This window comes from Hemicordylus capensis, chromosome 1 (assembly GCF_027244095.1).
Source record: "Hemicordylus capensis ecotype Gifberg chromosome 1, rHemCap1.1.pri, whole genome shotgun sequence".
In the NCBI taxonomy this organism is placed as follows: Eukaryota; Metazoa; Chordata; class Lepidosauria; order Squamata; family Cordylidae; genus Hemicordylus; species Hemicordylus capensis.
The window spans coordinates 29171645-29301856 of NC_069657.1; the positions used below are offsets into that span (position 1 = coordinate 29171645).

The 130212-nt window shown below is 44.1% G+C and overlaps 1 protein-coding gene and 2 long non-coding RNA genes across 9 annotated transcripts in view; 2 read left to right on the forward strand and 1 right to left on the reverse strand.

Annotated features, from left to right (window-relative positions):
• Positions 1–1241, forward strand: part of LOC128349006 (uncharacterized) — a 1923-nt gene extending 682 nt beyond the window's left edge. The window contains exon 2 of the long non-coding RNA XR_008318487.1: positions 838–1241. This is a non-coding gene — a long non-coding RNA (uncharacterized LOC128349006). The remainder of the gene's footprint in view (positions 1–837) is intronic.
• A 15432-nt stretch (positions 1242–16673) lies between these two features.
• On the reverse strand, positions 16674–120019 carry VRK1 (VRK serine/threonine kinase 1). 7 transcript variants are annotated; one of them, XR_008309426.1, is made up of 15 exons: positions 96970–97188; positions 74508–74669; positions 65262–65317; positions 56449–56518; positions 46800–46887; positions 45626–45734; positions 45382–45474; positions 42531–42663; positions 40169–40289; positions 38114–38172; positions 35852–36030; positions 25177–25288; positions 24807–24891; positions 17631–17812; positions 16674–17045 (listed from the first exon to the last, which is right to left on the reverse strand). XR_008309426.1 is itself a non-coding variant. In XM_053259027.1 (14 exons), the coding sequence occupies exons 2-14, from the start codon at positions 74662–74664 to the stop codon at positions 16946–16948; spliced, it is 1362 nt and encodes a 453-aa protein (XP_053115002.1). In that variant the 5' UTR covers positions 74665–74669; positions 119898–120019; the 3' UTR covers positions 16674–16945. The 7 variants fall into 7 exon arrangements, 3 of the variants coding, with proteins under 3 accessions (XP_053115002.1, XP_053114973.1, XP_053114985.1); XR_008309429.1 differs by lacking the exon at positions 24807–24891 and having other exon boundaries at positions 96970–97186; XM_053259027.1 differs by lacking the exons at positions 17631–17812; positions 96970–97188 and adding an exon at positions 119898–120019.
• Positions 59223–83560, forward strand: LOC128328869 (uncharacterized). The gene is made up of 3 exons (XR_008309432.1): positions 59223–59359; positions 82134–82198; positions 83236–83560. It is a non-coding gene; the product is annotated as an uncharacterized LOC128328869 (long non-coding RNA).
• Positions 120020–130212: the final 10193 nt, after the last annotated feature.

The window sequence follows — 130212 nt, forward strand, 5'->3', positions numbered from 1 at the left end:
AGAGCGAGCAGCAGGAGATTGGCAACATTCAGTCAATTCATTGATTACATCAAGGTTTCTCAGAATTGGGTTCCCTATATTATTATTATACATTTTATATCCTGCTCTACCTCCAAGGAGCCCAGAGCGGTGTACTACATACTTAAGTTTCTCCTCACAACAACCCTGTGAAGTAGCTTAGGCTGAGAGAGAAGTGACTGGCCCAGAGTCACCCAGCAAGTATCATGACTGAATGGGGATTTGAACTCAGGTCTCCCCGGTCCTAGTCCAGCACTCTAACCACTACACCGTGTAGTCATTGGACTACATTATCGTCCCCAGCCATGAAGCCATCCCAACTCTGAACCTGGAGGTAGCCTTTAACGATCAAAACTAGTATTAATTTATAACAGGGAATGGTGCAATTACAGGAGGTTGTTAAAAACTATGTTTCCTGCTATCTGGGATACAGCAAAAGAAAAAAATCTTGAAAAGAACAGTGTTTCATTCATTTTCAGATATGGGCGCTCCAAAAATTGAAAGGAGAGAGAGAGAGAGAGAGAGAGAGAGAGAGAGAGAATGAATATGCCTATTTTTTTAACCTGTGACTAGTTGGTATTCAGTATATAGAATGATTCGTTTGACAGCTGAATGGAAGCTCTTGTTACCTTTAATCTTGAACTTCGACTTGACCTACGCCAGTATCAAGTGATAACAGTTTACCATCTGTCCTTGGTCAGCCTGATGGAAGACTTCAAAGGGTAGATTTAATAGCATATAACTTGGCCTTGATGTAGAGGCTGTATCTGTTCTTACTTACCAAACAATAAAACCCTGTATTTGGTTTCCTGTCAACAGATGGAGAGCCAGGGTCTCATTCCATTCTGCTGCCCCATCTGGATGCTTAGAAGGAATAGAAAGTGCAAGGTGAGGCCACCTAAAAGCCCTGGTCAAGTCCAGATAGTGGGAAGGGGAATGTCAGAGAGACTGAGGCCTATGCTGGGTCATGGCAAATTAAGGACATTCAAGGCTGCCCTAAGCAATTGTTAAGAAGAACTCAATATTGACTCCTGGGATAATGGCAGTGAACTCGGATGATGTGTTGTTAGGGTGCTTGCAAATCACTTGGACACAACGGAGGTATATACCACCATTTTGTCCCTTGTATTTATTTACTTACTACATTTTTATACCGCCTTTCTGCCTTGACAAAGGCACCCAGAGGTTTACAATATTAAAAGAAACAAATAACTTGTACCATTTGACCAGTGTTTTTCTCTCTCTCCGCATGCACAGGCACACGCGCACACAGCATGTTTACACTTACACATTTAAACCAGTTTCAGACCAGTTTTATACTCATGGGTCTCAATCAAGGAACTAATTTAGGACACATAATTCTCTGGGCAGCTTCACACAACACGGTAAAAGGTGAATTCAGTGACAAGCCCAACTTCCGATGGGCAGGGGTGCAATATGCCAACATTAGTTGTGCGGCCGGAACCCACCAGTGTCAGCTTGTTCTTATGGTTCCAAAGCAGACATCTATAACCAACTTCCACTCTTGGTCACAGGTGCTGCCTTTGGACATCAGCAGGTTTGGACAACACAACCACTGTTGGCATATTGCCCCCCAGAAGTCAGGCTCACCACTGAACTTTAGGAACTGGAGGTTCAGCGTTTACTATATAGTATGAAGTCACCCTCTGAAGGGGCAAGGGATCTCTTTCAAAAGGATCGGGATTCTTAAGTCTCCTAGAAAACAAAAGTTCCCACAGTTCTTTAACCTTGGGCCTTTTCTAAAGATCAGGGACCCAGGCAGGAGGGCGTGCAGCAAGGAAGGCTACAGAAGCTTACCTCCCCTGCAGACTACCAGGTCCCAGTTGCTGGCCGTGCAGACCGTGCACCCAGGTAATCAGCTGCTGCCCCAAGCAGCTGCTGGGGCGCATCATCTAGCCCCAAGAAATCCCACAATGCACGCGGTGCATTGTGAGTATCTCCAAAGTGATGGGTGGGTGCCCCTCAGTGTCTCAGGGCCGGCTGAAAGCAGCCCACGCTGACACACCGTCAGTTAAGCAGGATTAAGGGATCGCTCGCTTAACTTCGTTTAACAGCCGGGCTTCATAGTGGGTCTGCCACTGAGGTGCCATGTGGATCCCTTCTAATATGACTCTGCTTTCTGGGATCCCACATTAATTTCATGATCAGTTCATGGAGTTCACCACCAGAAGATGTGGCAATGGATTCTAGCTTAGGTGGCTTTGAGAAAAGATGTATAGAGACCAGATCTGTCAACAGAGAGTAGACCTGGTAGCTAAGTGGAGCCTTCATGGTCCCAGGCAGCATGCCTCTGAATACGAGATGCTGAAGACCAACAACAGTGGAGAGTTATTGCCTTCATGCTTCACTTCTGGGCTTCCCTTAGGCATCTATCTGGCCACGGTGAGAAACCAGATGCTTTGAGTAGATACAGATTCTCACATCCAGATCACACATACAGATCCAGCACACCTCTTCTCACCCCATTGCCACAGCTTGGCTCTAAACAGAGGTTTTTAGCACTCTTAGCATTTGGATTAGCCTTAAGCTATTAATCTAGTCAAGGAATATAAAGACCTCCAATTTGGAGAATACACCAGCATGTGAATGCATGTTCACTATGGCAGGGGTTCCCAATCTGTGGTACTCCAGAGGTTGCTGTACTACAACTCCCATCATCCCCAGCCACAATGTCCTCCAGGGAAGTAGGGAGTCAACATCTGGGGACCCCAGGTTGGGAAACAATGAAGACTAGTTATGTCTCCCCTACCTAGATGAGGGCCTGTGCCTTTATCTGAATCAGTACAAATCCCGTCTGTCCTAGTGTCTTGTTGTACTTGTCCCAGGTGCTCTTGAACAACGGAGACTGATCAGCTTTGCACAATATGCAAAAAAACACCACCTTCCACAATCGACAGCAGAATGTTTTCATATAAAACAATATTTAAGATTAAGAAAAAAATCACAATAATAAAACACAGGCCAATGACAACAAGGTCGACTTTATTATCCTCGGCTACGGAAAGCAACAGAAAGGTAAAGATAGAACACTTTACCATACATAGCAATTATTCGGCTTGATTACCTCCTGCCCACCAGCACAGAATATACACTCACAGAGGTTACGTTTAACGTTGATAGATCTAGAAATGCTGGATATTGCCGTTTCCTTTCCTAACAATGCTGCTACATCTATTGGAAGCTATTTGCCAGCAATCTAATTTCCCCCCCGCAATTTGAGGAAATGTAGCACAATATTTATTTTTGTTTCCTCTCTCTCAAAAAGGAGAGAGAAATGAAGTACAGCTATTTTATTAGCATTACAAACAAAGCACTCTCCATTTGAAGCCTGTGTAAATAGTTGTGCTTTTATATGCTATTATGCTTGATATTATTGGTTATTTTTTTATTTTTAGTAATATATTGAATAGCTTGCCGATATTTTTATTTTCTTTCTTCTCCAAACAAATGAATGTCTTGCAGCCACAATAGAATGTGGAGAAGACACCAAATGGATGGAGAGAAAAACAAAACGTGCTCCCCTTTATATCACAACCATAGATTGGCAAATTATGCATCCATTTAAAATACCTGTGTATATTTATCTGTATTTATAGCCCACTCTACCCCAGGGCAGATGCTACTTATTTCAGGTAGAACTATTGAGTTGCCCCTGCTACCTGGGCAAAGAGGCACCTTTTAAAGTGATGACTCACTTATACTTAGCGGTGGGGGTGGGAAAGAGCAACTCTCCTTATCCAAGCCTAGCAAAAAAAAAAAAAGCAAGGAAAAATATTAGTTTCTCAACTAATGCTGATGACCCGAGAAGAATTCAAAATCAAATGGCCTCAAGACTTAATTAATAGAGACTTTTCTGATCTTAAGCCAGGATCATCTTCCCAAGAGATTTCATAGTCCCAGAATCCACTTGACCAAGTCTGAGGAGGATATTCTAGTAGGCTTCTCTAAGGACATAATATAGAACAGAAGAACAGCCTTGCTGGATCAGGCCCAATGGGTCTATCTAGTCCAGAATCCTGTTCCCCACAGTGGCCCACCAGTTCCCTTGGGGAAGCCTGCAAGCAGGAGATGAAAGCATGCCTTAAACAGAGTCAAACTGCTGATCTAACCCAATAACATCTACTCTGCCTAGCAGCACCTTTCCAAGGTCTCAGTCACAAGTCCTTTTTAGCCATGCTACCGGAGTGCCTTTTGACTGGGGATACCAATGAAAGAGAATTTAAATTAATAAAGGTTTCTTCGTTTAGATGGTTCACACTGAGGCATCTCAGTATGGCTCAGTGGATGCTCAGGAGAAGCATCAACATCTGAAAGATCAGAATTGAGTCAGACCTGTCTCCCAATAGTCTCAGGCAGTGAAGAGAACCTTACTGGTGGCAAGCAAGCCTGCCTTTTTTTGAAACCCATGGAGAAATGATGATAACAGTACTTATCTAGCAAAGCTTTCAGAACTCACCACAATCCACAGCAGTAAGCAGCAATACAGAGATATTCAGCCGGCTGAAGAAATACCCAGACTTCTAGCAAAATCTGAGGACACTCCTTACGGTCTCTCTCTTTACCAATGTCCCAAAAGTACTCTTGGACCATATCACTCCTATAAGAGGTCTCAAGGATATGAGAAACAAGGAAGGCAGACATGGAATGTGTCCTCAGTTTGTCTAAGGTTTTGAACTGGCGCACAAACTTGTTTGAAGACCAGCTGTAATAATCAAAGCAAGTTCATAAAGCAAAGTGTTTCAAAGCCAGCTTTCCCCTCTCTTAAATCAGGAGCAACTCTACTTCTTGCTGGTGCAGCAAACTTCAGAAGATTCTAAAGACCTTCTGACGGAAGCTTTGCATTGCTGCATGAATACATACAACAATCACAATATTCTACAACATCTATTCACTATTATTATTTTCTTTTAGCGATGGTGTGTTATAACATGAACCCTTCAACTGTGTATTTCTCAGATCCAGATTAACACTGTTAGATTCAGATTAACACTCTCATATATAATACTATTTCCCCCTTTCTTTCTGAAGAGAAAGACCCCTTCCATTTTACCTTCAACGACAGAAACAACTCCAATAAAGCAAAGTGTTTCAAAGCCACATTTTCCCTCTCTTGGATCAGGAGCAACTCTGCTTCTTGTTGGTGCAGCAAATTCCAGAAGATTCAAAGAACTTCTGAGCATGCTTCACTACTAATCAAGAAAAGGGAGGGGAACTCACCACACCTTTTAGCTGCCAGATTCAGGGACCCTCTATTGCTAATCCTCACCATATACAGTATTAGCAATAACACTGATAGTAATGGTGGGGGGTTACACATAGTTGTTTACTCTTTTCTCATTGGATCTCCCACTAAGTCACAAGCATTGCACTTGACCATCCCCTGACAAAGTCCCTGATTTCGTTATGTCTCCCAGCTAACTGAGCCAAGAGACACCTTTTTAAGTGGTGATTCTCTCATATTTAGCAGAGGGAGAGCAACTGGCCCTGTTCAACCCCAGCACAGCATTCCTCCAGTGGCTGTTGCTGGTGTCTATTTTATTTTTATTTTTAGATTGTGAGCCCTTTGGGGGCAGGGGACCATTTTATTTATGTATTTATTTTTCTGTGTAAACTGCTTTGAAAACTTTGGTTGAAATGTTGTATACAAATAGTAGTAGTAGTAGTATGTTTTAGGGGTGTGCACGGAACCGCCAAACTGCACTGGGGTGGGGGGAGGCTTTAAGAGTGGGGGGAGGGTTTACTTACCCCTCCCGCTGCTTTCCCGCTCTGGTGCTGTAATTTCAGAAGTAATTGGGGCGGCAAGATACCTCCCTGCCGCCCCTTCCCCGCTGTCGCCATTAAAAACTCCCAGGAGTCCATTGCGCGCACACACATTCTGCGCGCGCTTCACGTCTCTGTGACGTGAAGTGTCTACACACAAATCATTCATGTGCAAAAGGCAGGAGTACTTAGTTTGTTTTTAGTGGGTGCTAGATCTGTGAGGGCAGAGATGTTGCCCCAAAGATATCAGTGAATGTTGGGTGTATCCCATTGCCCCTGTTAATGGCTGCAACAATAAATTTTGACTAGGAGAGATGGGAGTTGTAGTTCAAAATCAGCAACTGCTGGAGTGCCAAGATTGCCTACCCCAGCTACCAAGTTCTACAAAGACAGGCCCTCTCAGAGGTGCTGAGAGACCTGGGCCACTTCCAGTTTTTGAGGCTTCTATAAAAATACAAAATGACAACGCATGAAACAAAATAAGGCATCACAAAAAGAGTGAAACATAATTTGAATATTTATTTTCTAAACTTGAGACCCCCTTTGAGTTTAGGCCCAAGCCAAATGGTTGTCCTGCCCCTCGCTCCATTTGGCCTTGAACGTTGGCCATTTGGCCAACGATATGGGCAACACCACCCTCATTCCTTGCAGAATCCCCTTCCCTTTGCTTCTGTCTTTCCTTTGCTGTCGTCTTATGTAAGGAGAGCTGCAATATTCGTAGCCATGGAGGAACAACTCAAAGGTTATCGGGCTTTTAGTTTATAATGTTCTGAAGTTTTATTGATGGTTGTTTTAATTTGTTTTATATCATTTAAGGTTTTAATTGTGTTTTAATTTGTAAACCACCCCAAGATTTTTTTTAATTCATAGATAGATAGGCAGGCTCCCTGTCCCCAAAGGGCTTACAATCCAAAAAAGAAACATAAAATAGACACCAGCAACAGCCACTAGAGGGATGCTGTGCTGGAGATGGATAGGGCCAGTAGCTCTCCCGCTGCTAAATAAAGAGGATCACCACTTTTAAAAGGTGCCTCTTTTCTCAGTTAGCAGAGCTTAATACTGAGCTGGATGGGGATACATGCATGTAGACCCGTCTGTCAAGCATAAGAAGAGTCCTGCTGGATCAGTCCAAAGGTCCATCAAAGCCAGCATCCTGCTGTAGCCCACAGGATGTCTCCAGGAAGCCCACAATCAGGATGCCAATGTGCTTTCTGAACCTGTGGGTTTCAGGGAGCCATCTTGGCTCAAAGTCATGGATAGGCTGGTCTGTCATGACATTAACCACAAATGGGGAAACTGTACACAGTTACAGTGTTCTCAATAGTGGATCAGCAAGCCTCGCCTCCACACCCCCAGCATCTGTCTGCAGAGACAAATACTGTATAGCTGTACTGTGGAGGGATTCAAATACTGTATAGCTATACTGTGGAGGGATTCTTCCTGTGATTGAATGTTGGTGGGGTGGGGGCTGTGTCTTAATCACAGGAATAATCTCTCTGCAAGTACCATGTTTGTTTCTGCTGTCATCATGAACAGAACAGGGTGGGTTAAAGAGCAGGTCATTGCAGGAGTGGGACTTACAGGTACACTCTCGTGGACGCTGCACTCAGGTACAGGGTCCACAAATAAAGAAGAAGAAAACCTGAACAAGGCTATCGCTACTTGTAAGGCTTGTGGCCTTCACCACATCTTGCAAAAGAGAAGTCCATAAATCAGGGCAGGACCGACCCTAGAGTTTTTGGCGCCCTAAGCATGAACATTTACACATTGGTTTACATTTTTCAGTGGGGGTAAGAAAGGTCAATATGCTTCTCAGATTGCAGAGCGAAGACTGAGGCTGGGAAAGAGTGCAAGTAGTTATTCGGCCTATGACCCCCGCCACTAACAGAGATCCGGTTGGCGGAGACTAGAGACAGGGCCTTTTCGGTTGTGGCCCCTCAGCTTTGGAACGCCCTCCCTGAAGAGCTTCGCCATGCTCCCTCCCTCAGTGTTTTTTAAAAAAATCTTAAAACACACCTTTTTAAGGAGGCTTTTAAATATCGTTATTATTTTGTTATATCTGGTAGGTTCTTTAGCTTTTTATAATTTTCAGTTTTAATTTGAACTTTTAATGACTTTTTTAAAAAAATTAATTTTATTACTTGTATCTGTATCTATCTTATTGTTGTAAGCCGCCCCAAGCAGTATTGCACTGGAGGGATGGGGTATAAATATCATTCATAGATAGATAGATAGATAGATCCCCCCCCTTTTCCAACATCCCTGGCTTCTGATGCAAGTGGCAGTTCAGCCGTGCCCCTCAACTCCACCCCACAACCCATCCCTTGGTACCCACGTACCGCTTTGCTCCAAGAGCGACTGATTTCTGCTCATAGTGGACCCTCCGCCACATTCACTTGGGGAAAGGCAAAAGAAGGTCAGCCAAACCAGCCAGCAATCTCCATAGGGCTGGCAGTGCTCTCGGGCCTGCTACAGCAGCCGATGCCCAAGAGGGCGGTGGCGACATCCATGCCCTGCTACTCTGTGGCCACAGCTCTGGCCCAATGCAGGCAGGCAACCAGGCTGGTCAGTTGCTAGGCAACAAAGGGAGCCACATTCAAGGGGCAAGGCCCAGGCTGGAGTGAATGCAAAAGAAGTTTATTAGCTCCCAGCAAGGGGGAGCTTCAGCTGCAGCCGACCGATGCCTTGCCTTGCACTGTGCCTCGCCAACTAGAAGCTGGAGGCGGACAGGAGGGAGCGGACATGGGTGTGAGGGACTCAGCATTCATCTCTGTGGCAGTGGCAGCCAAGCAGGGTCCACCTTGGTTTGCATTTGGATGGGAGACTACGTGTGAGTGTTCTAAGATATTCCCCTTTAGCGGAAGAGAACCTGCTTTGTGTATAGAAGGTCCCAGGCTCACTCTCTGGCATCTCCAGGTAAAGCTGGAAAAAGACTCCTGCCTGCAATCTTGGAGAGCTGCTGCCAGCCAGTGTAGACAGTACTGAGCTAGATGGACCAATGGTTCAATGCAGATTCTTTCCCACTGACATACATTCAGGAATACAAGATGGAGGGGACTCTTGCTCTCTTCAGCTACCATCCAAATGGTGTAGCAAAAGCTCAGTTCTCCATTAACTATATACCCTAGGATCAATACATATAGATCAATATGAAATGCTTAGATTCACGGGTAACAGTATGAGGCAGTTTCCTATGTTCTTATCCAGGACAAGATTAGGAGCAGCATTTCAAGATGAAAGAGGTATTACAAAGAGTGATCTGCAGGTGGAATAAAGCAGAACGGCACAGAGATTTTTTGTGTCCAAAAAGGTTGGGGAAGCTGGGCATCATAGATCAGGGTCTCAAACCGCAGTTCTCCTGCAGATGCATGAATCCATTCTAAAGCTGTATATGTGCACAGTATAAATAGTCCTTGCCTCCCACCCACCCCCACCTGGGGAAGGAAGATTGCATGAATAATCTATGCGTACCGCCATGGTACCTGTCATGAGCCTTCATGCTCCCCTCCCAATACTCACATACCTACAAAAGGGGATATTTTTAGGTGAATGTATGAACCTTGGACCAGGCCCCTAAACATATTCACTTTGGTATAAATCCTCTTCCCTTAAACTGTGCTTACTTCCAAGTTGTTGCCCCTGTGTCAGGCTAGCAGTGGACGAAGAAAGAGAGAAAGGCTGTTAAAGGAATGGCCTTCAGAACAACTTTCAAAATGCCCCAGCCCAGCAAGAGAAACCCAGACACTGCAGGAAGCATCCAGAGCAGCCCTCTCAGGTCCAGAGAGGCCTGGGCCACTTCCAGCTTTTGAGGCCTCTAGCCATAATAAAAATTAAAAATATCAACACATGAAAAAAAAAATAAGGCACACAAAAAAGGAGAAAAGAGTGAGACGTAATGTTTACTATTATTAATAATAATTATTATTAATATTATTAATAATGCTTAGCTAGCCTTTTTCTGTGCATTGCACTAATGCACTAATTATTAAGGGAAAATCTAGCTTTCGTGCAATGTTACAGTTGATATTAACTATGGTGAGCACATTCAAACTCTTGTCTTGGTGATATTTCTTTACTTCAACACGTTGAAGGTCTGTTCACCTGAAGCCCCTGATCCAGGCAAGTTGGCAAAAATACGCAATGTAATTGTGATATTCGGAAGCACCCCAGAGAGTCCAAGTCTGAGTACTTCTTGAAGCAATTCCTTTGGCTTGCAATCCAGTTTAATGTCCATGGAATATAGGGAGAAGAGCTGGTCTTATGGTAGCAAGCATGAATTGTCCCCTTTGCTAAGGAGGGTCTGTCTCCCCTGCTTTGCATTTGTATGAGAGACTACATGTGTGAGCCCTGTAAGGTATTCCCCACAGGGGATTGGGCCACTCTGGGAAGACTACCAGCCTGCTTGCATGCAGAAGGTTCCAGGTTCCCTCCCTGGCATCTCCAAGATAGGGCTGGGAGAGACTCCTCCCTGCAACCTTGGAGAAGCTGTTGCCAGTTTGGGTAGACCATACTGAGCTAGATGGACCAATGGTCTGACTGGTATAAGGCAGCTTCCTATGTTCCTATATTTGTCTAAGATGAAAGAGTGTGTCACATGTTGGTCCCATAGGCATAAGAGCAAATTACAGAACTTATCAAACGCCAAAAAATTAACTAGTGTCTAAATTTGAGGTCCCCTTTGAGCCTAAGGCAAATGGTCCTCTTGCACCCACCCCCAGGGCCTTGGTGGCTTCACATCTCTATAGCCAAGGAAGATGCCACTCCTCCAGGCCCCCTTGAACTGCACACAGCTTAGTGGTGTGTGCAACTCAAGCTGTGTGGATCAGTGCAAAAGCCTTTAATTAGAGAAGTGGCATTCACTGACTACGTGCTAGCATGAAAAAGGTTCTTCTCTCTTTTTCAAATAGTTTCTAGCAGGGTGTTTTACAAACTAATCTCAACAAGATTACAGTTCCACCAGAAGGTGCTTTAGATGTGTGTGTTTTTGGTGGTGGTTTTTTGCTAACTATTTGATCAAAGACAAAAAACATCATTTATCTAGTGCTTAAAAAAAAAAAAGGCACACACATCTCAAAGCTGAGAAGCAGTTATTACAGGCCTGCCCCCTCACCTGAGAAGCCATTAATATTACTTTAAAACATTTTTTAAACACCTCTTGGTTCCCCCAAACTAAGTCTGGCCATTCTTTGTGCATTTCTCATCCAGTAACTTGGAACACGAAAATTCACCAAAGGCTGGCATTGCTGGTACTTCAGACATAAGCGCTAACTGCCATATATTGGCTTTTTGCTTTAATAGCCTTTTAACCAACTTTCTTAATGGACTGAATACAATTTAGATATGGAACTTGGCTAAAACGTAGCTTCAATTGGCTATTAAAATTTAAGAGCCAACTAAGATAGCTAATTACAAAAAATAAGAGAGAGGGGGAGAAAGAGCTCCAGCAATAATGCTAAGCAGAATTAGTAATAGCAAATGACAGTTCTGTCTAGTCTTATTCCCAAAGGGAAAGAAACTCTTAACTGAAAAGTCAACCAGACAATGCAAAAGCACCCCACCCCACTCCCAACACCCTGAAATTGAATTACTGGTGTTATGGCATCCCAAATCTGGCAGCAAACTATGCTCAGTTCTCTCTAAACTGATTTTAGCATATCAGTTTAGAGAGAACTGCAGAAGTTACTCAACCTTGGGCTGGCAAATTCATTGGGGAGTGGAGGGGGGGGGGATACTGTACAAATTGCAGCAGTCAGTGGGGGAGGGGAGTAAGACCATCAAGCAATGGAATTTGAAAAAGAAAGAAAGAAGCCAAACTCCTTATGCTTATAATTAAATTGGATTCTCCCTCCAGATATTTTAGATTAGAGAGGAGGGGTGGTGGTGGAGTAAACAAGAATCTGTCTGCTGAATGCCTGGCACTAAAAGAAGTGTTGTCTGATTCATTATCAATACCCTCATTACACCATCAGTTGAAGTGCAGACTAGTTCTCCTGTGAAGATTTCTCATGTATGGTGGCCACTTTGAAGGGAGGGGGGGAGACGTAGGTAGTGGAGTCTTTAACATTCCCTTCTCAAGTGTCTCCCTGCTGTGCCTGTAAATGTCAGTCCAGTTTTTTCACGGCTGTGCGCACAGATTAGAAACAGCAGGAGAGCCGGGGAGTATGACTACAATACCGGTAAGGACTCTTGTCTTCATGGCACTGCTCAAGTGATTCTTCGAATGCAGGGCCCTGCTGTTTTCTAATATTTACACACAACTGGAGTCATCAAGAGCAGTAAATGCAGTCTATAAGGAAGCTTGCTTCCTTTGTGTAAGGGATTTTACATTCAAATCAGGACTCTAAGAGCTGCCACCACCCTCTTCCTCCCCAGCCCCAAGACATGGCACACTGCAGTACATTTTAACCATGTCATCATCTGCTTCCCTGACTTTTCCGGCTGCCTTAAGGCATCAGGCAGTTCTTGAGAGACTCCTCTCCTTGACCTTGGGAGTTTATCATTTGGTGCTGGCAAACCACCACCACCGGCCCACCTTTCTCAATTTTCCCCAGCCCCCTCCACGGGTTAAGACTGGGAGTGCAAGCTGGTGCTTCTAACCTGAAGGTTCTCCCTCCTATCATTTAGATTTAGAATGTAAAGGTGTTTTGTCTGCACGAGAGAAGAAACTTCTATTCACAATCCTCTCCTGATAACCGGGCAAAGACGCACCTTTTTACAGTGGCCATTCTATAACACTTAGCAGGGAGGGAGCAATTATCCCTATTCAGCCCCAGGAAGTTTTTCACACCCGGCTTTTAGTTCGCATCTCCTCCGGAATGGAGGAGGTGCGTTCACGTACTGACCACAGTTACTCCGAAGTCCCTGTGAGCTATCAGGGAGCACTTCACACACTTTTTGGTTTTTGGTTTTGATTTGGGCATTAGAGTGTAGATCGACTTGTAGTGTAGACTGAGTGTAGATCTCGGGTTAAAAAAAAAAGAATCCACTTTTTGAGTCAACTTTGAACTCACAGTAAAGCCTCTTAGTAAACCCATGGTAAATCCTGTTGTCTGGGAAAGCTCCACCACAGCATCCCTCCAGTGATTGTTGCTGGTGTCTGTATTATGGTTGTGTGTGTTTAGAATGTAAGCTCTTTGAGAACAGGGAAACCTCCTCTTCCTATTCTTTTTTCTTTGCAAACCACTTTGAGAACTTTTGGGGGGTTGAAAAGTGATATACATATATTTTGTATACATTTTTTTGGATAGTGTTGGTAAATGTTTTGTAGATATTTTGGATGTTTTATGAATGGCGCTATATACACTGAATGAATGAATAAATAAAATTTCTATTGCTTCATTCTATAATGCAATAAAATTATTATTTTTTATTTTTATTATTATTATTGTTAATAATTTAACTTAAATAAAATTTAAATAAAAAAATTATTATTATTATTATTTACACAGTCAGACAGGTGTTATTGACTGGTTTGTTTTATCCAGACATCGAGTTCTTCCCAAGGACCTGGGATGGCTGAATTTCATTATCAATATTGTTGCTGTTATTATAGATATTGTCGCAGAATATAGCCTGTTCCCAGTAAAGTTGCTTTTTTGTAATTGGCTGATGGTAATTTCTGTGACCCCTATGGTGTTGAGGTGCTCTTCACGGCGTTTTGGAATTGCACCTAGGGCACCAATTACTACTGGGATTATTTTGCCTTCTTCTGCCACAGCCTTTCAATTTCAATTTGTAGATCTTTGTATTTGGTGATTTTTTCTATTTCCTTTTCTTCTATTCTGCTATCACCTAGTATTGCTATGTTGATTATTTTAACTTGTTTTTCTTTCTTCTTGACTACAGCTATATCTGGTGTATTGTGTGGCAGATGTTTGTCTGTTTGTAGTCAGAAGTCCCATAATATTTTTACATCTTCATTCTCTTCAACTTTTTCAATTTTATGGTCCCACCAATTTTTGGCTACAGGTAGCTTGTATTTTTTGCAGATGTTCCAGTGTATCATCCCTGCTACCTTGTCATGCCTTTGTTTGTAGTCAGTCTGTGCAATCTTTTTACAACAGCTGATTAGGTCGTCCACTCTTTCATCTGCTTCTTTACAAAGGTGGCACTTTGTTGTGGATTTTTCGACTTTTGCTCTTATTGCATTTGTTCTGAGTGCTTGTTCTTGTGCAGCCGGTATTAAACCCTCTGTTTCTTTCTTCAAGTTGCCATTCTTAAGCCATTGCCAGGTCTTGGTGATGTTTGATTTTCCACTTATATTGTGCAAATATTGACCATGCAGGGGCTTCTTTTTCCATTTTTCTGCTCGCTTCTTGACTTGTTCTTTCTTGTAGGCCTGCTTTCTTTCATTGGTGTTGAATAGTTTCTCGTTCTTGACCATTTGAAGTGCATCTTCTTCACTGTCCTTTATATATTCTTCAAGGCCTCTTTTCTCCTCCTCTACTGTTTGATGGACTTGCAGCATTCCTCTTCCACCCGAGCTGCGAGGGAGGTATAGCCTATCGACATCACTGCGGGGGTGCAGAGCATGATTGATGGTCATGATTTTCCTGGTCTTACGATCTAGCATCTCTAGTTCTGCCTGGGTCCACTCTATTATTCCTGCAGTGTATCTGATAACAGGTATAGCCCAGGTGTTTATGGCTTGTATGGTATTCCCGCCATTGAGTTTGGATTTGAGGATTTTTCTAATTCTCCTGATATATTCACTTCCAATTTTTCTTTTAACTTCAGTGTGTGTGATGTTATCAGCCTGGAGAATGCCCAAGTATTTGTAATGTTCTTTCTCTTCCAGGTTCTTGATCTTGCTTCCATTGGGCAATTCTATTCTGAGTAGTTATACTGTGATTTTTTGAAGTTTACAATTTAAGATCCCCCCCCACCATAGGGAATAATGGTGGTTTCAGCAGTGAATGGTGGTATAGTGCACATAGGGTGCCAACCACCCTCATACAAGCCCATGGGGTACTGAATGTTGTTTCTGAGGTGTACTGAGTATAGATTCTCTGCTAGCCTATGGGTTTTCGATGACAAACCATGAATCCACTCCCATGTGCTACCCGAGAATCTACACTCAGAACACCTCAGAAACAACAAAACTCACTACCCCATGGGTTAGAAAACCCATGGGGGTGGTTGGCTCCCTATGTGCACTACACTACCACTCGCTCTGGGCCACCCCAGTGCCCCCCAAGTGGAGTTATGGGGCTGCTGAAACCCCCATTATTCTCTATGGGGACAAATCTTAAAGACACAAACTTCAAAAAAATAACCTAAAAATAAAAATCAGCCCTTTGCCCAATTCCTTTGAAATATTTGTGGTCGCTTCCTTGCCCCCAATGGGCACTCCCACCCACCACACTTTGCTCTGGGCCACTCCGGTGCCCCCCACATGAAGCTATACATTTTTTTGGAATCTCCATTATTCCCTATGGGAAAAATCTTAAAGATGCGTAAACTTCAAAAAATCACCCCCCCCCCCCAAATCAGCCTTTTGCCCAATTTCTTTGAAATCTGAGTGGTAACTTCCACCCCCACTACCACGCCCCACTCCTTTTGCTCCGGGACCGCTTTTTTTGATCTGAAAATTCGGGTACAAATAGAATTGGGGTGATTCGGGGGAGGGGGATCAGATTTGGACCCAAAACCAATCGGGGGTGTTTCAATTCCGGTACCAATCGAAACAGAAAAATCATTTCGGGCACACCTCTAGTCATTTCTTAAGTTACCCTGGTACCAGGCCACTTGGGGGTTTAAAGCTACAAACCTTCACCTTGAATAAGGCCTGGAAACAAATAATTAATAATAATAATAAAATAATAATAATAATAAATAACAAATGCTATAGGGATGCACACCCGGCCACAATAACCCATCACCTGGTTGACTGGCTGGCTGTAGTGAGAGGTGATCCCAATCACCCAGCCAGCTGACAGTGCACACTCCCAGCCATGGGGGCAGGTGGCACGTGAGACCCCGGCCATCAGCACCCCTCCCCATTTGATGCCCTAAGTTGCTGCTTAGTTCATCTAGTGGGTAGGCCGGTCCTGGAAGTGGCAGTGGACTTTGCTGGCAGTCTGTGGAAGGGGCTGGCTGACCCACCATTCTCTTCTAAGTGTGGCCCTTCTATACAACTAGAGTTGACTACAGAAGTTATGAATAGTAATCGACAAAGTTAAAAGATGCATTCCACTAAATACCAAAACTTTGTGTTATCCAGTGAAATTGCTTGGCAGTATGTTTATTTCTTCACACACTATGTAAGTGACTTATCTGTGGTGAAAAAACATAGCCAGCAGAAATATTTCTTTATATAGGTTATTTCTTAAACTGATGTCTGAAAACAATCAGGTAGGTCTGATAGATGGTTTCATTTTTATGACCAACAGAATGTTTGGGGCTCATAATGGCAGAATGTTGAAACAACTCAGCTTAACCATTTTGGCATTACTGTGCCAGTGTAATTTAATTGGATTGATAAACCTCCTGATATAAAGGCGATTTTACATAAAACAAAATACATTTTATACTTTGTTTTTAACTAACTCAAAGTCTGAAAAGGTTTATTTCCCCCCAGAAGTTAATCATTACGGCTTTAGGTCTTCTGCTGAGTAAGTTTTAGAAATGAAGGGCTCTAAGAAATCAGCTACAGAATTAAAATAAGACAAATTCATCCTCATTCCAATACACACACATTTTTAAAAGTGATTTGAGCAATATGAGAACTTTGTAGCTCAATTCGGCAGCTTTTGTTTAGCTAGCAACTGGATTCACACCCCAATCATAAATACATTTGACTTGGAAGCAAATAACATGGATTCCAACAGAACTGCCATGAAAACATGCTGTAGACTTCATCCTTGAACATTCCATTTAAGCAGAATTAAAACTTTATTTTTATTCAAGTTTGATAGAAACTGAACATCTCCAAAGTGCAAAAACAAGCCTTTTAAGAAATTTCAAAACATCTGTATTAATATGTAACGGTACACTATGGACAGAAGTACTTAAAATATTTGTTTTTCAGATCTCAACTATACGATGCAGCACAGTTTTGTAACACAGTAGACTAAATATGTATATAAAAAGGGAAAAGACCTATGACTTTTGCAGAAAAAAAACAGACAAAAGCAGCAAGCGCCCACTATTCTGGCTCTTCTACTTCAGGACTCTCTTCCTGGGTTTCGAGCTGGTCTTGGCTTTGGGAGACATCTTCTGCAACTTGGGTTTGGTGGCTCCTGTCTCTGAAATTGTTGAGAATAAAGGCAATTTAAACAATAATAATGGTGACTAGAGAAAGATGGCCAGAGCACAGTCAAAACATTCTGTATTAACACATTAAAAAGAAATTCACATGAATTTCCTAATGATTTACACTCCGCATAAAAAACCACTCACACCAGTATTAAGACACTCTTGAGTGTCATAAAATTAATTTATAGTAGTAAAATTCATAGAAGTAGTTTAGAGTATTCCAAGCTACATAAACTATTGCTTGAATGGAGCAGCGAACTGGAGGCTTTTGGTCAACATCCAGCCTTCTATGGGATTTTATGTATTCCCCACGAGCATAGCTGCAAAGAATGTTGGCCATGAACACACAGCCAAAGAAGAGGACAACGTGAAGGCTGAAGCAGTGGCTCAGTCCCTCTGCTAGATCTCAGGGCTCAAATCAACATCTCAGAGGTTTTGTTAAAAAAAAAAGGGGGGGGGCATTCAATTCAGAGAGAGTACATTAGCAGGTAAGCAGGAACACGAGTGATTTGTGCATCTGTTGCTCCTACTCATAGCTCAGTGTCTAAATTACTTTAAGCACACAGGTCTTTCACCTTGCCTGCTGTCAGCTCTGTGTTTTCCAAGAGGTTTCAGGATACAAATCTGACGGCAATTGAGATCCATGAGGGGAATTAACAGGAGGTAAAGAGGGAGTTCAAGCAATTTTCTCATCTGCTACTCCTGCCATCATCCTAAACTTACTCTAAAAATAGGTGATTTGGCTTCACGTCAAATACTGAAAGCAAAACAAAGGGGAACAAGTCAGGGTCCTTTTAAAATTCCCAAGGGATACATGGAAGGACAAGGCCTGTGAAACCACTTCCTCGTCTCTCAATACAGAAACTAATAGGCAAAAGAAATCCACATGCACTTATGATGCTCTGACTAGGAAGGTGGGTGAAGATATCTAGAACCTCAGCTACTTAAGACATAAAATATGGGCTACTGAAAATAAATAATCTGGATTCCCCACTATTAACAGCCTAAGTATCCATAGGAAGCCTGTGTCTGATGCATGCCTCTACTCCATATACTTAAATTCCCAAATAGCATTCTTCTAGATTTCTAGTAAGAGATCTCGGAACACTGCAGCCTCAATAGGTTTCATATTTGAAGAAACTACTGAGAAAAATGATATGGAACCCCCGACATCCATTTCCAAAAAGCCAAACACAGTGTATGGGGCACTAAGAGCAGTTCCCAGAGGGCTCGCTACTGGAACACAAAAGAAACTGCAAAACTGTTTCATTGGAAAAACACCACCAGAAGTATACACCATGCACCTTGACATGGAACTCTTGCACTGACATTAGCCACCATTTTAATAGCAGAGAATAGCCAAAATAGACTACATGGCCTCAGAGGGCAGGCTCATAATGCACTAGAGGCCTTGGATGTTTGAAGACTCAATTCAGGCTTGCAGAGCAGCATGGCACATGTGCTTAGTGATCTGAAAACTGCATGCCTATGAGCTTGACATCAGTGCTGGGCCAACTGGGTACAAGCTCCAGCTAAGAAAAAGCAGACAAAACAGCATGAATGGACATTATATGTTAGCAAGGAGTCAGCACTGGCTTTCTAGAGGAGAACAACAAAATCATAGGTAGCCATAAAGCATAAAACAGCAAGCTGTTGACCGCCAGAATTCTTCATCAAGCCAGAGGGCAAGGAAAAGGATGGGGGAGGAGTATGTTAGAGTTGACCCGGCCGTCTGCAGTCTGTAGAATCGAAAGATCTTTGCATTTAGGACGCTTTGTGCAGACTTGGATCAGTCTCTGAAAGACATGTGACTGTTTGTTTCAACACACACCAAGTGCTGTGGGACAATCAAAACAAGCGAATATCCTTTTCTCTACTATCTTTCTGATAAAGTGTTCTGGAAAACTAAAAAAGCTTGCTGTTTTAAGCTTTGCAACTCTCTAATTCATCCTAATAAATAGTATTACCATACTTTTAATGGCAGAGCAGAATAAAATTCCAATTTATCTATGAAGCTTGACATATGTTATGAGGTTAAGGATAATCAAGCTGTGAACTTGGAAGAGATCCCTCCTCGCTCACCAAAAGGGGGCAGCTGAAAATGTTACATCTCAGTACTTCTCAAGATCTTAAATTGCCTTAAGTTGCTCGTTTTTTGTTGAAATCATTCTTTGAAGTATTTACTTGGGTCAAAATCACATGAAAAACATCAGTTCCCTACCTGTTTAGTTGAAGGAAGTAGAGAAGGCAGCAGCTCAGAGATGCACTAGTCAAGCCACTCAAAAGGGCCACTTTTACTACCTCAAGAAGGTCACATCACTACAGACCACAGAATAATTTCCTTCCATTTCAATGCATTTTTAGCTCATTCTCTGTTAGCCCCCTTTTCACTCTGCAACCCAAGCCACCTATTCTCTCTACACCACCACAGTTCTCTGTACTTCTGCTCGCTCGCTCTCTCTCTCTCACACACACACACACACACACACACAAACCTATCTACACCCCAATGATAAAATACCACCCCTTTTCTTCCTCATTTCTCTTTTTTGCTCTGTTTTTATCCCCTTACTTCTTTCTGCTACTTCTTGCCCAAACAGCAGAAGATCCTTCCACACTGTGCTCAGTCCACTATCCTTTCGACTTGTGGAAGGACCCCTGGCATGAACACAGCCCTCCTTCCACTCACAGAAGGAGCTTCTGCTGACCAATCACCACTCTGCGAAAGGTGTAGATGCCCATTCACAGCTTTTTGCCTCATGGAAATTCACACACTGGCCTGAGTCACTACAATTTAGCACTGCAGGAGTGAACTGCAGTAAACCTTAGGCTTGCACTCCTCCTGTAGGGGCACAAAGAGGATACTGAAATCTTCTCTCTGTCTCCCTCTCCCCCCGCACCGTCTCCCCACCACCACCACCACTGTTTCCTGTTACATCAAAATTCAGGAATTATTGTTTTTGCTTTATAATTATATTTTATCAGGCCTTAACAAATTTTCCTTAGGGTCTAGGAGCCAGTCCAAAGATGTTCCAGACAATGAACATGACAAAATTAGCAGAGGTAATGATGGACGTTATAGTGGGGGAGGGTAAATGGGCTTCTAACGTACTTATAACAGAAACAGGTCTCCCTGGGACAAATAAAGAACTTATTCAGTTTGACTGCTTCGAACAACCTCTGCAGGGGTGGTGGACCAATTAGAGTGGTCTGCCCCCGAAGGCTTATGGGTACACTCTGTTTCCATACAGCCCTTGGGGAGATAGGAGAGCTGGTCTTGTGGTAGCAAGCATGACTTGTCCCCTTAGCTAAGCAGGGTCCACCCTGGTTGCATATGAAAGGGAGACTAGAAGTGTGAGCACTGAAAGATATTCCCCTTTGGGGATGAAGCCGCTCTGGGAAGAGCAGAAGGTTCCAAGTTCCCTCCCTGGCTTCTTCAAGATAGGGCTGAGAGAGATTCCTGCCTGCAACCTTGGAAAAGTCGCTGCCTGTCTATGAAAACAATACTGAGCTAGATAGACCAATGGACTGACTCAGTATATTCCTATGTTCCTATGTTGGGGAGTTTCCAGTGTCCAGAACTGGTGACTCTGTTGAGGTCCTGGTGGATCTTTGGAATATGGAGACAGCCCAGGCTATGGTTGCTCCTAAACACCCTCACTGGCTTGGTGGAGCCTATTCTGCTCCTTGGTTCTCCTTGGAGCTTAGGTCAATGAAACAACTTGGACAGCTGGAGCGATGCTGGAGGAAGACTCGTAATGAATCTGACCAAACATGTGCTGGAGCCCATTTTAGGGACTACTGCAGGGCAGTGGGGTTGGCAAAGAAATGGTTTTCTTCTGCCTCTATTGTGTCTGCCCATTGTGGGCCAGCAGAGCCATTTCGTGGCAAAGTCACTGTTTCACACAGGCCCCTGTGTGAAAGGGGAAGAACCATCAGCAGCCTGCTGTGACCTGTTTGCTTATCACTTCGCAGATAAAGTTGCTTACATTTGTGCCGATTTGGACTCCAGGATTTTGGGAGTTCCAGGAGACGTGACTTGGCAACCATCTGGTCTGACTGTGATTGATTCTTTTCAATTAGTGCAGCCTGAGGAAGTGGACAAAATGCTAAGCAGTGCATGGACAACAGGATGCGCTATGGACCCTTGCCCTTCATGACTAGTAAAATCTGCCAGGGAAGAAACAGGTAGGTGGTTGGAGCCAATTATTAATGCTTCATTAAGGAAGGGTAAGATGCCATCGAGCCTCAAGCAGGCAGTGGTAAGACCACTATTTAAAAAGCCCTCCCTTGATTCCACTAACCTTGATAACTATCGGCCTGTTTCAGATCTTCCCTTGTGGTATCTATGCAGCTGCAATGGGTCTTGGATGGTACAGATTATCCAGACCCTTTTCAATCTGGCTTTCACCCTGGGTTTGGGACTGAAATCATCTTGGTTACCCTGGTGGATGGCCCATACCAGGAACTGGTCCAGGGAGGGGGGAGGAGTGCGCCACTGTTGGTTCTGCTGGACCTTTCAGTGGCATTCGACTCCATCGACCACTGTATCCTTCTGGACCGCCTTCAGGTATAGGGATCAGGGAGTGCAGTGGATCAGGGTGGTGCACTGGAGTGGTTTCTATCCTTTCTTGGGGAAAGATTCCAGAAGGTGGTGCTGGGGGACTTCTGTTCAACTTCTTGGCCTCTCGGGTCCCACAAGGCTCAGTATTGTCCTCCATGATGTTTAATACCTACATACATTAACACCTACATACTGCTGGGAGAATACATCAGGAGAATTGGACTGAAGTGTTATCATTATGCAGATGACACTCAGCTCTACCTTTCTCCAACATCAGATCCTAGGGAAGCAGTGGGTCTACTGAACTGGGGAATGGAGGCACTGATGGGCTGGATGTGGGCTAGCAAACTGAGGTTGAATCCAGACAACATGAAAATGATGCTGGTCAGTAGAAAAGCCAATTGGGATAGGGTAATTCAGCCAGCTCTGGATGGGGTTGTTCTCCCCTTGAAAGAGCAAGTGCACAGCTTGGGGGTGTTGCTGGACCCGGCTCTGCTTTTGGATGCTCAGGTGGAGCTGAGGGCCGGGGTGCCTTTGTACAGCTTCGGCTAGTGCACCAGCTATGTCCCTTTCTCAAGAATGTAGATCTGGCCACAGTTACCTAGGTCACAGCTGGATTATTAATGTCACGGCTGGATTACTGCGATGTGCTTTACGTGGGGCTGCCCTTGAAGAATACTCAGAAACTTCCGTTGGTGCAGAATGCAGCTGCCAGGGTTCTAACTGGAACTGCTTACTTGGGGCATATTACACCTGTTTTGAAAGAGCTGCATTGGCCAATTTGTTTCCGGATCCAAATCAAGGTGCTGGTTATTACCTTTAAAGCCCTTAACGGTTTGGGTCCTGGATACTTGAAGGACCACCTGCTTCCAAGGGTTTCTGCCTACCCAAAAAGGTTGTCAGAGGTGCCTTTGCTCCGTGTGTTGACGCTGAGAGGGGCTAAATCGTTGTGCATGTAGGACAGAGCCTTCCCTGTTGTTGTTCCCAAGCTCAGTGAATGTCCGCTCTTTGAGATCTGTGGCTGCTTTTAAAAAACAACTGTTTGTTCAGGCTTTTACCCCTTAGGGGCTGCCAGGTCTTTCAGCTTTCCTAGTTCTGTTAGTCTTTTCAATAAATTTTTTTTTGGGGGGGATGTTTGGGGTTATTACTGTTTTAACTGATTTTAAGGTTTTAAATGTGATTTTTATGGAGTTTTATTGAATTTTATTTTTTGTAAACCACCTTGGAATGTCTATGAAAGGTAGTATAAAAACTGAATAAAAACAAAAACAAAACAACATTACTTTACCTTTGAATACCCTAGTCCAGGCACCACAGTTAAACTTCTAGGTGCCATGGCTCCAGAGTGCCTGGGATTTGTCAAGCCCTGTACAGGTGAACCCTGTTATCTTTGGGGGTTCCATTCTCCACTACAACTGTGGGCAAGGGAACAGTAGATAAGGAGCCGCTGAGTCAATGGGACTCGGGGGGGGGAGGTTCCTGGAGGCTCCAAAAATGGCCAAAAGGGGGCCTAAAACTGCAAAAATAGTGCCCTACCATGCTCCGTGGGTCTGAAGGTTCCTAGCAATGTCCCCTCCCCAAAGTCCCAAATACAGCATTTTTTGCATGAAATTTAAACAAATGAGCCACAAAGTGGCTCCTCTCCTCAAACTAGTGGCCAGAAATGACCTCTGAGGTAATTTCTGGCCACCCCAAACCTGCAGATACATGAAATTAACCCGTTGTTAACCATTTTTTCTACATATGCTAAAGTCAGCTGCCAATTACCTAACTGCAGATGTTGGATCCGTGAATAACAAGGTTTGCCTGTATTACATGGTAGTATGTATTTTCATAATAAAAACTCATATTGGAAAACATACATACACACACAAAACCAGGATTGATATCCTGGATTGTTTTAACTAAACTACAATCCCCTGAGTTTGGACAGAACAGGAAACCATATCAACTGAAAATAAAAGCAGACGCTTTCCACCTCCTCCTCTCATAGGTCAATGAGGAAACAGGCTACTTGGCTCATTTTTATAGTATTTAACTTCACATCTGAACTGGGACAGCCAACAACCTGATTGGCTTTAAGAGGGGCTTGGATAACTTCATAGAGGAGAGGTCTATCATCAGCTACTAGTTGGAGGGCTATAGGCCACCTCCAGCCTCAAAGGCAAGATCCCTCTGAAAACCAGTTGCAGGGGAGTAACGGCAGGAGAGAGGGCATGCCCTCATCTCCTGACTGTAGGCTCCCAGTGGCATCTGGTGGGCTACTGTGTGAAACAGGATGCTGGACTAGATGGGCCTTGGGCCTGATCTAGCAAGGCTGTTCTTAATTTTAGGGCCCAACTAAACATTACAGTATGAATACGATAAACATTTAAATACCGCTTTTCAACAAAATTTCTGAAAGCAGGAACCTTGGAGAAGCTGCTGCCAGTCTGTATAGACAATACTGAGCTAGATGGACCTATGGTCTGACTCAGTATGGCAGCTTCCTATGTCCCTATTTAAATTCAGGATACAAACTGAAGAACAGCTTAACTAAAAAAACCAATTCAAATCAACACAAATTGGATTTTATCCACCCTGAAGTGGACAGTATTGGGCTATTAAATTTCTATTAAATTGGGCAATTAAAATATCCTTTAAATTTCACCCACATTATGCCTCTCACTTGAACTAAGACCATGTGCCCCTTTGCTCTTCTCTGGTTAGTGGCAGTGTGTGTATTGGGTCCATAATCCAATCCATGGCATTTCCTGTTAAAGATATCTCAAAGTAAAAGGTCTGTGAGGTTTTGCTTTCAATAACTCTGTTGATGTGAAAACCTAGTCATAAGATAGATAGCAAGTTATGCCAAAGCTTGCCAAATGAGGTGCGGTAGGTGGCTGCAAGGGAGAAGGCCTTTTCGGGGGTGGCACCCTGATTATTGAATAGCCCCCTCCCCTGCTGCAGTGAGGCTTGCCTGGCACCATCAGTTTGTTCTTTTAGATGCCAGATGAAGACCTTTCTGTTCACCTCAGTCTTTAAAAATAAAAATTGAAGACTTTTTTTTTTTAATGGAGCAGCCAACAAAGAAAGTTGTTAATTAATTATTGTTGTTGCCGTTGTTGTTATCATTGTTATAACAGTACCAAGATTACTTTATACTCTATCTGGCTTCTTCCTCTTTCCTTAAAGTAGCTCCACTCACTGTTGTAAATGGCTGCTGCTGCCGCTGCCGCTACACTCTGGCTGCAACCCGCTGTGATGAATTGGTCCTGGGGAGCCAGCGCTGCCTGACAGTGAATTGGACAAGATAGGGGAGGATAAAAATGAGAACAGAGGGGAAAATATATGGTGGGGAAAGGGGCAGGGAACCACCACCAACTACTTTCATCAACTAACTGTCACCAGCTTTAAACGATGACCAGAAAATATATTTCTCATTTGCTGCCAGCAGACAGCTGACAATCTTTTCTTCACAGTTACCCAGGACAGCACAGTCACATTTATTGAAGAACTTACGCAACTTTGATTTTAACCAAAATCTGTGACAAATACTAACAGGAATGCTGACTTACTAGAAGCAGTACGTTTTTGTTTTTTGATATTTTTCACATCCTCCGTAACAGTTTCGGCGTCATCTTCATCATCAGTGGCTGACCCAGTTGCGGCAGGTAGTTTTCTTTTTGTCTAATACACCCCCAAAACATAAGCACACAGAGTTTACACTAAGCAGAAAAATGCATCCAGACAAGTTAAACCACAAAATGACAACATACTATAGTTGCTTAGCATATTTCTTTTATCAAAATTCCCCATCTTTACTTACAGAAGGCAATCAACCCAAAAAGGTTCTAAGAGGAAAACATCTTTATCGTAATCAACATACCATGATTTTCATTATCTTATTTTGAAAGCTGTTATTGTTATTTTTTTAAAAAAACAGCAGGGGTTCTTTTGCAGGCCTCTTTTAGTTTGTTGAAAAACAAGGCTACTGTTTACAGTCAAATATAAACCACCAGATGATGTACATTAAAGCAGACGCAGATGCCGATTCTTGCCCATCATAGAAGGCGATACAATTTCGGCCCTCCAGCTGCTGCTGGACTACAACTCCCATCACACACAGGCTCACCCAGCCACAGTGGCCAATTGTCAGGGATAAAAAGAGCTGTCCTCCAATAGCAGCTGGAATGCCTAAGTTGTGCAGCCCTGACCACTGACAAAAGCACTCACCATGCATAAACTACAAAGTGTAATTTGTGAAATTCTTGCATCTCTCAGCTTTCATCTCATTTCTCTTTTATCTCACGTTTTTAGCCGTCATGATTGCAGAGAAACGTTTAACTTTAAAAACAGAGGGGCAGTAATAGTTGAACGTTCCAAAAAGGAGGCCAAGGCATCTGGGCCCTGAAGAGTTTGCCTCTCACTCCGCAGCCTTCCCAGTTCTAGCCCAGCACCACTCCAGCCCTTGTCAAAACTTTCGTGATTTACCAAGGACCTAATTATTGTAAGCTAAATTATTCATGGTTAACGAATATGCATAATTGAGTCAAAGATTAATAAGGAGGGCACAACTGAAACGTTTTCAGTGCAGAGTACAGCCAATTCCAAACAGGGAGAAATAAATTAATAATGTACCAATTGCTACTGGAATTCATTTTATTTTAGAAGGTTATGTTTCTTCAGGCAAACTCTGAATCTATAATGTTAGTCAATAGTTTGGCCTTGTTAAGTTAGAACAGAGCACATTTTCCCCTTCCTAGTGGCCCTAGCTAGTTTCCAACGATCCAGCAGCTTATATAGATTCTACAAGCAACAGAACAGAACATTTTAAAACAAACTGAAAAGAGATCCGTCCCCCACCGCCTGCTTTGCCATGAATGTTGACAAGTTGGTACATTTTGAAAAATACACACCCCACAGTCCACACATCTTAGCCTATAAGCATAAAAATAACTGCTAAAGTTTAGCTCGCTTCTCCCCTAAGTTTCAGAAACGTGGAGCTTTACTGAAATAGCTGTTGAAGTGGCTACAACCCTCACATGGCTGACGAGAGAAGGGGAGAGTGCATTACATCTTTCCAAAGTGTTGCTTCATGATTACCATCTAAACCCTGCTGGGCTGAACAGATTGGTTCGATAATTACATACAATAACTGCAGTGGGCAGGTAACCCTCAGCTGGCACAGGGCAGCTCCCCTGTGAGAACTTCCATATGCAAACTGCACTGATGGAGTGCATTAGGTACATCTTTCCTGCCGGTGCACAGGCCTGATTAACGCCAACCAAGACTCCAAGGTTAGCATGTCAGCAGATTTGTGATGCATTAGGCAGGAATAAACACAGACACTTTTGTTCATTCTGACCAAAATTAAGGAGGAATATCTCAACCACTGTATTGCTTTTATATACAGGATATAAATGCATTCCTTCTGGCTGCACCGAGGAGAGATTTTTAAAAGGCTCACTGCGAAAGCAGATAGCCAATATATTCCACACACAAAGCAAGAGGACATTTATCTTGTTTCCAAGCTTATTCAATAAAAAGTGCTTTCTTCATCTTGATGCAGGTGAGTTACATGGCAAGAGAAGTCAGGCATCATTCTCTGACAGAGACAACACCCATGTTTGATGCAGAGCATGCAAACTATGAATCACTAATTCATATTTATTCCACTCCAAATGTTTCCTAGCAGTTATCGAGGGCCGTCAACGGGCTCATCACCAGCATAAGACGCATCCTGTGGCTTGAGTAGTTTACAGCAGCAATAACGGATGCTTTCGCTGCAACACAATGAGGATAACTTCTCTTTAGGCAGGACAGCCAAGCCCATGCAAATATTAGAGTAACATCATCCATTACATATGAAAGTGAATTAGATTCAAGCCAAGTTGGAAACAATGTCTCATTAATAAATCTCAGAACTAGAATCATTTTAAATTTATAGTACAGAAGACTTAGATCACCTAGTGTGAGAGAATTTCAATTAAGCTGGGCAGCTGCTGCTGCTGCTGCGATTTCACAATACTGGCCATTCTGATGCGGCATGTATGTCCTAGCATAAGACACTTTAACAGTTCAGCTTGGAGGAGAAAACTGCCCCTAGAATTTAAATTTAAGCTGAGAATATACACATTATGAAATAGCAAAAGTGAGTTATTTACATAGGGCAATCTTTTCCTAAGGAGATTTATTTTTAGGAAAAGAAGATGAGTCTGAGATGGGCCAGATGCAAAATGTAAGGCTACTTGATCTCCTAACCCTGGTTAGGAGATTGGAAGCACCCCACAGGTTCCAACAGTCCTCCTCTCCCCTCTTGATGATAATTCCCAATGAAGCAGTGTTACACCACATGTTTGTTTACCATACTTGCTTCAAAATCACAGCTTGCAAACTCCACTTGTATCTATGATTGTGACCTGTATTTTGGAGCCAACTGTGGTTCACAAAAATGCTGATACAGACATAATACTACACCATGGTCTGTTCCAAAAGGAAAGCGTGTAGAAATTCATATACAAGAGGAGGCTATAAACAAGCCAGACGATGGGCATGTAAGCCCACAGAGCAGAGTTAAGTCTTCATTAGGCCTAAGTCTTCATTAGGCATTTTTAATATCAGCTTTAAAATTTTGGAGTATAAACACTTTGCTAAGCTAACTATTTCAACAGTTTGTCTCCTACCAACTTGACAAAATTATAACCTATTTTAATACACTGCTGTTACAGTTATCAATCCTTTCACCCTCCAAACAGTTCCTCTGTTCTTAAAAGGCATTAACAACAAACAAAATGGCCAACATCCTCACTAATCATGGGGAAAACGTGCATACAAACTAACCAAGCCAATGTCCCAAAGCAATGAGTAGTTAAATTTAAAGCCAGTCTGAGTCAGAAGCCAAGAAAAATAATCACATTTCACTTCCTTTTTGATAGAGAACCAATCCAAAGCTGAGGAGCGGCAGGCAACAAGGTGTTGACACTTTGGCAGTCGGAAACAAGCTGACAAAATGCGCCCTAACTGCTGATATCAATGGACACACCAAGCATGCGGGCCAGAGCACGGGCGCCATAAAGAGTGGGCCAGAGCATGGTGCGAGGTCCTGCGCAGGTTCAGTGCCCATTACTTATGAATGGGAACAGATCACAATCCAGATTGTTTAGTAATCCAGATTCCTGCTGCAAGCATGGGAGGGCATGATTTTCACCAATTTCACCTTCCGCCAGAAGCACTCTTTAAAACACACAAATGTCCCTGAGAGCTGTACAACGTTTTGGGGTGTCAAAGAGTGTTTCTAGAGCAGGAATGGGCAAACGTGACCCTCAAGCTGTTGTTTAACAGGAAGAAATTGTGGCTGGGGATGATGGGAGTTGTAGTTCAACAACAGTTTGCCCACCCCTGTTCTAGAGGGAGGAGAGATCAGCAAAATTCCACCTCCACTACACATGCTCGTAGGGGGACTGTGGATTACTAAATGCTGTGGAGACAGTTTTATCTCCACACAATTAGTGAAGGTGCCGCCCAGTGTATTTTCCCCATCTAGTACACTCTTGCAATTGATAAGGGGTCATTTTCCGATGATCTCTCTGATTGGCTGCTATCTTTCACAACACTTTGTGGGATATGAGTGCTCACATCTTGCCCTATCCCCAATGTGCTGTCCCCAGCCTTCTAATCACAGAAGGGTCTATCCAAACCAACCCCCCACATAATTATACAGTTGTAAATTGCTGTGCCAGGAGGGGAGCAAGATGTCCAAAATGTGCAACACGAGGCACCAGTTCGGCATATGATCTGAACCGAGCCAGCAACATATGTTTTTTACCCAGAGGGAATCAAGTGTACAGGATTCTATTATCATTTCTTCATATTAAACTACTAAAGTTTGTTTCACTGGCTGAAACTGGACAAAATGCTTCTTCACCAAGAAATTTCTTCTAGGAGACTTTTTAAGTAAACAGAAGTCAGCACAATTAAACTGACAGTACAAAAGCAAAACATCAGTGCTGAGCTAAACAGAAAATCCTACCTCCTGTCTATCAAGTTGGACTTTAGAATCTAGTCAAGCCAACTGCTATGTACTGAAGGTCGCCTTCATACAGTGTCCTTTAGTAGACATCATGCTCATTTCACCTGCCGCTCAAAACTCAACTAATGAACTAAGAATATAAAGAGAAAATGGGCAATGTAACCTGCAGGCTCCACAGGAGGCCAAAGGAACATTCATGGGGCCAGCAGAGTCTCTTTAAAGATCAATATTTTATTTGAAAAAGAGAAAGGGGTTTAGTTTTCATTATGGAAGGGCTACATTTTAAAATTGTGATTGTCGTAAATCCTAAAAGCTCAATAAGGGAAAGCTCAAAAAGAAAAGGGGGAATCTTTTTTTTTTTTAATTGTCTTATAAATTCTCATAAAACATCAGCACATCAGATATTATTCATTTAGCAGTTGTGGCTTGGCATTCTTCACCTTATTCACAGAAACAACTATGCAAACAATGCACATGTGAAAGTATTTCTAGCATAAGTTGCTACACCATCTCTTTAGTAGATTTTATTTTAAGTTATCTAAACCTTTTTCTACCCTGTGAAGTACAGGGCTTTTGGGTGTGTGTGTGTGTGTGTGTGTGTGTGTGTGTGTGTGTGTGTGTGTGTGTGTGTGTTTTGCCCCTCTTCCAGTTAGTTATAACAAATGAATGCTAATTGGATTCAGGATTCCCACCAAGTTAAATACCAAGATAAACCAATGAACAATTCTAGAAAGTAAGAGTTAAGCACATTAATAGATTAATTGGTTCAATTAACTAAAGTGTGGATTTTCAACTGGATTGTAAATCAGAGCACTTCCCTTTAAAAGATGGTCAGTGCCGAGAATATTGTTTAAATCTATGTACCTCTCTTGATTTAGCCAAGGTATTTAATAGGATTTTCCATGGTAAGTGATTTAGCTGTTTAGTCAACCCGATCCTTTTCAATACCATCAGACCACTGCTTTTATTTTAAGTTGGTTAGAGGGAAACACCAATACTGGCTGTTACCAGTGTCAACCTTGTGTTTCTTTTTAGATTGCAAGCCCTTTGGGTACAGGGAACCAATTTTTCCTTATTATTTTTCCCCCTATGTAAACTGCGTTGAGAAGTTTTTGTTGAAAAACGGTATATTAAAAATAGCAATAGTAATAATAATAATAACAACAACAATAATAATAATAATAGATCCCTACCGCTCTTTGCTTGAAAAGTCCTACTATTTCAACACACCTCCAAGTAGCTGTCATCCAGGCAGATGTTGCATGCTCCAAAGAAGCCTCACAAGATTAGTGGAGGATGGCTTTTATTTATTTATTTTTTTACAAATCTTCCCTTTCCTCTGCAGCCCACTATACCTCCCAAAAATGTGTCTCGGAGTTGTGGGGCCCTCAGGGACATATTTTCAGGAAGCACAGAGGGCTGCAGAAGGAAGGAGGAATCAGCAAAAACCACACACATACCGTATTTTTCGGACCATAAGACGCACTTCCCCCCCCCCCAAAGTGAGGGGAAAATGAAGGTGCGTCTTATGGTCCGAATGCTGTCCGGGTGGGGGGGGTTCCTTTAAGGGCGGGGAGGGTTTACTTACCCCTCCCGCCGCTTTGCCCCCTCCAGCTCCCATATTTTCTATAGAAATTGGGGCACAGGAAACCAGCCGCCCCCCGCGACTGGATTAGGGGCCAAATCGGCCCAAACTACTGCCGCGGCCGCCGACCACCCACCCACCCGCCCAACACAAGGCCTGATTTTGGGCGAAGAAAGCCACCCCCCACACGCCCATGACGGGCCAAATCGGCCGAAACTACAGCTGCCGCTGCGGCCGACTGCCCGCCCTCCCAGCCGCCCACCCTCCCTCCCTCCCTCCCAGCCGCCCGCCCGAGTCCTCACCATAACGATCAGGGTTGTTCAAAAAAGAGAGGAGCTCGCAAACAGAGCTCCTCTCTCTGCAAAGTCTCGGCCCCAACTGGGGCTTTGGGCGCAAAGGACGTCCTGGGAGTCTCAGGCGTCCTTTGCGCCCAAAGCCCCAGTTGGGGCCGAGACTTTGCAGAGAGAGGAGCTCTGTTTGCGAGCTCCTCTCTTTTTTGAACAACCCTGATCATTATGGTGAGGACTCGGGAGGGCGGGCAGGCGGTTGGCCGCGGCGGCTGTAGTTTTGGCCGATTCGGCCCGTCATCGGCGTGTGGGGGGTGGCTTTCTTCGCCCAAAATAGGGCCTTGTGTTGGGCGGTTGGGTGGGTGGTCGACGGCGGCAGCAGTAGTTTGGGCCGATTTGACCCCTAATTCGGTCGCGGGGTGGGGCGGCGGGGGCAGCTAGTTTCCTGCGCCCCAATTTCTATAGAAAATACGGGCGCCCCAAAATCTTCGCCCAAAATCGGGCCTTGTGTTGGGCGGTGTTCTAAAAACTGGGTGCGTCTTATGGTCAGGTGCGTCTTATGGTCCGAAAAATACGGTACACACACACCATTGCATGTACAAAAGATTTTTAGCATACAGCCAATGTGCTTAGGATAATAGCCTAGTTGGCCAACCGTCTTAAGCCATCCCAAAAAACCCTGCAAAAGAAATCAATAGGAAAGCAAGCCACTTGCTAAGTTTAATTCTTGTTAGGTTTATGCATGTGGAAAACAAAGATTTATACAACCCAAGAACAGTCATGGATCCCAGATATTTTGCTCTATAAGAAGTTGAGAGAATCAGGTTAAAATGTTTTTGCACAACTGCAGTCCCAAGCTTTGATGCTGTACTAGTGCAGCAAAACACCAAGGATGTTGCACCAGTGCAGTAACTCAGGGCAATACATTTGCATATCCAATATGCATTTTCAATCTTTTAATGCTTTCAACTTTTTTATTTCATTTCATTCCTGGGTGCATTGTTTTAACTAATTTTTAGCTGAAGCAACAGAAGCCAACTGAAGGCCGGTCCTTATCAAGCTTCTGGAATGTGTTTCTCTTGTTTTCCACATACATCATATGTACTGAAAGGCAAGAGAGCAGCTGCAGGAGAACCTCATTATTCACAGAGGTTCCATTCCTTGCCTACTGCCACAAGTAACGGAACCACGAGTAACAAGGCCTTAGGGCTATGGGGAAAGGGGGGTTAGGTTCTAGGGTGGAGGGAGGAAATTTTTTTAAGTGGCAACCTGGCCCCAAAATGACCCAAAACTCACTGTGGGTCCCCAGTGTGCCCAGGAATGCCCTCCAAAGAGCCCCCCCCAAACCATGAAAAAATGCAGGGGGGAGTCCGTTTTTTTTTTTTTAAAGGCCACAAAATGGCTAATCCTGTACGCCGTGAAACAAAATGGTGTCCAGTAGTGACCTCCGTGGTCACTTCCGGCCCTCTAGGAACCGCAGATACATGGGTTTTAACCCCTTTGTGTTCAAGGATACTGAAAAAAGGGTGTCAATGAGACCCTGCAGATATGCGGAGCCGCAAATCGCAGTTCCGCAAATAATGAAGTTCTCCTGTACTTCCTCTTAACCTCTTAATTACTTTTCCTGTTTTGTTATACTATAGCTTGAGTTACAGATTCCAGCTTCCAGACTCTCAGCGTACACCATTAATATGTTGGGTACAAGCTTAATTTCAAGTATACTAACGAGGGCCATTTCCCCCCAGTATGCCTGACTATGTGTTAAACAAGTGTCATAGGCCATTTCCTGGGGATCCCGTTTGAGTTATGGCAAGAGGGAATATGTAGGAGGCTGTTTTTTAGCTCCCAGTTATGGAACATGCTGTATTTAACTGGCTCACATCCAGATTATGTTACACACAAGTAGACCCAATAAAATAAATGTGACGAGTTAGTCTTGAGTATCTTTTCACATTGATCCAATGGGACTACTCATGGATAATTTAGTCTGGATGTCCATCTCTGATTTTATTTGGCTCTGATGCTGCTGTATTTATTTCTCTGGCATTTTTAATTTATGATTAATGGTGGCGGCTTTATTTTCTGAATTTAAAAAAAATCTATTGTGAGCCACCCTGATTTACTGCAGTAGAGTATAAGTTCCATATATATATATATATACACACACACACACACACACACACACACACACACACACACACAAACTTTGCAGACTAGGCTTCTTGTTAACAAGACTGCATTGTCCCATAATACTACACTGTAGTATTTCTTCCTGAATTACTACAGTTTTATCATTTCACCGTTCAAATTAATCTTACTCAAATCATAATTAATGCCATTCATTTAATGACATCTACATCAATAGATGAATACACTGTAGGCTTGCCTCTTTATGACTAATAGAAGTATACAGGTTTCTACACAAGATTAATCCAGCTAGCATGTGTATATACACATGAACACTTGGGCGTTCTACAGGTGCAGGTTCACTCTGTATTACAAGGATTAAAGTGTATGTCAATGTACTTGTACAGCCAGGGGGGCTGACAAAGTAGATATTCTACAAACAAGTTCATCACATCTACAAACGTGCTTAAAATGTAGGAAACTCAACCTCCTAATTCTAATATCTGTTACTGAAGTCTCTGAAAGCATTATTTTTGGGTACAATGATTAGATTATGGTCCAATTATGCTGTCCAATACCAAACATATGGATAACAATATTAAGCCAAGTAAAATATTGGATACTAGTAGATGAGGCCCATTGCTGGGCCAGTGAGACCCCGGAAAAATCATTTTGTGTAGATTATCCTGCTAGAGAAATTATACATATGTAATGGAATATTTTATTAATGTACTTGCAAAAGGAAAGTAAAAGAACATTTTGGTATTTGTAGGATTTTAACTTCAAACATTATTGATTTTAATGCATAAGTACTAGGGATGTGCAAATCATTTCAAACTTGGAATTTTCCGACTTGAAATGGGCTGTTTCAAGTTTCCCCAAGCTTGAATCAAAATGCCTTTCAAATGAAGTCCCTGTTTTGAGCTTGGAATGGAATGTCCCCATTCCAACTCAGAACACTTTGAGTGTTCCAAACGCCATTTTGGAGGGCTGTTTTTTCTGGGGAGAGCTGGTCTACCAATTGGGGTTGGCAGGTAGACCAGGCCTCTACTCAGGACTTCACGCATTGTCCTGCCTTGGAGAACTGGTCTACCCGTACCTGCCATGTGAGGCAGGTAAACCAGGTCTCCACCTTGGACTTAGTTTGTCAGCCCACCTCCAAATTAACACTCGGAACACACGAAATGTTCCAAGCTCATTCCACTGGAACAACCGGCTCAACCAGTTGTTCCGACAAAGGATTTGCATTTTGTTTCAAGCTCCAAATGAAATGCAAAATCTGTTTTGTGTACATGTCGAATAAGTACCATATATACAGTACATTTGAATCATAGTAAATTTGAACCTGAGAAAGATCTGCTTCTCTTGGGCATGATGTTGTTTATGTATTACTGATCTGACTGGATGTTAAAAGTCTGTTGAGAACAGTTAAAATATGATTATATTCAGAATTTTGTGTATGTATAAATATTTTAAGCCTTTCTCCCAGCCTATTCCTGTGTTAAAAGTGATGCCTTCAACTAATTTCAGTGGCAAAATTGTGTATGCAAAATTCGGTATCTGTAGGTCATAGGAAAGTATGACTATTTCACACGAACAAATTCTTCAAAATATATCACTGATTTCATGCAATTAATTAGAATGTTCAGTTTTCATGCCATTATAGAAGTAATAGGATCCATTTGGAAATTAACTGTGGGGCTCTCTTACTGAAATGTTATTACAACTAAACATTTACTAACCTACAATATTACATACTGCATGTAAATCCTATCTGTTGAGACATATTTGGGGGTGGGGGAAATTTTCAGAGTACATACTGGCCAGGATCCAAAAAACCCTATGCAACTAGCAGTTACATGTTTCTAAGGGGACTTTGGGCTTATGTTTTGTCCAGATCCGCTCCTTTGCTGCATTCAGTGATGTTTCAGAAGCTATTTGTGCTACAGTATGGAAGCCTCCATCACAGAAAAAAGTAAGAACTCCCACAAGGTGTTTGCAGGCTCTTGGGTGCATCTAAAGTAACTCTCTGGATTCCGGCCAGTGAGAAAAAGATTGAGCAAGCCGTTTGTTCATGAAATATGGCTAAGTCTCAAGTGTGCATTTGTTCTCTTTCCTTTCCTTAATTTCACCTATGTGACACCCATTTCCAACAGCACTCACTTGCTCTTCAGCAGGAAAAAAGAGCCATGAAATACAGATCTGGATTAAGAAATAAAGACCTTAAGTGCAGGCTTTACTGGAACTTCTCCATTCTCCAAAACTCCAAAGTCCAATATGCCATCATCTTTCTGCCCAATGTTCTTAAGACCTTGAAGAAGGATTTCTCGTAATTCCTGGTATGGAGGTTTTTCAGTGTAGGCCAGAGACATCACCTTTTCCATGTACCTGGCTAATTCACCTGGGGGGGAGGGGGGACACAATCAGAATCTAAGACTATTGAATTATAATAGTCTTATTATAGAGTGGTGCACACACACACATACAATTGCTACTTCCAGTATTTCCAGCAAACAACAGGGGCAGGGGCAGCAGGGAGGAATGCTGCCGCCACAAAATCATTTCCAAAAAATGGAGCGCCGGTGGGGGGAAAGCAGCGGGAGGGGTAAGTGCAACCCCCCCACTGCCCTTAAAGAACCACCCTGCGCCAGACCGGGCCACGTTCGAACCAGTTCAGAGGCCTCTATCATGGGCTCCGGACTGGTTCGTGCACATCCCTAGGCTGGAGGTGACCCACAGCCACCAGACTAGTAGCCATTGATAGACCTATTGTCCATGAATTTGTCTAAGCCCCTTTTAAAGCCATCCAAGCTGGTGGCCATTACCACATCCCATGGCAAAGAATGCCATACAAGAACATAAGACCAATGATTCGACTCAAGATAAAATATCTTCCTATTAGGGATGTGCATGAAATGAGATTCATAAACCAAATCGTGGCACATCCCTTTAACAGAGGGATTACACATCCACTTTCGCAAGGAGTAGAGGAGGTCCAGACCTGCTCCTCCTCCACTCACCGCCACTTGTGTAATCACAGCACTCCACCCAACTATGCTCGCATGCCAGCGAGGCGTCTCCCAGCTGCCCCCACGTGATGCTGGCTCACACATGACCGCCATGCATGCATTGAAGCCATGTATGTTCTGGCATCGCACAGGAGCAGCTGGGAGATGCCCCGTCGGCGCACGAGCATAGCTGAGGGGAGCGCTGCAATTACGGAAGTGCTGGGCAGAAGAGCAGCAGGTATGGACCTCCTCTCTCCCATGCTAAAAGGTATGTGTAATCCCTCCATTTTAAAAGGGATGTGCCGCAATTAAGGTTACAAATCATGTTTCATGAAATAGGAAGAAATCCCTACTTCCCATGTCCCTAAAGTTAAAATTTCTCAGAAATTATACTAAATTTTCTTTTATTTTAGGAACATGCTTCTTTCGTTTACAGATACAAATTAACCGAAACCATTCATGAACTGAAAGTCATATGTGTCAGCCTTTGAAACGTACCTGTGTCATACATATCTAGCTGTATGAAGAATCTGGACACAACTCAGATCAGATCCTACTTAAGTCAATAAGAGAACTCTATAAGATCTTAATTGTGGTGGATTTCCCACTCTGGTATTCTCTTGCCAGCCAATTATCTCCTCCCCCGCTCCCCACCCAATTTAATGAGAACCTCAACTGTGTCTGCATTTTGTGGAAAATACATGGAAATATTCCACATAATTTTTCAAGTTATCACTTTAGCTCTGCTTGGTGAAGGCATTTCAGAACCTCTTAGCAATATATTCAAATCCTCCAAAAATAAATAGGCACCAACCAATTGTTATGAGAACACCTCTCACATTTAAGTATTTCTCTTTACATGTCTTAATACATTTGTATACCACCTATTACAAGAGTCTCAAGGTGATTCAGAAACAAATGTCAGAAAGAAATTTAAAAATATTTAAAGTTAAAATTTAATATTTTTTAACATTAAAAATGATTAAAATAAATAAAAATGTTTTAGAGATGTGCAAATCAATTCGAGCTCAAAACAAAACACCTTTAAAGTAAAAGACTTGTTTTTAGTTTGAATTGAAAAGACCCTGTTTCGATCTTGAATCAAGTGGAGTGATTTGAGCGTCATTTTGAGTCCCATTTTTCTGGGGAGAGCTGGTCTACCAAATGAAGTCAGCAAAGTAGGCCAGTCCTCCAAGGCAGGCCAACACACTAAGCCCAAAGTGTAAGACGGGTCTACCCGCCAACCCTAATCGGTAGACCTGCTCTCCCCAGAAAAATGGGCCCCAAAATGGTGCTCAAAACACTTGAAATCTTTTGAGTGTTTCAACGTTGATTTGTCAAAACAGCCACTGTTTTGACAAATTGATTTCAGGATTTTGCGATACATTTCAAGCTCAAAACAAATTATAAAATCAGTTTCGTGCACATCTCTAGAATGCTTTACTATAGACTAATATTTAATTCAAAAACACATACCTGGTTTATCTTTTCCAGAGAAGCACCTACTCATCAATTCTGCAATGTTATCTGTATATCTAAAGAAAAAGAATGCAAGTAGGGCATATTAACATACCAAGCTAATTCCTTTGCTGGGTTTCCAGATTCAGAGGCAAGATGTCTCCAAATATCAGTTGCATGAAAGCAGCAGCAGGAAGAGGGGCATTTCTTCATCTCCTGCTTGTGGGCTTCTCAGATACATCTGGTGGGCCACTGTGAGAAAGAGGATGCTGGACATAGGCCCTGGGCCTGATCCAGCAAGGCTTTTCCTATGTATTTTGCTACCCTTCAACATATCTATACAACAAGAAGAGCAAAACTGGGGCCAATCCCTTTATTTTTTGAATTATGTTCCAATATCTAATCAAGTATTTTATTCTTTACTAATATAGTAAATTCTTATTAAGAAATATGGGTTCAAAACATTCAGATAACCAAGACCTTGGACAAATGGAAGTGTTGTTGCATAATATTATATTGATGAATTGATGTGTTACTATATTATGATATATACTTGAATCAATTTCAAAAGCAACCAAAGAGCACTGCAAATATCTACATATATCATGGAGGAAAGTCAATACCTTTTACTGAGCCAATTTGTGTTGGGAAAGTAGAATGAGAATTTTCAAGCAGAAGTGACAGGCAAAATGACATTAAGCTGATATAGGGCTATAGGCAAGGGGGGAGGGGTTGTACAGTAGTTTTATAAAATTTAGGACAATATTCAAGGGTTAACACTGGTCAGAGAAACACAGTACATGTTCATCAACATTCTTGGTCTATACAGTTCCTGGTTGCCGAGAGCCCAGTTGCATCAGACTGGAGTTGATGCAGGTGAATATACTTAATTAGGTTCTTATTGGGAAAATGTGTGGAAGATGAGCTATTTGTTCAGTGTTGGCATTTTTATTTGTTTAACATCCAGTTTGTTCACCTGTTTATTTTCCTGCAAAATGTGGAATACAGTCATCCCTTGCTAATCATGACAGTTACATTCTGGCAAAACCCCACAGTTGGCAAATTCGTGGTTGGTGAGGCATTGAAACCAATAGGAAACAGGGGGTTAGGGGGACCGTGACCACATACACACCTAAAAATCAAGGAATAAATGCTAAAAAAAAAAAAATGCCAAAAAGCACCAAAACTCCCTAAATATCACCAACAGTCATCAAGAATCAGCACAAGCTACCAAGAGGAATGAGTAGATTGAGCCTCTGGAAAGTTTCTCACCCCCACCCCCAATCACTCAAATGCACTTGTCAGCAAGGACCACCAGGAATCAGCAAGAGTCAGCAAGTCACCAAGAGCAATGAGCAGATTGAGCCTCTAGAAAGTTTCTGAATTCCCCCAAATCACTCAAATGCATTTTAAATCACCATGAGTCACCAAGAGTCAGCAAAGCAGCCATTTCAGCCCCCAGCAGCACACAGTGGAAACATAGCAGTGACAGCATCCATTACAGCCCCCAACATATATCTCCCAAGTTTCCCCCGCAACACCTTCTGCACTGTGCAGAACATGCACCTCTCTCACCTCCCGCCTCTCAGCCTTTCTTCCTCTGCTCTACTGCCTCCCTCTCTCTCCTCCGTGTCTCTCTCTTTTTCCCTCCACTTCTCTCCATCTCTCTCATTTCTGCACCTTTCCCTCCTCTCTCGCCCACAAAAATTGTGCCTCTCACAAACAAAATCCAGCAAGCATCGCGCACACTCAAGTTGCAGTTGACAAGACCGGTAGCAATTTCCCAGTCATGGATACTCAAAACCGTGGTTGGGAAAACTGTGGTTGGCGCAGGATGGCAGTATTCATCTTTCTTGCAACACACTAAGATATGCAATATTAATATCCAACTGCATGAGATATTTTAAAACAGGAGCTTTCCATTCAATGAAGTCAGCCTTCAAAAATATAGTAGCCTCACTTCTGTTGAGCCTGTGAAATCCTCACTTTGACCAATATATTGGATTAGGAAGGCCTCACCTAGGCACCTATATGCAGATGAAAAGTAGGTGCTTAATTAAAATGATGATTTACCTGATCTTTGAGTCTCTGACATAATTGGGATCTTTCAGGTTGTCTTCCCAAGGCAGGTTCCCACAGAGCCAACTGATCATACAATAACCCAGAATTTCCAAGTCACCACGCCTTGATGGCGCTACAAAACAAGATAAAACATTTGAACTCACAATGTAGTAAAGCAGATTCAAAAGATCAAACCCAACCACTGAAAACTGTATCCAGAAATTATATCTTTAAAAAAAAATTTTTTTAAATCAACTATTAACACAACACCCCAGTTGCTCCTTGAGAGACCTGGAAGACCAGCAAAGGGAGAGCAAAGATTTTTGCACATGATCAGTCATAGACCTATAAACGATCAAGGCTCCAGGCCTCCCAAGGGTGAGTCATGACTTCACTGTCATCAGTAAAAAGGGAGGTGTGGGCGGAGAGCCCCGGGCTGCTTCCACCTGGTGGGCGATTAAGTGGTGCAGGGAGAAGAGATATGTAATTAATGAGGCTTCTAAGTGGGGTCAGAGATGATTGTGGCTGGAATCCAAACAGCTACTTTAGGAGCCCTCCCAAGGGTTTGTACATGCCAATGGGACTTTTGACATTACTTCTTAGAACAGCAAGCCTCACGCCATGCCACAAATTGCTTTTGAGACTCTCCTTACTGAGGGGGGGTGTAACCCTGAGTAACCCAAGTCACTTTGGTTCACTAAACTAGTTACAAATACCTCCAGATCCTGTGCTGGTAAATTTAGAAGGTATGCAGTTACATATAGTTCAGGGCATAATGCAGCACACTTCCCAAGGGGAACCCTTTTCTAACTTTTTAACCACTCATCTCCTGCCAGTACTGAGCTGTATACAGCCTTAGCCTGGGATTATGCTTTAAAAACATCTCTCTTCTTGGAAGCAAAGTAACAGTTGTGCCATTGCTCTTACCACTATATCCAGTGCACTGCAACTCATGCTCGGAAATTACAATTATTTACAAAAACTGGAATCCCAGAACAGATGTGTACAGGAAGACAACTAGATGGGCAGCCACTTTTACCTCTTCCTCTGAAGCAACAGTTACTGCAAATGAAGAGACAAGCTGCTGCAGAATTTTAAAAGTAGCTTGTCTCTATGGCGTGATGGGAAATGCTGCAGAGAAAGTGTAAAAAGAACATCTCATTCCTTTGTGCATCCTTCTATTATTTGGAAGCTAGCCAGGATTTATAATGTTAAAATATGTTGATTCAACTTTAAAATGAATAAATGTTAGTGGGTCTTTCCTTTTAAACTGGCCAAGCAAGACTATTCACACTAAAATCTTAATCCTGACGTCCATGTTGCAAAACCTCTAAACATTCAGCCACCTTATACCCCCTCCCTCTTGCACAAATGTTCGGAATTATCATATCCTGGTAATAGTACAATTTGGCTTGCCACACTTACAGCACAATCCTAAGCATGTTTTCTTGGGAATAAAATGTGGCTGGGGATGATGCGAGTTGTAGTTCAACAACAGCTTGAGAGCCAAGATTACCTACCCTGTTCTACTGAGTAGGTAGACTTACTCCCAATATGGGTGCTTACAACTGCAACCCTATTCTGTAGAGTTAGCCTGTAGTGTATTCTCAGCAGCGTTACCTTCTGGGATACAGGCGAACCTTGCCATTCGCAGACCCAACACCCACGGTTCAACATATACACGGTCAGGAAATTGACACCCAACTTCGGCATACATTGGGTAGGGGGGGAAGGGTTTAAAAGGGTTCATTTCCAGCCACCATTTTTTAAAATTATTATAATAATTATTATTATTGTTATATTCCGCGCTTCCTCCAAGGAGCCCAGAGCAGTGTACTACATACTTAAGTTTCTCCTCACAACAATCCTGTCAAGTAGGTTAGGCTGAGAGAGAAGTGACCAGCCCAGAGTCACCCAGAAAGTATCAAGGCTGAATGGGGATTTGAACTCGGGTCTCCTCGGTCCTAGTCCAGCACTCTAACCACTACACCACTTTAAGGAGAGGTGCCATTTTGCGGCTAATTTGTTTTTTGTTTTAGTTTTCCCCGTGAAAAATCATGGGAAAATGGTAGAGTCGCAAACCCATGAAGCATGGCATGGCACTTTATTTCCATTATTTCTGCCCCCCCCCCCATTTTTAGCAGCCTCCAGGAACCTAAACACACACCCGCATTCCCATTGAGTTATTGCTCCGTTATCTGCGATTGCAACGGAAAATGGAACCCCCACGGATAACAGTGTTCATCTGCATTTTATTGTAAATAAGTCTTGAGAATGAAGCAAAACCAGAACTGCAACAAGATCAAGTATTCAAGTTTGTTCCTTAGTATTCACCATGACGAATATGGTACATGAAGCAAAGTGCTTTACTTACCCACCCCCTTGTGGGCATCGATACTAGTATATTCAAGGGTTCCATCATGGCATCGTTTGGGATCTTCTTTGTAATCCTTATGAGTGCCTTCTGGACAGTATCGATATGCAAGGCCATAATCTACTAAGTATACCTATTAAAATTCCAAATGTACCAAAATCATTCAAGGATTAAAAGATAACATATTAAGAGAACATTTTTAATCTGCACATGAATTCGCTGAATATCATTCGAGAATCAACATTCCATCTTTGCACATAACCCAAATATGTATGTATATCACCTCAAATAGTCAGCTCTAGGCAATGTATAGATAATTCATTCTAGTATCTATAAACTAGTTATTTATTCCATGCACTCCAACATATAGGAACATATCACTTACTGTTGCATTTAGTACTCCACTCAAGCACTGATTCTTATAAAGGAACAAACCAGGTTACAGCAAATTTACAGCCACATGAGAGAAATATAGTGTTTCTCTCTACTATATTGCTATCTAGAGTAATTCAACACTAGCCTTGAAGAACTGCTGTAAGGAATTGTATAGAAAACTATTACATGCTTTGACAATCCCAGGCTTGAAAATAACCACTGACCTGGCTACTTAGGTTTAGGAGGAATTGCTCCCAGGTACAAAGGAGCTGACTCAAGAGTTTTGGATTCGCATCACTTCTCCAGCATGATCCCAGTCTTTTAAAAACAATTAAATACAACACAAATGCTCCATACAGGGGTGAGAACTCTCAATCCATGCCAGAAGCCTCCTGCTTGTTTTACCAACAGCCACTGCTGCATTTGGATGGTCAATTGCACCTGAGACTCACTAACTGCCACAGTATCTGGGAATCGGCATCAGTCATCATTTTCACCCCTTTCAAGGGGTTAACCAAGGTTGGTTAATTGAGAATTGGGGAGAAGTGAAATGCAAAAAGGAGGTTAGTGCATCATTAGCTCTTCATCTTCGAGGAAGGAGCTCTTAGGTATTTTCGTTTTTTAAAAAACCCCAAATTGTAAAGAGTTGCTTCTGTACAGTTTATTCAGACTCTCTTTGGCTTTCCTTTCCTTAGACATGCAGGCTTGGCCATAAACCTAGACCAATTGTACAGTACCTAGCAAGTCTTAAATTTGGAGAAGTAGGGTGGCATGGAGAAGAATGTCCACCTTCAGGGACAAATCTCTGCTAGGAACAGTTCTTTTGTGCAATGAAAATAGGTTCAATATTGGGCAAAAGGATTTGTTGCTGTTGGGATTTCTTTCCTTTTTTTTACCCAGAGGTAACTTCAAAGGAGGAATTTTCCTTTCCTCCACGAAAACGCCCAATATTCCTGCCACTCTTTTTTGCCCCTCCTCTTGGTTATGTGAACCATCTTCAAACCCTGGCCTTTGTTTTAGAAAACGGATATTGGAGCATTTAGAAATATATACTTTTAACTCTTTTTATTGCCTTTTTTCAATCCTATTCTCCAGATAAATATTGTCTTCCAAAGCATCAATCAAAAATTCAGTACAGTACTGGTGGCAGGCACTGTCTGACATGCTAATGAAGTGGGTGCACTTTGAGGGAGAACAAGAAGTGAAGTTGCTTGCAAGGGCTTCCAGTGCATCCCTGCACTCCCTCACAGCATATCTGTTGGTCTGGATGTCAACCAGGGTACATAACAAAGTGAGACAGACCCTGCCTACACTCAGGCTTACAAACAAAAAAGAAACAGGTTACATAAGGGAAGGGGATCACAGTGAAGAGGCAGATTGGTTTGACTGATGCTAGAACAAAATGATTCTGTAAATCAGCATTTATATCCAGTTAGGGCCAGGCTGATCTTCCTTTCCTGGTTTTCTTGAATGGATAGAAATACTGTGGCTACCTAATGACTTTTAGTCCTCTGGCTGGTGGCAGAGGCCAAAGTGTTCTTCCTTTCACTTCTGCAGTATACCCCGCATTTACCTGAACAGAAGACAACCCTGACTTTAAGGTGTTGTCCTTAAAAGAGAGAGAGAGAGAGAGAGAGAGAGAGAGAGAGAGAGAGAGAGAGAGAGAGAGGAGTTAAATACAGGTTATACCTGTATTTACCCAAAAGGAACAGCACTCTTAATTTAAGGTGACCCCAACCCTCAACCACCACCCATTTCTAACATCAAAGAACTGGCGGGGGGGGCGGGAGACGACCTAGTCTTGGATTCAAGTAATTACAGTATTAAGTCCATAAACAAGTGGACAACTGCTAGAACGTTTCCTGGACTAGTAAGTTTTGTAGGCTCAGTGCAAGGTTGCTTAATCCCTTGGGCTACTTTAAAGTACCAGCATTCACTTATTCACTCTGAGATAAGCACTTGAACAGGAGAAAATTACGGACTTCATATGTGCATTTGCCAAACACTAAAGGTGTAAAATAATAATAATAATAAAATTAGACAGCTACAGATATTTCTGTAAACCAACTGATCTGAATAATCAACATGTTAAAAATCAGGTTTTCCAAATAACAGAACACTTATGCTTGATGGATTCTTCAAACAAAAGAAATAAAAAATTGACAAAGCAGACAGGCAAACGTAATTCACTGGTGTACTATATAATTTTAAACTTCCACCCCCAAACAGCTATTTGAAATTCATTTTGTATTGCAAGCATTTTCTTGAATATTATTCAGGGCAGAATAGCCAATTTGATCAACTGCCAGCAAAGTGAATAAAAAATGTACAACATTAACTAGATATAAATGTCAAGCAGAAATATTAATGCTGTACACATTCATAAAGGCAAAAGATTCCTGCTTAGGTTCACGGCAGCTCCATATTCTTTAAAACAAGAGGTTAAACAGTGAAGAAAGGAAGGAGTGGAAATTACCTGATGTGGAGTCTTGTAACTCAGCAGAAGGTTTGAGGCCTTGATGTCTCCATGCACATATTCATGTTCATGAATATACTCCAAAATATCAAGCTAAACAAAAGCATTAGAGAGAACAATGTCAGCAATAAATTTAAAAATGCTGAACTCCAACCAGTAGAGGGCCTCTATCTTTTATAATCTAATTTTTACGAACAAAGAAATCATATTAAGTAGCATTAAAAATACCGAATTGTTAACTTACTATTCTCAAGCCCAACTGCAATACTGTTCTGAGTGAAAACGGCTTTCCTCTCTCTTCAAAAATCTTCTGAAGATCCTTCCCAAATCTGTCCATTACCATGAATCTATAACTGATTTCAAGAGAAAGAGACATATTTTAAAAGAAAAGTTACACACACATTCAAAAATGTAATTCTTGCAAACAAGGTTATACCGTGCACATTCCAGAAAGCCCCTTTCTTTGTCCATAAGGAATTACATACATTAGTGCTTTCCCCATTTTCTGCAGAGCCACAACTACTCACTTCCTTTCCAACTCTTGCTGTACAGCAAGATGCTTTTTAAAACTGGACGAGTTTAATGGTTTGTGGTGATATCTGCGTCCCCACCCCACTGGAAAGGGGTGGGGTCAAGAAAAAAGCCCTGCAATGCTTATGGACCCTACAGTGCGGTGCTTTTTTGGATCATGGTCACTGCAGACAAGTGATTACACACACTGGCACTTTAACAGATTATTTTGGTTTTAATGGCTCTCTTTCAGCTAGGTAAACATCTGAAATGTTGATTTAAAAATTAGGTGCTATTACGGAGCCTACATGTTCACACCTTTCCAACCACAGTCCATGATAAGCCTGAAGAAGTGCTCCTGACAGACATTCAGGAAAGGACTCTAGCATAAGCAGTTACAGCCAGAAACGAAAATCAGGGAAGTCTGGAATATATGGGCTTAAAAGATATCTCAGAGCTTAAGAACAGAACCTATAGCGTCGATGAAAAATTCCTCCCAGAGTCAAATGTGTCAAGTTACATGTATACAAGTCCTTAACTTTTTAAGCAGCTCCATAAGAGATGGAATAAACAGCACTAAACTTTCTACGATTCATCAAACAATGGCATCTGCTTCTACATATATAGCACAAATCTCCAAATACTCCATCAATAATACAGAATGCAACCATATGCTAATAAGGATTAGCATAGATATAAGCTTTATATGTACATATTTTTCAGGTCACAATATTCAATCCTCTGATACTTTCCAGTTATAAACTTTGACTATGAAATATGCTAACAATTCCAAAGGTAGATCAATAAAGTCTGCCAACGTTAATGTTCAGGAAACAGTACTGCAACTGTTTTTGTAGGTTGTGGATAAACAAAATCTGACACACTCCATAATAAGATATGAATTGTACCTTTTGCCATTCTTTTGATGCAAGCCGGAACCCCAGTATCTTGGTACACCTAAGTATTTCAGCTTGTGAGAAGAAATCCATTTCTTAACTGAAAACATAAGAAATTCTCAAATAGGCAGTATTACAGTTTTCTGCAAAACAATTATATTCCTATGCTTATGGGAGAATGTGATTTTCTGATAAACAGAAAACAGATCACTATATGTGCACAGTTAAAATAGTGGCCAGCATTCTAACGCTGTGCTTGTGCCGTGAACAAAGTTGAGCTGGCACAAAAAGATTGAATAGCTGCACAGAGTCACAGGGATTTTCAAAACTGCACTATTGTGCAAAAGTTCCCTTTAAAACATGAGGTGTGTCACAGGCTGCATACCTGTTTCACAAGCAAAAACCTGTTTAGGCTAGTGCAGCACTCTGCACCGCAGCCACCAGATTTAGCACAACAGCTAGCTCAGCAGTCTTGCACAAGCACAGTGTTACTCAGAAGGTCAGCCAGCAACTAAATTTTGGGTGGCTTCACATGTAACAGTAGCAAGTCCTGTTCAGTCAGGGTCTAGTTCCTGGCAAGTAAGTGCTCTTGGTGTGAACCATTAGCTCCCCGCCTTCCATGTTTTCCAAACCCACCAATGCCGAGTTGTCAAGCAGGACTTCCTCTCTGCCACCTGATATTCCCTGCCCAACTTCAAATCTTGGTTACAGATGTCAAGTAGAGAAGGGGAGGGCTGCTTGGCAACTTGACATGGGTGGATTCGGACAAGACAGAAGGCAGAGAGGTGGCTCGTGCCGGGAGAGTACGTTCATTGGGAACTAGCGGGGAGTGGAACCAGATTCATTCATTAATTATTATTTTTATTTATTTATTTGATTTCTATACCGCCCTTCCAAAAATTGCTCAGGCGGTTTACACAGAGAAATAACAGATAAATAAGATGGACCCCTGTCCTAAAAGGGCCCACAATCGCAAATTTCGGCCTCATTTGCAGTAATTTTGCCCCCTCCGCAAAAATACAACATACATATTTTCCTGATGTCCTAGACAGATTGCAGTCCAATTTGGCATCTTTTTTGACCTATTTAAATTATTTTAAAAACAAAAAAATTCCACCATATTAATGTTCCCTCACTGCATCTCAAAAGATTTCCATGTAGCCATGTAGAAATTTTGTTTTGGAAAATTTTCCACAGAAAAAAAATAGAGTATTTGAAAATTTTGTTTTGGAAAATTTTCCGCAGATATTCTATCCCACAGCTCTGCTGAAGCAGAAAGGGCATGATCTAACCAACATTAAGCACTTCTAAGATTCAACACGAATATGACAAATGCTTATATACCGCTTTTCAACAAAAGTTGAATACATAACTATAAATAAGTAAGTAAATGGCTCCCTGTCCCCAAAGGGCTCACAATCTAAAAAAAGAAACCTAAGGCAGATGCCAGCAACAGCCACTTTGAGATGCTGTGCTGGGGATGGATAGGGCCAGTTGCTCTCCCCCTGCTAAATAAAGAGAATCACCACTTTAAAAAGGTGCCTCTTTGCTCAGTTAGCATGTGATTAAGTCTCTGCCACTGAAATTAATGGAATTTAAAAGTGTCCAAACTTTGGTTGCATTGAGCCCCCTTGTTAATGTATTATAAGTGTTTCCTTCTACCTTCATATTTTTGCATATCATTCTACATTCTTAGCAGTCTTACAACAATAAACTCGTTCTGCATAGAACAGTAACACCCAGGACATCTCAGCAAATCCAGTGATTTAAAAAAACCTCCAGTTTAAGAAGGGTTAAGGGCGGCTTACATTTTCACTTGTGCTCTAAAAAGCATGGACATTCCAACTGAAGGTTCCCATCTTAGCTTCCACACCACAGAAGCTGTAAAGCCTTTGTAGTCTCATATATCATGCTAGCTTTAGAAATGAGGCTCCATGCACCCACAACTTGCCTTTGTCCTTCAGCTGGCTCGGGAGGGATGCATCCAGGCAGACATTCAACAGGTGCAGCTTCCCCATCACTTCCTAAAGATGCCCCTGATGAATGTATGCCTGATGCATATTTACAAGGTATGGTGCTACTACAAAAGGCCATCTATTTATTATCCTATAAATAAACAATAGGATTTATTGCAATCCTAAAATAATCTGCAATAGATTCAACAGGCCTTTTCAGTTCTGAAAACTTGTCCTGGCTGACACCAGGCAAAATCTTGGCAAAGTGTGACTACATGGAGCTCATTTCTAAAGTCAGCATGATACTCGAGACTGTATGTCTTTACAGCTTCTATGGCAAAGACGTTAAGATGGGAACCTTAACTTGCAATTTCCATGCTTTTTAGAGCAAAAGTGAAACTGTAAGCCCATCTTAACCCAGAGATTTTTTAATTACTAAATTTGCAAAGTTTTTGAAAAGGAATATCTGGCTTGGTTAACTAGCGCATGCGCGCGCACACACACACACCACGGCCATTCACATTCTCTCTTTCTCTCCCCCCCGCCTCTCCCCACACATACAGAGCAGCCATTCACAGACTCACTCTCTCCCCCCCCTCACTCATTCACACAAACACACAGAGCAGCCATACACACACACACACACACACACACACAGACAACTGGCACTATCCACCCCCAGCACAGTACCTCCAGTGACTGTTGCTGGTGTCTATCTTATGTTTCTTTTTAGATTGTGAGCCCTTTTGGGACAGAGATCCATCTTATTTATTTGTTGTTTCTCTGTGTAAACCGCCCTGAGCCATTTTTGGAAAGGCGGTATAGAAATCGAATAAATAAATAAAAGAAATAAATTCAAATTCTCTCTCTCTCTCTCACACACACACACACTCACTTCCCCCTGCCTCCCCAAAAGGTATAGTTGGTTAAAAGGTATAGCTGCAGTGTGGGAAGAAAAGAAGAGGAAAGGGAAGGAAACTGAAGGGCTGTGCTCCCAACGCTAAGATAGGGAAGGAGCTGACCGCTATACTGGTTGTGGGCAATGCTGTGGGCACTGCAGCTTCAAAAGTCCTTCTGCTCTTTTAGCAGTAAAGATGCATTTTTCAGCCTCTTAAAATGCAACTTTGAGGATGAATTGTGAAATAATGACAGGTTGCTTACCTGTAACTTGGGTTCTTCTAGTGGTCATCTTTGCTCTTACACAAATGGGATTTGCGCCTGCGCAGAAACCACATCGGAGATTCCAAGCTAGAGTTCTTAACTTTTGGCGGTAACCCCGCCCCCTCGGTATATAGGCGGCTGCGTGGGCTTCCCTCTCCAGTCTTCTGAGTCCACAATCTGAAAGAGACTAGCAGAAAAGACATGAGAAGAGGGGAGGATAGGTGAGCGTGTAAGAGCACAGATGACCACTAGAAGAACCCAAGTTACAGGTAAGCAACTTGTCGTTCTTCGACATGGTCTCTGTGCTTTACACGAATGGGTGCATAGCAAGCTACACCCTGTGCCCTGCTCACCTGGAGACGGGATCAGGCGAAGATAGATTGTAGCACCGCCCTGCCAAACACTGTGTCTTTTCTGACTTGGACATCCAGGGCGTAGTGTTCTATGAAAGAGTGCTCTGACGCCCACATAGCCGCCTGGTAGATGACATCCAGCGGAATAGACCTTTCAAAGGCAGTAGACGCCGCAACCGCCTTCGTTGAGTGTGCCTTAACAGAGAGCGGGAGAGGTTTCTTGGCAATCTGGTATGCTAGGGAGATGGTGCGGACTACCCATCTGGATATGGTCTGTTCAGAGGCCTGCTTGCCTCTGTTAGGGCCAGAGTAGAGCACAAAGAGAGAATTGGAGGTTCGAAGGGCAGAGGTGCGGTCGACGTAGAAGGCGAGCGCTCTACGAACGTCTAGAGTGTGGAGGCGTTGTTTGGCCCCAGTCGACGGCTTGGTGAAGAATGTGTGTAAGGAGATTGGTTGGGAACGGTGAAACGATGTGACTAGCTTCAGAAGGAAGGAAATGTCCAGCCGAATAACGGCTTTTTCCTTGTGGAAGGTCAAGTATGGAGGGTCAACTCTAAGAGCCCTGAGTTGACTGAACGGCCTGGCCAAGGTGATAGCCGTGAGGAAGGCTACTTTACCGGAAAGGAGGTCAAGAGAAATCGTAGCCATGGGTTCGAAGGGAGAGTTCATGAGCGAAGAGAGCACCAAGGTCAGGTCTGATGCTGGGGGCATGACTGGCGGGTCCGTATAAAGGTGAGCGAGTCCTTTAAGGAAATGCTTGACAGTAGGGTGTTGGAACCATGAGGGTGTGGGGGGAGGAGAGAGCCACTATGACTGCGAGGTGAACCCGCAAGGACCAGAATCTTAAGTCTGGCCTGTTTGAGGGACAGTAAATACGAACAAACATGAGCACATGTTTAATTTATTAATTTTATTTATCAATTCTACAGAAACACAGTGTATGGGAATTTTCCTGTCCGTTAAAAAGTTCTGGAAATGGGTCCACTTGTGGGAGTAGGAGGAGACCGTGGAGGGTTTGCGCGAGGCCTGGACTATTCATAGCAGGTCCGCTGGGAGGTTGGGGCTATGTGCCAGGCTGTGAGGTGGAGACACTGAAGATCTGGATGGAGAAGGTGACCGTTCTGCAGGGAAAGGAGATGAGGCATGTGGGGGAACCGGTAATAGCAATGGTTGGATAGATGGAGTTGGGGAAACTAGGGCCTCCTGGGCCACCACGGGGCGATGAGGATGCAATGCGGGTGGTCCTGGGAGATCTTTGAAGGACTCAAGGAAGTAGAGGAATTGGAGGGAAGGCATAGACCAGGCATTCCGTCCAAGGTAGGGCAAATGCGTCCCCCAGAGAATTGGGTCCGATCCCAGACCTGGAGCAATACTGGTGGCATTGTGCATTCACCTCTGACGCGAAGAGGTCTATTTCTGGGAGGAACCAGCAGCGGAAGAGGGAGCGGAGTGTGGGGGGATGCAGCTGCCACTCGTGTGATGTTATCTGAGTCCTGCTTAGCCTGTCTGCCGTGACGTTGTCTAGTTCCTGTATGTGGACCGCCAGGGGCGTGATGCCATGGTGAATGCACCAGAGCCAAAGTTCCATGGACAGGAACAGGAGGGAGGTGGAAGAGGTGCCGCCCTGTCTGTTCAGGTATGCTTTGGCGGTAGTACTGTCCATCTGAATGAGGACGTGGGAGCCCCGTATCAGGGGAAGGAAGGCTTTCAAGTCTTTGAATATGGCTAATAGTTTGAGATAATTGATGTGGTGGCCAGTTTCAGTTGAGGTCCAGATGTCATGGATGTTGTGATTGTTGGCGTGAGCACCTCAACCGTCCATGGATGCATTCACAGTGAGTAGAGGAGCAGGACATGGAGGATGGAAGGGGGAGCCGACGGTGAGGTTGATTGGGTCCGTCTACCACAGGAGGGAATGCAGAACCCAAGGCGGGAGCGTTAGGGTGGTAGCGAGGGAATCCTCGGGTGGAGAGAACACTGAAAGGAACCAGTGCTGTAGAGTCCTGGCCCATAGCCTGGCATGAGGGAGGGTGTGGGTGGTGGAAGCTATATGTCCTAACAGGCAATGAACTGTTTGTGCTGACTGGATAGGGTGGTAGAGTAGGTGGACTGACAAATCCAGGATGGCCTGGGTTCTGCGCTGAGGCAGGAAATTTTTGGATTGAACGGAGTCGAAGACGATTTCCAGAAATTCTATTGTTCTGGAAGGGGTGAGCTTTGATTTTTCGTAGTTCACCTGGAGGCCCAGGTTGGAGAGGAGGGTGATGACCGTTTAGAGGTCTCTGAGAAGGGATTGTGAGCCACCACGAGCCAATTGTCGAGGTATGGAAAAATCTGGATATTTTTTTGTTGCAGGGCTGCCACCACTGGGGTCATGCGTTTGGTAAATACCCGGGGCTCAGATGCCAGTCCGAAGGGGAGGGCGCGGAATTGGTAAGTATTGTTTGCTATTTGAAAGCAGAGGAAACGACAGTGCTGGGGTCTGATGGTGATGTGACAATATGCATCCTTGAGGTCGATGGAGACGAACCACTGGTTCTTTTGTAGGAGGGAGATGAAGGTAGGAATCGTGACCATACAAAATCTTCGGTAGGTGAGGTACAAGTTGAGTTCCCAGAGATCCAGGATGGGACGAAGGGAGCCGTCCAGATTAGGAACAGTGAAGTATCGGGAGTGGATACCCGGGAATTGTGGATTGTGAACCAGTTCTATTGTGAATTTGGAGAGTAGGGAGTCAACCTCCTCCAGGAGAGCTGGGGTGGGTGGAGTGGGTAACGGGGGGTTGTATGGAGGGGTGGATGCAAATTCTATAGCATAACTGACCCACACTATGGTCAGGGCCAAGGAGTCCGTGGTGATATTCTCCCAAGTGGAAATGAAAGGGGAGAGCCTGGTGCCCCAGCGGGGAGGAGGGTGCAAGTCATTGTCCTTTGGCTGGGGGCTGAGATTCTTTGGAGCACTGCTGCATCTTGGATCCAGTGAAGTTGGAGCGCTTTCTGTAAAGCTGGTATCTGTTGGAGCGAAAGGACTTGTCCTGGGGTTGATAGTACTGCTGTTTAGAAGAATACGGTTGGCGTTTCCATTTTTGTGGTTTATAATGGCGGGTTGTGGAGTATTGAAGACCCATGGAGCGGGCTGCGTTACGCAGTTTCTGCACTTTTTGAAGAGTGTCATCTGTTTTCTCTCCGAATAGAGAGGAACCATCGAAGATAAGATCTTCCACTCTGGATCGAGCATCGGGCGTGAGACCGGAAGACCTGAGCCACGCATGGCAATGGAAGTTGCCATTACTTTAACGGCTCCCTCCGTGGAGTGGCAAATTGCATGAAGTTCCTGCTTAGAGACCTGCGTGGCCTCCCAGAGAAAGACTTTGGCCGGGCCCTGCTGTTCTTCAGGGACGTGGTCCAAGAAGGGGACAATATGGTCCCAAAGAAAGGACTGGTATTTGGCATAATATGCCTGGTAGTTTGTAATTCTTGTCAATAAAGAAGCCATGGAGTATAAACGCCTTCCAAACACCTCTAGTTTCTTTCCCTCTTTGTCGGGTGGGGTGGAGAAGGAATATCCCCTGAATTTAGAGAGGGAAGATTCAACCACAATCAAATCCGTAGATGGATGTTGCTTCAGAAAGGAATCATCTTGAACCGTGGAGGCATGAACCATGTAAAAGGAGTCAAGCCGTTTAGATGTTTGTGGAAGAGAAGAAGGCTTGATCCAAGAGGTCTTGGCCACTTTGAGAATAGATGGGTTTAACAGTAGCGATACCAGTGGACAGGCATCATCCTCGATTAAGTGAAAAAGTGGGTCAGGTTCAGATTTGTCCCCTTGAGAAGGTTGGACTCCCAACGAATATGCCACACGTGAGACAAAGTATGTATAAATACAGAAATCCTCCGATGGGGAGCTGGGCCTAGGGTCCAGCAATAAAGAGGGAGGCAAAGAGCCCAAAGATATCCTATCGGGTAGGGAGGATTCTGGGCCTTCTTCATTAGAGGACGAATCTGATGAGTCTGTCGATACTGGGGGTCGAAGCGGTCAAATCCAGAGCCAAGTCGTTGGTCTGGAGTCGGGGGCAATAGTAGCCATAGCTGCCTGTACAGGCGAGTTTCTGGGTGGAACACATGGAGGTAAAAGAGATGTAGTCCAGGGTGGAGGAGGAGGCGGCAACTTTGCCGGTACAGAAGGCGGGTTCAGGATCGAGGCTGAGGTCGAGTAAGCTGGTATAGAAGTTCGAGGAGAGGCAGAACGTCGAAGGGCCAGCTCCGCGGCAGTGGAGGCCTGAGGTCGTTGGTGAACTTCTTGATGCGTGTAGAAGTAGTCCGCTTCTTCATCAACTTGTCTGGCGTAGCGCTCATCCAGAGCAGCTTCCAGGTCTCGGTTGGCCCAGCGGCATGGTTGCTCCGGAGGGAGCTCCTCAGGCTCAGAGTCGTGCTCATACTCGTACACGGGATCGTGTGGGCTAGAGCCGTAGGCGACCTCGGTATCAAGGATAGTTTCAGTATGGAGAGTTCGTGATCGACGTTCGGTATCATGTGTCAGCTTCTGCTTCTTTGTTGGTGGTTCAGAAGGAGCGCGGCGGTCCTTTCTCTTTTTGTTTTTGGCCGGCTGGACAGAACGCGGTTCGATCAGCACCGCCATCGAAATTGACACTGCTACCGAACTCCTCGGTATTGACGTCGAAGCCCGAGCCACGGGATTGACGGGTATATTCACCTTGGGGGTAGTCGCCGAGACTCCCAGAGGGGACGAAATGGGCTCTAAGCCCCAGGCTGCAGGAGAGGTATTGGACGAAGCCTGCATGGTGGACAGTTTGTCCGAGCCCGTAGTTTGGAACACCTGTTCCCAAAGCCAAGAACGAAGTCGAGAGGCTCGATTTTTGCGTGCCTGTTTCATAAAGGCTGTACAGTGCAGACAAGAGCCAACCTTATGGGATTCACCCAGGCAAAAAAGGCAGAGCTTGTGGCAGTCGGTCAAAGGAAGTTTGGATTTGCAGCAACCACACTGCTTAAATTTTGTAGTTTTTGCCATAGGCCGAGGAAAGTATCGGAGAAAAGCGGAGATGAAGGATCCGCAGCACGCCGGGCCAGACGGCTGCAACGGGGTGGAAAACGAAACTAGGGAGACATCTGAGAGGGTGACCGGGGACGAAATAAAAACGCTAAGAAAGGGAAGTACTGAATGAAAATAAGAGGGGAAAGGGTAGGAGTAATGTAGTACTTGCAAAAGAGTCTAGCAAGGAGCAGCTCAGCGATGTGTCTTCGATTGCAGATGAAGAAAGACTAGAGAGGGAAGCCTGTGAAGCCGCCTCTATACCGAGGGGGCGAGATTACTGCCAAAAGTTTGAACTCTAGCTTGGAAGCACCGATGTGGTCTCTGCGCAGGTGCAAAGCCCATTTGTGTAAAGCACAGAGACCATGTCGAAGAACCCTTGGTTGGGTCCCAGAGGGATATACAAGAAGGCACTTTACTAGCATGCAGTCTAAAGGCTGGATCTATGTAAATGGACTACAAAATCATTAGATACCACTCTTCAATTCGAAAGACCATCACCAACCCTTTAAACCCGTTTAAAAGAGAAAAATTTAAACTGCTCTAGCTAAGCCACGTTTCAACGGATCATCACCAGATTTGCAGGGGAGGTGACTCTTGTCACCTAGTGAATGTATGCTGATGGCCAGGCAGCTAGGACAAATGGTCTTGATTTTTAAGCAATAGAATATTCAGGGCTTATAATGGTGGAATCTTGAAACTATTCTCTGTCTTAACTATACTGACACAACTGTGCCAGTCCGATTATTTAATTGCAATTGTTTATTTGTTCTCCTTCCAACAGTCACCTTTTACTATGAGAATTCCATTTTCCCCTTGGAAATTAGTGGCCGCAGTCTCAATGGGCTGTGACCTTCTAGCATAAAAAGGACAAGAGTAAGTGTTCCAGTTCAGTAGGCCCTTTCTTATAAACAATTACCCTCGATAACTACCCAACATGGCATCATTACAGAGAAAGCTCCAGTTATAATTAAGAATGCACTCAAACCATTAAATGGCCACGATGAACTATGGTTTTAGTTGCCCATGAATTGTTACGCAATATATTACCACACCTCTCCTCACATTTACATTATTATTTATTTTGAAAAAGATGGGGGGGGGAGAAGTATTGTGAGTCAAGACTCCCAATAGATTACTTACTTAGATCTGGTTTAGCAGCTCGCATGTAAAACCTTAATTCAGTAAAGAGCGGTCCATTTTCACTGGGCTCCTTTAAAAGATCATTTAAAAATAAGTGTATCCTGTCCTTTTAGCTGTTAAAATGAATACAAACCTGACTGACATTCACTTCTCTCTCTGGCAAAGGCTTTGGTACTAAATAAAGCCTTCTTCCCCCAGTCCTAAAGAGAACTCATATGAGTTCTCAATTGTACAATTGTGTAGGTACAAGGGATACTTTTTATTCAATCAATCCCTAGTAAAACAAAGGCCTCAATACTAATAAAGCATAGGTTGGCATTAGAAGAAAGCAATGACTGCTACAAAACAAATATTAATATTGCTGGTTCATAGGGCCAGTACAACCATCTCTGTTGAAACTGCTGCCAAATACCATGGTAATCTATCCTACACGAGGAAGCCTGTCTTGATATTCATTTCTTTCCCCATACACTTTTGGGGGTGGCAGGGTGGGTGGGGGGAATCCTTCCATCTTTCTTTCTTTTTCAAGTCTGCAAATTATGCAAAGCAACATACAAACCGACTGGGAAAGTTAGTGCCAGTCTTCACAGATTTATATTTTGTTAATGTTTTCTTGAGATTATTTTTCTCTTCTGCAAAGCTATACACCATACAGTTAGCACATCCTGTTTACAAAGCAGTTCTCAGATTATTTTGCACAGATGAACTTAATTCAACCTACAGCTACTTAATCCCAACCCAGGATAAACTCAAACATACATAAGTGCTTTGCACGTCTACATCTGGAGTCATACGTCCCCATCTCTAAAAGACATTTATGTTTTCAAGCTGTCTGTTCTATGTAGTCAGAAGTGTTCATTTATTAACACAATTTATCTCCATTATGGTTACACACTAAAGCAGGCCACAAAGTACTGATGTTCTATATAAATAAAATGTTTATATCAGCATCCTCTTAAAACTGCACATACATCACCAATATGAACTATGCATTAATGCTTTTCAATACACTTAGTAGTCAAAGACATGATGTATAGACTTTTTGCAAATGTAAACTTAATCGATTCATAGTGTGTATAAGAGAATAAATAAAAGGCAGTCAAATACATGATGCAAAGTTACTGCTATCAAGCAATACTATCTGCAGCTACACTAATACACCCAGTATTACAAGTTATCCTACACCCAGTAATCTGGTGTGCTGGATCAAGAGGTTTCTCTCATATTGTCAGATATTCAATATATTGTAGTCTAGTGATAGGCAAACAGAGGCCTAGGAGCCAAATTCGGCTTCCAAAGGCTTCCTGCTGGCCCCCCAACATCACTTGTGATCCCAAGTACCTCCTCTCAAACACACACTCACTATCAGCTATTCTCTCTCAAGGTGAGACAGAGGCAAAAGATGCTTTAATCCCTCTCTTCCAGTGCAAACTGTGAGACTTATTGAGAGTGCTTAGAGTCACTTGCAAGAGAGACTTTGTTATATCACTCCCTTTATTGTGCATTTCAGCTGCTCACTCCTGTGTACAAAGCAAGACACAGAGAAATGGTAGCAAACAGCTGAAGTGCCTAAGAACACAAGAGCAAGCCTGGTGGATTGGACCAAAGTCAATCTAGTGTAGCATCCTGCTTCTTGTAGTGGCCATAGCTCAGTGGAAGAGCATCTGCATGTTTGCATGCAGAAGGTCCCAGGTTCACTCCCTGGCATCTCCAGGTAGGGCTGAGAGAGACTCCTGCCAGAAACCTTGGAAAGCTGCTGCTAGTCCTCCACAACTTTTGCCCTTCAGCTGTTTTTGAGCTACCACTCCCATCATTCCCAGCCACGGTGGCCAATAGTCAGGGATTGATCCAACATCTGCAGGAGAACTGTAGACAGTACTGAGCGAGACAGAACTGGCATAAAGCAGCTTTCTATATAACTTTTGAGAGTTTTAGAGTCCTTTTAGAGTCATCTGAACTAGTGGTGATCATCACATCTTGTGGTAGCAAATTCCTTAAGTAACAGATCATAATTTTTCCCATTATAAAATGTTCCTCCTTCCTATTAACAGACTCAGCCCATGGTGCATATAATACATGGAGACCAGCGTTCTCTCATTTTTAAAAAATCTGTGTACAGAATGAGTTTTGTTCTGGGCGGCAGTATCAAGGCAGTGTGTGTGCACCTGCAATCAGAATGAGACCTCCCTGATTCAACCTGAGTGGGATCTAAAATTAACTGGGCAGACATCAAAAAACATGTGAGCGCACACACACCCCTACCTTAAAGGGAACACTGATGGAGATATACATTTTAGGAAAACCAGGGGGCTTTTTAAAACAAAAACAAGCAATACATGATTCACAGAGACACTTCTCTCTTTGCCTTTCCACTTTTTCCTCTCTCCGAACCAATGGGTTCACAGTCATTCCAGTAGTGAACTGCCTGCCTCCCCATCTCAATGAACTATACACATAGAATATAAGCACAAGCAAGAAAACTATTTTCTGCTTCCTGCCGAGGCAAGTTATAGAATTTTTTTTACTAACTAGCAGTAGCTCTCCTTCATAGGCATAACTGGGGGGGCAGGGGGGCACGTGCCCCAGGCACCATTGAGGTGGGGGTGCCATACCAGTCCCTGCCACCCCCACCCCATTGCCCACCTGCCCAGCCCCAGGGCCCCTCAGCCACTTGCCTCCAGCTCCGGCTGATCAGCAAAGAGGCCTAGGATCGGCAAGGCCTGCAAACTGCAGAGCTCTTCTCTCCCCGCCTCTCAGCTGATCGGCGGGTGGGCGGGGCTTCCAGAGAGGCCTCCGAGTAGGCCTCCCTGAAGCCTGAACTCGAGTAGGCCCCAAGCAAGGAAGTAAGGAAGGAGGAAGCAGGCAGCAGACCCTCTGCCCAGACCAGACCATCCAGAACAGCTATTGCTAGGTAGGCTATGAATTCCTTTTTGTGGTTACCCCCATATATAGGGATCTGCTTGCCATAGGGCTTTGATATGGGGGGGTGGGGCGAGACTGAGAAGTCTCTGAATATTTAATTTAAAACAGACTGGAAAATGTGCTGGCTTTAAAAACAAAAACTATCTTAAAAGGCCTATAAGTGGCTTGTTTCATGTCAGAAAATTACAAACACTTCTGGAACAAGTATATTTTATTTATTTTCATTCATTCATTCATAAATGCACTTATGTTCAAGTTGTTTTGCAATCCAGAAGGTCTGAGTGAGAACTGTGAAGCATGTGTTGTGATTTTATTTTATTTTATTTTTCTTGTGTGTGAACTGCTCCCCAATAACTTGCAGGGACTTCAGGGTAAATCTGGCCAACATGTGAATGCAGCACCTCTATTCCAGAGGAGATGTGTGTTAAAGGGCTTTAAAAGCCTCGTGTGAAAAGACTCCTGGAATCAAACTCTACTGAATTTGTTCAGAATTCTGAGGCTCACCCTGCATGGTTGAAAGTATCATTTGCTAATCTGCAGCAAGGGGTCCATTTTAATAATTAGCATTGCTAGTGTGTTCTAGGCATTACAAGTAGCACAAATATATAGTACTCAATGTATATCACTATATACTGTGAAGTGTGCATGCGTGTATTCAGTGAAATGTATTTCCAGGTAGCATACTTATTTTGAAATATCAGACTTAAATCCTTGGGGGCCTGGGGTGTGTGGAGGCCCTGGACTTTGAGGGTCTGGGGGCCCATTTTGAAATCCTGTCTCTGGCCCCATTCCAACCTTGCTATGCCCCTGGCGGAATAGTTACATATGTATTGATCACTACACATGGGTTTCTGCACAGCACCTGCACAGAAGAAACTTCCATGTAGAAAATGTGTCTCTTGTAAATTGAACCTGAATTTTCCATCCATGACTGGGATATCTGAGAGTTAGAGTCAATAATAAAAGAACAGCACACTGCTTGTGACAGGAAGGGGCAAATTACAATGATTTCTTAGTTTGGCAGGGGCTGGTTTTGGCCCTGGCAGAACTTGGCTATCTGCTCCTGTTGCAAATTCCTCTGTCTAGTGTGGCAAACTAATGTATCCTCCTCCCTCTTGGTGTCAAAGTAAGCACTAGTTGGTGAATGCACATATACCCCATCATGAGCCAACAGTCATCATAAGACAAAGGCTGGCAGGAATCATTCACTGGTTTATAGACACACACACCCCACCACCTTCTTCTTCCCCTATTTTGCTAGTGGCTATTTGGGCAGGTGATCCTCTAGGACAAAGTCATGTTTTTTAAAGAATGAGAGGAGACAGAGAAAATGACACTTGGAACCCTCGCATAACTCCTGCCTGTTGTTCTAAGTCTTTTACAGAGATGGCTCATGTTTTCAGGTTTTGATCAACAACCATGTCTAGATGGTAAAGTGTTCCTTTTAACGGGGATTTCCAGATATTGCTGACTACAAGTCCCATCATTCCTGCTTGGACAGTGGCGCAATTTCAGTGCTTGCCCTAGGCGCCATTTTCCCTAGTTACGCCTCTGAATACCTGTCTTGTCTTTTCCATTTTGGGACACAAAACCTATTACTATGTTTAAAAGCATTTATTTTCTGGCCATGAGGACTGCAAACTTAGGCTGTTGGTGTGCAAGACATTTCTTTAAAATATATATTTCTAAAGAGCCTTGTAGCCTCATGTTTCCTTTTTCCTGTCCCAGTATACTTGCACGGATGCAGCCCACAACCCTCATTTGACTATGGCTGTGACACATTTCCATATTTCCGGGGGTGGCGGGGGGCGCGCAATTTCAGTGCTTGCCCCGGGCGCCGTTTTCCCTAGTTATGCCTCTGCTCTCCTTGTCCAGCCGACTCAGTTGCAAAGAAAGGCGGGAAAGAAACAAGTCCAAGTTTGCTGGTATGTATGATACATGGAAAAATTATTTTCTTCTGTTTTCTTTTAAAAGTTAGATAATATGGGGGGATATTATAATTGGAAGATTACAGAATTGTGTTGTGTGAATTACTTCATTTTGCCAGTCCTAAACCTGCTGACAATCAATTTTACGATATGGCCCCAAGTTCTACTATGACAAATATTTATATACCGCTTTTCAATAGATAGTTCTCAAAGCGGTTTACATGGATATAAATGAATGAATGAATGAATGAAATGTAAGCCAAGGGCTTACAATCTGAAAAAGAAATCCAAGATAGACACCAGTAACAGCCACTGGAGGGGTGCTGTGCTGGGGATGGATAGGGCCAGTTGCTCTCCCCCTGCTAAATAAAGGGAATCACCACTTTAAAAAGATGCCTCTTTGCTCAGTTAATAGGGGCTGTGTTATATAGCAGGGTCTAGTGTTATCGGAGGAAAATAACTTCTCAATCTACCTTCTGTACACCATGCATAATTTTATAACACTCAGTCATGCCCGCTTTTAGTTATCTTTTTTCCTAAACTAAAAAGCTCCAAACAATTTAGCCTTTCAGCACAGGGAAAGTGCTCCAACCACTTGACTGTTTTGGTTGCCCTTTTTCTGCACCTTTTCCACATCTACAATATCCTTTCTGAGATGGAGTAACTAGGACTCTATGTTTTTCCAAATGTGGCTCTACTACAGATTTGTACAAGGACATTACAAAAACTGGCAGATTTATTTCCAATCCCTTCTCTAATGACCCCTAGCATGGAATTTGCCTTTTTCACAGCTGCCACACACTGACTTGATGTTTTCATCCTAAAGGAAAGGCTCTGCTGAAACCTCTGTAGCTGTTCATACTCAGGGAGGAGGTTAAATTAAATCTCCTTTACCCGAGTCTGAGTCAAGTGGGCAGAGCAAATGCTGCTGGCCATCTGACATAAATTGATTTGGGGGCAAACATGAAGTCAATTAAACATACTGAATTATTTATTTATTTATTTTTATACCACCCAAAACTTACGTCTCTGGGTGGTTTACAAGAGGATAAAAACAACATTAGTTAAAAACAAAAACAAGAAATTTAAAATATGACAATTTAAAACCACAATTTAAAACTCTTAAAACAATATTCTAAAACATTAAACACAATCAAAACAAAAATGTGATTTAAATGTTACATTCCAAACAAATTCAAAGTCCACTTGGACATTATTTATATTAGAACATTTGCATTACCATTTACTGCTTTTTAGCATGCTTTAAAATATGTTTGTTATCTGCTAATTTAGTGGTCTGACCTCAACATAGTGATGTGAGGCAGTTTTTCCACAGAAAACTTTGGCATTGGAATATATTCTGGAAGTTTGCCAAGGAAACTTTTCTATCCCTAGTCACAGCTTTAAATGGCTCTCTCAGGATACTCCACATGGGACAGGGCTGGGCAATTGGTGGCCTTTCAGCTTCATTTCACCTGAACTGTGATTTTTCCAGACACCTTCACAAATCAGACCAAGAGCAACTTTTCAGCTGGCATGAGCTTCTCTCATGAGAAATGAGGTCGCTGCGTCAAAGGGGTCTGGAGGAAAATGGATTACTGCAATGCGCTCTATGTGGGGCTGCCCTTGTACATAGTCCGGAAACTACAGTTGGTCCAGAATGCGGCAGCCAGGCTGGTCTCTGGGTCATCTAGGAGAGACCATATTACTCCGGTACTGAAGGAGTTACACTGGCTGCTGATATGTTTCCAGGCAAAATACAAGGTGTTGGCCATAACCTATAAAGCCCTAAACAGCTTGGGCCCTGGGTATTTACGAGAACATCTTCTTTGGCATGAACCCCACCGCCCATTGAGATCATCAGGAGAGGTCTGTCTGCATTTGCCACCGGCTCGTCTGGTGGCTGTTCATGGACGGGCCTTCTCCGTTGCTGCCCCGAGGCTTTGGAATGCGCTCCCTAGTGAAATAAGAGCCTCCCCATCTTTGACAACTTTTAAAAAGTCTTTAAAGACACATCTGTTCACCCAGGCTTTTAACTGATATTGTTTTGATTGTTTTAGTGGTGTTCTTAGAATATGGTCTTAAAATTTTAAACTGTGTTTTAAATTTTTTGCTTTTAAATTTTCTGTTTTTTGTTTTTAATTAATATTTTACTGTTTTTATTTGTTGTGAACCACCCTGAGACCTTGGGTTAGGGCGGTATAAAAATGCATTAATTAATTAATTAATTAATTAAATTTTTTAAAAAATAATTTGTTTCCTGAGAGGAAGAGCATCTGGCTCATCTGCCTCAGAGGGCCAACATTTCCTAGGTCTAACTCCTGGCAGGGAGGAATCATGATAATTTCTAACACGATCAAAAAACTAGCACACAAATGTTTGAAACACAGCTTCATCAGCACGATGTCAAAACATGTGCTGTAGGGCTGGCAGTGCAAGCCAGTTTGGGATAGTGCACCAGAGCACGATTGCTCTAACTAAGGGCCACCAGTAATAGAAACAAAAACAGAACAAAAGTAGTGTACAAAAACCTTGTGTCAGAAAAAACAGAGACTGTAAGATTACTCACTTGTGCACCTTTTATCCACCACAGCATTGCAATTATTACATCCCTACATGACTGATGTATTGCAGCATCTTGTTGGATTCAGCATCCGACAGGCAGAATTACCACAACCCTCTTGCCACATCAAGACATCCATTACAGCAGAGGCACAAGCTGTACTATTTATGCAATTATAGCAGCATTTAGCAACTGAGGGTCAAATCTGTCCCCCTTGAGCTGCTTTCCAGAACTTGCACCTCGCTGCACACATCTCCAACTTCCCTCAAGGGGCAATGGGTCTGTGGAAGGGAGAAGCAGTTAACGGGGGGGGGGCACACAGAACTGGATTGTGCCCAAGAGACCTCTGCTTCCTCTGGGGCATCCTGTCACTTTGTGTGGGACAGCTGGCTGTATGAGAAGCGGCACATGACTCTTTCCTGCGGATACTGCCCTACATCGAATGCACCATGACAGTGTAAAAGACTGAGCCAAATTCCAGTCAGGTCCCCCTCCCGCCAGCCGCTTCTAGTCTTGCAGCCTGTGAAGGACGAAAGGGTTGCGGGACAACAGCCGCAGACAGAATAGAACATACCATCCATTTCCCACCCCTACATCAGGCCCTCCTGAAGATGTTGGACTACAGTTCCCATCATGCCTGTCTACTGGCCACTGTGGCTAGGGATGATGAGAACGGTAATCCAACACTGCAGGAGAGCCGAAGCTGTGCAGACCTGTCCTATGTATAGCGGTCCATCACCTGAATTAGTTATGCACCTCTGATACTGAGGGGCGCGTGCCAGAAGTTGCAAGCCCAAATTCAGCTCCACTCTGTCTCACCATTAATAAAAGCTCATTTCTTATGCGACTGATAAACTTCTCGGAGAATCTTAAAGCAGTAAGACAATCTCCAGCAGACATCTGCCGTACTGCTATTTGAGAACCAAGACAAGCAGAGTGAACACACATCTCAGGAACAACTTGTCTCATTATTTCAACAGGACAGCAATTTTCAAAAAGGGAATACTAACCAACACAACATAATTCAAATAAGTTTGCAACTTAAACTATGTGAGGAACATAGGAAGCTGCCTTATACCGAGTCAGACCCTTGGTCCACCTAGCTCAGGACTGCCTACACAGATTGGCAGCGGCGAGCCAGGGTTTCAGGTAGGATTCTCTCCCAGTCCTACGTGGAAGTGCCAGGGACTGAACCTGGATCCTTCTGCATGCAAAGCAGACCATCCACCACTAGTGTCAAAGGATTTTCTTGATATAAAATTCCAAGGAACAAATGCAGGCAAACAAGTTCAAGAGTCCTTCCAGCTTTCCCATAACATTCAAAATAATCTGGCAAATTCTAGTTGCAGTATAGCACTGTTCAGACACGGACTAGTTCAAAATAAGAAGGCTGAACTTACCACTTTCATAACGTATGGTGCATCATTGCTGACTGCTTTTGAAGAATTAACATCAGCTATTTAAAAAAATGAAGAGTTGCTTATCAGTAAGATGAGAGAATTCTTTTCTTTATAACTTATAATCTGACAAAATATGCTAGAAAGCAAACATTCAATAGTTTGTTGATGAAAGCCAGTGTTTTTGACCTTTCTGGAAGCAGTCTAAAAGGAGTGCTTCTTTTTAGAAGACAGCATATCACTCTTTGTTCACTTAGGGTCAAGCTACATGTCATGTTAATAATGTAACTGGGTCTGGAGTGCTGATATTTTATTCCTTACATAACAGCCACTGGTTGGCTCAATCCAAATCAGGACTGCAACATTCGAGAGGGAGGCTTTAATTCTTTGCCCTCACCATTATTGTGATTCAGGTTCTCTCCCCCACCCCCCGTCTTCTCTCTCACACAACAGCTACTTTCTCCAAAAGAAATGCTTCCATTGGCACAGCTGCCATTTAGGAAACAGGAAATCAAAATCGAGCATGGCAGGACCAATCACATGGTTGATTAAATGTGTCGTTTGGCCCATAGGCCTCCTGCTCACATTATGCTTATCTGTATGACCATGGTGCTCAGTCAGTTTGTTGTGCTTAACATTTTTACATGCACACACAAATAACACTGTGTGCACATACTAAAAATTGAATAGGAAGCATTTCTCAAGGAGTTTCCACATGGCTGCTGTTTCCAACCCTATCATACTTTTGTTCATGACTGAGAATATCCGCTGACTTGCTACTCACAAACCAGAAAGGGAGTGTGCCCAACGCTTTTCCAATTATTACTACTCCAAGAAGAGGAGGATAAGCACAGTAATAGTAGTGGCACCAAACCCACAACATAAAGTTCTTCGGGAGTTACTTCCTCCGACATGTCTTGTGTTGGCATGCTGGTCAGTGGAAAAACTACCATCTGGAAGAGCTCTCAATTCCAACACCGCAGAAAGCTACTATTTACTTTTTAATATTAAGATGCTGCATATTACAACACTCATATATTTGTTTTCCAGCTCATTAATCTGCCACTTTCCAAAAGAAAATCACATGGCGGGATCATTAGCAGTTGTTTAGAAATAGCAAAGATCTGTAGGGATCAGCCAGTAACAGACTTTGGCGGCAACAGCATGGCAGGAAACAAATTTTGGACCAATTCAGAAGTAACAACTAACCACATGGGCCTCAGATGTAACAACTAACTACATGGGCCACCTCACACCTGAGGAAGAGGATAAGGCTTCGGCTTTAGAACAAAACTACAGTCGCCCATTATGTCTAGACTTGGGATAACTTTGGTTTGTTCATAAGCAGTTAACACAGTTTGATATCCTGTTCAAAATTATAACTAGTTAGCCAGAGTTTGGTATCCTGTTTTGTTTGAACCAACTATTGTTCCCCGAGTTCAGAAGCGGACCCTGCTTAGCTAATGGGACAAGTCATGCTTGCAACCACAAGACCAGCTCTCCTCTCAGAGGTTTGTGCAAACTCATTCATGATCTTAATCAGGGGTCCCACACAGTATTCTCAATTTTTTTCATATGTGTGCGGAATGAGTTTTGTTCTGGGTGGCAGTATCAAGGCAGTATGTGAGCATGTGCATTCAGAATGGAGCCTTCCTGATTCAACCCGAGTGGGATCTAAAATTAATTGAGTGGGCATAAGAAAATGTGTGAGGGCACGCACATTTATTTATTTAAATTTATATACTGCCTTTCATTAAAACAATCCCAAGGTGGTTTACAGCAGAATTTAAAACAAGATTATAAAAATGACACAAAATATAAACTAAAAATATAAAAACAAATCTGATTAAAAATTTGAAACACAAGCATAAAAACAGTACAGAATACAAAGAGCAGCAGCAGAGACAATCATATAAAAGCCTGGGTAAAAGGAACATTGGTCCCACAGCAGCCCACCTGCAGATGTTGGCTTACAACTCCAATGATCCCTGGTTACTGACCATTGTGACTGGGGAAGATGAGAATTGTAATCCAACAACAATTGGAATGTCACAGTTTGAGACCTCTGATCTAAACCATGAACCAGGCCCTGGAGTCCAAACTCCAGCCTCCTTCATCCACAAGAGTTAGTAGCATTCTCTAGCTAGTGATGTAGCTAAATCATATAAATCATATTTCACATAAATTTGTATTTATATAAAGCAAAAAGGGTACCAATTGCTATGCTTTGGACCATAGCAATTCTGCTGAGACACCTGATCCAGATATTAATTCAATAAACATAGTAAAAAAAAATACACTATTCATTTTTATAAGCAGTATTCATATTTCCATGCAACAAAGGAAATAAGAATTGCCTTGCAGAATCACAGCAAAGTACATCAAGTCCAGTACATTTGGTCTCCAGCCAGATCCAGGAGGCTCCCAAACAGGACATGAAGGTGCTGGATAAAAATCATGGTAAATGGCAGAAATTTAGTAAGCTAAACAAATAGATTTCTAAATAAAAATGGATTTCTAAACAAAATAGGGAGTTAAGTGAATCTCTGGCATTCTCCAACGCAAATGTTGAAGGAGAAAGTAACATTGGTCTTACCGTGAAGGGTTCTTTTTCCTGGTGGTAGGAGAGCCTCAGGAACGGGTTATGCAGTGAGCATGCTCGAGACAGAACTGGACATGTGACTCTTTGTGGGCGTATCAGCCTCCCAGTTCCAGAGATGTTGAGCGAAGATGATATGAGTCTTGTAAAAAGAGAGAGCTCGTCGGCAGCCGAAGGCCTAAATAACTGTAAACTGTTCAAATAGAGAACTAGACAACACCATGACAAATTAATAAAAGACAAAAACACAGCAGAAGGTTGGAGTATGAGTCTGGTTACCCTGAGAGTCGCCCGACACCCCCCTTCTTTAACCACCCACAGTCGGATAAGTAAGAGCATCCGGGCGGGGCTGAGGCTCTCCTACCACCAGGAAAAAGAACCCTTCACGGTAAGACCAATGTTACTTTTTCCCCGGTGGTAGGAGAGCCTCAGGAACGGGACTTGCCCAAGCTTCAAATTATAGTCCCGGGTGGGACGGATGCGACTAAAGCACCTGTTGTAATACCGTGCGGCCAAAGGCCGCCTCCCGTTCATTATATTCCGATATCTTGTAGTGTTTGATAAATGGTGAAACAGAGGACCAAGTGGCCGCTCTACAGATCTCGGTTAGGGGAACATGTGCCGAGAAAGCCGCAGAAGTAGCGGCGCTTCTCGTGGAATGAGCGGTTACACCCCCCGGTGGGCTCAGGTGTAAGGCTGAGTAAGCCATTTTTATGCAAGCTCGTATCCACCCAGCCAGTGTAGAACTTGAGACCTTTCTACCCATGGAGTGGGGGTGAAAGGAGACAAATAGGGCGTCTGTTCTCCGGAATTCCTTGGTTCTTTTAAGGTAAATACGCAATGCCCTGCGGGCATCCAATTTGTGCCATAATTTCTCCCTCCTATGGCTAGGAGAGGGGCAGAAGGAAGGGAGAACGATAACCTGGGACCTATGAAATACTGAGTTGACCTTAGGTAAAAATGTCTCATCAAGTCTCAGGATGACCGCGTCATCCTGAAAGGTGCAGAATTCCTTTCTGGAGGATAGTGCCCCTAACTCGGAAACCCTCCTAGCTGAGGTGATAGCTACTAAAAACAGGACTTTATAAGAGAGGTTTTTAAGAGAAGTCGTTGTGAGGGGCTCGAAGGGTGGCTTGGTAAGAGCATTAAGCACCTTGTTGAGGTCCCAAGTTGGAAAACGCCGAAGCGTAGGAGGAGCAAGATTCGTGGCTCCTCTAAGGAATCTGGTAATGTGAGGGTGTAGGTCGTGTTTGTTTTTCAAGGTGATATTGAGAACAGAGGACAGGGCCGAGACCTGTCTGCGCAATGTGGATGGACGGAGGTGTAATTTTAGCCCTTCTTGCAGAAAACTCAAGACTTCCGGAACCCCTGCGTGCAAGGGATCTACCCCGTTCTGGAACGCCCATTTGAAGAAAGCTGACCAGGTGACTTGGTAGATGCGTTGAGTGGAGGCCCTTCTGGACGCCAAAATGGTGTGTATTACAGAGTCTGTATACCCACGATCCTCTAACTCTGAGCGTTCAACCTCCAAGCGCTCAGTTGCAACCAGGTGGGGTCTGGATGAAGGACTGGACCCTGTTGCAGGAGGTCGTGTCGTTGTGGCAGGAACCATGGCTTTTCGACCGCCAATTCGACTATTGTGGAGAACCAGGGCCGTCTTGGCCAGTGCGGTACGACTAAGATGAGATCCGCCTGCTCTTGAATTGCTTTCCTGAGTACCTTCATGATTATGGGGATCGGAGGGAAGGCGTACATCAGACCCCTTGGCCAGGGAGAGAGTAGAGCGTCCGTTCCCTCTGCTCTGTGCGATTGGTATCTGGTGAAGTAGCGCTGCAGTTGATGGTTGTGGTCGGACGCGAAGAGGTCCACCGCTGGATTTCCTAGTCGATCCGATATCTGGGCAAAGATCTCTGGGTGTAGTGCCCATTCTCCTGGATCCAATGCCTTGCGGCTTAACCAGTCCGCCAGGTTGTTCTCCTCCCCTTTTAGGTGCTCTGCTGAGATGGACAGGATATTCGACTCTGCCCATCTGAACAGGCGGTTTGACTCCTCCATCAGCTTTCGCGATCTGGTGCCCCCCTGACGGTTTATGTGGGCTTTGACTGTCACATTGTCCGTTCTTATAAGGACATGTTGATTCGCAATCAGGCTCTGGAAGTGGATAAGAGCCAGTCGAACTGCTCTTAGTTCCAGCCAATTGATGGGGTGACGTGCTTCCCCTGGTGTCCATACTCCTTGAGTGAATAGTTGTTGGCAGTGTGCCCCCCAGCCAGTGAGACTGGCGTCTGTTGTCAGGACGATCCTGGGCGGAACTTCCAGTAAATGGCCTTTGGTCATGGCTGGGGAAAGCCACCAATGTATTGATCTCTGGACTTGTCGTGGCAGGCTGATAAGTGTCTTCTTGCCCGTCATCACGTGGTCCTGCCATGGGAGAAGAACCCATTGTAGTGGCCGGGAGTGCCATCTGGCCCAGGGGGTGCAGGTCAAACATGCTATCATGCTCCCTAGTGCCTGGGATAATGTCATGACATCCCACGTCTGTTTGGTCAATAAAGGCTGCAGTTGTAGCTTTAATCTTTCTCTTCTCTCCTGTGACAACGAAATTGTGCCCCGTGCGGTGTCGAATAGGGCCCCGAGGTGGACTAGCTGTTGTGTTGGTTCCAGGTGACTTTTCTGAACGTTTACGACAAAACCGTGGTCCCCCAGGGCCTGCAGTGTGGTTCTGATGTCCCTGACTGCCTGAGCCCGGGATCTGGCTCTCAGAAGTAAGTCGTCCAGGTAAGGGTGGATATGGATGCCCCTGGTGCGGAGGAGCGAGATCAGGGACACCATCACCTTGGTGAAGACCCTCGGGGCGGACGATAGGCCGAATGGTAGGGCTCGATATTGGAAATGGCTCCCATTGTATGAGAATCGAAGGAACTGTCGCGATTGAACTGCGATCGGGATGTGCAGGTACGCCTCCGACAGGTCGAATGCTGCCAAGAAGTCCCCTGCTTGTATGGTTTCTTTGATTGATTGGAGGGACTCCATGCGAAACTTTCTCTTCGTCACGTGTCGATTGAAGGCCTTCAAATCCAAAACGGCTCGCCAAGAACCGTCTTTTTTGGGTACAAGAAATAGGATAGAGTAAGTGCCTCGAAAAAACTGAGAAGGAGGGACCGGTTCTATGGCCCTGATCTGAAGAAGATGTTGTATTGCTTTTAGCATTCGAAGATGTCTCTCCGGAACAGAAGACCTTGCGGTGGAAATGAATCTTTGATGAGGAATGGATGACAATTCGATGTTGTAGCCGTTCGTGACTACCTCTAGCACCCAAGCGTCGGCGGCTGTAGACATCCAGGTGGTGCAAAAGTCCGAAAGCCGGCCGCCTACGGGGGTAGCGTCATTGTTTTCTGTAAGATGTTGCACCTGAGAGCGATTTCTGGTGCGCGCCTCTGCTGTTGCCTCTGAAGCGTTGTCTCCACTGGTACCGTCCCATTCCTCTGTTCTGGAAGTATCTGTAGTCTCTATTCTGGAACCCCTGGTTGTGAGCTGGCGAAGGTTGGTTGGCGTGTTGTCTGAAGGGGCGAAAACTGCGAGGGGCGCCACGAAAAAACGCCCGAGGGTATCTACGAGCAGTAGGCAATATTTTCTTTTTATCCCAGGACTCTACCAGAACTGGTTCGAGGGCCGGGCCAAAAAGGTTTTCACCCGCAAAGGGGGCGGAAACCAAGGCCAACTTTGACTTATAGTCTACATTCCATGATTTGAGCCACAAGGCCCTGCGGATTGCCACACCCGCTACCATGGCCCTAGATGATTGTTGGATTCCGTCTAAACTGGAATCTGCCATCAGGGCTGCCGCTTTGGCCATCTTATTAATTCCCTGACGGAGCTTGGGCAATTCTGGGGGAACCAATTTGACCAACTCCTTAGCCCAGAGCAGGGAAGCTCTGGCGAAAATCGAATTTGTGGTACCTATCTTAATGGCAGACGCCGTGGCCTCATGAACCTTCTTAAGTAATGACTCACAGCGCCTGTCCTCCTGTGTCCTAAGTTGCTCCTGTCCCTCAGCTTGAACAATTGCCCCTGACACTAGTTGTGCCACCGGAGGTTCTACCTTAGGCATGGCAAGGAGCTTTGAAATGTCATTAGTTAGAACATAGTGTTTTTTGGGGATATTGCCAATGGGTTTGGAAGCCATGGGCCGTTGCCACTCAGCACATAGCACATTCTTGAATAATGGAGGAAAGGGAACTGTGGGACTCACCGCCTCCGACGTTGGGAAGACTTGCTGGTCCAGTGTGGGCGTGGTGCTCTCTTGCTCCGGTGCAGCCACATCATTGATTATGCGTTTTGCTTTTGCTAATAATACTTCAAAATCAGCTGAGGAGAAAAGTCTTGCATTGTTAGGTATGGGAGGAGGAATCTCCTCGTCTGACAATTCCCCTTCTTCCTTATCTGACTCTGGTTCGACTGGCAATTGGGGGGAATGTTCCCCCGATGATGAGTGAATGTCTGGAGGGGCGCCGGGGCGTGTGGGTAGGAGACTGGCAACTGAAGTACCCAGCGGGGGTGGAGGTGGGAGGGGTTGAGTAACCCCGGTAGACACTGGGGTTGGATGTTTTGGGAGCTTTGGTGCCTTGGAGTTTCCCGACCCTGATGAGGAGGATGGGGAGTGCCTGTGTCTTTTTCTGTGTTTTTGTGTCAGAAATCTGGGCAGAAAAGAGCCTATTTCTGACTGAGGGATTGCCCTGCGTCTGGGGCTTGAATCTGGGGAAGAGGAGGATAACCTCGATAAACCTCGCCTGTTGGGTTGCCGCCTGTGACCTATCCTAGGTCCAGGTAGGCAATTCAGCTGTTTTTGTGTTGGTGCTACAGAGTTCTGTGGAGGAATGGAAGTATTCTGGTCAGCACGTGTTTGAGGTTGCAAAGAGACTATTTCTCTTCTAAAAAATTCTCTTAACCACTCCGTGGCTGCTGGAGAAAATGGATCTGTACTCACGTGGGCGAGAGGTGTCGTGATTTCCCCCACTGGGTCGTTAATCGCGGGAATGTCAGTAGCTTCCCCTTGCAGAACCGGGGTCTGTATTCCATTGGCAGCCGTTACAATGCCCACCGGGCAACGGTCAATAGAATTATTTTTCTCTGTGGTGCTTATCGGTATTGTGCCCACCGGGCTCCGAGCCACCAATGTCTGCTTGTCGCTTTTCTTAAGGGCTTCCTTTTGTTTCGCGCCGTTTGCCGCCATTTTAGTTTTGGAGCGGCGGCAAACCGCTTGAATAAGCAAGCGCTCACTCAGGCGCTTGTGCCCCTCCGCCTTGGGCAGGGACTCTTTGCGCTTCTTTTTCTTTTTTAACTTTTGCTCCCCCAAGTGCTTAGACTTTCTGCTCGCCTTAACATGAACGTTAGAACTAGATGCCTCTGCTGTGAGCTCCTGGGGGGCAGCGGAGACGGAAGCGTTCGTACTGGGCAATCTGATCAGATCGGAGCTAACGGCCGCGGAGGGATCTTCCCGCTCGCTGCCCAGGTGCTGCGGCAGCATGGAAGCCTCCGATAGGGACCCCTGAAGGAGTTCCTCTGCGTGCGATCTGTCCATAAGGACAATGAATGAACAGCAAGGCAGAAAACAAAAAATATAACAATTTGGTGCTCCAATTAGAAACAAATCCAAAGTAAAAGATCAATTTGCGGCCAGAACCAATTTGGAGTCAAATAGAGAAACGACTCTCTTCCCCCCCTTGCACACCGTCAGGACAAAATAGCAACACGAATACAGATAAGAAAGGTAAGAAACGGAATAGGACAAGGCTAACAATATAGAGAAACACTTGCCGAATACAGAGCTCTCTCAAAAACAGTCTAATCTCGAGCGAGACAGAACTGGAACTGGGAGGCTGATACGCCCACAAAGAGTCACATGTCCAGTTCTGTCTCGAGCATGCTCACTGCATAACCCGTTCCTGAGGCTCTCCTACCACCGGGGAAAAAAGGAATTAGGCTGCAGGTCTCTAGCCAAATTCCATCCATGATAAATTTATTTCATTACTCCCATGCCTTAAAACTAGGGGTGTGCGTGGCTAGGAGTCCCCCCCAGTCCGGTGGGGGGGACTGTGACTTTAAGCTGGGGGGTGGTAGTACTCCCCCCCCCGCCGCGCTTCCCCCTCCGGCGCTGTTCCTTTTAAAAGTCGTCTTGGGGCAGCAGAGCTCCTCTCTGCCGCCCCCGCCATCGTTTGAAAAGCTTTAACAGAGATGACTGCTAGCAGTGCGCATGCGCCCTGCACGGTGCACACGCTCGTCTGACACTGCAGCGCACGCCGCATACGTCACTGCAGCGTCGGAGACGAGTGCACGTGCTGCGCAGGGCGCATGTGCGCCGCTAGCGCTCGTCTCTGTTAAAGCTTTTCAAACGACGACGGGGGCAGGGGCAGCAGAAGATTTTTAAAAGGAACAGCGCCGGAGGGGGAAGCGCGGCGGGGGGGGGAAGTACTACCCCCCCCCTGCTTAAAGTCACAGTCCCCCGCCCAGCCACACCTCCGGACCGGTCCGGCGGTCTGGTCTATCATGCTGGACCAAAACCATGCACACTCCTACTTAAAACCATATGTGTTTCACCAAGAATGAATACTACAATATACTAGGGTGTTTAAAAAAAATAATAAACTTACCAAGATACAGGCAGCCAAAGCCACCTTTGCCTATAACAGGGCCCAGTTTCCAATCCTTTTTTGCTAGGTCAGTAAAGACTTCTCCTGGAGGAAATTCGTCTGCAAGCTTCCGCTTTGGAGGACCTCTTTTTGCAGCAGCCTTCTTTACATTAGGCATATTAACTAAAACAGATAACATATATTCACTAAAAAAGCACAGTAGCAGTAAAAGGCTAGGATGTTCACATCTTTTATCACTTTTTAAGTTATTTAATAGGTCTATTACCATTTGCCAGGTTTCAACAAAATCCAACCCCACAAAATCCCAAGTACTAAAAAAATCACCATGCAAATTCTGAACTTGAGTACAAAATGTTTCTTCTTGTTCACAGTTATCTTGTTATTGAATTATGAAGACCAAAGCCAAACTTTATTTTCCAAATGAATGACAAAATATTTTTGTTTGTAAGGAACAAATATTCTCAACTAAGATCTCAGACACCTATTGTGACTATCAGATTGTCAGAAGTTTCTCTTTAGCTGTATATCAACTGACAAGGCAGATGACCATTACGTCATAATACAGTTTAATCCAGGCATACACTAACCATTAGATAAGTAGCCACTTATTGGCCGTGGTGGTGCCTGTTCTTCCATGATTTAAGAAACAGGTTTACCTCCACAGTTGTCATGGCACAAACAAAAGCCCCTAGAATTTCTCAAGTATTAAGAAAGACCCTTGGACAATTTTTAGCCTACTTCCAGGAGACTTATGAGATCACCTGGCATTCTGTGTGTGTCCCCCACCTCCCCGTCAACTTTGTAATGCCTGGACCAATATGAACCAAATCGGGTACAGTTGTAGGGACACATAGGGACAACTCAATGGCAGTTTGTGATGATGTCATCTACCCCAATGCAAGATGGCTGATGCATAAATTTTTGAGGTGCAAGTGGGCTAACTTATGAACCACCTGACTGATTTGAACGAAATTTACTACAGCAGTAGAGACACATAGGGATGCCCTAATGGCGTGGTGTGTGATGATGTCATCCACTCCAATTCAAGATGGCAGCTGTGTGAACATCTGAGATGCAAGCAGGCTAATTTGTAGACTGTCTAACCAACTTAAACCAAATTAGGTACAGTTGCAGTGACACACAGGGACATCTCAATGGCAGAGTCTTTGATGATGTCATCCACACCGATTCAAGATGGCAGACGCATAAACTTTGGAGGCGCAAGTGGGCTAACTTGTGAACCACTTAACCAATTTGAACCAAATTTGCTACAGCTATAGGGACACATAGGGACATAGGAAACTGCCATATACTGAGTCAGACCATTGGTCTATCTAGCTCAGTATTGTCTTCACAGACTGGCAGCGGCTTCTCCAAGGCTGCAGGCAGGAATCTCTCTCAGCCCTATCTTGGAGAAGCCAGGGAGGGAACTTGAAACCTTCTGCTCTTCCCAGAGTGGCTCCATCCACTGAGGGGAATATCTTGCAGTGCTCACACTTCTAGTCTCCCATTTAGATGCAACCAGGGCAGACCCTGCTTAGCTATGGGGACAAGTCATGCTTGCTACCACGACCAGACACCTCAATGGAGTAGATTGTGATGAGGTCATTCAACCCAATTCAAGATGGCAGACACAAACTTTTGAGGCACAAGTGCACTAACTTGAGGACTGTCTAACCGATTTGAACCAAATTTAGTACAGTTGTAGTGAGCGACACACAGGAACACCTCAATGGTGCAGCTTGTAATGATGTCATCCTAGGGTGGATTTGATTTAAATCGAACTGATTTAAATCACGATTTAAATCACTAGCAGGGTGGATAAAAATCAAAAAAATCCAATTTAAATCAAAAAAATCAGATTTTTTTGATTTAAATCAGATTTTTTTGATTTTTATCCACCCTGCTAGTGATTTAAATCGTGATTTAAATCAGTTTGATTTAAATCAAATCCACCCTGTGTCATCCACCCCAATCCAAGATGGCGGGTGCATGAACATTTGAGGTACAAGAGCGCTAACTTGTGGACTTTGATCTGAGCCAAATTTAGTCCAGTTGTAGGGACAGTGAAAGGAATGTAGGCTGATTAATTCTTACTGGAACTTGTTGAAAATTAATCTGGGGAAAAAGAGAATTGCTTTATAATGTATAGCATGTACCTAGCTTCTAAAAAGGAAATCTACATCAAATAGATAGAATAGAATAGAATAGAATAGAATAGAATAGAATAGAATAGAATAGAATAGAATAGAATAGAATAGAATAAAATAAAATAAAAATACATCTATCTCCAAGTGGTGAAGATCATGTATTAAGGTTATATCAGACAAAAATAATGCTCCTTTACCAGAAAACTGTTATTAAAGAGAACCTTCCTCAGAAGAGATTTAAATTGTGATTTAAATCATTCAATCTTCCTGAGAAATCATTTAAATCAAACCTGCCCTGCCTCCATGAGTTTGGATAACTTCTGAAAAGGTCCCATATCGTGATGGATGGCACAAAATGGGTGGGTTATCTTCTCTCTCTTTTTCAATGTAAAGAGAATATTTTAAGAGCACGTCTTACACCCTTTCCTTACAATGGCCTCCCACTATTATATTCAAGTATGGCTTTCAGCAGAGGCACTCTCAGTGCAAGGCAGGGACTGTCAAAAGACTGCCTTCCATTATTACTGCCTTCATTTTTCCCTCCTTGTGCTAGGTTCTTCTCTGCCAAGAGACAGAGGCTGACATCCTGACTAACCAAGTATGGACACTTTGAGACACTGTGCGGGAGTGCCAGGAGCCCTTACACAACTCCCCTAGCCCCTCTGCATTCATGCTGTTGCGCAAGAGGCAGCACCTTAGCGAGTGCTTCCCATTTGCAGAACCTTTCTGGAGTGTGTGGGGTGAACCAGACTCTGGGGCCCTTGAGCAAAAGCATGTACACACAAGGACTGGGAGAGTTGTGCGAGGGCGCCCATTGCAGCCCCTCGAAGCTTGAATGCTTTTTTAGCCAGGATGTCAGCCAGTGTTTTCACTCCTGTTCTTCCCCTCATCAGCTATATACCTTCCAAAACATGTCTCATAGGTTGAAGCATGTATCACCAGGGGAAGGTGGGAAACACCCGCAGAGTTGATCCTTTCTCCCTGTAGCACCCTTGAACCTATGCCTGAATAATAGAGGAACTTGGAAGGTCTTCTTGCCCAATCCACTGCTCAGTGCAGGGTCACAACAGGTCTCTGCTTAATAAACTTTGTTAGCTGCCCCATAACAAATTGTTCTCTGGGTGGCTCACAATATAAAACATTTGTAAGACTTTAAGAAAATCAATTTTAAAATTGATTGATAAATTTTAAACTGATAAAAGTAGCAGAAACATCCTTTTTCAAAGCCTAACCAAATCATTCATCAACACTACAAACAATAGACAACTTTTTCTATTTCACCTTTAAGTGATTAAAGTTTTTGTGGTGCTCCATTATACAGGCAATGCTAGCTTCTAAAGGAAGGCACAGTGCCTTTTGTCTAGAGTTTATAACGAGGTGGCTAACAATCCACTATTCAAAAATGAGCACAGCTACACAACACTAGACCTGCTGAGTAAAAGATGAGTCCATAAGACAAATTCTACAAGTTTAACCAGAGATTTACATGAGTGAATGTGGAAATAACCTAGAAGTCACCGTGGTCGCCTCGCCACAATACTCTAGATATCAAATATCAATCTATTACTTTAACATGTTTCATAAACATGGCCATAGCTATGGGGAGCATTCCCATCCAAGCCTTTCCCAGTTAGAGGAATAGTATCATATCTCCAAAAAATGTGCACTTGAAACATACATGAAAGACATCTCCCTCTTAACTATGAAAAAAGCAGACACTTAGACAGACCCTCTCTAGGAATCCTGCCTTTACCATTATACTAGCTACACAGCCAGTTTCCTGGCTGACTATGCCCATATCCAACTGTTTAGGATGGCATTGTGCCTACTTGCAAGGTGGCCAAATTATTACTAGGGCACTGGTGGTGCCAAGCCAGGAGTTTGTATGGGCAGCAGCACGCATATCCTTCATTGTAATGTTAGTTCACTTCCAGACAACCTGATCTGTGTGCAGATACCAATACCTTTCACCTTATTCATTACAACTAACATTCAAACTTTTTAACAACAACCACCACCACCACCACATGCTGCAACCTGCTTTGAGACCTCAGGAAAGATAAGTAGGTACACTATATTTTATGGCATAGCATCATCAAGGCCCTACTGCACGGCATACACATGATTATTAGATTGTAAGCCCTTCGATAAGAGGGCTCACAAGCTTAAGATTTTTTCTTAATATATTTATTATTAAGAAGAACATTCTTAATGTTCTTCATATTATTTTTTAATGCAAACTGCTTTTGAGAAGATTTTTTTTAATTGGTTCAAAATCAGTATATATTGAAGCCCTAAATGCCTTGGAACCAGGTTACCTGAGAGAGCACCTTGCACCATATGTCCTGACCCAGACCTTGAGATGATCTTCATGAGGTCCTGCTCCGGATGCCCCCACCAATGAGGTGAGGCAGATGGCTCTAGGGAGAGACCTTTTCTGTGGTGGCACCCTGTTTATGGAATAGCCTCCCCAGTAAATTGTGGCTGGAGATGATGGGAGCTGCAGTTCAACAGCGAGAGAACCAAGGTTGCTTACCCCTACATTACATGAATATGCAATGAGGGGGCAATGGAGGACTGTGCATACCCCATAATCACACATTTATAAGATCTGAAAAGAATATCTGCTTATTCTGTTGCATGGGGGGGGGGAGGTGGTGGAGGCAGTGGAGGAGGAGAGCTGGTCTTGTGGTAGCAAGCATGACTTTTCCCCTTAGCTAAGCAGGGTCCTCCCTGGTGGCATATGAATGGGAGACTATATCTGTGAGCACTGAAAGAGATTCCCCTCAGGGGATGGAGCCACTCTGGGAAGAGCAGAAGGTTCTAAGTTGCCTCCCTGGCATCTCCAAGATGGGCTGAGAGAGATTCCTGCCTGCAACCTTGGAGAAGCCACTGACAATCTGTGTAGACAATACTGAGCTAGATGGACCAATGGTCTGGCTCAGTATGTGGCAGCTTCTTATGTTCCTATGTACATGCAAGTTGTAAATAGGGGTTCTTTTCAGATCCTATTGTGAAGGCATGAATGGCCAGCATGCACAATCCCTCTGCCCTTCCTACAAGATCTGAAAGAGGCTCCAGAAACATAAAGCATCCAGTGTTAAACATATCCTCGTATCTCTACTCACCCCCTGCAATTGCCATGGCACAAACCTCTTCACTTTCTGACTATCACAAAGACAACATCAAGGCCTCGTTGTCAGTAGTAGTACCCCGATGCTACCGATTTCTCAGAAAAGCAACATTTACATAGACTATAAGCCATTTCCTTACAAGAGTTACTGAAGATCCAATATAAATTCTTCCAAAATTCTTTTTTTCAATTAAAAACAATTGCTAACTGGGCAAATAGGCACTTTATCAGTGTTTCTATTTATCGGGGGACAGCGACTACCCCTATTCAGCCCCAACCAGGGGTGTAGCAAGGTTGGAGTGGGCCCAGAGACAAGATTTTAAAATGGGCCCCCCGCTGATATACACACACAAACACACTTCACAATATATAGTGCACTCACACTCACATCCCCATTATGAATACGGTGAATATCTAGTTCACACTGAATTGAGTTTCTTTTACTCTCTGCAACTGCTGATCTCCAAGAGATGCAACATAATTCACAGGGGGTGCAACACGGGTGGGTGGGGAGTCATGTGATGTGCCTCTGGGGGGCCCCTCGAGGCAGTGGGGCCCCAAGACGACTGCCTCCCCTTACCTAATGGTAGTTACGCCCCGGCACAGCATCCTTCCAGTGGCTGTTACTAGTGTCTGCCTTATGTTTCTTATTAGACTGAGAGCCCTTTGGGGACAGGGAACTACCTTTTTTTAAAAAAGGTGTTACCACAACAGTGCAATGCTGTTCAAAGATAACAAAGTAAATCGTAGACTTACTACAAAGGAAACCAACTAGATGCTACTTTAAGCATATGATTGATGCTTGCAATATCAGTTGTTATGCAGTAAATGGCAACTAGATTGGTGGCCCCTGCAGATCAGGACCATAGCATGCAAGAGGGAGATTTAACTCTCTTCTTACAGTACAGTTTTGATCTGGAACATGCAGGGGGGGATGTGCGTGCTGTGGCTAACTGCCTGTGGGGGGTGGTGGGGGAGACACTTCTGACAGCAGTTTTTCCCCCAGGGCAAATATCAGCTCAGCTATGGGGTGGGGAATCCTGATCAGGACCATGGCAGACACAAATGGTTAGAGCATTCTTCCCCTGCAATTAAATCCCCTTTCCCTAACACTGCAGTCCTGATCCAGATGCTATTCACTAAATAAATAGCAAGCAACCATTTTAAAAATGTATCTATATATTTAATTCTCCTGGGTGTGCCTTGGAATGTGCGTCCTGGTGCCCAGCTGATTGGCTGGGCAGCAGAGGCACCTGATTGGCTGAGGCACACCCAGGAGGATTGGTCGCCGGTGGGCCTGGCCGCAGAGGCCAGGCAGCAGGAGTGGGCCCGGCCGGGGAGGCCAGGGCAGGAGGGAAACGGGCGGCGGGACTTTCCTGTTCACTGCCCGGGAGGAGGAACAGTGGTGGGGCCCTTTTCGGCCGGCCACCGCATAGTACGGAGGACCTGTGGCGGCGGTGAAGTTCGGCCGAAAATGCCTGCCTGCTGCTGTAAAATGCTCAGTGTGTATGGGGGGAGAGACGGGGAGGGTGAGAGAGAGGGGGGGCGGGAGAGGGAGGGAGACAGGGAGGGCAAGAGAGAGAGAGAGTGGGGAGGGTGAGGGTGAGAGAGAGTGAGGTAGGAGGGGGAGGGAGACGGGGAGAGGGAGAGAGAGTGGGGCAGAAGGGAGGGGGCAAGAAAGTGAGGCAGGAACGAGGGGTGGAGAGTGAGGCAGGAGGGAGGGGGAAACATCTGGCCCCAAAGAGCGCACAGATGCTCTGTGTGGGTCAGCTATATCTATATAAATTGCTTTGGGGACTTTGGTGGGAAAGCAGTAGATAAATATTTGTCGTATTCATAAAAGCAAGCATACTACTTATTATTCTTAATTTAACATATTTTTATACCCCCAAAAAGTTAGGTCTCTAGGCAGTTTACAATAAAAACAGAAAAGTTAAAAGATTAGTTAAAACAGATAAATGACAACAAAAAGTTAAAACATTGTAGCAAATTAAAACCTTAAAACAATATTTTAAAACAATGTTAAAACTATTAAAACAGGATTTAATTAAAAGGGCTGGGTGAACAAAAGTGTCTTTAAAGATTTTTTAAAAATTGTCAGAGATGGGGAGGCTCTTATTTCAGCAGGCTCTTATTTCAGGAGGCTGTTATTTCAGCTCGTTCCAAAGCATCGGGACAGCAACTGAGAAGGCCCATCCTCGAGTAGCAACCAGACGAGCCAGTGGCAACTGCAGACGGACCTCAATAGGCGGTGGGGTTCATGTCAAACAAGACATTCTCTTAAACAGCCAGGGCTCAAGCCGTTTACGCTCTACAGGTTATAACCAGCACCTTGTATTGCAGAATACAAGGCGCAAAGCCCATTTGTGTAAGAGCACAGATGACTACTAGAAGAACTCAAGTTACAGGTAAGCAACCTGTCGTTACTCTCCCCCTGTTAATAAAGAGAATCACCACTTTAAAAGGTGCCTCTTTGCAAAGCTAGCAGGGGTTTGATTTGCCAGTTCTGGATGGGGTCACACTTCCTTAGAAGGAACAAGTGCACAGTCTGGAAGTGCTTCTGGATCCGAGCCTCTCCCTGGTTTCCCAGGTTGAGGCAGTGGCCAGAGGTGCCTTTTATCAGCGTTGGCTGATATGGCAGCTGCGTCTGTTTCTTGAGATAAACAACCTCAGAACAGTGGCACATATGCTGGTAACCTCCAGACTGCATTACTATAATGTACTCTGAGAGGAGCTGCCTTGGTATGTAGTCCAGAAACTATAGCTGGTTCAGAATGCGGCAGCCAGGTTGGTCTCCGGGTCATCTTGGAGAGACCATATTGCTCCTGTATTGAAAGAGCTATACTGGCTGCCACTATACTGGCTATACAAAACCTGCAGTAGGTAATGTACGAGTTGAGTTCCCGGAGATCCAGGATGGGGCGAAGGGAGCCGTCCGGCTTGGGAAGTATCGGGAGTAGAAACCCGGGGATTGTGGACCAGTTCTATTGTGGATTTGGAGAGTAGGGAGTCAACCTCCTCCAGGAGAGCCAGGGTGGGTGGAGTGGGGGATGCAAATTCTATAGCATAACTGACCCACACTATGGTCAGGGCCCAGGAGTCCGTGGTGATATTCTCCCAAGTGGAAATGAAAGGGGAGAGCCTGGTGCCCCAGCGGGGAGGAGGGTGCAAGTCATTGTCCTTTGGCTGGGGGCTGAGATTCTTTGGAGCACTGCTGCATCTTGGATCCAGTGAAGTTGGAGCGCTTTCTGTAAAGCTGGTATCTGTTGGAGCGAAAGGACTTGTCCTGGGGTTGATAGTACTGCTGTTTAGAAGAATACGGTTGGCATTTCCATTTTTGTGGTTTATAATGGCGGGTTGTGGAGTATTGAAGACCCATGGAGCGGGCTGCGTTACGCAGTTTCTGCACTTTTGGAAGAGTGTCATCTGTTTTCTCTCCGAATAGAGAGGAACCATCGAAGGGAAGATCTTCCACTCTGGATCGAGCATCGGGCGTGAGACCGGAAGACCTGAGCCACGCATGGCAATGGAAGTTGCCATTACTTTACCAGTTCCCTCCGAGGAGTGGCAAATTGCATGAAGTTCCTGCTTAGAGACCTGCGTGGCCTCCCGGAGAAAGACTTTGGCCGGGCCCTGCTGTTCTTCAGGGAGGTGGTCCAACAAGGGGACAATATGGTCCCAAAGAAAAGACTGGTATTTGGCATAATATGCCTGGTAGTTTGTAATTCTTGTCAATAAAGAAGCCATGGAGTATAAACGCCTTCCAAACACCTCTAGTTTCTTTCCCTCTTTGTTGGATGGGGTGGAGGAGGAATATCCCCTGAATTTAGAGAGGGAAGATTTAACCACAATCGAATCCATAGATGGATGTTGCTTCAGAAAGGAATCATCTTGAACCGTGGAGGTATGAACCTAGTAAAAGGAGTCAAGCTGTTTAGATGTTTGTGGAAGAGAAGAAGGCTTGATCCAAGAGGTCTTGGCCACTTTGAGAATAGATGGGTTTAACGGTAGCGATACCAGTGGACGGGCATCATCCTTGATTAATTGAAAAGGGGGGTCGGGTTCATATTTGTCCCCTTGAGAAGGCTGGACTCCCAATGAAGCTGCCATACCTGAGACAAAGTCTGTATAAATATGGAAATCCTCCGATGGGGAGCTGGGCCTAGGGTACAGCAATAAAGAGGGAGGCAAAGAGCCCAAAGATATCCTATCCGGTAGGGAGGATTCTGGGCCTTCTTCATTCGAGGACGAATCCGATGAGTCTGTCGATACCGTGGGTCGAAGGGGTCGAATCCGGAACCGAGTCGTTGGTCTGGAGTCGGGCACAATAGTAGCCGTAGCTGCCTGTACAGGCGGGTTTCTGGGTTGAACACGTGGAGGTAAAAGAGATCTAGTCCAGGGTGGAGGAGGAGGCAGCAACGTTGCCGGTACCGAAGGCGGGTTCGGGATCGATGCCGAATAAGCCGGTATAGAAGTTCAAGGAGAGGCAGAATGTCAAAGGGGCGGCTCCATGGCAGTGGAGGCCCGAGGGCGCTGGCGAACTTCTTGATGCATGCAGAAGTAGTCCGCTTCTTCATCAACTTGTCTGGCGTAGCGCTCATCCAGAGCAGCTTCCAAGTCTTGGTTGGCCCAGTGGCATGGTTGCTCCGGAGGGAGCTCCTCAGGCTCAGTATCGTGCTCGGACTCATACACGGAATCGTGTGGCTAGAGCCATAGGCGACCTCGGTATCAAGGATAGTTTTAATATGTAGAGTTCGGGATTAACGTTCGGTATCGTGTGTCAACTTCTGCTTCTTTGTTGGTGATTCGGAAGGAGAGTGGTGGTCCTTCTTTCTCTTTTTGGCCGGTTGGACAGAACGCGGTTCAATCAATGCCACCATCAAAATCGACACTGCTACCGAACTCCTCAGTATTGACGCCGAAACTCGAGCCAAGGGATCAATGGGTATATTCACCTCGGGGGTAGCTGCCGAGACTCCCGGAGGGGACGAAATGGTCTGTAAGCCCCAGGCTGCAGGAGAGGTATTGGAAGAAGCCTGCATGGTGGACAGTTTGTCCGAGACCGTAGTTTGGAACGCCTGTTCCCAAAGCCAAGAACGAAGTCGAGAGGCTCGATTTTTGTGCACCTGTTTCATAAAGGCTGTACAGTGCAGAAAAGAGCCAACCTTATGGGATTCACCCAGGCAAAAAAAGCAGAGCTTGTGGCAGTTGGTCAAAGGGAGTTTGGATTTGCAGCAACCACACTGCTTAAATTTTGTAGTTTTTACCATAGGCCGAAGAAGGTATCGGAGAAAAGCGGAGGCGAAGGATCCGCAGCACGCCGGGCCTGAAGGCCGCAACGGGGTAGAAAACAAAACTAGGGAGATATCCGAGGGGGTGACCGGGGACGAAATAAAAATGCTAAGGAAGAGAAGTACTGGACGAAAATAAGGGGGGAAAGGGAAGGAGTAAAGCAGTACTTGCAAAAGAGTCTAGCAAGGAGCAGCTCAGCGATGTGTCTTCGATTGCGGACGAAAAAAGACTGGAGAGGGAATCCCACGCAGCCACCTATATACCGAGGGGGCGGGGCTACCTCCAAAAATTAGAACTCTAGCTTGGAAGCTCCGATGTGGTCTCTGTGCAGGTGCAAAGCCCATTCATGTAAAGCACAGAGACCACATCGAAGAACTGGTCCTATCCACCCCCAGCACAGTACCTCCAGTGACTGTTGCTGGTGTCAATCTTATGGGTTTTTTTTAAATATTGTGAGCCCTTTGGGGACAGGGATTCATCTTATTTATTTGTTATTTCTCTGTGTAAAGCACCCTGAGCCATATTTTTGGAAGGGCGGTATAGACATTGAATGAATGAATGAATGAATCTCCCGAGTTTCAATCCCGCACAGTAAGTACCTCCGTCTTATCTGGATTCAGTCTCAGTTTGTTATCCCTCATCCAGCCCATCACCGACTCCAGACAGGCATTTAGGGAGGTTATGCCTTCTCCCAATGAGGCTGACATGGAGAAATAGATTTGGGTGTCATCAGCATAATGATAGCACCCTGCACCAAATCTGATTATCTCTCCCAGTGGTTTCATGTAGATGTTAAACAACATCAGAGACAATACGGAGCCCTGAGGGACACCATAGGAAAGTTCAGATTTTGAAGAACAGTCTTCAAGGGACACCATCTGGAACCTGCCTGAAAGGTAGGAGCAGAACCACTGCAAAGCAGTGCCCCCCCCAACCCCCTCAGATGCTCCAGAAGGATACTACAGTCGATAATATCGAAAGCCACCGAGAGGTCCAAAAAGACCAACAGAGTCACACTTCCTCTGTCAAATCCCAATTGGAGATCATCCATGCATGGACTTTGGTAGAGCTAGCGCCGCTCCCGAAAAAGTTGCAGGGCAGCAGTGGAGCAGGTAAAGACCTGCTTACTTGCTTTTTAAGGGAACTGCTCTCCGCCCGCGCCTGCATAAGCCGTTTGTGCACATTGCTACCAGGGACTAACACAGAAACAAAGACAGAGAAACGCCAAATGGATCATTAATCCCTATAATCCTATTGAAACAAGCTATCTCATTGATAGAGCAAGCAAAACAGAATTCCATTTTTTCAAAAAGCATTTCCCAAAGTTTTACAAATACAGGCCTTTTCTGTGGTTGAACAGCAACAACAATGTATTTTCAATCCAGGACCTTCCTCAAACCATGGAATTAATGTTAGCACCATAGTCTCTTGTTTTTCCTTAATGGTCTGGTGCTCCAAAAGGACAGAAGAGCCCCACAAGTTTAAAAAAATATATATTCCTTGACAAGATCTGCCTATTTACCATCCCCCACTTAGCACAGCTAAGTCAAGCTGTTCGGGACATACAACAACTAGTGCTCTGTAACCCCTGCAGACTAGGTCCATGCTCCTCAAGAGCAACTTCAAAAATAAAAAAAGACTCAGAAAAACCACAACGAAGCAAAAAAGCAAAGCAAACAAAACCTCAGAGAGCAAGAGCAACTCGACAGCAACTCCTTACCTTAAGGAGACACACACACACTGGTTACACTAGCCCCAACCACATGTTTGGCTGCCAAATAAAAGTTTGTTGCAAGCTTTTAAACAAATCAACAGTGTTCTGAAATGGTAGGACACAGCTATGGAAAGGCATTATTATTTAATATTTCTCACTTATTTCTACAATTTTTCTTGTAAACCCCAAAATAGTGAGTAATAGGAGGAATGTACAATATGCAATTACAAACAAAACTATCCAAAATACTCTTCCCTAAAAGGGTTGGATAAAAACTTGTCTTTTAATTCAAAATAGATTATGATTTTTTAAAATAACTGTGTTTTTTTAAGTAGCCCAGTTAAAAGCAGGGTTGGATTGCATTAAATCAAATAGATTTAAATAGTTTCACAGAAGGACTCAATTTTAATGATTTAACTCACTAGTCAGGAAGATTCCATTTAATCATCATTTTCTAGTAAAAGTACATTATTGTTTAATATAGCCTTAAATCATATTCAGAGTAGGTTTCATTTTTAGAAAGTAAGAACACACTATAAAAGGTGCATACATCTCATAACGCTGTTGCATTCGGGCAACCAGGCTTGCATTTCTTTATTGCACTGTTTCAAATCAACCAATCAATATATTTATTTGGTATTTCACCAGCATAAGATAGAAAGCACATAAGGAAGCTATAAAGTTTAACTATGGCATTAAAACAGTAAAATCTATACCCAAGGCTGTGAAAATTATAACTACAAACTATAGAGTTTTATATTGAAAGTTTTAACTATAGTTTAAAAGGTGGTAAGTAGTAGCACTTTCTGCATTTCACATTGTAACGATCAGGCAGTAACAGCCTTTCCTTTCCTTAAAGAGTGAACTGGAAATGTACCCTGTCCTGAATGACAGGCTAAGGATCAGCCACTCAGCACACAGTGGGTGGGACCTAGAGGGCCATGAAGCAGGAAGAGAAGCGTATCTTTGTTCAAAAGCCGCTAGGCGGGAGATGAGAGAGGATGGGCGGAAGGCTTAGTGAGCAGCAATGGAGTTTTGCTGCCTCATGGTCAACAGCTAGCCTGGAGAATTCTTGCACAGAAGGACATCTGCAGATCCTTGAGAGATAGGATTGCAGGAAGCTTGAATTCTCAAGGAATTCAAGGAAGTTTGGGGTGAGTTCAAGGGGAAAGGAAGCTAGGGCTTTTGGCTTCTGAAAGTTTAACCTAGGGAACAGTTTGTTAGTCAGATGGTGTTAGACTTATTTTCCTTTTTGTGTGCTTTGCAAATCCTTACAACTATTTTATTGTGTTTTATCTGTAAGGCAACAAGCTAAGAAACACTAGCCTGAGCCCAACTCTGCATCCAGGCCGCTGCAAAAGTCTCTGTAACCTCTATAGGTGCTTTTAAAGGTTTCTATATCCCTGTTCCTTGCAACTGGAGTGTTTTTTGAAGTATTCTTGCAACTACTGAGTGCTTCTTTTACCTGTAACTAAAAGCTGAGAGAGCCTCAGACTGAAGCATTCTATAGTATTTTAAATAAAGTTTTTCTCTTTTTTGTTCTTTGGTATTTTACCTGCCTCTGAGTGGAGTTTTAACTCAGGAAAAGGAGTTTTACTCTGGTGCAACACATCTTTGATTGCTCAGCAGCTCTACCAAGTTTCCTCATCACATGTAGGCTTGCACTGGAGGTTTTTGTGTACTTTTCCAATGGGAAAGAGAAGGAGAGTTCCCTGGAATTTCACCCACACCACGGGGGAGGGGATGTTAAACTGCTGAAAAGTGGGTGTGGTGGCAGCAATTAAGCTACTGAGGAAATGGTTTAAAGGAACAGCCTTTGTGGGTGAAAGAAAGAGAGAGGATTCAGCATTTTTCTTCCCCTCACGTGGGCTTGCTTTGAAATGAAGGCTGGGTTAAATCTGCTACACACATGTATGACTATATTTTCCACAGATACAAGAACTTCATTAAAATATTCCAAAATGAGGTCTCTTGAACAACCTGCTGCCATTATAGGTGTCTCCCTTCTACAATGGAGGATACACTCAGAAAACATTTCCTCGGGACCGTATGAATATGTTCTGTTCACTTTCTATTTCCCTCCTCTATTCCTTGCATTTATATCCAGACTTCTCCTCCTTGCTCAAAGTCTACTCCATCCTCTCAAATCCTCTATTCATTCATTGGCCTTCTTTAGCCCAATTCAGACATTATGGTATACAAGTATAGATGTTTGTATGCTTGTGCACATGTTTGTGTGAATGACTGTACCTGGGTTTATTTTTAAAATGAACTTGGATACAGGCCTTGCAAAAGCATGTTACTGATAGGAAGTGCATTGTTCTGTGTACTGCGTTCAACATAACATGTGAATGACTGTACCTGTGTACACTGCACACTCATTGTACAAGTGTTGAACATAATGTGTGAATGGGCCTAACGTTTTGCACTTTTGGGGGGGGCAAGAGCTTGAGATAGAGTTTATGTGTATGTGGTGCATGTACACCACCTGCAGAATAGGATTGATCAGGTCTGTTAACTCTCATCTCCATATAGTGCTGTTAACATGTTTACTGAATATAATTAGAAGATATGATTAGCATTCATGATGATATCTTTGGCATAAGGGCTTTTAAAAAAATAAATTGTGTTTTTAAATTTAAATTTAAGTTAAATCTGATTTAAATTTTAAAAATCTGATTTTTATCAACACTGGTTAAAAGTAAACCTAAATAAATTCTCATCAACCCTACACCTTCATCTCTTAAAATTTAATCAATAGCCCTCTAATAGAAAGGAGTGAGTTGAAGGCTGCTTTTTTATGTAAATAAAGAAACATTATAAAAATGTCATAGTAAGTAATATATTGTTACTATGGACTTGATACCAGGGCTGAAGGCCAAAGAGTAGTATATCATCAATGGCACTAGGATCCTATAGATCACTAGGAAAATTGCCCTTTAAGGCCACGGGGTGATCTGGTATATTCCTTTTTTATTATTCTTAACTACTTAAACTCTACAACATGCTCAGTTCTCAAATGATGAATATTTACTCTCTATAAACAAAGGCAGAGCCACCTAATGGCACAGCGGGAAATGACTTAACTAGCAAGTCAGAGGCTGCTGGTTTGAATCCCCGCTGGTGGCAGCAGCAATATAGGAAGATACAGAAAGGCATAATCTCACACTGCATGGGAGGAGGCAATGGTAAACCCCTCCTGTATTCTACCAAAGACAACCACAGGGCTTTGTGGTTGCCAGGAGTCAACACTGACTCGACGGCACACTTTACCTTTATAAACAAAGGCATTTCCTTTTCAGCTTATAAAAATAAATTGCCCTAGTTCTCTCTAAACAAAGTGCAAAAACACAGGTATACTAGCAAAAACAGTTTTGTGTTAGCTAGTTTAGATATCTAGGATAGGATTAGAGAAAAGATAAACAAATTTATATCCTGTCTTTGCTGATCAATTCATTACTATCTATCTATCTATCTATCTATATATATATATAATATAACGCACAGAATAATACAATCCATAACTACTAAAAGTTACTAAAACTGCAGAAAAAGCAGGAGAGTTATACAACAAAGCAGAAGTGAAATTAAGTAGCAATACTTGGAGAAGTGCTCTTTCCTCAATAATATAAATAGTCTATTTAGCTGCAAATTAGCGTTAGATTAACCAGTTAGTATGCATCATTTTTTAAGAAATACGGAGTATTTATTTATTTATTTATTTATGCATTTTTATACCGCCTTTCATTAAAAGATAGCCCCAAGGCGGTTTACAAAAGTTAAAAACATACAATAAACACACAATAAAAACATCATGCTAAAAGTATAAAAACATATAAAAATAGGCATAAAACAATACAACAGATAAAAACACCCAGAAGCAGCAGTAAAAACGATTATGTAAAAGCCTGGGTAAAAAGCCAAGTCTTTACAAGCTTTCTAAAAGCCATGATGGAGTCCGAGGAACGAATGGCCACTGGGAGAGCATTCCAGAGTCTGGGGGCAGCAACAGAGAAGGCCCTGTCCCGAGTGCACGACAGCTGGGCCTTTCTCATTGTCGGCACCCGGAGTAGGGCCCCCTCACATGTCCTCGTCAAGCGGGCAGCAACCCTTGGGAGCAGGCGGTCCCTCAAATACCCCAGGCCCAAACCGTTTAGGGCTTTTAAAGGTCAAAACCAGCACCTTGAATTGGACCCGGAAATGAACCGGTAGCCAGTGCAGCTCTTTCAAAATGGGGGTGATATGTTCCCAACGGGCAGCTCCAGATAAAACCCTCGCTGCCGCGTTTTGCACTAGCTGCAGTTTCTGGATATTCAAGGGCAGCCCCACGTAGATCGCGTTGCAGTAATCCAGCCGCGACGTGACTAAGGCGTGGGTAACCGTGGCCAGATCTGCCTTCTCGAGAAAGGGACGCAGCTGGCGCACTAGCCGAAGCCGTGCAAAGGCACCCCTGGCCACCGCCTCCACCTGAGCTTCCAAAAGCAGAGCCGGGTCCAGAGAGATAGAGCTGACTGTCATCCGCATATTGCTGACAACTCAGTCCAAATCCCCGGATGACCTCTCCCAGCGGCTTCATGTAGATGTTAAACAGCATGGGGGACAAGACCGTACCCTGTGGGACCCCACAGGCCAACTGCTACGGGGCTGAGCAGTAGTCCCCCAGCACCACCTTCTGGACCCTCCCCTCAAGAAAGGACCGGAACCACTGCAACGCAGTGCCTCCGATTCCCATACTCGAGAGGCGGCCCAGAAGGATACCATGGTCGATGGTATTGAACGCCACCGAGAGGTCCAGCAGAACCAACAGGGACACACTCCCCCTGTCTAGTAGGTCATCCACTAGAGCGAACAAGGCAGTCTCAGTCCCATACCCAGGGCAGAAGCCAGATTATCCGTATCATCCAAGACCCTCTGCAGCTGGGACACCAGCACACGCTCCATCACCTTGCCCAAAAAGGGAAGGTTAGATACAGGTCTATAGTTGTCCAGGTTGGAGGGATCAAGGGAGGGCTTTTTTAATAGAGGTCTTACCACCACCTCCTTGAGGCACAATGGCATCCTGCCCTCCCTTAATGAAGCATTAACGATCACCTACAACCATCTACCTGTCCCCTCCCTGGAAGCTTTTATCAGCCATGAAGGGCAAGGGTCAAGAGCGCACGAAGTTGCCGGCACACTGCCCAGGATCTTGTCCACATCCTCAGGCTGCACCAACCGAAAAGAATCCAACACAACGGGACCAGATGGTACCAAAGGCACGTCTGCCGGAACTGCCAAAACTCTGGAGTCCAGGTCAGCACGGATGCAAGCGACTTTATCTGCAAAGCGACAGGCAAACCAATCACAAAGAGCTGTAGATGACTCCTCCCCCATTGTCCGGGGGGGATGTGTGGAGCAAGGTTTTCACCACACGAAACAGCTCTGTTTGTCTGCACTGAGCAGGAGAAAAAGCATTTCTTCGCCGCCCCCACCGCCACGGCATAGTCCCTAAAATGGGATCTAGCCCGTGTTCGGTCGGATTCGTGACGACTCTTCCTCCAGCGTCGTTCCAGCCATCACCCGAGTTGCTTCATCGCCCTAAGCTCCGAGGAAAACCAAGGAGCAGAACGGGCTCCACCAAGCCAGAGAGGGCGTTTGGGGGCAACCGTGTCAACAGCCCGGGCCATCTCTCGATTCCAGAGATCAACCAAGGCCTCGACAGGGTCACCAGCTCTGGACACTGGAAACTCCCCGAGGGCCGTCTGGAATCCAAGCGGGTCCATAAGATCCATAGAGTACTAATGAGAAATTAGATGTAAATCACTGATTTAAAGCTCCTTGGTTTAAGGCAATCCACCCTGCCCTAAAAACTTGTCCAACAATAAACATGAAAACCTAGCTTTGCTCAAGTTCTTTACTTCCCACCTGCACCCCCGTTAAAGGTCTACATGAGCCCTCATGCAGTAGATAAGAGAAGTGTTCCTCCTCAAAAGTACTACCCTAGCACAGGGAAGGAACTTGAAACCTTCTGCTCTTCCCAGAGGGGTGGGAGCGCAGGGCGGAACAGCCATTTCCTAATACAGATTTCCTTTTACACCACTAAGACCGAAAATGAACCTGCATCTAATTTATTTTGGATACCAAGTTTCTGCTGCATGTATACACAGAATGACTCAACAGTGGAAGTCGTTCCTCATTTGGTGGTGCTTTAGTCCACTACAAACTTGTTTATTGTAGCAAGCTTGCTTCTTTTTGGTGAACAGGCAGTGCCATGAGGTTTGAATTAGATACTCCATAAGCTATTCACAACTGAAATTTACCAAGACAACACACAATAGGGAAGACATCATTTCCCCATTATTCTATTTTTAAAAAAAAAATGTTTGAGTTTCTCCCTTCAAGAACACTACAGGAAAAAACACTGTGGATATTTCATTTACAGAATCAAATCAGGTCATTTTCAGACCACCTCAGCTCTTTAGCACTTCTTTGTACATTACCAGAAGAGTTAATTAGACATGAAGGACTATGCTCTTCACTATTCACCAATTATGGGGTAACAAGTGTCATAAGTTCCTTACTATTTAGGAATACAAGAGAACTTTATTTAACACTCCAGAAGACATATACATTCTGTATTCCAAACTGAGAGAACAAGTGTCCAAATACATGTTTGTTTACATGTTGTAAACTGTTTTAGAACCCCTCATGCTATTTAATGAATATATGATTGTTGTTGATGCAGAATAGAAGACACAAGAGAGGCATGCGGGTTCCATCCCTGGCATTTCCAACCAAAAAGGATGTCAGGTAGAACTGCTGGGAAAGATCTCTACTTGAAATCTTGGAGACCCATGGCCAGCCAGAGTAGACAGCTAGAGGGACTCACTCAGTAAGGCAGTGGCCAATGTAACTTTTGTATTGCAAAGTGCTGCAAACTGATTTAAGCAAAAATGGTGTCAAGCTGTTAGAATTATTGATTACTAATAATCCCCAGTATGGGGGACTAATATTCCTCCATTCTCCTTCAAAGGCTCACATGTTACAGTGCCTCAATGCAACTGAAGTTCTTTGTAGAGAATGCAAAAAAAAAAGTCACTTTGTGAAAGGCTATTTTATGTTTTTATTCTTTAAAGCATTCTATCCAGATGTGGCCAGTGTAACCTGAAATGGGACATTCATTCCTGATCAACGTTAAGAGCTCAAATAAGATTATTATTATATTGAAACACTTTTAGAAATCATGAATAAATAAGGGATTTAGTTCTCAGAAGTCACCAGGCTAGATATTCAAGGAAAATGAGAAAGGCGGAGTATTTATTAACATATTTTTGTATCACTTTCCCCTTCCAGTTTATGAAGCAATTAAATATAGAAGGCAAGCAGGAAATGTTGTAACTTTGCCATGATACAAAACCAACTCTAACTCTGCATTTTTTGTTCTGGGGAACCAACACAGATACTATGACGGCAATCCTAAACACACTTTCCTGAGAGTAAGCCTTCTTGAATACAGTGCGAATTATTTCTGAGTATTAAATAACTGAGCAAAGAGGCAGCTTTTAAAGTGATGATTATCTTATCTGTAGCAGGAGAAGAGCAACTGTCCCTAAACACAGCATCCCTCCATGATGTCTACTTTAGGTTTCTTTTTAGATTGTGAGCCCTTTTGGTAAAGGGAACCATGTTATGTATTGTCCTCTGTAAACCACTCTGAGAATTTTTTAGCTGAAAAGTGGTATATAAATATTTGTTAATCAAGATAATAAATACTAGCTGGCCTGGGCAGAGAGCATATGTGTCTCTAGTTCTCCCTCGTTCTCAGCCTCCCTCCCTCTTTCTCTCTCTCCCTCCCTCCCCCCCACCCCCACCCCGCTGACAGGCCTGGTTTCTTTCCCCACCTGCCAGCTGGCCTGGCCACCACTTTCTTTGCCTGCCTGCTAGCCTGGCTGCCTGACTCTTTGCCTTATCTTCTCCACTGTCGCTTTCCTCTCCCCATCCCCTTGCTCACGAACTCTTGTGAGAGCTGCCACACATGGGATTAGCAACGGGTACATCTAAGAGAATTATATAGATAGAAGATGCATAGGATTGTGCTGCAATATTTTGATCTTATCCTGGTCACACATTTTATATCACCTTTTCTATAAATGCCCTTTCCCCACCTTTATTTAAGGTGCCAGAAGGCAATAAGGCCCAAATCACACTTCATACGGCAGCCTTCTTTGTCGTAGGCATGCCAGTGTTTAATCAGTACAGATCCATGGAACACACACATGGATCACCACCAAAAACAATCACCACCAAAATATGAACTGCCCACATTACTCATCCTAACCTGAATGAGGCGAGGACAGATTCCCACCAACCCCAGGCTAGCGGAAGTGGGGAATACAATCCTTCACTTCAGTGAAACACATCTGATGTTTTCTATTGCAGAATCTTAATACAGCCAGGAAGACAACGACAAAACACTTACCAACCCCCAGTTTTCCTAGTTCAAAGGGAGGATATGGAAAGCCACTATGCACATTTATTTTATTTGTTACATGACTATTTGACTTCAGTTTTAGCCTTGTAATGAATCTATGAAGCAGGTTAGGCTTCATAGGACAGTTGCCCAAAGCCACTCCGCTTCTTGACTAGGAATATGAATCCAGATTTCCAACATCCAGGCCCAGGATTTTAGTCATTACACCACACTGGTACTTAGTAGGGCTCATTGCCACAAGATGTGGTTTTTGGCTACTACTTGAGATGGGATTAGATAAATTCACAGAGGTCTAACAAACGCAACTAAAATGGTGTATTTACTTTTATCTATATCTATATATCCAATAAAGCGGGGGGGGGGGGCGGGTTTGGAGATTACCAACAACTATTAATTATGGTGGCTAAAAATGAACCACTATGCTTAGGGGCAAGCAATAGGGGAGAGCTGTTGTCTTGAAGTTCACAAGCAGGTGGTGAAGACAAGACTTGACTGGTAGAACCAGAATGCTGCATTAGATTGGCATTTTAGTCACAATCTAGTAAGGCTCCTCTTATGTACTCACCCTGGTTTATTGAATGACAGCTCTACAGGCCTAACTGAAGTGCTTTGTTGGTGCTTCATGTCAAAACATGCTCTCTTGTAGCATTTGGAGTCAGGCTGAGCCAGGAATATTTAGGGATTCCTATGAATGAGCCTCATCCAAGCTGAGATATTAGAGGCCAATATCTAACACTATATATTATTAGTGGCTATAGCAATGGGTTAGTAGAGGGTGTGTATGGAGGCAAGAATTCCCATGTGTATTATTACACCACTTTTCTATAATGTTATCAAAATGGTTTGCACATTAAAAAAAAAGCACAGCAAGAAGAAAGTGGTTGCCCAAAGGGCTCACAATCTTAAAAAGAAAAACCACACACACACACGAGACGCACCTGCAACAATCACTGGAGAGACACTGTACTGAGGTACAATAGGAACAGACGCTATGAGGTGGGGGGGGGGAGAATAGGTGCCCCCCTTTGCTCAGTTAGCATGTAAATTCATTCCTTCCCAGCCTCCTGAAAAAACCATAAATGGCAGAAAGCTCTCTCTAGATGAGAGGCTAAAGGAGCAGGAGGGAGCCCAGGGGCACTCCTCTTCCCAGTTTCCCCTTAAACTAGGGGGCAGCCAAGCTGAGGCTCTCTGTTAGACCACAACTCCTATCATCCCCAGCCACAATAAATTGCTGCTGGGAGCAACGGGGGTTGTAACCCAATAGCTCAGGAGTTCCCAACCCATGGTACTCCAAGTGAACTACAACTTCCATCATCCCCCAGCTAGGCTTTACTATGGCAGGGGATGATGGGAGTTGTAGTTCATCGACATCTGGAGCATCGCGGGTTGGGAACCCCGCCAAGAGCTTGGCCACCCTGCGGTAAACCTTGGGCAGGACTGAGGCCTGACATCCCGCCTAAGGCTTCGGGGTGGGGGCGGCTGGGAAGCTGCCTTACACCGAGCCAGAGCACTGGGGCCGCCGACGCGAACGTGGGCTGCTACTCTGGCCGGCGGCAGGCCCCACGGTCTCCCCCAGCCCTCTTTTTAACTGGCGATGCCAGGAGGAAGAGCCGGGTGGCCTGGCAGTGGCTGGGCCTGGGCTAGGGAGGAGGAGGAGAGGGCGGCGGCAGCATCTCATCCCCTCTCCTTCCCCTCCAGTATACCTCCTCGTCGGTTCAAGGACGCTCCTTCCTTCAACCCGCTCTGAACTTCCCGCGGGGCGATGAGCAGGACGGGCCACGACGCCGCTCTCCTGCCTGCCAGCCAGTCAATCGCTTTCTCTCTCGCGCGCGCGCGCCAAGGCAAAGGTGGCTCGCGTCGCCTTGCAACGCCGCAGCCCATTGGCTAATTAATCCCAAGCGCCCTTCCTTCGGAAAGCCAGGGCTCCGGCAACGCGAGCGAAGGGTGCTTCGCGTTCCCTCTCGGCCACCGTCGCTTCCAACGCCTACCCACTCGCTCCCCCGCCCCGCTCTCCGTTTCGCAACGATCCATTCTGAGAATTGTAGTTTTGTTGTTGTTGCTATCGTTCCACCTCCCTCCCCCCACCTTTTTTAACGTCCCCCTTGAGTCTTAAAGCCGAGGTTTGTGTTGTTGGTGCGCCAGTCCAATCGAAGCTGCAATCCTGTCCTATGCAGTTTTGTCTGCGAGTAAATCTCGCTGAACTCAGTTTCGACCTGTAAGACTGGAGTCATTTGCACTCTTTATAAGGACTGAGACGCATTGAAAGTAAACATGTATAGCATCATACTGAATAACACTGGCTATGCAAAAGTTGCAAATTTTTAATAAGGACAAGGCTCCTGAATAGTTAGTACAAGAAGAAAAATTTCAGCAAGTAAGCCCACTGATGCTACTCTTAGTAATGTACTTACTGTGGGGATATATTAAAATATTGGCTATGCAAAATGTTAAAACTATTAGTATTAAAATTATACATATATAAAACATATGTACATATAAAATTTATATACACATATGCATGTATATGTGATTGATTAAGTGCCGTCAAGTTGGTGTGGACTCTTAGCGACCACATAGATAGATTCTCTCCAGCATGATCTGTCTTCAACTTGGACTTTAAGGTCTCTCAGTGGTGCATTCATTGCTGTAGCAATCGAGTCCATCCACTTTGCTGCTGGTCCTCCTCTTCTCTTTCCTTCAACTTTCCCCAGCATTATGGACTTCTCAAGGGAGCTGGGTCTTCACATAATGTGACCAAAGTATGATAGTTTGAACCTGGTCATTTGTGCCTCGAGTGAAAATTCTGGATTGATTTGTTCTTAGATCCGTTGGTTTGTTTTCCTGGCTGTCCATGGTATCCTCAAAAGTCTTCTCCAGCACCAAAGTTTAAAAGCGTCAATACTTTTTCTATCTTGCTTCTTCAAAGTCCAGCTTTCGCATCCATAGAGTGTCATCATGGGAAAAACCATTGTCTGAACGATTCTAATCTTTGTAGGTGTAGACTCGTCACGGTGTATATGTAGTACTTTGAATATGCCTGATCCTTCTATATACTGAGTCAGACCATTAGTCTGCTGAGCTCAGTATCGTCTGCACAAATTGGCAGCAGCTCTTTAGTGGCGCAGTGGAGAAATGCTTGACTAACAAGCAGAAGGTTGACAGTTCAAATCCCCGCTGGTACTATATTGGGCAGCAGCGATATAGGAAAATGCTGAAAGGCATCATCTCAATCTGCATGAGAGGAGGCAATGGCAAACCCCTCCTGTATTCTACCAAAATAAAACCACAGGGCTCTGTGGGCACCAGGAGTCAAAATCGACTTGACAGCACATTTACCTTATCTTTAGGGTTACTGGAAGGGGTTTTTTACCACCTTTTCGGACATTCAAAATGCAAAGCATGTGCTCTGCCAGAGAGCTATAGCCCCTTTCCAAGTAAATAAACAGATATATCACAGATACCGAGAAAAGTTAAACACAAGACTATAAAAATACACAATTAAAATATTAAGCTAAAATATAAAAACTTGAATCTGACTAAAAAGATTTAAAATACAAGCATAAAATAACCATACAAAATACAATATACAAAGAAGAAGCAGTAGAGACAATCATATAAAAGCCTGGGTAAAAGCCAAGATTTAACATGCTTTCTAAAAGCTGTGATGGAAACTGAGGAGCGAATAGCCACCGAGAGAGCATTCCAGAGTCTGGGGGTAGCAACAGAGAAGGCCCTATCCCAAGTGCATGACAGCCAAGCTTCCCTCATTGTCGGCACCCGGAGCAGATGACAAAGATGACTTTGTCAAGCGGGCAGCAACCTTTGGGAGCAGGCAGTCCCTCAGGTATCCTGGGCCCAAACCGTTAAGGACTTTAAAGGTCAAAATCAGCACCTTGAATTGGACCCGGAAACAAACTGGTAGCCAGTGCAGCTCTTTCAAGTGATCCCAGCAGGCAGCTCCAGATAAAATCCTATGTGCTGCATTTTGCACTAGCTGCAGTTTCTGAATATTCTTCAAGGGCAGCCCCACGTAGAGTGCATTACAGTAATCCAGCCATGATGTGACTAAGGCATGGGTAACTGTGGCCAGATCTGCCTTCTTGAGAAAGGGACGCAGCTGGCGCACTAGCCAAAGCCGTGCAAAGGCACCCCTGGCCAGCGCCTCCACCTGAGCTTCCAAAAGCAGATAATAAATATAATAAACTAGCTGAGTCGGGTGCAGAGTATCTGTGCCTCTGGCCAGCCCACCCACTGCTGCTGCCTTTTTCTCCCGCCCACCCCCCCGCCTGCCCGGCTTCCTGGCTGGCCAGCCAACTTTTCCCCCGCCTGCTTCTCTTCCCCCCCCCCCACGTGTTTTCTGGTTGGCTGGCCGGCCGACCAGCTTCTCCCCCCTGCTCACTTCTCTCCCCCCCCCGTGCTTTCTGGCTGCCGGGCCACACGGCCCACTTCTCCCCCCCTTCTCTGCCCCCTCAGCACTTTCAGGCTGGCAGGCCCACAACCTCCTCCTGCTCGCCAAGTCCCGGAAGCGGCCGCCACATCCCTATTTTCTCCCCCGTCCCTGTCGCTATCCTATCAAGAGGCTGCTCTCAAACTCTCATGAGAGCTGCCACGCATGGGGTTTGCAACAGGTATGTTTAAGAGAATTATATAAAAAAGATATTAATCTAACTGATTTCCATGTGATTTACTTAGGGTTAGCACCCAGCTACCATTTTTATAGGCTGTTCATGTTTCAGAAGAGCTGACCATAATAATTTGAAGAATACAGTAGGCCAGGTTTCTGAATAAACATGCATAGGTAGGATCAGATTGCATTCCTTCGAAACCAAGGGAACAAGTTAACTAAATGTAAATTCCATTGCTTTCGGAGGAATGTGCAGTGCAGTCCTAAGCATGTTTACTCAGAACTCAGTCCCACTGAGTTTAATGGGATTTCCTCTCTAGTAAATGTGCTTAGGATTGCTAACTTTTCATAATTAATTTTGGCTAGACTTGGGTCAAAAACTGAAATCGGCATATAGGATCCTAAGGGCATTTGTGATCACTTGTCAAATTCCACATTTAATAATTAAAATGAAATTATTTTATAAAATGCTAGTGAGGATAGGAACACAGGAAGCTGCCCTACACTGTATACACTTATTTGAGAGAAGATCTGATTGAATCCAGGGGTGCTTACTTCTAAGTAGGCATGCATTGAATGCAAAGCCAAGAAAGTCCTTAAACATTATAATACATAGCCTGGTAGGGAGGTAGTGATTCACATCAAAAGTAAGCTATCCTCTCAACTGCCAGATAGAGATCCCCTGCTGATTAAAAAAACAAAGGCAATATTCCTCAGGGGACTGTTGTACTTGTGGAAGTGAAATCCTTCCAGCGAGCCTCCTGTGCTACCATTCTTAATCCAAGTCCAGCAGTAGAACAGAATAGTGACTACATAATTTGCTCCATAACTCTGCTTCTACAAGGGCTAGAGCTTAGCTTTTTTAAAAAAAATAAAAGAAAGAAAGCTGAAATCAAGGCAAATCCAGGTGGGCTAAGCAATCCGGGTTAGATGCTTAAAATCTGGGTGAACCCCAGAATTTCAGGGGGCATGACAATTCTACAGTACATAGGATCAGACTGCATTCCTTCGAAACCAAGAGAACAAGTTAACTAAATGTAAATGTATTTATTTATTTATTGTTAAATTTGTATGCCGCCTTTCATTAAAACAATCCCAAGGCAGTTCACACAAAAATTAAAAACGACTATAAAAATGACACAATTAAAATACAAAGCTAAAATATAAAACAAATCTGACTAAAAGATTTAAAATACATGCATGAGAACTGTACAAAATACAAAGAAGCAGCAGTAGAGACAATCATATTAAAAACTGGGTAAAAAGCCAAGATTAAAAAATGTACCCCTGGCCACTGCCTCCACCTGAGCTTTCAAAAGCAGAGCCGGGTCCAGTAATACCCCCAAGCTGCATACTTGCTACTTCAAGGGGAGTGCAACCTCATCCAGAACCGGTAAAATCTCCTCATCCCAATTGGCTCCCCTACTGACCAACCATTTGAGATTTTCAATGACAAACCATGAATCCACTCTCATTTGCTACCAGAGAATCTACGCTCAGAACACCTCAGAAACAAACAAACAAACAAACAAAAAAACCCAGTACCCCATGGCTTAGCAACCCATGGGGGTGGTTGGCACCCTATGTGCACTACACCACCACTTGCTCTGGGCCACCCCAGTGTACCCCAAGTGGAGTTATGGGGCTGCTGAAACCCCCATTATTCCCTATGGGGACAAATCTTGAAGATGCGTACACTTCAACAATTCCTAAAAAACCAGCTCTTGCTTTGCCCAATTCCTTTGAAATGTGGTTGGTAGCTTCCTTGTTCCCATTGGGCACTACCACCCACCACACCCCGCTCTGGGCCACCCCAGTGCCCCCAATGTGAAGCTATACGTTTGCCAGAATCACCATTATTCCCTATGGGAAAAATCTTAAAGACATGTAAACTTCAACAATTCCTTAAAAATCAGCCCTTTGCCCAATTCTTTTGAAATCTGGGTGGTAGCACCCAATGGGTTCAACAAAGCTACCACCCACCACACTCCTCTCTGGGCCACCCTGGTGCCCCTGACGTGAAACTATACGTTTGCTGGAATCCCCATTATTCCCTTTGGGGAAAATCTTAAAGACATGTAAACTTCAAAAATAAATAAATACTAGCTGAACCGGCACACAGCATATGCACCACTAGTCTCTCCTCGCTGCTTTCCCCCTCTCCCTTCTGCCCTGATCTATTCCCAGTCATTTTCGCCCTCTGGCCGCCTCCTTTGCCAAGGCCCCCGCCTCCTCCACCGCTCTCCCCCCTCCCAGCCCCCATGCCTGCCACAACAGCCCAGTTGCTGCGCCAGCCTCCGCCCGGCCAATTTCAGAAGCCTGCCGCCCACCCAGCCGGGCTCTTCTCTTGCCGCCGCTCGCTAGCTGCCCCCAGCCCTCGGCCTCCTCCTCCGGGCTCCTCCAACCCCCAACCAACGTTTCCCTCAGTCCTGAACTCTCGCAGCGTGTCGCGAGAGTACCGCCACCAAATCCTGGGCACACATGGTCCCAAGAGAATTAAATATATAGATCAGCCTTTTGCCCAATTTCTTTGAAATTTGGTTGATAGCTTCCACCCATTTGACACTACTACTACTATACACACACACTCTCTCTCTCTCTTTTTGCCCCAGGACCCTTTTAAAAAATCCGAATCGATTCAGATTCGGAAAAATTCGGGTACAAATCTAATCAGGTGTGATTCGGGCAGGGTCAGATTAAAGACCCAAAACAAACAGGGGGTGTTTCAATTCAGGTACAGATTGAAATGGAAAAATCCATTCGGGCACACTCCTACATCTTACAGCACTCACATGTAGTCCTTCATCCAAATGCAAACCAAGGTGAGCCCTCCTAAGCAAAGGGGACAATTCATGCTTCACAGCGGAGAAGTAACTTGCCTAGGGAACAGGAGACTGCTGGTTTGAATCCCCACTGGTATGTTTCCTAGACGATGGAAAACACCTATATCGGGCAGCAGCGATATAGGAAGATGCTGAAAGGCATCATCTCATACTGCACGGGAGATGGCAATGGTAAACCCTTCCTGTATTCTACAGGAGGGCTGTGTGGTCGCCAGGAGTCAACACCGACTTGATGGCACAACTTTACTTTACTTTACCCCAAGACCAGCTCTCCTCCCCACTAGAAAAATATTATTGCTAATCAATGTACTTACAAGTACGAGCCAGGGAAATAAATATGGGGGATATATAGTGAGCAGATATTGGCTCTCACATTGCGCAGTGCATCACAAGCAGCTGAAGCACCATCCATGCTGTTGTGTGTGTCTGTGTAAACACTGCCAATGGAGTTGTGCACCAGGGTAGCTTCGCTCTGGCAGAAATCTGTGCAAATGCAGTTGTGCAACAGGACACCCATTATTTCTGATAGGCATTGTGCAACTGCATTGGCATAATTTTCTGTCAGAATGGAACTGCCCTGCTGTGTTAGGATGTCAGTCAATGCGTACATACAGAGGTCAGCAACCATCAACTTCGTCTGTGCTCACAACTGAGTGGTGGTGTACAATTTGGGAAGCAGGGACAAATTATTAAGAGTTTTACAAGGAAGGCTGTTAAGTTGTCAAGGTCTGATTCATCCCTAGGCCATGTTTCATACAGATTGCTAATTCCAATATAACCTTATCACATATATGCATCCCTGAAAAAAAGAATCACTGCAAAAGCTATTGTGCTGTTGCAAAATGTTACCCTGGAACTAGCCCAAAAAATGTCTTTTCTTGTGATATCAATGGGCAGATAAATGATTCCCTGCAACAGGTTCAACTTTAAGTCCTTTTAAGACTTCCAAGCTTGGAACGTGTTTGAAGGAAACAAAATCAATCAAACTTAAAGGATTTTCTGTGACTTTCAAGGTGGTTCTGCTTACTTTAGTTATGGCCCCAAATCTGCATCAGTGGCAGTCCTTTCTACCCTCTTACCTATCCCATATTTAGGACTTCTTAATCACCTTGCTTAAGAAAGTATGCACTTTGCACAATCTAACTTATGTTATATGCAGGCCCACACAAACAGTACAGTTTTGCTATGGCAGTACAAAGGACTTCTGTTTATCATCAAACATTTCATGAATCCCATTACGTGTGAAAGAATTATTATCTATCCCACTGCAGCAAAAACACTTTTCCCTATAATGGAATTTTTACTCTGGAAATTTATTTTAGTATTAAAAGGTTCCACTTTATACTGTCTACAGTTCAATCAGTGATCTAAAAGGCACTTACATGCTTTGAACAAGATACATAAAAAGCTTTTATTGCAAAAGCTTTGCTGTATCTACCAATTTTGCCATTGATCTGTTTCCATGTAAGGCAGTCTTGGAAGCTTCCCATGCTGTATAAAATCACATGGTGGTTTTTGATCTCCAGCTGGTGATTAAAGCACATTATGGAGGTTTGAAATTTTCTTGTGGCCATTAGCATACCTCTAAACATCCCTGTATTAAATGCTCGCGGTGTTCTTAATACATGCTATTTAAAAACAAGAACCCCAGAATCTATAAACTTATTATTTACTACTCTTTATTGCTGGGAGGATGTCAAGCTCTTGAATGAAGTGAGTTTGGCCTTTAGTGATAAAGCATTACTGATCAAAGTGCGATTTCTCAAGGTAATTAGGACCGGGCACAATGAAGCAAGGCGGAATTATTTTTTAATCTTTATTTGCTACAGATAGGCAAGGCATCTACCAATAAGAGGTGGGGTTAGCAGCCCTCCAGTATTGGCCTGGCGTCTCCAGGAATGGGCATCTGTCTCCAAGTGACTACAGAAAGCAATCTTGGAGTTTTTAGGAAGATAGGAACATAGGAAGCTGCCATATACCGAGTCACACCATTGGTCCCTCTACCTCAGTACTGTCAACACAGACTGGCAGCAGCTTCTCCAAGGTTAAAGGCAGGAATCTCTCTCAGCCATATTTGGAGACGCCAGGGAGAGAACTTGGAACCTTCTGCATGCAAGCATGCAGATGCTCTTCCCAAGAGCAGCCCCATCCCTTAAGGGGAATATCTTAAAGTGCTCACACAAGTCTCCCATACAGAGGCAAACCAGGGCAAACCTGCGTAGCAAAGGTGACAATGCATGCTTGCTTCCACAAGCCCAGCCTTTACATTGTGAAAAATATTGGGGGAAACCTCCTCCAGGAGTAGCTTCCGTCCAGGATTTGACAACCAGCCCTTGGTAGGCCTTGGTGCAAACAGTGACTAACATACCATACAAGGGTACAGCAGCCCAGTCGCATTGTGTGGATGCAAGCTGCACAAGTTATGCAAATTATACAAATGCAGACATTATGCAAATGATGTTACACAAGAGTAAGCTGATGGTCTCAAGTGATTTAGCAATCAGTATTAATATTGGGTGGTCAGATCACGAACCAGAGCCCTGATGTGAATCTGACGGCAACTCCCACCATAAAAGTTATAACATTAGCTCTATTCAGACATCATGCCGTATGAATGTACAGATGTCCGTACACTCGTATATGTATTTGTGAGAATGACAGTACCTGTGCTAATTTTAAAAATGAACCTGGATACAAATCCTTCAATTGCATGGTACAGATAGGCAGTGTATGTCTGTACCTGTGTTCAGCTTAACATGTGAATGACTGTACCTGTATACAAATCTGTACAGATCTGTACACTGTACTCTTGTTTGAGTGTTGAACATAACGTGTGAATGGGCCTATTGTGCATGGGGTATCTGTTTAATTATTTATTTATTTAAGATATTTATACCCCTGCTCCTCCAGTACATGGGGCAGCTCACAACAATAAAATAGATGCATTGTAAAATAAGACTAATAAAATTAACCAAATTAAGTAAATAAGTTAAAAGTCCAGGCTAAAACCACAATAAAAATAAAGCTTCAAATTAAAAGGTATTTTACATAGGAGCATAGGAAGCTGCCGTATACCGAGTCAGACCATTGGTCTATCTAGCTCAGTATTGTCTACACAGATTGGCAGCAGCTTCTCCAAGGTTGCAAGCAGGAATCTCAGCCCTATCTTGGATGAAACTTGAAACCTTCTGCTCTTCCCAGAGCGGCTCCATCCCCTGAGGGGAATATCTTACTGTGCTCACATGCGGTCTCCCATTCAGAGAGAGAGAGAGAGAGAGAGAGAGAGCTGTGGCCCATTCTGTGCCCACTTGCCCCTCTTTCCACCCCGTCCCCAGCCCCAGTGGCACCAGCTGCCACTGGCTGCCACCCAACCAGCATGTTCCCCCTCCGTCAGAGGCCTAGGGGCATTGTTGAATTATAGCTACCCTCAAGGCCAGGCCTGCTGATGAAAAGATCTAGAGAAGATCTTTAAAAACATCTTCAACTTCAGAATACTGATACCTCAGCTAAGCAGGACAATAGCATTCCTGGGACTTGGGGATATGATTTGTCCCACTGTGCCATAGATGTACACTACCACCACTCCCCCCACCGCAAACACACAAACCTCACACAGTTGTATCCTATTGCAATCATCATTCTTTGAGCATTGCTCTTGAAAAGCACACTGCTTTAAGAACAATAACAGCATTCCTTTCAAGTACAGCATGTGCAGGTAACTTTGCCTTGTTCCATTTGCACCCATGCATATATATATATATATATATAGAGAGAGAGAGAGAGAGAGAGAGAGAGAGAGAGAGAGAGAGAGAGAGAGAGAGTATTTAGCTTACATAAGGCTCGATCCATTGATTCGCTGATTACCAAGTACAATCTCCTTTCCTGTATTTTTTTTTAAAAGATAAACAAAAGACACACCACCTCTGAATAACTCATCACCAGGCGTCCTGTGGGTTCTTATGCACAGGCAATGCAAACCCAAAAGTTAACGCACTGAGAGTTAACAAAAACACATTTAATAACCACTGACGTCCTCTCATTCGTTTTACAAGCACACCAAGAGTTTAATCACATGCATTATTGTAATCAACCTGCCAATCACATTTTGAAGTGTTTCAATTTTTTTTTAATTTGACACAATACACTCCGCACCCCCCACCGCCCCAGCCCATCTAAAGCATGGAGATGGCAGAATTGATATTGTGTTACCAAAATGAGAACTGACAAAAAAACTGACGCTTCTCCACGGAAATTAAAGAAAAACAAAGAACTGCTGCTTACACTTTTGCCCTACAAATAGGTTGCACTGTACAGACTGTCAGAAACTTGGTTTCTTTTCTGTCAAACGCTTTCTTTGGCGTCTTCAAAGTGGCTCTGAGTTCGAGTTCTGTCGCCCATCCACACACCAGTCAAACAGAGTGTCAAATGTAACAAATAAATGCACCACTAAGACAGGTGATGACCTATCTTTATATATAATTATTTAAGACGTACCCGTGGCTAATCCCATGTGTGGCAGCTCTTGCAAGAGTTCGGAGAGCTGCCGGATAGCCATGGAGATGGGGGAAGAAAACAGTCATGGCAGCTGGCGGAGTCGTGCCAGTGGGAGGAGGTGGCCAGCTGGTAGAACTGCGCCAGCGGGCAAAGCCGTGCCGGCAGGAGGAGGAGGATAGCCAGTGGAGTCTTGCTGGCAGGAGGAGCCGAGGAAGTGGCCGGTTGACTGGAGGAGGTGGCGGCGGGCCGGCCGGGTGGAGGTGGCTGGTGGGTAGGCAGGTGGGAAGTTAAGCGCCGGAGGGCAGCTGGTGAGAAAACAATGGCAGCGGCGGCAGTGAGCAGGAGAAAACGGCTGAGCCAATCTAGAGACGCAGATGCTCTGCACCCAGCCCAGCTAGTATCTATTAATGTCCAAATTAAAGGGGGGGGGGACATCTTCAAAACAAACAATTTTGTGTGCTGTTGCTGAGTGTTTCTATTTTATTATTTCACCGCTTTTGCTTGTTTAAAATGTTTTATGTTATTTTAATATATGTGTTGTTTTTTGTTTTAATATTAATGCTTTTAGATGCCCTGGGTATACGGAAAGTAGAAATATTTTAATAAGCAGATTGTCGTACCCTGCCTGAACCTGATTTATTAGCATGGTGTATTGATTAGAGAGTTAGACTAGAATCAGGGGGACCCAGGTTCAAATCTTGTTCAGCTGTGAAACTCAGTGGGTGTCTCTAGGCCAATCACTTATATCTCAGCCTAACCTACCTCACAGGGTTGTTGTGGGGATGAACATAACTTTGTACACTTATCTGGGCTCCTTGCAAGAAGAGCAGGATATAAATATAAATATAAATAAATAAAATATTCAGACGGAATCTCGTATCTTTGGTAAAACATGCCATAATACATACAGGAAAACAGAACTCGTATCCAGAACAGGTTTCGTTATTGTTGCTTTTAATGGTGGAGTGCATGGTTTTCACACATATACATTTTTTTTTGCTTACGTTTAAGTTACATTCTGCACTATACATTAAAAGTGTGTAGAACCAAGAGATTGCTAAAAGCAATCCATCAGTCAATAAAGATAATTTCCTATTGGTGAAGAGTGACTTTGCTATGATGACTTAGAAGGACAGAACCTTTTTTTTTTTTCCTTGCCTCAAACAGGCCAATGGTTACATCAGAACCAAGCCAATAACGGGCAGAAGCTATTACTATCAGATGACCATTTTGATGGCCTCCAGGAAATAATTTTGTGGTCCCTTTTCAGATTTCTCTGTAGACAGATGTCCTCTCTCACATTAACAACTGTCAGAATTGGCACTGAGATACTTGTTGGCAGCCCCACAACCCCTCCCCACAGAATAGACTGGGAACTGAGCAGACAGGAGACAGAATTTACATCTCATGTTTCTTTTGTGAGGGCAGTACTGTGTGGATTTTTGCCCCACCAATCACCAGGGCAATAGCTACAGCGTATTTAAAGGAGTCTAGACCCTTCAGGAATTTTCCATGCCTTTCCCCAAACTTTTCAGTTTATTTTCTTTTCTTTTTCTTTTTTTTTGGGGGGGGGTGGGGGGTGAGTCTGTAGCCCTTTTAGGGCCAGAGATCTATCTAAGGAGAAGAAACATGCAAGAAAAAGTATTCTACTTAGTTCTATAAGAAAGACAAAAATGTTCCCAAATTACAGTGCCCTGACTGAACAATGAGTGAAAAGAGGGCAAAGGCGCTAACTGAACAAAGAGGCACCTTTTAAAAATGGTGATTCTCTTTATTTAGCAGTGGGGTGAGCAACTGGCCCTATCCAGCCCCAGCACAGCATCCCTCCAGTGGCTGTTGCTATTCTTAAGTTTCCTTTTAGGCTGTGAACCCTTCTGAGACAAGGAACCATCTTATTTATTTATTATTATTGTTTCTCTGTAAACCACTTTGATAACTTTTGTTGAAAAGCAGTATACAAATATTTGTTGTAGTAGTATTTATTTATTACATTTATATCCCGCTCTTCCTCCAAGGAGCCCAGAGTGGTTTACATGGTTATGTTTATCTTCACAACAGCCCTGTGAGGTAGGTTTGGCTGAGAGAGAAGTGACTGGCCCAGAGTCAACCAATGAGTTTCATGAGTGGGGATTTGAACTCAAGTCCCCCTAGTCCTAGTCCAACACTCTAACCACTACATCACACTCAAATAAAAGAATTTAAGAGCTGGAAGGGACCTTGGGGGTCTTTTAGCTCTTCAGTACAGGAAACTGCTCTAGCAGCAGTGTTCCCTCTAAGCAAGCTCGGACTGGCCCACAGGTCAACAGGGCATATTCCTGGTGCACCCCACCCACGGGGCACCCCTGTGCCCCGCCGTACTCAGCAGCAGTGAATACTCCCACCCTTAAGTACCCATTCTGCCAGGCGCGGAGCCAGCCGAGCAGCGGCCTACTTCCAGCCCCACTTGGCAGCCCCCTCCGCGTTTTCCCATGCGCGTGACGTCGTGTGCGCGGGGGCGGGGCTAGGGCTCCATTTGCCCAATGGTGGCTCCGCCCCTCCATTCTGCTCAAAACCAGCACGGCGTTTTCAGCGCGGCCAGGAGCGGTTCTCCCTGCCTTTAAAAGCACGACTACTATTATGATGAATATTTATATACTGCTTTTCAACCAAAGTTCTCAAAGCAGTTTACGCAGAAAAATAATTAGGGATGTGCACCCAAATGCTTCAGTGCTATCCCAAGGGCGGTGAGGGGTCCCCTTAGATGCAGTGACTGCAGTGACTGGATGCATTGCCAACACGACACAAGGGATGCCAGGGAAGCATCCCGTCACTGCGGCTTGGCGTTTTCAAGGGGAAAGCCGCACAAGCTGCCTCTTGCATGGAGGTATTTCCGGTTGAACAGCGCTACAGTGGGGCAGCGTGGGGCAGCGTGGGCTTTGAGGATGGGCAGGTAGGACCTGCCCACCTCCTCTTAAGGGAACCTCTTCGCTGCCTTTGGGATGGCACCGAAGCGTTTGGGTGCATATCCCTAATTATTTTTCTACATAAATTGCTTTGAGAACTTTGATTGAAAAGCAGTATATAAAAATTCAGCATAGTAGTCATAGTAGGTTCATGAAGAGGGTGAGTTCAAACATAGTGGGAACCACAGGTGGTGCATAACTCGGGGTAACAGGCCAACATCAACTCTTGGTCACACAGCTGTATTTCCTGCCCTGAGAGAGCATGCAGCTCCTGCCATAGGGTGAGTTCTCACAATCACAGACAACTGGGTAGCCAAGATTGCAAGTGGTTTCTGTGCTCTCTGTGAACCTGCCCACAGTTGCTCAACAAATGGGTGAGCGGTGGTGAATGAGGTACAGTGAGAAAGTGGAGCCAGGGCTCTGGCCAGATTCCCCAGGTGATATTTAGAGGCTGAAAGGCACCCAGTACAACCCTTCATAATGGCTTTGCTTGCAATGAGTTATTTCAAGTAGCAGGTTTCCTCTGATGGGAGAAGAGCTGGATAGTTTTGCAGCCCACTAACTGGCTTGCACAGTGGAAGTGAATGTTCCCCTAAAGGACTGGAGAATATGCCTGCTGCCATTTTTTGTAACCATTTCGACTGCATTTTTGACATGGGATAAATAAACAGTATTGGCAATATTACAAAAACCCTTCACTAAACATTTTTTCCATCCCCCATGTAATAGCAACACATGCTGAAATTTAAATATCACTTCCATCTACACACTTTTCTCTGCTAATAATCAAATTGCAGCCATCAAACTCTTCAGTGTAAAAAGGGGGGGAAATCCCTCAACTTGCTATGAAAAGTAAGCACAGCCATTTGAAACCATTTTTTTTTTAGTGATCTTGGAATGGAATGTCAATTCTTAAAAGTGTTGAATTTGTATGCTGCCACCTCGTAAACATATTATAATGTATATTGGCCTATTTTCACAAACAGCAAAAATAATAATGTACTTTTAAAAAGAGTGCGAAATGCTTCTACCGAAGCAGTGAAGATGAAGTAATATGTGAATATGGCACTTCACTCCCGACTTAATGAAGGCTTCTGAATACTACATCACTTGAACCAAATGCAGAATTGGCTATATTGCATTGACTCTAAGGAAGGCTGTGCATATTTCTTCCATCTTGATATACCTGGGCTTTCCTCACTCACATCTTGGTGTTGATCCAGGAAGAACACCGCACTTTTCTCTTAGCTTTTCTATAAATATTATAGTTTTTATTATTATGCTATTTACACACAGTCAACCAGATGTTATTGACTGGATTTGGTACTTTAATTATTGTGCCTTTTCCAAGGGTCTAGGACAGGCCTGCACAACATAAGGCCCGGGGCCCAGATCTGACCTCCGAGGACTTCTATGTTGGACCACAAGAAAGAAGGTTCTGCAGCAACAGCAAGAACCATGAAGAGTTCTTGGCCTGTCCCATTGACAAGCAGCAGTGGCTCAACACAATCGGCTGCTTGAGACCAAGTGCCCACACACACACCTTCCTTGTGGGTCCAAGTGCCCCCACTGACACCATCTTTCATCCCTCTTTCCCCTCACCTTTGTGCCTGACTCCAACCCTCTGCAACTCACTTTAATATTCTTAATCATTCATTTTAATGCAGTACTTGATGTGCTGAAAATTGATCTCAGCCCCCACACACCAAGTTATGGTTCATTCTGGCCCACTGGGGCATTTGAATTATTCACTCCTGGTCTAGGAGAACTAAAGAAAAATTAAAGATATCTTCATGGTGTTCGAGCTGTCCTGAGTAGTGTGGACTTCTGTAATTGATGTGTTGTAATTTTATTGATGCCCAAAGTATATTGTATTGCATTGCATTGCATTGCATTGCATTGCATTGTATTGTACTGTATTGTATTGTATTGTATTGTATTATACTACTAGTGATTTTAAGCCCGTTAAATTAACGGGCGCTAGTTGAGTTACGTTTTTCCCCTCTCCTCCACCCGGCTGGGCCCACCGCCTCCTCTGGCCCCACACTCTTGCCTCTCTTCCCCTCCCTCCCACCCCAATCTCTTGCCCTCCCTCCTTCTCCCACCCCTCTCTCTCACCCTCCCCTCCCTCTCACCCTCCTGTCCCAGTCCCTCTTGCCCCTCCCCCCTGCATTTTTAATTTTTTTTCTTACCAGCCCACCGCTCCTCCTCCCGGGCGGCAAACAGTTTACTTTGGAAGCGGCGGCGAAGCAGCAGCAGGAGGCGGCGACTGGGTCCGATGCCGGCCGCGGCGGGCCCGCCACGCCGTGGCCGCTGCCGCCACTTGTTCATCGTTGCGGGTGGCTGCCGGACAGCCACCGCTCCCCCCATTCCCACCTTCAGCCCCTGGTGTTGGGGCCCACTGCAGGCTGCCCTTCCGCTGCCGGGTCGGCCCCACAGCCACCAACCGCCGCCCCGCCACGGCCGCCATGGGCCCCACTCGCCGCCGCAGCCATCCAAACCTCAGCCATCTTTTGGACTCTACTCCCTCATGGCTGCCAGGCTCCATACGGCCACTTCAGCGGCAGGGCCGGCCCCGCCGCTGCCGCCTCGGCCCTCCCCGGTCCCCGCTTCTCCTCCTTTCGCTTTGGGAGCCAACATGGCCGCCTGGTGCCTGCAGCCGTATCTTTCTCGGACGTTGAGAAAGACACGGGCAGACACAGGATTACACTTTAGCCTTTTATTATAGAGGATTATTATGCTATTTATACACAGTCTACCAGATGTTATTGACTGGATTTGATACTTTAATTATCAGGCCCTTTCCAAGGGTCTAGGATAACTAAAGAAAAATTAAAGATTGCATCGTAGTATTCGTGCTAGTATTCGTAGCAGTGTGGCCTTCTGTAGCTGATGTGTTGTAATTCTATTGATGCCCAAGGTGTCAAGATGGTCTTCAAGTTCTTTTGGTACTGCACCAAGGGCACCAACAGCTATTGGCACCACTATTGTTTTCTTTTTCCAGAGCCGCTCAATTTCAGTCTGAATGGCCTTGTATTTAGTTATTTCCTCTAACCTGGCTGTCACATTCTGTACCGACTGGACTTTCAAGACTACATTCAAAGGCAGCCCCACACAGAGAACATTGCAGTAGTCAAGTCTGCATATTGCTGACAATGCAGTCCATGTCCCCAGGTGACCTCTCCCAGTGGATTGATATAGCCAAGTTATTCAGTTATGCTGGTGTGTACAAAATGTGTATTTAATAGGGTTGGACTGAGACTACTCTTTTCTTTTGGTGAACATTTTCAGAACTATTAAAAATGCCTTCCCTTTCTCATGATTTCTCTGCACTCTCGATAAAATGTTGGTTTGTTTAAACTGCCCTCACTTCCCCTTGCTCTCACTTCCCCTCAGTGATATCATCCTACAGCCAAATCTGACTGGCTACATAACATCATGATGCTGCTCTGTTAACCACATCTATTTTTTAATTTATTGTTAAATTTATATACCGCCTTTCATTAAAACAATCCCAAAGCAATTTTGTCTACATGTTGTTCTGTTAACCACATGAGAAAGCAATAGCAGCCAAGGGTGGGGGGGATGCAAGAAAGAAGCAGGATTATGAAGGGATGGGGTAGAATTGGCACTAGATAGGATCAAACGAAGGTAAATATTCAGTGAGGCGCTTCACACGATTAGTGTGAAGCACCTTACTGGGCACCAGACAATCAAGCCTGCAGCCCTGAGCAGCCAGATTGGCCGCCCATACAACTACCGGCTCCATCATGGATCAGTGGGGGCTGTGGGGATTGGGGCCGCCTGGCCCCCGGAAATCCCAGGATGCCCCGCGCAAGTGCGTGCGGCATTCTGGAGAGACCCCCGAGGCTGGGAGGCTGGCTACAGTCTCCTGGTCAGGGGTCTACTCATGTGTTGCCATGTGTGACGGGCACGAGGGGGGAAAAGGTTAATGGAGCACTTGTTCCATTAACCTTGTTTAAGGGGAGGGGGAATTAGGCGGGCTGGCCACCTTGGAACCACCAGGCTCGCCTGCAAGCCTGGTGGTTCCCACGAGTACTAGAAAGCAGGCTCCCTTAGCCCGCTTTCTAGTGATCGTGGGAATAGCTTCAGTTTCTTTGGGAGAAATTTCTACCTCACAGAAATCACTAGTTTTGACCTGAATATCAAATGAGGAGAATATTCTGTATAACTCTAGTACTGAATATGAGATCTTGCTGTCCGTGTCTACCTATTCAGAAAGAAGAAATCTTGTTTTCTTGATTTGGTAGTGGATCTGACCTCACTGGCAACAGATACTCTTTTTTGGAGCCAGATTCAGATGACACAATAGGCCTATTCACACGTTATGTTCAACACTCACAGAATGAGTGTACATTGTACACGGGTATAGATCTATACACAGGTACAGTCATTCACATTATGCTGAATGCAGATACAGAAATACCCTTCCTACCTGTACGCAGGGGCGTAACAAGGCTGGAGTGGGCCCAGAGACAAAATTTTAAAATGGGCCCCTCACTGATACACACACACACACACACACACACACACACACACACACACTCTTACTTCACAATATATAGTCATGTGACTTGCCTCTGGGGGCCCCCTCGAGGCGTGGGGGGCCCCCAGGCAGCCGCCTCCCCTTGCCTAATAGTAGTTACGCCCCTGCCTGTACAGTAGCATGCATTTGAAGGGCCTATTAGATTCACTTTTAAAACAAACACAGGTACAGTAATCCACAAAAACATATGAACAACTCTGTGAGTGTACAGACATTTGTACATTCATACAGCATAATATCTGAATCAGGCTAATGGAAATATCCAGATGAAAAAACAGGGCCGCACCCCACCAAAAGGCAAGGGGTGGGAATGGAAAATCCAGTTTACAAAAATAATTGATTAAATCTTCCTAAAAATCCAATGTATAAACATTTTGAACAAATGCCATTCCTTAGAGATCTTTGCTTAAACAAGGCAGAAAAAAATGCCTGTATTGCTAATAATAATTAAAATACAAAACTACACCCCTTCTGTCAGGTTATCACTTCATAGTCATTTCAGGCAGACACCCTAGGATTTATACATTTACTTTCTCTGCTCAGTTTGCCTGCTAATAGACGTCTACATTGCATCGTAGATGTAGCAGTTCTGGAACATCTGCGTCAAATGTGGTTGTCTTTGGTAGAAAACAGGAGGGGTTTACCACTGCCATCTCCCGAGCAGTATGAGATGATGGCTTTCAGCATCTTCCTATATCACTGCTGTCTGATATAGGTGTTTCCTATAGTTTGGGAAACAAACATACCAGGGGGATTTGAACCGGCATCCTCTGGCTTGCTAATCAAGTCATTTCCCTGCTGCACCATTAGGTGGCTACAATGAAGATCCAGTATACCAGACTGAGATACAGTAAACCAAACTGAGTTACCTGGGGGTGGGGATTATATTTATTTGTTTGTTTGTTTGTTTATATTTTTTACATTTTATATCCCTCTCTTCCTCCAAGGAACCCAGAGTGGTGTACTACATACTTAAGTTTCTCCTCACAACAACCCTGTGAAGTAGGTTAGGCTGAGAGAGAAGTGACTGGCCCAGAGTCACCCAGCAAGTATCATGGCTGAATGGGGATTTGAACTCAGGTCTCCCCGGTCCTAGTCCAGCACTCTTACACCACGCTGGCTCTCCTTCTCTTTACAAGAGAAGTGTATGGCTTAAAGACAATTATTTCACAGGATGTGTACCCTGCATCACGTGAAGAAGTGACTTGTTTATGTTGCTTATCCTTTCCCCTCTTATAAAAAAAAAACTACTCGCATGTAATGTAATGCAAGTTCACTATTTTAATCAGAGGCTTCTGTTAATACAGCTTCCTAGCTACAGTTCCACAAAGTCTAAATTTGGGATTACTAAAGCAGGGAAATACCCCTGGGTTCATTAAGTCCTTTTCTCATGAGGCGGCTCCAACCCGAGTTTTCCCAGAGTATAAACCCTCCCCCACTGCCACCACCAGTAAACGTTGAAAGAAGAACAGCACATATTATTATCATCATTATTTTTAACTTCACAATAGTGTTCTTGCTTGGGCGTGCACTGCCAAAGCAGAAGGGGGTTAAGGGTTTACTAATTCAGGGTTAGCTCTCACGAGAGTAGTCTCTGCGTGCTAGCATTCATTGATGCTGCAGATCCTTCCGCCATGTGCTAAAGCTGCCTGGGACAATTCACACTTCGTAAACACCTTTGGTTTGGGCAGCGGAAGAACAAGGGACAGTAGACCAGGCAGCAATGTAAAACGACCGCATTGGTGCAAACACAAAAAAAGATGCCTGGGCTTTTGCTTTAGAGAAGCCAACAACTGTTGGATCCCCTCGGGCTTTGCCTAGGAAACTTGAGGGGAGCTGTTCTTTAACAGGCTTAGAGATGTTTGTATTCTGTTTCCCAACGGAAAGTGTTGTGATAAAGAATACAAGGAAGGGTTTTTAATTTTATCTTTCTTTAAAACACACACACACACACACACACACCCCACACCTTTGTATTACCTTTACCCAAATACCTCTACCCAAACCTGCCGACATCTGAAAATCCCACAGATGAATATTGTGGCTCTTTCCACAGAAGCTGAATTCTCCTTAGGGTTTAGTGAGTTGTGGTGACCAAAGAGTTCTGTACAATATCTCAGCTACTCTGCTAATGCACTAAATGGGAACAGCTAGATAGTAGATAGCTCAGAGAGAGTTCAGGTGTTGCAAGCAGAGGCGCTCTTATGCCTGGACTTCCGGGCAGAAGTCCAGGGCCTCCACACATGCTGGGGGAGGGGTGTGTGTCCCCAAATCCTCTTTAGTCTGTCCTGGGTGGTGTGGTTGCCAAACCGCTGGCCCGCACCGCGCCAGGTGGCTCTGCTCCAGGCGGCCGAACATGACCTCTGCTTTAGTGACAAAGTGGGGAGTGGGGAAAGAAATATGTGGGATGGGATATGTGAGACGGGAATACATTAAGTTGCATGTTCAAATGTTTCTCCTAATGCATATTTGCATATATCTTTTCTATATTCTTATATTATTGTGAGTTCAGTTGCTGTTTGTGCCCTCAAGAACCCATGTGTTAAAAATAGTGTGTGTGTGTGTGTGTGTGTGTGTGTGTGTGTGTGTGTAGTGGGGTGATGCTTAACTTGCAGTGGGGGTGGGGTGTCTCCAAAGGCCTTTTGATCCAAGCTCCAAAATTACCTAGGTGCACCTCTGATTGAAAGTGGACCTTGATGGAAATACTTAGTTCAAAGGGTTCAGCAGAAAAAAACTAGAACAGGAGGTCCCAACCTGTGGTGATCCAGATGTTGCTGAACTACAACTCCCATCATCCCCAGCCACAATACATTGTAGATTAGAATGATGGGGATTACATCTTGGCAATATCTGGAGTACCACAGGTTTGGAAACCCTGGATGGAATATTGGTAAATATTATTCTGGCTTTCTTGGTATTGCTTTCCTGTCTTAACTCCCAGTACTAAGGGCAGGGGTTGGAGGAGCAAACATAAGAACAGCCCTGCTGGATCAGGCCCAAGGCCCATCTAGTCCAGCATCTTGTTTCACACAGTGGCCCACCAGATGCCACTGGAAGGTAGGGTTCCCACTTTGCAACCCAGAGATACTGGCTGCCATCCTGTGTCCATGCATGAAGCATTGGTGCAGTGTTAGGACTGACACTTCTGAAGCACAGGTGCTCCTGCATGGAGTGATCTCTGCCAATCCTCTCTCCCCCTACCTGGAAGTAGTCCATGAGGGTTGCACAGCCCTCAGGGACCCTCTTCTAGATTACATGGAGCGCTTCCAGGGTCATCAGTGAAAACTGCCCCCTCCACTCAGAAGCAACTGCACTCCAGAAGTGCCAATCATAGCACTGCACACAGGCATTTTTAGCTGCGCACATGAGGTCTTAAGCCATTGTTGTTCTCCTGACAAATTGTGTGGCTGGAAGAGAGAGAATGTAGCCCCGGATCCTCCTGGCTCATTCTTCCAAAGATCTCCTTTCCCACCCTACTGTCCTGTCTGCTGTGGGGCAGAATTGGAGTTTACTACAACACATAAGGGAAGAAAGTAGTCAAAGAGACCAGTGAACACTGGTAGAACTGATTGTGTGGATATTTACCACCTGAGTGTTACCTACCCTTCCTGTAATGCAGTGACTGGATGGGGAAGGTCCATGTAGTTGCCTTTGCCTACAGCCCTATTCACATTACATTCAATGCTCATACAATCAGCATACAGTATATGCATGTACAGATCTGTACATGCATACAGTTATTCACACATGAGGCTGAACACCTAAACAAGAGTATACTTCATCTCTGTGCCCTGCATTTGAGGGCATCTGCACCCAGACTCACTTTTACAGTTAATGCATGTACAGTTATTCACACAAAAGGATGTACATGTGTACAAAAACCTGTACACACATACAACATAATGTCTGAATAGGGCTTATGTAGTTGTGATGTTTGCATATGCGCTCCCCAGCAACATGAAACTCAATGACAGGGAGAAGTGTGTGTGTGTGTGTGTGTGTGTGTGTGTGTGTGTGTGTGTGTGAAGGAAGCTCTTGTAAAGGGGGAGCTATAGCTGAAACATTATAATTAGCATAACAGCATTTTAATGTTGGAAAGAACCTCAAAGGTCTTCTAGTCCACCCCAGCTCCAAGCAGGAATCTTCTACAACATCCCTAAGAGATGCCGGTTCCAGCTCCTGTTTGAAAACCCCTAATAAAGGAAAACTAACCAGGACTACAAGAGATAGTTGGAGCAGTGCTGTCCAGAATTAAGAGACTGCTTCATGTTCTCTGAACATAGGAAATATGCACTTACAAGGGTTATCAATTAGAATCACTTTGTCACGTGGCTTTAAAAGTGTTTTTGAGTCTGTCTGGTAATTCTGCATGTGTTATGAATATTGCTAATGCAAGCTAGAAAGCGGAAGATCTCGTTTTTAAAATCGAGCATACAGCCTAGCCTGTTCAAGTTGTGCATTCACATTTCAGATTGGAAGGATGCAAAAAATACCTAAGTCTCCAGTCAGAAAACCCCTTCGCCTATAGTCCTGTAAAGTTCTGGAATGAAGAACAACCCTTTAAAATAAAGGGACAAGCCTCTATAAAAAGAAATCTGGCAACATTAATGTGGTGGGGGTGTGTGGATAACTATTATTATTTATTCTCTAGGACCCAGCATTTCTCTCATGGGGCCTGGTTTTGCTGTTGAGCCTTGTCTTTTACATATCACGTGTGCAGTGAGGAGGGGATTGTGTAAAAAGCAAGATTGTGTTCCTCAGATTTGCCACTAGAGGGTGCACCAGGGTCACAGCTTCCAGCCTCCTGTAGAAAGAATAAATGTTGCAGAGAGAGAGAGAGATTGAGAGAGAGATGGCGGGGTGGGGGGGGGGCGTTGCATGGTTGTCTGTTTAGAGGAGAAGAATCTACTTACATAAATGGTGTATTTATCAATAACATTTTTGCTTAATATCTCCTTTTTAACACTGAATCTTGTGGGAACTGCAGAATCGGTTTAAAAACCCTCTTTTGCAAATGGGCAAGGAAGCAAGAAATATTGAAACGAGCTTCAGGGGGATGCTGTTGTGCGGTTGTTTGTGAGGTTTTAACATGCACACACACACACCACACACACACACACACACACACACACACAACACACAGATGCACATAGACACCTACCTCAGGGATCACCCAGCATGGAAATGCAATCCATCTGTTCTTCAGAAAAATAAAATAAAAGCAAAATCAACCTAGCACTGTTAAACAGCATCCAAGCAGCCGCAGCCCAAATTTGCACTTTTAAAGCTGGAAATAAATGAGCTTTTCAAATTTGGGATGGCTGAAAAGATGCTTTTAAAACTCAAGGAATAAACGGAGGGTACTTTAAATTATCTGAGTCTTGCAAATTGCTTACATGCTCTTACTATGGAGCTGATGGAAATAACTGAAGCTCTGCATTGTTGGGGGGGCTTCCCCCCACCACATCCTTTTAATAAATGAAATGAAAAAGCACCATTATTGAGCCACCTGCTTCTAATTCCTAATTGTGGCAACTTAATTCTGAAATTGTTTGTTAGCTGTGTAATATCGCAGCCATTAAAAATGCGGAGAAGCCATTAAGTTCTTTAAAGCACTGTGCTGTGTAAGAGGGTGCAGTTTAACGTCAATGTTTTGTTTGGATAAAATAACTTTTCTCCTGGAGAAAAGTGGTAAAAATTATACTTGTGTCTGCTGGAGAAGGCGGGGGAGAACCACTCTCGCTCTGCAGAACCTGAGTAGCAAAGGCAAGAAAAAACCCAGAATAAATATGGTATTTTCTAAATATCCGTTTAGAAAGTATTCCCACATGTTAAAAGGTTATATTTTGGCACTGAAACGATTGATTTTCCCTGCAAATAGCAGGAAACACATCTGTAGCATTTTGTATAAACATGTGTTGACGGACAAATTTGTATTTCTCTGTGGCCATTACTATACTATTTATTTAGTTACTCTGTGTAAGACCCATAAATAATCTATGCCAATACTAAATAACTCTGTGTTTTACTGCTTTTTATACAGCACAATCACCCAACATGGCCTAGCAATAGACTCTTCGCAATATATGCAATCTGTGCATTATTTTTTTCATTTGATAAACTCTCTCTCCAGTCCCTGCCATATGGAAAATGCTAAGCATGCGTCATGAAATGCAGAAAGCTATAAATCAATTATATTCTCTATGCCTATTGTGAACAATTGCCACAGCAATATCTAGATCCATATACTGTGATTCTATAAGATATAAAAATCTATAGTTCAGGATCTATAGCAAGTAGGATTGCAATATTGAGCTTGTTGGAAAGGCAGGAGAGAAATGTTTTAGGTAAAACAAATATTAAGCAATTAAAAATCATTTTCATTGATTAAAATGATGCCCCATTTGTTGAGGATTGTTTTGGTTTTTTTCAAATTGTGGATCACTTTTGAACACAATTACTTACAGCTGGCATGCATCATCCTGGAAGAAGCCTTCCGATTCCTTTTTTTTTTACTCAAGAGGGAATGCCTCTTAGATGGAGCCTGAGATGGAACATGGCTGCATATCATTTCTTATTATTTATTTATTAATTTATTTATTATTTATTATTAAAACTTTTATACCGACCTTCCAAAAGGCTCAGGGCAGTTTACATTAAAACACCATTAAAACAGAGAAATAATTCCTCTTCCTTCAAATAGTCACTGCACCATTTAATCCAACAAAATGATCTTAACAACCAGTTGATCCCTCATTGGCTCTGATGTTTATATGTTTGTGTAATAGATGTGTATATGCATATTTTTACACTTTCATTTTTATTCTTGAATACAAAATACAAAGCAATGAAAGGGTCATTGACAAAAAACATCAATAGCTTTTAAATATTCTGCCTTTCAAATATTCTCCCAAACAATCTGATGGTGTGACGATAATAATAAAGGGATTATTTTCTTCAGAACAACAACAACAACAAATCTAACTCCTGAAATCCAGTGTAGTCTTCATTTCAATAAGGGAAACAAGACTGCTTTCAATTAAGGGTTCAAACTGAAATTTCTCCAAGCTGCAACTCGAAAGAGAATTTCAGGGTTCCTCTAAGGGGAAATAACAGAGAATTTTCTCAGATGGTTTCCCCACACCTTTGCTTTTAATAGTGCAAAGCAAAAAAGCAAAACCAAATCCTGAAAGAATTTTAAGGTGCTACACGTTTTTCTTCAGGACTATAAAGTCTGAATGTGCCAAAATGCCTGTCGTCAAAGCCATTTCTATATGATGCTCATCACTGCACTGTGGTACCAAAACCTTCATTTACTTCCTTAGCCTATATACTGTAGATTGTTCTAGGGTCAGTTAGCAGAGAAGAAGATGAATGGGTGGCAAAGGGGAAAGAGTGCAACGGAGCATAGACCTTTGATGCTTTATAGCTGGTTCTTGTACAGAGAACTCTTCTTCTCTTTTGGAGGCTATATGATCATATGCCTTAATTCAAGATCCCTGCAGCCAGCACATGCCCCAACCTAAGTAGGGCTGCCACCTTTTTAAAATGGCCCTGTACCTGTGTCAACAGCAGCATGCTATACAGACATTACTTACATTGTCTGTTTTCCATATGTATATGGTTCCTTTTAATATAAAATCTTCACTATTGAACAGGAGGTTTTTCACACATGGCTTTATGCCTCGGGGTATCTGAAGAGTGAATCTGCTTCGCAGCAGATTCACAAGATGTGTACTTTGAGGGATTAAAATGACAGTCCACATAGCTGTTGGCTTCTCCCCGCACTCCCTGGCAGATCTTTTTCCTATGCGTTCACACCTCTCTGCTCCGGGTTTTCCCTCCAACCAATCAGAAATCACAGGACAGAGGAAGAAGGGAGAGAGCTTTTTAAAAATAGTTTGACATCTAAGAACACAAGACCAGCATAACAAATTGCAAAACAGCTGGATTAAACAGCAGGACGCTTAACCCTTGACTTTAACAGCAGGACGCTTAACCCTTGACTTTATGAGTGACTGCCTTCATCAAATAATGTTTACCACCACCACCCCACCAACACACCTAATGGACTCTATTTGTCCCTTTTTAAAATCTATCTATCTATCTATCTATCTATCTATCTATCTATCTATCTATCTTTCATCTCTGGGCGGTTAACAATAGCACAAAACAAGTTAAAACATATACAAAAACTTAAAACAATTTAGCAATTTAGAAATCAACCATAGATTAAAACCTAAAAATTAAAAAAGCTGAAAAAGCTTGGGTGAAGAGGTGGGTTTTCAAATGCTTTTAAAAAATTATCAGAGATGAGGAGGATCGTATTTCAGTAGGGAGCGCATTGCACAGTCTCGGGGCAGCAACCAAGAAGGCCCATCCCTGAGTGGCCACCAGCCGAGCTGGCGGCAACCGGAGACGGACCTCTCCAGATGACCTCAATGGGTGATGGGGCTCATAATGAAAAAGGCATTCTCTTTTAACACTTAAAATCCATTCTTTTAACTTTTAAAGCCAGCGCTGACAGTGGAGCGGGATGGGGGCGAGAGCAGCATTCCCGCCTCCCAAACGATGAAGGGAATCTGTTCTGGGGCAGGACTCGGGCTGGCTGGGGCATGCGGCATGCTGGCCAGTGGCGTGACAGGGCAGCGGCGGAGGGACCGACTTGTAGGAGTCTCTAGAGCACTCACTCCCACCGGCCACTGACTGTCTGGGAGGGAGGAGCCGGGAGGGAGGGTGGGTGAAGAGCTCCCTTCCTCGGCCCTATCTGCCTCCAAATGAGGCAGACGGGCTGATTTTAGGCTTCTGCACACGCATGTGGCCTCATTTGGAGGCAGACAGAGCTGATGGGAGTTCTTTGCCCTCCCTCCCTCCCTCTCTCCCTCCCAGCTCCTTCCTCCCTCAGTGGCCATGGCGGTGAGTGCTCTAAAGACTCCGAGTCAGTCCACTGGTGTCCTGTCATGTCACTTGCCAATGCGCCACCTGCCCCAGCCACCCTGGCCCCTGGCCCTGCCCAAGAGTAGCTTCCCTTCATCTTTTGGGAGGAAGGAGAGCTGCTTTCACCACCATCCCACTCCACTGCTGCTGCTCAGTGGCGGCTTTAAAAGTAAAAAAAAAAAAAAACGCCCCTAGGTGGCCATGACCCTGCCCCCCCCCCATCCCTGTCTCGATATCTGCCAACTCAGTGTTGTGCTGGCACACACACACACACCAGCGCTTGCAACTGCAAATCAGAGCAGACCATACGCAAAACAGCTGTTAAAATCCCCTTCGTTGAGTTCTGAAAAAGACGGATTTAGTGGGATGAGCAACACAAACATAACAGAGAAAACTGTGGGGCACAACAGCCCCGGATTATTTTTCAAAAACCTCTGGAACTAGAGGATGTTTTAAAAACCGGACATACTTCGGGCTAAGCCAGAATTCGCAGGCTCCATTTGGGGAAAATCAAAGTCCTGTCTGTCCTGGTCCCTGATAGCCTGCAGGGATGTCGGGGTAAATCCAGCTAATATGTGGACTAGCACACTCCAATCAGGAGTGGATTCACAATAAAATCCCTGTGTGAGAAGCCTCCAGGTGAAATTATTCCTTACATGCAGATAACTAGTGGGAAAAACTCTACCAGCTAAATTATTATGTATAGGTAATTATTAAAAGTACAAGGAATAGGGGGAGGGTTAAACCCCACTCTGTCTCCTATGCTTCAGGAGAAGATCATAGTGAAGCCATCATGGACCATTTGGGAGGGGCTATAGCTTACAGGTAGAGCACATTTTTTGCACACAGAAGGCCTAAGGTTCCATTGCTGACATCACCAGGAAAATTTCCAGGCGGGGCTTTTAGCTTGCTCCTCCAGAATGGAGGAGTGCATTCATGTACCGGCCAGATTTACCCCTATGTCCCTGTGAGCTATCAGGGAGCACTCCAGATAGAAAAACACAATTTAGGTTTTTCATCGCCTGTTAGAGCATAGCCCAATTTCTGTCTGGGGTAAAATAAGCTACTTTTTGCATCAGTTTTTTTTGGGGGGAGGCAAATTTGAACTCGCAGCATAGCCTTGCAGCAAACCTGCGGTAAAGCTTGCTGTCTGGAAATGCTCCAGTTGAAGGATCTGAAGTAACAAGATCCTTGTCTGACACCCCAGAGAACTGCTGCCCATCTGAGGTGACAGTACTGAGTTAGATGGACCAATGGTCTGACTCCCTGTAAGGCAGTTTCATAAGCTCATATGCAGAAGATGCTACCTTATACCAAGTCAAACCATTGGTCCAACTAGCACAACATTGTTTGTCCTAACTGGCGGCAGACCTTTAGGGTTCCAGGTGGATTGATTGATTGATTGATTGATCTATTTATTTGTCATATTTGTACACCACCCCAAACTTTTTGTCTCTGGGTGGTTAACAACAGCACAAAACAAGTTAAAACATATACAAAAACTTAAAACAATTTAACAATTTAAAAATCACCCACAGATTAAAACCTTAAAATTTGAAAAGAACTGAAAAAGCTTGGGCGAAGAGATGGGTTTTCAAATGCTTTCTGAAAATGGTCAGAGATGGGGAGGATCATATCTCAGTAGGGAGCGCATTCCACAATCTCAGGGCAGCAACTGAGAAGGCCCGCCCCCCTGTGGCCACCAGCTGAGCTGGCGGCAACTGGAGATGGATCTCTCCGGATGACCTCAATGGGCGGTGGGGCTCATAATGAAGAAGACATCCTCTTAGATACCCAGGGCCTAAGCCATTTGGGGCTTTATAAGTTATAACCAGCATTTTGTATTTTGCCCAGAAGCCTACTGTAGATGGAGGCATTTTTCAGCCTTACTGGAGATGCTAGGTAGGGATGTACACGTGGAACCAGTTTGCCTGGTTTGGTTCTTGCACCCCTGAATGAAGGCCCGGCTCAACTTGAATTAGAACCAGTTTGAGGCAAGTTCAGGGGTGTTAGCAAGTGTAACTATGCTGTCGAACACCCTCAAACTGGCCTCGAACCAGCCCAAAGGGTTCAGCTCAACCTCAAGCTAAACCAGGCCGGTTCAGGCTCAAGCCAGCTCTCACATCCCTAACGCTAGGGATTGAACATGGAACCTTCTGTATGCAAAGCAGATGCCCTTCCCCGAGTCACAGTCCTTTCCTATAGGGGCTATATTCTCCAAATAACCTATAATGCAATACCAAGGCAACATGTTGACTGACACATCCATATCTTGTTATACTTTCTTCACAAATGTCGATACTGTGCAAATATTTTGAGAAGCTGAAGGTTTAACTCTTCCTTTGCCTCCTCCAAGAATGATGTTTTAGTCTACAGTGCACTGATAGCACCTTCCGTCATAATAAATGGATGTGCTTTCTCACGCAGATGGATAAAGCCACAAAGAGGGCACTGACATGATGGACAGCAAGCTAAGGAATTTGCATGAGAATATGATTATCACAAACCTTTTTGTAATAACGACAGGTAGACCGGAAATGTGCTTTCAGACATCTTTCTGGGCTTTACTGTGGCTGAAAGGAAGTCATGAAATCCCAATGCTGTAATGTCCCAATCTTGCTGCTCCTAGGATCCTAGTCAGGACCCATCAATCATCAGCTCTGCCAAGTGCACTTAAAACTAATGGAATGCTGGGCCTCCTTTAGTTCCCTAGATCTCATTGGCTTCAGCCTCTACTAAGAGAAGCAGAAAGAGGCTGTCAATAGGCTCAGCAGCAGTTCCTTTGCACGGCCACTTGGCTGTGAATAATGTGTCCCTCTGGACTAGCCTATCTACATACCTGTACTCAGACATCTGCTCTTTTTTCTTGCTCTATCATCACTCTCTGAGAGTTTTCCTGAGCTGCCTTCTCTGAATACCTGCTTTTGGTTTTGCTTGTTTCCTTGAATCCTGCTCTGGTTCCAGTCTGAGGCCTCAACCCTACACTTAATCCTGCCTTGATCTTTTGCCTGCACCTGAGTTTGCTTTGGGCCCATGTGATCAGCCCTCATCCAAAGCTTGATTCTGTGAAAACCAAGGTCAGTTCCCAGAAGTTCACCCAAGACGTAGGCTTGCTGGTCTCCCAGATCTCCCAAAATTAAATTCAGTTTCCATAATTCCATCATTAGGCCTTTAAATCAATGTCCAAACACTTCCAGCAGCATCCTGATATGAAATTCAAAAAGTGGCCATAATCACCTTATGGAACCCCAATTTTTTGCTATGTAAAAACAACATTTTTTAAAAAATGCTATGTAAAACAACAACTTTAAAACAATTACATTTCTCTGTGCAGTTGAAAGCACTGTGGACTTATCTAGAAAGAAAGTAGAGCTTCATTAGCTATATTAAGAGAAAGTAGAATGAGCACAACTGTAATAAGAGCTGAAAGAATGAGTCAACAGCAAGCTTTTTGTTAAAAAATCAATAGCCATTGATATATCTATCTTCCGTGTGTGTGTGTGTGTATGTGTTTTAACCACCCTTTTTGTTTTAACCTTCATCCAGACAGTGGGGTCAACTGACCTGAAGAAGTGGAGAAATACAGTAAAATGTTGCTTTCAGCCTTCTTTAACTGCATACTGCTCATGTTCTTCAACTTTAATGAGATCAGTTGCCCTACAGAGTTCCATGGCCTCCCATCTGTATTTTTTAAAATTGCAGTGTATACTTTGATGGCATTTGGGGTCATTTTTACCCCTTATTGCACCAAATGTGCAAACTTACCAGCACCTGTTGTTGAGTCTCATTTTCATGTTTACAAAAATATATTAAGGCATTATCTTTGCTGCTATATTCCTGCACTGCCAAAGGGAGATACTTAATAAAACATTAATTTCTTTTTTCTTTGCAGCTGGTGTTATGCTTAAGGCAACCCTGAAAGGTGGTTGTTCTTTCTATGACTTACTTTGTGGTATATTTAGCCCTCAAGCTGGGTTAGTAAAGTACACTTTTTGATTCGGTTTGGGCTAAGCTGCAGCAATGAATTCCATAGGTACATTGGTTGCCTTATACTGTGTCAGACCTTTAGTGCATCTAGCTCAGTATTGTCTACTCTGACTCGTAGCAGTTCTCCAGGGTTTCAGACAGGGATCTTTCCCAGGAGATACCAGGGAACCTGAGATCTTCTGCATGAAAATCAGATGTTCTACCATTGAATTAGGTCTCATCCCCAGCTATATCCCCATCCATTAATTACTGATGCATTGTCAGGCTCTCGGTATAGCCATCCACTTTCCGCTGACAAAGGAGGTTCAGTTGAGTCAGAGTTTTCAGCCAGGGGAGCTTTAAGGCTTACAGGCAGGGCTTGTTCCATTCACCAGCCCTGCCATAGGATTGCTCCCCCGCAAGGCTCAGTCAGAATCCCAGGGCTCCTTCCACACCAAGCCCTCCTCCTGGACTGGCCCCTCATCACTGGCCAGTCCTCCCTTATATAGCTCCTGACAGCTGGGGCAAGTCTTGTGAGATCCCACGAGAGCCTCTCCCAATCCTGCATGGCTGCACTGTCTGTTGATAGCGAGGCAACATCTCCCTGCTGGGGCCAGTGGGCACATTCCCAGGTGGGCGTATTGATGTCTACTTCTTTCCCCGCCCGATAGGGTCCTCCCTGAAAGACCCGGGCGGGGGAAGCCCCAACATGAAGCTCGCCACACATTTACCCACAGCGGTCAGATCCACCTTGGGGGTTCCCCTGCATGCATTCTATAAAGTATCTTCCTTTTGGTGTGGTTCATATATCCAGGAGAGCTGGTCTTGTGGAATCAAGCATGACTTGTCCCCTTAGCTAAGCAGGGTCAGCCCTGGTTGCATATGAATGGGAGACTAGAAATGTGAGCACTGTAAGATATTCCCCTCAGGGGATGGAGCCACTCTGGAAAGAGCAGAAGATCCCAAGTTCCCTCCCTGGCTTCTCCAAGATAGGGCTGAGAGAGGTTCCTGCCTGCAACCTTGGAGAAGCTGCTGCCAGTCTGTGAAGACAATACTGAGCTAGATAGACCAATGGTCTAACTTATTATATGGCAGCTTCCTATTTTCCTATATATCCAACCAAGGGATGTGTTGCAGTCAGTGACATGTAGAGCAGCACAAACCTGTCTCCTTTACAAGCAAATAGCCTCCAGTGTAAGTCGGGCCCTCCCTTTAGCAGAGGAAGAGCCTTGAGAATCTCTCCTTTGTGCGACTGGGTATTCATGGTTCATAATCCACATTGAAGGCTACTTGCATGTAGAAGACCATGCCGAAGCATCATTTCTCAGATCCCAGTAGTCACTTGTAACATGGGCCCCTTCTCTTCTGGAAGTTGCCATTTGTGAGAAAACATCTTCTGTAGGGAAGCAGACGTATCTCTGAGTCTCAAACGACAAGTCCTCCACACGTGCTCCTGTACACGTGTCCTCTCTTTCTCTGTTCTAGAAATGATCTACAATTTAGTCTCATTTTTTTCTTCATGGTAATGGGCTTGCAGCCCAGGTTAGGCCCACCCACCCCATTTCTGGGCCAGGCATGGGTGTCCACGGGATTTTTCCCTAGTAGGGGGCAAAAGCTGCAATCCTATAGCCACTTATCTTAGAGTAAGCCCACTGAATTCAATGGAACTGGTTCAACCCAAGGAGGGCAACTTCTCCCTCTTGCCCCGTCCTCCAGACATCCATGGAGCCAGGGTAAAGTGTCCCTTCCCCCCACCACTACCATGCTTAGGCCCTGGGGGAGGGAAGGGTCTCCCACCACATGGGCCATACATGAACAGGCTGTAATTCTCATTACATATTGTGGGACTCACATAAATTCACATATGTTCCAGCTGAACATTATCTCCCTCCCCCTCAACCAAAAAACTCTTGTCTTTTCACCTTTTTTCGAAGGCAGGATACTCCAGTCCTTTGATCCTGCCCTTTTCAGATCTACTGCATCCCTTTTGACACAGGCTGATCAGAATTCTACACAGCTGCCTACTTTCTGTGCCACATCCCATGGGCATTTTCTGGACTGTCTGTGCTGCTACGTGTTCCTAAGGCAATTTGAACCCAATTGTACAAGAGCATTCTTGTGCGAATCCTGAAATTTTGCAGAGTCCCATGATCGTACAGCCACGATTTCCAATGGCCATGTGATTACGCAACTGCATTTCACGCAATTCTGGAATTCGTGCAAGAGTGTTCCTATATAACTGTGTCCATGTGGCCTTAGGAACATGCAGCAGGACAGGCGGTTTGGGTAATGCCCATAGGGCGCTGCTCAGAATGTCAGCCATTATTCTGAATGTGAGTGAGTCCTACCTTTCAGTACTGACTATTCAGTACTTGCCATTTTATTGCACAGCTGTTGCAGTGGGGATGTTTCCTTTTTCTGTGACTTTAGACCAAAAAAAAAAGGCAAAGCTTTGACAGTACCTAGCAAATGAGAACATATACATTACCAGGGCATGTTTAAAAGTGGCATTACTTGTGATTTTCATTGTAACTATACTTGCCCAAATTTTAATTCCCATATATTTCTGGGCA

Excerpts from the sequence above, each read along its gene's own strand:
- VRK1 (XM_053258998.1), bottom strand. The coding sequence starts at position 97,147 with ATGGGCTGCGGCGTTGCAAGGCGACGCGAGCCACCTTTGCCTTGGCGC. Across the intron at positions 46,888-56,448 it reads AGCTGCTAAACCAGATCTAA|TTAAGAAATGGATTTCTTCT; the intron begins GTAAGTAATCTA and ends TTATGTTTTCAG. Across the intron at positions 40,290-42,530 it reads CGATGCCCACAAGGGGGTGG|CGCCATCAAGGCGTGGTGAC; the intron begins GTAAGTAAAGCA and ends CTTGTTTTGTAG.